The 121896-nt window shown below is 40.2% G+C and overlaps 2 protein-coding genes across 5 annotated transcripts; one reads left to right on the plus strand and one right to left on the minus strand.

The window, feature by feature from the left end:
* Window positions 1-30585: 30585 nt before the first annotated feature.
* On the minus strand, window positions 30586-31834 carry LOC117421001 (uncharacterized). The gene is made up of 3 exons (XM_059011859.1): window positions 31546-31834; window positions 31076-31353; window positions 30586-30884 (listed from the first exon to the last, which is right to left on the minus strand). Exons 1-3 carry the CDS (start codon window positions 31689-31691, stop codon window positions 30586-30588), a joined length of 723 nt encoding a protein of 240 aa, XP_058867842.1. The 5' UTR covers window positions 31692-31834.
* A 37059-nt stretch (window positions 31835-68893) lies between these two features.
* On the plus strand, window positions 68894-111197 carry LOC117421398 (bifunctional UDP-N-acetylglucosamine 2-epimerase/N-acetylmannosamine kinase). 4 transcript variants are annotated; one of them, XM_059025831.1, is made up of 12 exons: window positions 68894-69032; window positions 96562-96767; window positions 98843-99297; window positions 101268-101420; window positions 101809-102021; window positions 102775-102862; window positions 103164-103374; window positions 104307-104436; window positions 106943-107164; window positions 107722-107904; window positions 108768-108884; window positions 109189-111197. In XM_059025831.1, the coding sequence occupies exons 1-12, from the start codon at window positions 69006-69008 to the stop codon at window positions 109422-109424; spliced, it is 2241 nt and encodes a 746-aa protein (XP_058881814.1). In that variant the 5' UTR covers window positions 68894-69005; the 3' UTR covers window positions 109425-111197. The 4 variants fall into 4 exon arrangements, with proteins under 4 accessions (XP_058881814.1, XP_058881807.1, XP_033891663.2 ...); XM_059025824.1 differs by lacking the exon at window positions 68894-69032 and adding an exon at window positions 70387-70409; XM_034035772.3 differs by lacking the exon at window positions 68894-69032 and adding an exon at window positions 70416-70547.
* The last annotated feature ends 10699 nt before the right edge of the window (window positions 111198-121896 follow it).

The following is a 121896-nucleotide window of genomic DNA, read 5'->3' on the forward strand; positions in this document are numbered from 1 at the left end:
CCCTTTTGAAAAAATGAACATGCACCTGACGTACTAGAACTGAAAGCTGTCCTTGCAGATACACTTTACCTACAGGCTGTTAATTATACACCGTTTCACAAGCTATTGTAAAGTGCTTGAGTAACTTTGATGTTTATTTTGATGTCAATGCATTTATCTGTATATTTGCTGTTTTAAAACTGCACCCAGTCCCAGCCTTTGGGGGGACCCAGCCCCGAGTCCATTTCTTTTTTTATTGAGGCCATTTTAATGACTAGACATAAAACAAATATATAGGTGCCGTCTACTCCACTGGGATTATTAAAAAAAACCCTAGCAAGGTAGCATTGGCAGACTGTCAATCAAAACACAAATTCGCAAACAGATTGTCTCTCTGGACGCAGAGCCAGCTCTCTGACAATAGGTCAGTGTTAAGGTCATGTGATTGCTCTGCTGGGATGTGGAGATGTGATACTAAAGGTGTAATTTCGAGAGTTCAAATAGAGCTGGACAATCTGATTTGGTGAAACCATTCCGCCTTCCTGTCATCTTGTGCTTGTTTGGTCGAACAGCTCGGTCTGCTTGTTCGGCTACGGCCAAAAGTTTTGCATTGCCTACTTTTTTTTTGTTTTAGATTAACATAACTTAGATATTTTATTTAACACCATATAATCAAAGAAACTACAGAACAATATCGCAAAAAAAGTCTTCCGGAAGCCATAATAATACAGTATTTCATGTTGGATTTTAAAATGTCCGGCCAGACTACAGGGGTCGCTGGTGCGCGGTGAGCCAAGGACACCCTGGCCAACTTAACCCTCCCTCCTCCCGGGCGACGCTCGGCCAATTGTGTGCCGCCCTCTGGGAGCTCCCGTCCACAGTCGACAGTGGAATAGCCTGGACTCGAACTGGCAACGTCCAGGCTATAGGGTGCATCCTGCACTCCACGCAGAGCACCTTTACCGGATGTGCCACTCGGAAGCCCCTGTGATTTTATTTTTAAATACACTGCAGTGGGGAAACAACCATGTAAAAACAAAACAAAATAAACCTAGCTCTCATTCGGACCACTAAATAAACAATATTTTATGTGATCCCTAATGTCAGGACAGACAGGCTGTTTACCCAACTAAACAAGGTTACATCAAAACAGTTCATAGACTCCCCCAGCAACTACAGTTATATGGTGCATTTTACTTATTTACACAGGTTTGTATTAGTACAACCAAATCGCTCACTCGTTCTTTGTTTCTTTCTCTTTATTCGGTTTCTGTGATGCACACACACTTCAATTCCGTTCTCCTCTATACTCCCAACACAAAGATATTGGCTAATCCCTTTTTAAGGAGGTGTCATTAACTTTAATAACCATTTAACAACACGACCATTAACCTTATTTTGCGTGCATACTTACGGGAGCACATGACCTCTAGTGATCAACCCATTATATTGCAGGAAACAAAGCTCATTCTCAAACTGACATATTGATTTTGTACCACCTCACCACAACTGTTACTTGATTGATTACTGTCTTGTTCACAGTCATCGTAATTCAGATTCAGATTCAGATTTTGCTGCTGATGTATTTGTTTTCAAAAGGGTTTCTTTAGGTTGTTCTGCAGCAGCGCTGTGTTTTTTCTTTGTTTCTTTTTTTTTTATATATTGGGGGGGGGGGGGGGGGGGGCGCTACTTCACAGTCTTGCACCAGGGCCCAGTAAACCCTAGCGCCGGCCCGGTCTTTAGAGGCATCACTCCCCAGGGCAGTGTTGAGGCTCATTAGCACCAATATTGCCTGTGTTTCTGACCTGTGGGTACATTTGGTCTTTAGTCTCTGCTGTCATGACCACTTAATCTTTTTAACAAAATAGTCATGTTCTCAAAAAGAGATATTCAATTAACTGGTAGCCATTTGCAGTTAAAGGAAACTAATATTGTATTGGCTGTATAGTAAATGAAAGGCTGTACATTTGAATCTGTCATTTACTAAAGTGTTATCCTTGTGTAAGACAATACGCTTCACGATGAAACCACAATTATACTGCACTCAACATAAGGCATCAAGATCCACTGTATATAATAAATTGATACATTAATCCTTTAAGCTAGAGAATAAATCACTGTAATAAAAATATGCATTCCTATTTATTTGTTTTAAAACAACTAACTGCCAGGCATATCCATATATGCCCTGATTCCGATACCCTAATAAATGTTCCAGTGTTTTATCTAAATTGGACAAGCAGTTCTCTAGATATATGTAAAAACAAATGCGTGTGATAAATATAGTCTGTGACGTAACAGAAAATTAATTACAAAAGAAAAAAAGTTGCAGTATGAACTTCAAAAACATTTTCTGTTATTTATTTATGTTATTTACTTATGCTGTATCAGCTATATCTAAACAAAATATTGTAAAGCCATTAATATTTGCGACCAAAATATTTGTTGAATCACACCCATAAAACCTATTTTGCTCCAGAAATGTTGGCGACCTGTTGCACTGGTCGTAGTATATTACTTTGTAACAATCTCAAATCTAGAGGAAAATCAAATGATTTTAATTACCTGATCAGAATTATATTCCCACCCGCAGTAAACCCGCAATAAACCAAAGGTCCACACAGCAAATTGGCCAATGTTGAAATCCCAGTGTTAACCCTTAGTGTTGATTTTAGGTGTTACATTTTCACACATTTTCACACCAAGGTATGTTTCACAGTGTAAAATAATATCAACATCCGGGATAACTGTTGAAACCTTCCTGTGTTGTTTTATGTATTATGTGACTGTCACCTTGAGAGGCGGGGTAGTGCTCTGGGGTGGGGAATGGGCTGCCTGTGTGTGCATTCAGTGTTTGGATGGTGCTGACTCCCTAAATAAATCATGTTGTATCGATGAGCCTTGGTGTGTGTGTCTCCCTGATCATTCCTGTGCTCACTACAATATTTTGATTTGCTTTCGAGGCAATGAAAGAATGTTTGACAAATTATGAAGATATTAGTTTACACTTTAGTTTATATACAAAGAGTACAATTGTGTAGTCATATGAGTTATCACTAGTGTTAATATGAAAGAGACGTAATTTAACTCCCATAGTGTTAAATGTTTTACACTATGGAAGTGTTATTTATTTATTTATTTTTTTTAACTTTTTCAAAAGTGTAACTTTTACACTGTTGGAGTGTAGAGCAAAATGCATACTGGAAAAGTGTTGATTTAACACTGGTCAATTTGCTGTGCTGATCCAAAGAATAAACGCTGGGTAAGTCAGTATTCATTACAATAAATATGCATTGAGGTAAACAAAAAAAACAAAAAAAGAATCAAAATACAGGAAATGGAAGTGGAAAGAATAAACAATTAGAAGAATGAGAATTCAATTCACAATTCCCTTAAATTAAATCACATCCAATATGTACCGATCAATACATGATCAATTGACCTATAAGATAAAGACAGGCCAATTTGAGTCCTTGATTGTCAGATTATTATTATTTGTTTATTTAGCAGACGCCTTTATCCAAGGAGACTTACAGAGACTAGGGTGTGTGAACTATGCATCAGCTGCAGAGTCACTTAAAATTACGTCTCACCCAAAAGACAGAGCACAAGGAGATTAAGTGACTTGCTCAAGGTCACACAATGAGTCAGTGGCAGAGGTGGGATTTGAACCAGGGACCTCCTGGTTACAAGTCCTTTTCTTTAACCACTGGACCACACTATTTGTCCAGAACAAGTGTGATTAAGGAAAAACTACAGAAAAATATATAAAGTTGAAAAATTACCCTGGTTTGGAAAAACATGATTTCCCAATGGAAAGGTAGCTCGGACAAATTATCCTTGTAAATCTCAGGGTAAAACAGGAACAGCTTTGTGAGACAATGACCAGTAATCCACAGCCTGGATATAAAGACTTCAGTACATCTCTATTAATGTGCTAAGGTGAATTTCAAACTCAGCTAAATAAGTCGATTGTAGAATTAATTATGATTTTTTATAGATTTCTTTCCTGATTTTTTTTTGTTTTTTGAGAGTAGAAGATTAGAAAATACTTTTTCTAACACACACAGCAACCAAACTGACTCTCCCCCTACAAAACAGTCAAGTGCCTTGTGGCAATGTGCCCCATCCCTGTGTGCATTTGTATGTTGCGTGCGTATGTTAATGTTGGTGTATAGTCATTGGTACACGGGATATAAACGGGTCTGTGTTTCACGTGTATTTAAAAAGTGTATATTTGTATTTAGGCACGGGATTGCACATCACGCACGTGCATTTAAAATATAATATGTGAACACGGGGTTTCACGTAATTAATTCACGTGCTGGGATTCAAGTGAATAATTAATTAGTAATTGAATCCCAGCACAACAGTATATATAGATGCACATTTTCATGCAGTCGTGGTTGGGTGTTCGGAAGAGGAGAACGGGTGAGAGAGAGAGGAGAGTTAAAAGAAGTAAAGATCATAAATATAAGTGTTTGTTCTCACCGTGTTTGTTTGTCTGTCCGTGCACCGTTTGTTTAGTGTTAGTCCGTTTTGTATGTCTGTTTATTTTGGCGTCAAGTGCCGTGTCCCGTGTTTTCTGTTTAAACCTTTTATTTTGTCATTAAACGCTGAGTGCAGCCATTGCACTCAGCATTTCTCATCACCATCACCGTCTCTGTGTATTCCTTTTCTGGTCTGACGCCACCCACTCTGGCCGTCTTTGTGACACGTGGTGTCTTCGTGGGATAGCCGCGCCTCCAAGCGTCAGACCAGGAGGGGTCTGGATTAAAAAAAAAAAAAAAAAAAAAAAAAAGATTACAAATATTGTTTTGGGGGAAAAAAACAAAACAAAAAAAAAAATCAATGGCAGAAGACGCCATCAAACTGCGGGGCTGGTTCCTGGAGAATGCTGGGCTGGAGGCCCAGTCTCTGCCCATAATCGTCCGGGCCCTGTGGATGATGGACAGTGAGAGATGGGAGGCCTATCAGGAGGAACACACCCCAAACACCTTGGAGGAAGGTGTGGAGTTTCTCCTCAGCTACCTGGAGGCAACGATAAAAGGAGCAGCAGCCCAGGTAGCAGGACCACCAGCAGAGGGTGAATGCCTGCTGGTTTTGCCTCCACAGCCCAAATGGGAGGAGCCTGAGCATCCACAGCCCAAATGGGAGGAGCCCAAGCGGAAGGAGCCCGAATGTCCTACGCCTGAGTGGGAGGAGCCCGAATGTCCTACGCCTGAGTGGGAGGAGCCCGAACGTCCTACGCCTGAGTGGGAGGAGCCCGAACGTCCTACGCCTGAGTGGGAGGAGCCCGAACGTCCTACGCCTGAGTGGGAGGAGCCCGAATGTCCTACGCCTGAGTGGGAGGAGCCCGAACGTCCTACGCCTGAGTGGGGGGAGCCCGAACGTCCACAGCCCAACAGGGAGGAGTCGGGGCGTCCACAGCCCAACAGGGAGGAGTCGGGGCGTCCACAGCCCAACAGGGAGGAGTCGGGGCGTCCACAGCCCAACAGGGAGGAGTCGGGGCGTCCACAGCCCAACAGGGAGGAGTCGGGGCGTCCACAGCCCAAAAGGGAGGAGTCGGTGCGTCCACAGCCCAAAGGGAGGCAAGTCGGGGCTTCCACAGCCCTGGGACCCAAGCCACCAGCAGAGGGAAAATGCCTGCTGGTTCAGCCCCAAGAGCCAGAAGGGGAGGAGTTACAGGCTCAACCCCCTGAAAATTTTTGGGGGGGAGAAGGGCAGGATGCTGGTGTCCCCCAGCAGCCTCTCGCTATGCTGCTGAAGGCAGCACGGCGTGCACATGCCCAGCCGCCACAGCAGAGGGAGCCAGCACCGCCAGGAGCAGAGGAGCTGGAGCTGCCTCTACCTCCACCACCTCCAGGAGCAGAGGAGCAGGAGCTGCCTCTGCCTCCACCACCTCCAGGAGCAGAGGAGCAGGAGCTGCCTCTGCCTCCGCCACCACCACCGCAAGGAGCAGAGGAGCAGGAGCTGCCTCTGCCTCCACCACCTCCAGGAGCAGAGGCGCAGGAGCTGCCTCTGCCTCCGCCACCACCACCGCAAGGAGCAGAGGAGCTGGAGCTGCCTCTGCCTCCACCACCGCCAGGAGCAGAGGAGCTGGAGCTGCCTCTGCCTCCACCACCGCCAGGAGCAGAGGAGCTGGAGCTGCCTCTGCCTCCACCACCGCCCAGAGCAGAGGAGCAGGAGCTGCCTCTGCTGCCCGTACCTCCGCAGGGAGTACGGTGGCCGGAGCCCCAGAAAGGGGAGCTGCCGGCCACTAAGAAGGGGGACGAGGTCTGGAGACCACTTTCCCCAGCAGCAGTTTCGCTGCAGGAGTTCTTGTGGCCGGAGCCCCACAGGAGGGAGCTGCCGGCTACGAAGAAGGGGGAGGTCAGGGGACCACCTGCCCCCGCAGCTTTTTCGCTGCAGGACTGGACCGGCATGCTGTCAGCCGTGCCACTACCGGCAGGGGTGCTGACAGCATTGCCAGCATTGGGCCCACTGAAGCCTCCCTTCCCAGCCCGAGACTTTGTCCTGGACTGCTGGATTTTTAAGGGGGGAGGTGGCCGTTGAGGCCATGTGTGCTGCGCACAAGGGGGGGTATATGTGGCAATGTGCCCCGTCCCTGTGTGCATTTGTATGTTGCGTGCGTATGTTAATGTTGGTGTATAGTCATTGGTACACGGGATATAAACGGGTCTGTGTTTCACGTGTATTTAAAAAGTGTATATTTGTATTTAGGCACGGGATTGCACATCACGCACGTGCATTTAAAATATAATATGTGAACACGGGGTTTCACGTAATTAATTCACGTGCTGGGATTCAAGTGAATAATTAATTAGTAATTGAATCCCAGCACAACAGTATATATAGATGCACATTTTCATGCAGTCGTGGTTGGGTGTTCGGAAGAGGAGAACGGGTGAGAGAGAGAGGAGAGTTAAAAGAAGTAAAGATCATAAATATAAGTGTTTGTTCTCACCGTGTTTGTTTGTCTGTCCGTGCACCGTTTGTTTAGTGTTAGTCCGTTTTGTATGTCTGTTTATTTTGGCGTCAAGTGCCGTGTCCCGTGTTTTCTGTTTAAACCTTTTATTTTGTCATTAAACGCTGAGTGCAGCCATTGCACTCAGCATTTCTCATCACCATCACCGTCTCTGTGTATTCCTTTTCTGGTCTGACGCCACCCACTCTGGCCGTCTTTGTGACAGCCTGTAATAGAGAAATTGCCAAATGGCTTAATGAGACAACTTTCAGCATTTACCACGAAACCTCAGAAAAAGTTACATTTGTAACATTAAAATGCTTAATAAGCTTTCAATTACACTTTGATAACCAGGCCAGGTTTTCTGCCATCAAATTAAGTATAGCAGGCAGCAAACTTCTTATTATATGTACAGCACTAAGATATTAATGCCAAAAATGTGTACGTTTCCTTTTTTCATATGCAAAAAAAGCATCATATTTATGGCTTTACAGTATATAAAGCCATATTTACTGTTCAACCTCTCATTATTTTTAATGACTCATATATTAAATATGTACTGCAGACTCAGCTAATAGTGGAAAATTAAATTCCCCCCAGGAAGACTATTGTTACCTCCAGCCCCTTGTCTCCCGTCTGTATTTACTATATGTAGCAGCGCTAGGGATCCCAACACTGAAACAAGACTGTGAGAACACTAGAACCGCCAAAGCAGTCATTTTTAAAATTGAAATTACTCTGCGTGTGTTAAAGATCTACAGTTGTCTGTTCATGACTTTTCCAAAATATATGTATTAAATACCCTGACAGCATCTGAAAGTCAGAATCGCAAAAATAAAAACAATTATAAGCATTTTTACCTAGAACTGCCAAAAGCTGTCATTTTAATATAAATGTTAATATAACCTACAACACGCTATTTTGTATATGTATCCAATCCAGTTTGTTATCTCTACCTCCACTGAGTTTACAGCAGTATGTATTTGAATAGAATATTGAAGTCTAGATATGTGTTATCCAAATATCTATTGTAATCCTATCAATTCCTTTTGAAAACTGCCATCTGGCTGTCTACATGAGCATATACAGTGCCTTGCAAAAGTATTCAGACCCCTGACCAATTCTCTCATATTACTGAATTACAAATGGTACATTGAAATTTCGTTCTGTTTGATATTTTATTTTAAAACACTGAAACTGAAAATCAATTATTGTAAGGTGACATTGGTTTTATGTTGGGAAATATTTTTAAGAAAAATAAAAAACTGAAATATCTTGCTTGCATAAGTATTCAACCCCTGTGCTGTGGAAGCTCCCAGTTTACACCGTAGAAAGAAATTGCCCTAACGAAGACACAATTACCTTACCATTGGCCTCCACCTGTGAACCATAAACCCCACTGTTGAAGGATCATTGGTCAGGCTGTGAATCTGAAGGAAAATGAAGACCAAAGAGCATTCTACAGAAGTTAGAGATAAAGTAATACAAACGCATAGATTAGGGAAAGGGTACAAAATAATATCCAAGTGTTTGGATATCCCAGTGAGCACAGTTGGATCAATAATCAGAAAGTGGAAGCTGCATCACACCACCCAGGCACTGCCAAGAAAAGGCCGTCCCTCAAAACTCAGCGCTCAAACAAGAAGGAGACTTGTGAGAGAAGCCACAGAGAGGCCAACAATCACTTTGAAGGAGCTACAGAGTTCAATGACTGGGAGTGGAGTAATGGTTCACCAGTCAACCATATCAAGAGCTCTGCATAACACTGGCCTGTATGGGAGGGTGGCAAGAAAGAAGCCTAAGAAAAAAGTACCATCTGAAAGCACGTCTGGAGTTTGCCAGAAAGCATGAGAGTGACCCAGCCGTGATGTGGGAAAAGGTTTTGTCGTCAGATGAGACCAAGATAGAGCTTTTTGGCCAAAACTCAAAGCGCTATGTGTGGCGCAAACCTAACACTGCCCATACCTCAAGACACACCATCCCTACAGTGAAGTATGGTGGTGGCAGCATCATGCTGTGGGGATGCTTCTCATCAGCAGGGACTGGGCATCTTGTTAAAATTGAAGGAAGAATGGATGGAGCAAAATACAGGGAAATACTGCAAGAGAACCTGCTTCAGTGCGCTAAAAAACTGAAGCTTGGGAGGAAATTCACCTTTCAGCAGGACAATGATCCTAAGCAGAAGGCCAAAGCAACATTGGAGTGGCTCAAGAACAAAAAGGTGAATGTCCTACAGTGGCCCAGTCAAAGTCCTGATCTCAATCCCAATGAGAATCTGTGGCACTATTTGAAAATTGTGGTCCACAAGCGTCATCCAACCAACCCGAAAAACCTGGAGCAAATCTGCCAAGAAGAATGGGCCCAAATCACCCTGACACTGTGTGCAAAGCTGGTACATACTTTCCCCCAAAAGACTTAAAGCTGTTATTGCAGCGAAAGGTGGCTCTACCAAATATTAATGTGTGGGGGTTGAATACTTATACAAACAAGATATATCAGTTTTTTATTTTCTTAAAAATATTTCCCAACATAAAACCAATGTCACCTTACAATAATTGATTTTCAGTTTCAGTGTTTTAAAATAAAATATCAAACAGTACGAAATTTCAATGTACCATTTGTAATTCAGTAATATGAGAGAATTGGTCAGGGGTCTGAATACTTTTGCAAGGCACTGTATGTCATCAACATGGATGATCACTCTGCAATAAACCAGAAAAACGTGACGCCCAAGTGATTGTAAGGTGACTGTTACAGTTCAAGTATTGTTCAAAAGCATTTTGCTGTGATTGCTGATTAAACATGATTCCACTCTATAAAAGAAAATATGACAACTTTTACCAGCCCAACACTCCCTCCCCCCTGTCTTCTCTGTCACTTTTTTCAACAAACGAATATCTGTAGAGAACATGTGGTAATATTTCAAAATCTAAGCTCCTTTTCACAATTTAGGCACTATTTTAAAAAACAGCTGAAGCCCTCTGATAAAAACTCAGGATAACATAATCCAGCCATGCTTCTATGAGATTCTATTCAATTATAATCCACTTAAAAACGATATTTACCCCAAAGAAGGGACCCACAGCAGACTTATAGCAAAACATTTCAGTTCTTCTGAGTTTTTATTAGCCCAACTCTCTACATGCTCTGTAAGTTAATAACTGCAATCCCGAGACATATACTGCTTCTTGAAAAGCGCATATTTGTTATTAAATTGATTAAACAAAAAGCCTTGAGATATTCTGAGGAAATCTGCCTTTTTCTTTCATGTAGAAACTAAAGAGGACAGGTTTATTTTTGTAAAAGTCTGCGATCTTCCTTCATGTTGTGTTTCCTGTGTATGTGCAGTTGCATGTGTGCATAAACATATGCCTACAACAAACCACCAGGTTATGATCGAATGTATGTGAAAGTAAATGAAATGGCCCTGGGGCAGCATCTCCCTTGTCTGCTCCTTTCTGCACAGTGTTGTCTGGCTCAGCTGTAGTCTTCATGCTACACATCAACAGCAACCTGACCTGCTAAGGTTGGAGGACGATTCAATCGCTCAGGGCCTCAAGAACAAACATTACTCTCTGAATGAATGCCTATTCTGTTGTTTAGAAACAATCCACATGTACCCTAGAGAATTGGTACAGACTGTCTGATGTTTCCTTTTCTACACAGATTGACTGCAGTTTGCAGAAAGAGAACAAGAGGCATTCGTGTTTAAAAAAGAACCAAAATGTCTCTCGCAATAGAAAAAGCATCCTTTTATTATTATTATTATTATTATTATTAATTATCAATTAATAACTCATTCAGCAGATACTTTTATCCAAAGCCACTTACAGAGATTAGGGGCTGAACTATGCATCAACAACTGCTGCAGTCTCTTACAATAGGGCCTCGGTTTTACGTCTCATCCGAAGGATGGAGCACAAGGAGGTTAAGTGACTATGTATGGACTGCTTCTCTACATTAAAACTACCCCTGCTCATAATTTAGTTTTTCAGAACAATTAATGAAATGCTTTTGTAGACATGTACAGTAAATCCCAAATTGTCAGAATTTCTCCTGCCTTCATTTTGTGTTGGTCAACATTATGGGAGCAGTCAGTCAGGGAGGAAGGTAAGGAGGGGTTGGAAATTAAAGCTGGGTAAATTAGGACATAAAAGTAGTACAGCATTTCAGCATATATTTTATTTTACAACTTAGTAAACATGAGGTCACTAATATATGAAGATGAGGCAGCCTACTTCCACACAAATAGAATTGAGTGTCTAACCATCATCTTGAGCACTATCTTAGTTTTTTTATACACATTTTTGTGTAAGGGTTGTCATTATATACATTTCATATCAGCGGACGGGTTATTACATATCAAATCACTCAATATTTAAGTATTTTCCAGCATGACCACTTCAACTCTCCTGTATTCAAAGGACTGGAAAAGAGAGGATGAAAAAAATATAAATTTTGGACTATCAATCATTTTGCTCAACTATATTATGAGTTTAGCTTACAATATATTTGAGCAAAATGATTGATGGTCCAAATTTACATTTTTTTTCACTGCTAGCAGGGCTTAACCTTAAAGTGCCTTTAAAAAGCATTTCTCGAACAAAAAGTGATCAGATAGTGCTTTAACATTATTTTACAGTTAATTTGATTGCTTTTTAAGTCCTAATGTTCCCTAGAAATGAGCATGAGTAATAAGCTTTGTACTTGTGTGCTACTCTTCTTTTTACTCCATTTTAAATATTCCATGGAAAGCTGTGTTCCTTATTCCTTATGGTCAATAACACTAGCTAAGGAAGCTACCAAGCATATCATGTTATAACACCAGCAGCTGAAAGCCCCTGAATGTATTTTCTCAAATTGTTTACAAAGACGATAGACAAACCTGAATTTTCCTCTCTAGAATTAACATTGGTTTCAGTCCATCTCATATGGGAAGCCATCTTCAGGCAGGGAATGCAATTTAAAAGTTTAAAACAGTGTTCAAAATGTAAAAAAAAAAGAAGTGTAAATACACACATCTTACTTAAACAGTTGTAGCAACACACGGGAACATGTAACACAATAAAATAAAAAAGGTCCTTATGTACCCTTTAAATTGTTCATAAACATGAGTTTTGTATATTTTAGGTTTATGCAGTTGTGGGTTTTAGTCTTGGTAATGCTTGCTGTTCTTTTTGAAAACAGGCCATATCAGATTTCAGTTTTACTGCTATACCTCTCTGCCCCCTCTTGTTCAAAGCTTGTAACTGTGAGACACATATCTGCAATGTGCAGAATATTGAATTTCATTCTATTAGGAATTCAAACAACTAAACATTTTTTTAAATTAAACTAATTTATTGTAAGAATACAGGAGAATGGCATTTAATTTGGATGAAACCCCCATCGTACTGCTAAAGCAACTATAGGGCCTATAACAAACTGAATTGTGGTAATTTCACATTGAGATGGAACAGCTGTGTCAATGAATGTTACTCTCCCAGGCAATTATTCATTTCTATAAACTAACAGATGATAGAATTATATATAATTTTAAAAGATCAAGTGTCGGAGTGACTGACTGACACTGGTTTTCCACACCCACCAACCGGCACAGACTCGTTGCATTCTCAGGCAAGTATATTTTATTTACAATATTTACACAAATAAACCGTTTCTACTATAGCCTAAGCCCTGTTTGGGCCTCTGACTAACTCACTTCGACCCTCTCTAAGCTACTTCAAGACTACTCCAGGCCTACAAGTATTGGCCTGTGAAAGATCCAACTGGAAGAGTCCAAGTCCACCGGAGCGAACCTCACTAGCCAGAGTAGACGTGTAGCCCGATGAGCAGTAAAGAGACTCCTTCTCCTGGAGTGAGTCAGTTGACACCGGTAAGCGCAGGACCAACTCCCTTTGTCAGAGTTGTTCTGTACTGCAGGACAGGTTCCCTCTCCTGGAGTGATCCAGTAACACAGGTAAGTAGAAACGTGCTCCCTCTGCTGGGGTAATCCTGTAACACAGGTAAGTAGAAAATGTGCTCCCTCTGCTGGGGTAATCCTGTAACACAGGTAAGTAGAAAATGTGCTCCCTCTGCTGGGGTAATCCTGTAACACAGGTAAGTAGAAACGTGCTCCCTCTTCTGGGGTAATCCTGTAACACAGGTAAGTATAGGGCAACTCCCTCTGCTGGAGTAATTCTTAAACACAGGTAAGTATAGGCTAGGTCCCCTCCTTAAGAAGGGTTCCAGGAACACAAATGAAGTGAACCCGGACATCCAGAGACAGGAATACAGATGGCAATAAATTGTATCCAGACTGTGGGGAAGAACCCCGGCAGCCAACTCCCGGTTGTCCACGGATGCAAGTTGAAAACAAACCAAAAACCACGTGTCCACCTTTCCTGTGCAAACTCTATGCCAAGTGTCTCCTACCAGTGTTCAAAATAAACAGCGTCTTATAAATCAAGTCTGACGACTCCTTTGTGTCTGATTTATTTTGCTGTCTCTGCCGTGTGTGAATAACCAACACACCTCCTGGTCCCGTGTTACAACACGTAAAAACAGACGCTGCTGTTGTGCCGGCGCACAACTACACACCGTGGAACACCGCGGAATCCCTTAAAAAAATCGATCACTGAGAAGTAATATAAACTTCAAAAACAAAACGTTTCACAAGTAATAATCCACCTTTAACAAAACAAAAGGCTACCTCACCAAGAGGAAAAACGCACTTGCATTAATTGAATGCCAAACTACTTTTAAATAGAAGCGTTCACTTTACCTTCCAATCTTCTACAGCACACTGAAGAATACAGGTTTCTTTCCACAGGACAATAAGGCGGAGTTCCCCACGATCACCTATTGCCCCGATTGTTCTGCCCTGCTTCCTTATAAACCCAGTAACCGCTCCCAATTAATTGGTACTCAGGATTCTGGGTTGTGTAGTTTCCCCCACAGTGTCGCCATTCCTTAAAGGCGACACCGCTCTTTCCTCACAATATATATATATATATATATATATATATATATATATATAGATATAGATATATATATATATATATCAGCAGGGAGGGGGGTTAAAATCCTCCCTGCAGAAGACATGTGCGTATGCACATTTAGTTTAATTGTTTTATTGTTAATTATCCCCTGCACCTGGTAGTAATTGTAAATTATAACCAGGTGCAGGGTATTTAAGATGTGCAGTCAGTCGGCACAGGGCTGCTGTGTGACGAGCCCGCTTGCGAGTGCGTGCAGGTGAAAAAAAGAAAAAGGTAGTGTGAAACTGTCTGGTGCATGAGTGTAAACCTGTGTGTGTTTTGTTTGTTGATTTTGTTTGCCAGGTAAACGGCTTAGCCGTCCTGCGAGTGAGTCAGGGACCTGCTTGTTTAGTCAGTGCTCCAAAAAGGAGCTAGGTGTTTTATTTTCTGTTTTATTTTGGTTGTTTTATTAAAATAGCATGTCAGCGTGTTAAAAAAATCAATTTATTGGGTCTGGGTAAGTAATTTTAAAGGGGCAACAAATGACTGTGAGTGCTGGCCGATTTTACAATATATATATATCATTTTGTCACAGGATTTTAAAATGAATCACTTTTTTGGCACAGGACAAGGATTCCAGTTTCCAGTATTATCTGTGGTTAATGGCTCTTCATCATCTACCTGAAGAGCATGGTTTGGTTGCTGCCCAGCTGAGGGGATAATTTAGTAAGCCAAGAATTTATGTTTTACAACTTTAATTGTAAATAAGCGGTGAATTAGCACAGAACTGATATCTTCCCTTGGCCTGGTGAGATACTCCAGATGATTCACTGTTTAAGCAATTAATAAAACTTTTGCTGTGATGTCACACCTTTAATCATTCCTAATCACTGATTGAGTCAGTGCCACACTCACAAATAAAACCTTAGAATTTCGATCATCTGCTAGATTGTAATAGAAACAGACATTATGGTTTAATGTGGAAAAAGTCTAGTTCTCCCATGGAAACTTGCCATAAATACTCCTATCCCATGTACTGATTCAGATCCCAATTACAGACCTGTGACAAAAATACAATGATTCTTGGTTGTAAATCTCCCTCCCGACCTGTGAGGGCGCTAAGCAGCAAGAACAAGAGTTCCCTGGACGGGCTGGCCTGACAGTTCTTTCCCAGGGTTCAAGGGAAGTCGGCCAGCTAGGAAGGGGGCGGAACTCCGTTGCATTAACGCATTGACCCGGAAGGGAAATGACGTGGCAGCCGCAGATTGGAGGGGCGGCTGCACACGTTTACCAAGGGGTCATGTGTGACGGCATAAAAGGGGGTGGAGAGACGCAATCTGTTCCTTCGCTTTAGTTTGTAATTTGAAACCTGAAAAGACTGTGAGAGACCCTGTGACTTAAACGTACTGTGAGTGTTTTGTTTGTTTGTCTGTAATTGTCTTGACTTGTGAATTACTAGATGGCTAACACGATTTCAGAGCTGAGGGCCAGCACAAAGCCGGAACAGCACTTCACCACTGTCACTAAATAAACTATATCACCCACCATGAGCACTACTGCACGCACCCAGGACTGGTGCCCGTGTTGGTATTATTGTGGGGTGGATATTTGTGTTTATTGTTTGGGACTGTTACCCGTTGTTTGGTCGCCAGACTTGAATACAATAAAATCAGTTTCCAACTGGATTATAACTCTCTGTTTGTTTAATCATGCACTGCATCACTCCTGCACCTGTATCCACTTAACCACTTTGACACAAGACCCGTAACAGATGACCTTGACCTATTGAACTATTGCCTCCATGGTTAAGTAGCTTGTAAACAGGTTATTGGTTATTGGCTAGATAGCATGAATAGAGGGCGCCGTTGACTTTCAGTACATCTAAGTCAGTACATGTGTTGTATTGGTGAGGTGACATTCAAATTGACCATTATCAAGGTGGGAAGAAAATTGGATTTAAACACATAACTGAGCACTCTAAACATTTTAAGAAAATGATTAATTTACAGAACAAATTAATCTGCCATGTGAAGGACAATCCCTTTTACACAAACATGTGATACATATGGAAGGTGTTTTTTTTGTTTGCATACATAAATGCAACATTAGTTTTCTGTTAAGCAGCCTGTTACTGTAAGTTTACCGCTCACTGTAGGATAACAAACACCTCAGGCATGGCTGTGACTTATGAAAGCTATTCCTCATGAGTGAGATTAGCTCTGCAATGCACCACATTTATAAATTAGACAGCATGCAGTTAATATTCTGTATGATGCCATCAGGAAGCTACTGAGACAGTTCAGAATCCCCCCTGGACAATGTGATTTGGAGCAGAGACTCACCTTGGATGTGCAAGGCATTTGTAATCAAGGCATGAAAATGTAAGCCTTTGATCTCACATTTCATTTTGCACTTTTATGCACAGTATTTCTTTTGCATAATTTACAGTATTTATTTGATATTGTTATGTTGACAATTTATTATTAAGATGTGACTTTAAAGTAAAATGCGGTTGCAAGACTGAAGTATGAACCCACCTTTACCCTGTACTCTCACTGAACTACTATCCCTAAATACTGTATATTACTTTATCCCACTGATTCTCTTAAATCGAATGCTGCTCCATTTTATGAAATTCACACTGAGGGTAAGATGACTGTGTTTTTTAGTTACAATAAATTCAGAAAAGTTCCATCTTCGTCTTTTTGTTTGGATTTTTAGTTTTATACATGTCTCAAAAAACATACAAAAACACAGTACATCAGCAACACAAAGTCTTTTAGATAGTCATTCATAGTTATGGTTGCCAACTGCCCAGTTTTTAAACTTGCTGTAATATTTTCACGTCAGGCCAGGGTTGTGGGTAGCTAATGAACAACGTTTATTGATTCTAATCCCACAAGTACCGTACAAGCAACAACAAATGTCGTACATTAAAACAGCGACACCCTACGGTACTCCAGGGTACTACATACATACATGACATCTCTCTTTCTTTAGAGTTGCTTGTTTTTTTTTTTTCAAAAACAATGAACAGTTTAAACCCAATACATTGCAAGTTTTTCCTTTAAACAGCGTTGCAATACCAACAAATAAAAATCTTTCAACACAGAATACATTACATAACATTCCTGTCTTTTTTTTCTCAACTTTAGGTCTGTTTGAATTATTTACAGTCTCTATAACTCCTTTGTTTTTTCTCAGTCCTGATAAAGTTTTGGCACCCTGATGGGCCTCCCAAAGCGAGTAGTTTTCACTCCTTCTGAACTCCTCTTTGCTATTGGTGTTGATGGCATTGGAGAACGCTCTGGTGATTTTTCTTCCAGGTTGACACTCTACTCAGGTACTCTCTCTGCAGGTAAAGGTAAGTCCTCAACAGTCTCTGGTTGTGTCTCTGGGAAAGTTGTTTCTCTTGTTTTCAGCAAGTGTCTCCGATTCCTTCTGACTATATTCTCATTTGGCGTTTGCACTATGTATGACCTTGGCTGGTCATGCTTCCCTAGTACAATAGCTGGTTGCCATTTGTTATCCTGTCTGATTCTGACACTTTCTCCTTCCTTCATGACAGATAGTTTCTGTGTACCTTGGTCAAAGTAGTGTTTTGCTTCTGTCTGCTCGCGAGATGACTCCTGACATGCTGGTAAAGTCCTGGCTTTAACAGTCTCTTTGAGGTTGGTATCTTTGTCTTGAGCCTCCTTCCCATAAGTAGCTGTGCAGGTGATAGACCTACTCCGTCTAGGGGTGTGTTTCTGTACTCAAGGAGTGCGATGTATGGGTCTCCGAGCTGTCTTGTGCTTTTTTCAGCAGATTCTTCACAGTCTGAACTGCTCTCTCAGCTTGACCATTTGACTGTGGAAACCCAGGGCTCAACGTGGTGTGTTTGAACTCAGAGCTGCTTGTGAAATCCTGAAGTTCTTTACTGACTAGCTGCCTTCCATCATCCGACAACATTTCATCGAGAACCCCATGTCTTGCAAAGATTGACTTCAGTGCTATTATGACATGCTTGCTTGTTGTTCCTCCAAGCTTGACTATCTCTGGGTATTTTGAATAGTAATCAACACATAGCAAATATTCAGCATCGTTGTAATGGAATAAATCCACTCCTACTTTAGCCCAAGCTCTCTCCGGTATTGAATGAGACATAAGGGGCTCTCTTGTATTGTTGTTTTTGTGTGTGTTACATGTTGCACATTTCGTCACAACGTCCTCAATCTGCTTAGCCATGCCCGGCCAAAACATCTCGAGCTCGCTCCTTCCATTTCACCATCCCCGTATGTGCTTCATGGATCTTTTTCAACATCTCATCTCTCATGTTGTGAGGAACGATCAGTTTTGCGCTCTTGAACAGTAGTCCATCTGAGTATGTCAGATCCTCTCTGAAAGTCCAGTAGTGTTGTATCTTCTTTGCGACTTTGCTTCGTGTGTTTGGCCATCCATTTTAAACTGCGTCTTTGATCAGTTGTAACTCTTCATCCTGTGCTGTCGCTGTTTTGAACTGCTGTAGTTTCTCATCTGAAACAGGAAGTTGATGAGTGATGAAGTTCACCTCCAGCTCATCTTCCCGCAATTTTTCGCACTGTTCCTTTAAGAATGCTCTGCTCAATGCATCCGCAATGTGCATTTCCTTTCCTGGTTTATAGTTCAATTGTACACTGTATCTCTGTAGTCTCATTAGCATTCTCTGTAGTCTGGCTGGAGCTTTCTGTTGACTCTTCTTGAAGATTGTTTCCAAGGGTTTGTGGTCAGACTCCACCTGCATGTGTCTCCCATAGATATATTGATGAAACTTTTCGCAGTCATATACTATTGCTAGTATCTCTTTTTCTATTTGAGCGTATCTTTTCTGACAGTCTGAGAGGGACCTTGACCCGTAAACAACTGGCTGACCATCTTGCAGGATCACGGCTCCCAAACCCTCTGAGCTTGCATCTGCAGACAATGTCACGGGCTTGTTCACATCGTAGTACTTTAACACTGGTGCGCTGCTGACTAGTGTTTTCAGGTTCTCGAAGCTCTTTTTCTGTTCAAACTGCCAATGCCACTGTACATCTCCTTCCAGCAGTTTCCTCAGTGGCGCACTGACATCTGAAAGATTTGGGATGAACTTTGCCAGATACTGCAACAGTCCTATGAATCTCTGAACTCCCTCTTTGTCTTCTGGCTCTGGCATTTCCTGTATTGCCTTGATCTTGTCGGAGTCTGGCTTCAGGCCATCTTTGCTTAACACATGTCTGATGTACCTGAGTTCATTCATTCTGATTTTGCACTTGTTAAGTTTCAGGTTGATATTTCGGATTCTGTCTAGTAGCTGTCTCAGCCATCTGTCGTGTTGCTCTGTGTCCTCACCCCAGACCAAGATGTCATCAATCACGTTGACCACACTCTCTAGGCCTTCTAGGTGCTGGGCTATGCATCTCTGGAATACCTCGGGTGCGGACGATATCCCGAACGGCAGTCATCGAAACCGATGCCTCCCAAAGGGTGTATTGAAGGTGCATAGTCTGGAACTCTCATCATCTAACTGGATTTGCCAAAATCCATGGTTAGCGTCCACGACTGAGAATACCTTTGCGTTATGCATTTCTGCAACTACCTCTTCCACAGTGTGTAAAGGAGAGTGTTCTCTTTTAATGGCTTTGTTTAAATCCTGAGGGTCGATGCAAATCCGTATCTTGTTGGGCTTCACAATAGTCACCATGCTGTTAACCCACTCAGTTGGCTCAGTCTGTTTTTCAATTACACCCAGGTTTTCCATCCTCTTGAGTTCTTCCTCAATTTTGTTTTCAGTGTTGCTGGCACTTTTCTGGGTGCATGAACCAATGGTGTGACTTCTGGGTCTAACTGAATGTGATGAACTCCTGGAACACATCCCAGTCCTGTGAATAAATCTTCATATTCACTCAAAATCTCAGTCTCTGTCATTTGTTCAAGCTTAAAAACTCTCTGAAACAAACCTAGTTTAAGACAAGCTGACCGTCCAACTTGAAATTAATAACTTGAAATTCCAGTTCATACATTTTCTCTTTGTATTGGCATTTCAGTGTTTTCTTGCCCTTTGGCACCATCTGGTGACCAGAATACATTACTAACTTGCAGCACGATTTTTGCATTGACACTCCACTCAGTTTTAGCAATCTCAAGTCTCTCATGGATATGACGTTACATTCTGCCCCTGTATCCAGCTTCACGGTAAGTTTTTTGCTGTTTATTTTTAGTGTTTCACACCACTGTTCTTTCTCAGTCTGTATTTGGTTGACGTTCACTGCTTCTAACTGAGCAACGTGATGTGTCTCATTCTGTTTCACTTCAATAGTTTATTTTATTTATTTATTTATTTCTTAGCAGGCGCCCTTATCCAGGGCGACTTACAATCGTAAACAAATACATTTCAAGTGTTACAATACAAGTAATACAATAAGAGCAAGAAATACAATAATTTTTGTTCAAGTGTGACAAACCACAATTCAATAATACAGCAGATAATAGTGATAGTTACATCAGGATATGATTAAATAGTGATAGTTACATCAGGATATGATTAAATACAAAATACTACAGGTTAAACACTTGGCAGATTACAGTATTCTAAAGTACAGGATTAAATGCAGTAAAATAGGGGGCAGATAAGAGCAAAATAAAGCACATTTAAATGAAGGGTGATAGTGTCCCAGGATACAAACAGAGGAGTTCTACAGGTGCTGTTTGAAGAGGTGAGTCTTCAGGATGCGCTGGAATGTGGTCAGGGACTGGGCAGTCCTGACATCTGTAGGAAGGTCGTTCCACCACTGCGGAGCAAGGATGGAGAAGGAGCGGGCTCTGGAGGCAGGGGAGCGTAGCGGAGGTAGAGCCAGTCTTCTAGTGCAGGTGGAGCAGAGAGGTCGAGTGGGGGTGTAGGGAGAGATGAGGGTCTGGAGGTAGCTGGGTGCAGTTTGGTCAAGGCATCTGTAGGCTAGTACAAGAGTCTTGAACTGGATGCTAGCGGTGATCGGGAGCCAGTGGAGCAAGCGGAGTAGTGGAGTAGCGTGGTCAAAGCGAGGCAGAGAGAACACCAGGCGGGCAGCAGAGTTCTGGATGAGCTGGAGCGGACGGGTGGCGGACGCAGGGAGGCCAGCCAGGAGGGAGTTGCAGTAATCTAGGCGGGAGAGTACCACGGCCTGGACCAGGAGCTGGGTAGCATAGTTAGTGAGGAAGGGTCGGATTCTTCGGATGTTGCTCAGGAAGAATCGGCAAGTGCGTGCCAGAGTGGAGATGTGCTGGGAATAAGAGAGGCAGGGGTCCAGGGTGACTCCAAGGTTCTTAGCGGAGGAAGAGGGAGAGAGTGTGGTAGATTCCAGAGGAACAGAGATCAGAGGAGGGGGAGGAGGAGGGAAAGAAAAGGAGGTCAGATTTAGAGAGGTTGAGTTTGAGGTGATGCGAGTGCATCCAGGAGGAAATAGCAGACAGACAGGTAGAGATACGGGAGGAGATGGTGGAGTCAGAGGTGGGGAAGGAGAGGAAAATCTGAGCATCATCAGCATAGAAATGGTATGAGAAACCATAGGATGCGATGAGGGGGCCCAGGGAGCGGGTGTAGAGAGAGAACAGGAGAGGACCCAAGACTGACCCTTGGGGGACTCCAGTTAAGAGAGGGTGAGGTTGCTCCACGCCAGGTTACCTGGTAAGTGCGGTTGGAGAGGTAGGAGGAGAACCAGGCCAGAGCAGTGCCAGAGATCCCCAGGTCAGCAAGAGATGATAGTAGAATAGAGTGATCAACAGTGTCAAAGGCAGCAGAGAGGTCGAGGAGAATTAGGACAGAGGAGAGAGAGGCAGCTCGGGCACACTTAAGTGAGTTGGTGACAGACAGGAGGGTGGTTTCAGTGGAGTGAGCAGAGCGGAAGCCAGATTGGAGAGGGTCAAGCAGAGAGTGGTTGGACAGGAAAGCAGAGAGCTGGCGGTGTACAGTCCGCTCGAGGGTTTTGGAGAGGAAGGGTAGGAGGGAGACAGGACGGTAGCTCTGGAGGGAGGTGGGGTCGAGGTTAGGTTTTTTGAGGAGGGGAGTGATAGAGGCTTTTTTGAAGGCAGAGGGAAAGATGCCAGAAAGTAGAGAGGTGTTGAGTGAGGAGATGAAGGGGAGTAGAGCAGGAGCAGCAGCTTGAAAGAGGTGAGTGGGGAGGGGGTCCAAGGCACACGTGGTGGGTTTGTGACCCTGGAGCAGGGAGGAGAGGTCAGAGTCTGAGAGGGACACATCTCCTTCGCATAGAGTTGATCAGGCTGTTGATTGTGGCCTGTGGAATGTTGTCCCACTCCTTTTCAATGGCTGTGCGAAGTTGCTGGATATTGGCGGGAACTGAAACACGCTGTCGTACACGTCGATCCAGAGCATCCCAAACATGCTCAATGGGTGACATGCCTGGTGAGTATGCAGGCCATTGAAGAACTGGGACATTTTCAGTTTCCAGGAATTGTGTACAGATCCTTGCGACATGGGGCCGTGCATTATCATACTGAAACAGGAGGTGATGGCGGCGGATGAATGGCACGACAATGGGCCTCAGGATCTCGTCACTGTATCTGTGTGCATTCAAATTGCCATAGATAAAATGCAGTTGTGTTCGTTGTCCATAGCTTATTCTTGCCCATACCATAACCCCACCGCCACCATGGGGCACTCTGTTCACAACGTTGACATCAGCAAACCGCTCGCCCACACAATGCCATACACACTGTCTGCCATCTGCCCGGTACAGTTGAAACCGGGATTCATCCGTGAAGAGCACACTTCTCCAGCGTGACAGTGGCCATCGAAGGTAAGCATTTGCCCACTTAAGTCAGTTATGACGCTGAACTGCAGTCAGGTCAAGACCCAGGTGAGGACGACGAGCACGCAGATGAGCTTCCCTGAGACGGTTTCTGACAGTTTGTACAGAAATTCTTCGGTTGTGCAAACCCACAGTTTCATCAGCTGTCTGAGTGGCTGGTCTCAGACGATCCCGCAGGTGAAGAAGCCGGATGTGCAGGTCCTGGGCTGGCATGGTTACACGTGGTCTGCGGTTGTGAGGCCGGTTTGACGTACTGCCGAATTCTCTAAAACGACGTTAGAGATGGCTTATGGTAGAGAAATGAACATTCAATTCTCTGGCAACAGCTCTGGTGGACATTCCTACAGTCAGCATGCCAATTGCAAACTTCCTCAAAACTTGAGACATCTGTGGCATTGTGTTGTGTGACAAAACTGCACATTTTTTAGTGGCCTTTTATTGTCCCTAGCACAAGGTGCACCTGTGTAATGATCATGCTGTTTAATTAGCTTCTTGATATGCCCCACCTGTCAGGTGGATGGATTATCTTGGCAAAGGAGAAATGCTACCTAACAGGGATGTAAACAAATTTGTGCACAAAATTTGAGAGAAATAAGCTTTTTGTGCGTATGGAAAATTTCTGGGATCTTTTATTTCAGCTCATGAAACATGGGATCAACACTTTACATGTTGCGTTTATATTTTTGTTCAGTGTATATATATATATATATATATATATATATATATAGAGAGAGAGAGAGAGAGAGAGAGAGAGAGAGAGAGAGAGAGAGAGAGAGAGAGAGAGAGAGAGAGAGAGAATATATATATACAGTGCCTTGCAAAAGTATTCAGACCCCTGACCAATTCTCTCATATTACTGAATTACAAATGGTACATTGAAATTTCGTTCTGTTTGATATTTTATTTTAAAACACTGAAACTCAAAATCAATTATTGTAAGGTGACATTGGTTTTATGTTGGGAAATATTTTTAAGAAAAATAAAAAACTGAAATATCTTGCTTGCATAAATATTCAACCCCTGTGCTGTGGAAACTCCCAGTTTACACCGTAGAAAGAAATTGCCCTAACGAGGACACAACTACCTTACCATTGGCCTCCACCTGTGAACCATTAAAGTTGCTGTCACATTTTCTGGATAAAAACCCCACTGTTGAAGGATCATTGGTCAGGCTGTGAATCTGAAGGAAAATGAAGACCAAAGAGCATTCTACAGAAGTTAGAGATAAAGTAATACAAATGCATAGATTAAGGAAATGGTACAAAGTAATATCCAAGTGTTTGGACATCCCAGTGAGCACAGTTGGATCAATAATCAGGAAGTGGAAGCTGCATCACACCATCCAGGCACTGCCAAGAAAAGGCCGTCCCTCAAAACTCAGTGCTCAAACAAGGAGACTTGTGAGAGAAGCCACAGAAAGGCCAACAATCACTTTGAAGGAGCTACAGAGTTCAGTGGCTGGAAGTGGAGTAATGGTGCACCAGTCAACCATATCAAGAGCTCTGCATAACACTGGCTTGTATGGGAGGGTGGCAAGAAAGAAGCCGTTACTCAAAAAGTACCATCTGAAAGCACGTCTGGAGTTTGCCAGAAAGCATGAGAGTGACCCAGCTGTGATGTGGAAAAAGGTTTTGTGGTCAGATGAGACCAAGATAGAGCTTTTTGGCCAAAACTCAAAGCGCTATGTGTGGCGCAAACCTAACACTGCCCATGCATCAAGACACACCATCCCTACAGTGAAGTGTGGTGGTGGCAGCATCATGCTGTGGGGATGCTTCTCATCAGCAGGGACTGGGCATCTTGTTAAAATTGAAGGAAGAATGGATGGAGCAAAATACAGGGAAATACTGCAAGAGAACCTGCTTCAGTGCGCTAAAAAACTGAAGCTTGGGAGGAAATTCACCTTTCAGCAGGACAATGATCCTAAGCACAAGTCCAAAGCAGCATTGGAGTGGTTCAAGAACAAAAAGGTGAATGTCATACAGTGGCCCAGTCAAAGTCCTGATCTCAATCCCATTGAGAATCTGTGGCACTATTTGAAAATTGCTGTCCACAAGTGTCGTCCAACCAACCTGAACAACCTGGAGCAAATCTGCCAAGAAGAATGGGCCAAAATCACTCCGACACTGTGTGCAAAGCTGGTACATACTTACCCGAAAAGACTTAAAGCTGTTATTGCAGCGAAAGGTGGCTCTACCAAATATTAATGTGTGGTGGTTGAATAGTTATGCAAGCAAGATATTTCAGTTTTTTATTTGTCTTAAAAATATTTCCCAACATAAAAGCAATGTCACCTTACAATAATTGATTTTGAGTTTCAGTGTTTTAAAATAAAATATCAAACAGAACGAAATTTCAATGTACCATTTGTAATTCAGTAATATGAGAGAATTGGTCAGGGGTCTGAATACTTTTGCAAGGCACTGTATATATATATATATATATATATATATATATATATATATATATATATATATATATATATATATATATATATATATGTAAAGTAGCGGGTTATGAGAAACAGCAGGGAGGGGGTTAAAACCTCCCTGCTATAGAAATGCACTGTTTTGCTTTATTGTTTTGTTTAATTGTTTTATTATTAATCATCATCCGCACCTTGGCGTTATTGGAAATTAGGCCCAGGTGCGGGGTTTAAAAGGAGAACAGGCAGTCTGCTCGAGGCTGCTGAATGGAAGGAGGCAGAAAGGAGTGCTCTGCTTCCTGGCAGTCCCGAGAAAAGGTATATATATATATATATATAATATATATATATATATATATATATATATATATATATATATATATACAGTGCCTTGCGAAAGTATTCGGCCCCCTTGAATTTTGCGACCTTTTGCCACATTTCAGGCTTCAAACATAAAGATATGAAACTAATTTTTTGTGAAGAATCAACAAGAAGTGAGACACAATCATGAAGTGGAACGAAATTTATTGGATATTTCAAACTTTTTTAACAAATAAAAAACTGAAAAATTGGGCGTGCAAAATTATTCAGCCCCCTTAAGTTAATACTTTGTAGCGCCACCTTTTGCTGCGATTACAGGGTGCCCCAATTTTTGCCCATTCCTCCTTGCAAAACAGCTCGAGCTCAGTGAGGTTGGATGGAGAGCATTTGTGAACAGCAGTTTTCAGTTCTTTCCACAGATTCTCGATTGGATTCAGGTCTGGACTTTGACTTGGCCATTCTAACACCTGGATATGTTTATTTGTGAACCATTCCATTGTAGATTTTGCTTTATGTTTTGGATCATTGTCTTGTTGGAAGACAAATCTCCGTCCCAGTCTCAGGTCTTTTGCAGACTCCATCAGGTTTTCTTCCAGAATGGTCCTGTATTTGGCTCCATCCATCTTCCCATCAATTTTAACCATCTTCCCAATAGCAAACCATGATGCTGCCACCACCATGTTTGACAGTGGGGATGGTGTGTTCAGGGTGATGAGCTGTGTTGCTTTTACGCCAAACATAACGTTTTGCATTGTTGCCAAAAAGTTTGATTTTGGTTTCATCTGACCAGAGCACCTTCTTCCACATGTTTGGTGTGTCTCCCAGGTGGCTTGTGGCAAACTGTAAACGACACTTTTTATGGATATCTTTAAGAAATGGCTTTCTTCTTGCCACTCTTCCATAAAGGCCAGATTTGTGCAGTATACGACTGATTGTTGTCCTATGGACAGAGTCTCCCACCTCAGCTGTAGATCTCTGCAGTTCATCCAGAGTGATCATGGGCCTCTTGGCTGCATCTCTGATCAGTCTTCTCCTTGTATGAGCTGAAAGTTTAGAGGGACGGCCAGGTCTTGGTAGATTTGCAGTGGTCTGATACTCCTTCCATTTCAATATTATCGCTTGCACAGTGCTCCTTGGGATGTTTAAAGCTTGGGAAATCTTTTTGTATCCAAATCCGGCTTTAAACTTCTCCACAACAGTATCTCGGACCTGCCTGGTGTGTTCCTTGTTCTTCATGATGCTCTCTGTGCTTTAAACGGACCTCTGAGACTATCACAGTGCAGGTGCATTTATACGGAGACTTGATTACACACAGGTGGATTCTATTTATCACCATTAGTCATTTAGGTCAACATTGGATCATTCAGAGATCCTCACTGAACTTCTGGAGAGAGTTTGCTGCACTGAAAGTAAAGGGGCTGAATAATTTTGCACGCCCAATTTTTCAGTTTTTTATTTGTTAAAAAAGTTTGAAATATCCAATAAATTTCGTTCCACTTCATGATTGTGTCCCACTTGTTGTTGATTCTTCACAAAAAATTACAGTTTCATATCTTTATGTTTGAAGCCTGAAATGTGGCAAAAGGTCGCAAAGTTCAAGGGGGCCGAATACTTTCGCAAGGCACTGTATATATATATATGTTTTCCAATATACACCCACAATGTTTAATTATTCCAACCCGGGTTTAAAATATATTTCCCTCAATAGGTTAGATTTGCTTCATGTGTTTAAACAAAATATTGGACAAAGACTGAGCCTTTGAATAAGCATACAGTGGCCAGTTCAGTTATTTTCATTTAAATTCAGGCTATAATGAACATGTTAAATATAATAGTCTTATATTAACTGTACCATGCATGGCCTGACCTCTCTCTGTTTCTAAAAATTTCAGACACCCTGTTTACCTGCCAAGGCTAGTTTTTTAATTAATATGTAACTCTACTATAAGCGCTTTTCCAAATTTACCGCATTAAGTAATTTTTTGGCCGGATTCAAGAGAGCCTCGAACCAGTATCTTTTCAGATAAGCAAAAAGCTTACATCCTAATTTTCTTATAACTAAGCTCTCATTATTTTCTTATAATATAATGAGGTACTGTGGCAACATGGTTAACAGTGTGCAGGTGCAGGAATGCAAGGCACCTTCCATTGGGTATCATTCAAGGTTGATACATAGGAAATACAAATCCCGCTTTTAAGAGCCAACACCGAATCCTGCTCGAGCGGACTGTACACCGCCAGCTCTCTGCTTTCCTGTCCAACCACTCTCTGCTTGACCCTCTCCAATCTGGCTTCCGCTCTGCTCACTCCACTGAAACCGCCCTCCTGTCCGTCACCAACTCACTTAAGTGTGCCCGAGCTGCCTCTCTCTCTCCTCTGTCCTAATTCTCCACGACCTCTCTGCTGCCTTTGACACTGTTGATCACTCTATTCTACTATCATCTCTTGCTGACCTGGGGATCTCTGGCATTGCTCTGGCCTGGTTCTCCTCCTACCTCTCCAACCGCACTTACCAGGTAACCTGGCGTGGAGCAACCTCCACACCTCACCCACTCTTAACTGGAGTCCCCCAAGGGTCAGTCTTGGGTCCTCTCCTGTTCTCTCTCTACACCCGCTCCCTGGGCCCCCTCATCGCATCCTATGGTTTCTCATACCATTTCTATGCTGATGATGCTCAGATTTTCCCCTCCTTCCCCACCTCTGACTCCACCATCTCCTCCCGTATCTCTACCTGTCTGTCTGCTATTTCCTCCTGGATGCACTCGCATCACCTCAAACTCAACCTCTCTAAATCTGACCTCCTTTTCTTTCCCTCCTCCTCCCCCTCCTCTGATCTCTCTATCTCTGTTCCTCTGGAATCTACCACACTCTCTCCCTCTTCCTCCGCTAAGAACCTTGGAGTCACCCTGGACCCCTGCACCTCTTATTCCCGGCACATCTCCACTCTGGCACACACTTGCCGATTCTTCCTGAGCAACATCCGAAGAATCCGACCCTTCCTCACCAACTATGCTACCCAGCTCCTGGTCCAGGCCCTGGTACTCTCCCGCCTAGACTACTGCAACTCCCTCCTGTGTCCGCCTCCCTGCGTCCACCACCCGTCCGCTCCAGCTCATCCAGAACTCTGCTGCCCGCCTGGTGTTCTCTCTGCCTCGCTTCGACCACGCTACTCCACTGCTCCGCTTGCTCCACTGGCTCCCAATCACCGCTCGCATCCAGTTCAAGACTCTTGTACTAGCCTACAGATGCCTTGACCAGACTGTACCCAGCTACCTCCAGACCCTCATCTCTCCCTACACCCCCACTCGACCTCTCCGCTCCGCCTGCACTAGAAGACTGGCTCTACCTCCTGAGCCCGCTCCTTCTCCACCCTTGCTCCGCAGTGGTGGAATGACCTTCCTACAGGTGTCAGGACTGCCCAGTCCCTGACCACATTCCGGCGCCGCCTTAAGACTCACCTCTTCAAACAGCACCTGTAGAACTCCTCTGTTTGTATCCTGGGACACTATCACCTTTCATTTAAATGTGCTTTATTTTGCTCTTATCTGCCCCCTATTTTACTGCATTTAATCCTTTAATACTGTAATCTGCCAAGTGTTTAACCTGTAGTATGTTGTATTTAATCATATCCTGATGTAACTATCACTATTTAATCATATCCTGATGTAACTATCACTATTATCTGCTGTATTATTGAATTGTGGTTTGTCACACTTGAACAAAAATTATTGTATTTCTTGCTCTTATTGTATTACTTATATTGTAACACTTGAAATGTATTTGCTTACGATTGTAAGTCGCCCTGGATAAGGGCGTCTGCTAAGAAATATATAATAATAATAATAATAATAATAATAATAATAATAATAATAATATACTGACAGTGTCAGTTAGTACTGAACTTCTCTCATTTTTAACCGTTGTTCTTTCAACAATAACAATTGTATTTGTATAACAGTATAACAGTTTAACTTTACTTACTTACTATAGTATAGTACTATAGTAGAACCACAAACCTATTTTAGTTCAATTGTTTCTGGCATATTAACTGTGCTCCATAGAGTTTGCCATTCTGTTCTCGCTGGATCAGAATGTTTGAGGTTCTGAGTCTAATTAAAAAATATGCTTTTGTCTGATAAGGGAGGTTTGGAAATTTCAGCAGGTCGGCCTGATCTTACACACTCACTAATAATATTAATCTACTGTTTTACTAGAATAAACAGGAATATGGAATCCTACTATGTTCTCAGAGTACATTATAACATTTTTTTCTGAATAGAGTGTTTTAACAATTTGTTTAATATTTCTGCTGATTTTACTTTTACAATACATTACAGCCATTACAACATTTGTTGCAGTTTCACAAATGTTCAATTTGTATCCCAAACATCAGCCTGCTTCCAATAGCTGTGACAGTCTTGGGTCAGTTTCTGCTCTCAGTGATCCTGTGTGATAAAGAGAGAAAGGATCGATGCTGTAAATCTCCATCCCGATTAGAAAGGGCGCTGTGTAAGGGGGAAGGTATGCTGCCTCCTAGATCTACAACCTCGGTGGGAGGTGGAAACCGGAAGGTGACCATATAGGAGGGTCACGTAGCTGCAAGTCCTCCGGACGATTCCATTGCAGTCAGCTGCGGGGTAGCCACCCAGATAGCATGCTGACGTTGGGCCAGCGTTGGCTCAACGTCATCAGAGACGTCATCCCAACGTTGGCCAATCGTAATTTTGTCCCCAGCCTTTTTTTTGAGCATGTTTGATTTTTTCACCCATTTTTCTCCCAATATGGAATGTTCTGTTAGTGCATTAGCAGAAATGAAGTCATGTGCCAAACTGATGCACTAGTTCTGAAGCAAAATGAACGTGCCAAAGACTGAGACATTAGCATACTTCTAAATCATTAGAAATGAAGCTGCAAAATAGGAAAAAGCAAACAAACGACTACATGTGAAACACAAGAAACTTGTAGTGATTTTTTACACCTTTAAAATGGATATAATAAATGAACACCATAGAAAAACGCAACAATATGTACAGAAGTAATTATCAGGAATAATTATATAAAAATCTGAGAAAAAGCTGAAGATATAATTCAATAAGGACAGAAGCTTTTAGCATCTGATTGCATTTTTTTTTTTCAAAAACTATTAATGACAATGTATTGGTTATTATAATCTGAAAAGAAAAGGACTTTGTTAACAATCGTACAACGGTCACATACCAGTGCCTTTTCTGTAGCCTGGTCCATTAACATCCTCTCCACTCTGTCAATGTCCTCCTTGGTGTCAAGAGGAAACCGGAATTCGTCCAGGCGCAGGCTGCCATGCTCTTGCTCTATATGAGGCTGCCGCTTGAGAAGTGCCTGAAGCATTAGGGTGTTTTGTCTCCCCTGGCCCTTGATTTCTTCTAAAATGGTGAAGATCATCCTATCCCTGTCTATTTAATAGAACAAAAAATGCACATATAATCTTCTATCTTTAACTACCCCCGTTGGTCATTAAAAAGAGAACCATTATATGTAATGCACACAAGTGCACATAGGAAAATAACTTTTGTAAGAATACTATAACCTTTTCATGATTCATTGTAGGGATGCAAAATAATTAAACGTTTAATTAAATATGTACCTGATAGAGGCACATAGCTGCTCTTGTCCCTGTTCCCAGTTCCAGTGTCATTGCTGCTGGTGTTGCTGTTGTAGTTCCTGTCATCACTGCTGATATTTCCATCTTCACTGTTGCTGGTGTTCTTGCTGCTGCTGCTGCTGCTGCTGCTGCTGGGTGATGCTACTGTTGTTGGAAACAAAGGTGGAGTTGGCAAGAGTGGCATCCTTTGTGATGATCTCACATTCTTGCTTATGGAAAAATCTTCTTCATCTTCTAGAAATGACAGCTTTGTAGAGGGTCTGTTTGAAAATTGGAACATGTTACTCATGGGCATCTGTGAAATGCTACAATAGCTGTTTTATTATTGGTCATTATGCATAACATTGATTTATTGATTAGTTAATTAATGCCTTATTTTTCTCTTTGTGTTTAATATTTTGTACTTTAATTTTTTTTAGCTGGATGGATCAATTGAAGTATTTGTCACTTACTTCCGCTTCCGTGTTTGTTCATCATCTGTGGTGTTCAGATCGGATGTTTCGGTTGCCCTTCTCAGTTTCTTGCGCACCTTCTCATATGTCACTATAACAGAACAAAAATGAACATGTCTTACGTGCATGAAAATGAAGCAAATCATTTATTAAGCGTGATAACATCTGTTTGTTAAATTAAACACACAGTCTAAAATTGGATTGACACATATGCAACGTGTGTGACCCCTGTAACTCAATAGGGGTGTCCACACTGCAGTGAAGCGATAGCATCTCTGTTGAGGCTCCATTGCCGATCTCCAGAGATGTTTTCACTCTCGCTTTACATTGTAGCCAATCACAATGAAGCAGCAAGTTTTGCCTGAATATGTATTACAAATAAGAAATACTGGACAAAATATGACTACTGAGTTAAGTAAACAAATTGTACATTTACTTAATTTAAAACACAGCTTTGGCACTAATTTTAGCAAAAATAATTCTTTCATTGTAAGGCCCATATAAAAAAATCTTTGTGGTGTATAATCTTTTAAAATGTACATAGATAGGTAGATAAAATAATGGTTACAGTACCTGTCTCATGAAGCACCCGTACTTCGTGTTTGTCCTATGTCTCGGTGGGTGTCTCCTGAAGCTCCACTGCTTTTCGAACTCTTACAGTACTTTTATAAGAAGGCCACAGGCACAAAAGTTTATCCACATTCAACCAAACTGATGGTACAACTTCCACCTCCTCAGTTTCCTTGAACAAAACCACTGCATACATTGTTATTCTAAAAAAATAACATGGTATTGGAGTGAAATAAACTTGAAAAAGCCACCAAAAACCAGAAATATATTACTGTAAATGTCCTAACAACAAAAAGTACAACCAAGCTGATTTTGCTAAATAAGACTGAACCAGATCATAGTGATAAATCATCAATATCTACAGTACATACGGAGTAGAACTGAAATGGAATTAAAACTGAATAAATTAGGATATTGTGCACCAATTATTACATTATCTCTAAGGTATGATTTAATGGAAATGCCACAAACCCATCATTGTAAGGCAAAAGAACAACTTTGGCAGAAATATCAGGCACTGGTAAATGAACAATATAATGTTGTGGATCTTTAACAAATGCTATATTTATCTTAAGAGAATCTACAGGATATTGAAAGAAAGGGACTTTTACAGAAAACTTTTGGCAAACCAAGCTTGTAACTTCGTCAACAACAATGATATTTTTTACAAGAAAAATGTTTTGGTCAACAAGAATGGCATTGTCACCTGTGTTAACAGAAATCATAAAGGTGTCCATGTGCAATTCCTTAAACTGCCTGAAACATGGGAGGATATTGGCAGGTAAAGGCCCAGAGAAGTGCTCCTTTTTGCAACCTCTTTTCAACTGCTTGGATTGCCCAGCACATTTTTTTTCTGACAACCTACGAATTACTTGTTGAAGTGGGTATTTTGGCTTTCTGATCATTCTTTTAATGATTTGAAGGTAGTTCTCAAATGGGAATGCTGAAAAGTTCTGTAATGGACCAAATTTCCTAACATCATTAGCCAAATGAACTAGTCCATGAATATTATATACAACTATATTGCCATAAACAGATGCGAACCCTTGAACAAATAAAACTAGTAACTCTTCTGCATAATCACAGTATTGTGTGCACAATAACGGACTGCATAATATTGTGATACCGACATGAAGCATATGAAAATGGTAATACAGAGCATCAGGTATTTTTCCTTTGAGTGCTACTGGACCAGTGTATAGAAGGAAAGTCCGAAACTCTGTTGCTTTCCATCTATCAATTTCAGCAAGAGATCGTCCTTTTCTGGCAAACTCTCGTGGCAAGAAAGAAACGAAATTGACTATGGATTCACTGATGAGTTTTACGTGCTGACCTCCCGTTCTAGTGGGGAGGGGCCCTTTTATCCACAACAGCAACAGCCTTCTCATTACCCCTAAGCAAACTAAATGCATAAAATCTAGGGGGAACTGTGATACCATTCCAATTTTCAATTTCCTCAATGAACAATCTCCCATATGGTGGTCTTCATCAACCATCTCATCAAACATGACATCAGTTCTGGGGGCAGCACCTACTTCAGGAAAAGTCATTCGATTACTTTCCCAAACCCCATTTTGTACACATTTCTCACATCCACTATAGCCATTGTGGTTCTTCACACTTTTCACAAAAGCCCTTGCAGGCGCATCACACACAAAATTTGAAATGGTAACTTTTACAAGTTTGCCATCAAATGACATTCCCTCATTTTGAATGTGTTTCATTTCATCAACAAAGTACTTTAAATAAGAGTTTGCATCTTTTGGCTTAGATTTTCCCACAAACAAACCAATGATAAATGGGTTCTTGTTTTTGTCTTCCTCAAGAAGACCAAGTATAGGCCAAAACTGAACGTTACTACTTTTAAAAAGTGGAATGCCATCAATATTTATTTGCAGAGTTACACAGTTATTAGAAGCTAGCTCCATATTTGATGCCAGCTGAGAGAGTATACCCTGTGCAACACCAAAATGATGATATGTTCCCCCAGCAACCGTCTCCAAATTGTATGAAGTGGAAGTAGCCATTAAAGTACGAGCATCTTTTGGCAGACTGGGAAAGAATCGTCTTAAAATGCCTAACAAACTGTTAATGTGACACATCGGGATGTTACTGCCAACAGCCCAGTCCTTCAGTTCACCCCTTAAGCTACATGCCTTCTCATCCTCTCTATCTTATCCAGACATCGTATCTTCACTTTCAAAATCAGCACTGTCATTACTGACAATAAGATCGTCATTCATTTCAAACTGCATCGCAACGTCTTGGCTTTCACTATCACTGGTATTTTGTTCATTATGCTCTTCACAATTCCACACTGCACTACTACGACTACTGCCAGTATTGATATTCACTGCAATTTGAACTTGGCTTTCACTATCACCATGTCTATTTTGTTTATTTACATCGGTATTCACTAGTTCTTCCGAAATTGCACTCACTAAATCATCTGCCCTTTGTTTTGCCTGACGGCGGAGAGTTCTCTCAGAATATATTTCACCAACTGCAGCCATAACAACAAATACAAACCAATTACATAAATGCATTAAACTTCACAGAAAAATCATAAGCCTATCTAATAATATGTATAAATACCTTGTTTGAATGTGGCTATGAACACTAATGCCAACGACTGGACACAAAAAAAAAAATACATTCAAACTCGCTAGCAATCAAATGAGCGGGAAGCCTGCTAACTGTAGTCCCAGCTGGGAAACCCAGACCCACGCGTAGGGATACACCGCACTATATTTTGAAAATAAATTGAACAGCAACGGTTTATATACGTAAACACTGCACTTGTGCATCTGGCGTAAGCACACGTTCGTCCAGAATAGTCAATATATTTTGTTTAGAGGTGAAAAGAAAAAAAACTGAACGTGTGCTTTGAACCCGGATGGAGCATTAAGCACAGCAGTGACTTGCACTACATTACAATGCAAGCTTGATGACTGCGCTATAACAAAAAAATAAATAAATAAATCACAAAAAACACACAGCGTTAAATTCGCACACGCAGCAATCCTCCAAACTCGGATTTTTTAAGTGAAAATGATGCAGCAAAACATAAAATAATAAAAATGTATGCTCGAGAACTCCCGGGATTCTTTTCATGCAATTGTCTATAGAGTCAGCAGCCCACCCATCAACACCGTTTGCCAACCGTCGGCTGCCAACTATTTGCCAACGTTGTATCGACGTTGGCAAAAAGACGTCATTTTTCCAACTTTTTGCCGATGTTGGGCCAACGTTGGAAATCCCACTGCGACCTGCCAACCTTAGCCTACGTTGGGCCAACGTCAGAATGCTATCTGGGCATCTATTGGAAAACCCACGGCGACGTGTTGACTGCAGGGAGGAGTTTGCTGGGTACAAAGGGGAAGCAGCTACGTCAAAACCTCCCCTTGCGTTGAGTTAAAAAGCGATCGGCCGGAGCCGATGTTTGTTTTTTGTGATTACGTGTTTGTTTTTGTGGTAACAGAGGAGCAGGAGGACGGGAGGCTGTAGCCAGCGAGCCAGCGAGCCAGCACATACCCCAGAGCACGTCCCTCATCGCACAGCACTTCACAGCACAGCGCATGCACCACAAACCCTGGAAGAGAAGAGCACATTTTCGTGCACGGAGGACTGTGGTCATTGGAGTGTGTTTTGTTTACTTTTGTTTTAGCTGGACGCTGTTGAGTTTTGCCCCATTACCAACGCTGGTACTGGGGATTATTATTATTATTATTATTATTATTATTATTCCAAGTGGATTTATTTTATGATCTTTTTGTTTGTTAATTAGTAAAACCTTTTTGGCATTGGGAAAATTCAGTCTGGATATTCACTTTCTACTGCACCACACCATTCAGCGTGTCACAGTGTGACAGTCTTTAACAGCCTGATACCTGCAAAAAACTGAAATCTTGTTAGCTAGGCTCCCACCTCATTCTCATTCCCATCATCAGTGGGAAGACTTCAAATAAATTAAGCTGTTTCTATCAAAGAGCCATACATCTCTGCCGCATACACCTTTCACTCAAAAAACGTGCTTGCACTGTGTACAAGGGAAGACAGGTTTTAGGGTCACTCGTGACAATATAAATGAGACAGTAAATTCTAATCCAATACATGTTAAAGCACAAACAAGTAAATACTGCACTTACAGTAAAGCATGGTGGAAACCATATTCACCACTAGTAAAGCCATAGAATAAACATGTGAAACTGCTCAATTATAGTACAGTACTAATTTACCACACATTTGTATAAGACATGAAGAACTAAAGTGTATGTTTTTCTTTTTTTTTTACTAAATAAGTAATTGTAGACATTTGAAAGAATGAGAAACATTTCTAGACAAAATGTTGGCATTGCATTTATTACATTTTTTTTTAGCATTTCTAAATTCAGAGCTATTAAGTGTTTAATGAGATTGAGAATACAAAAAAAAAGTCTCAAATGTTATTAGAACTGCACCAGACACCACATAAAGAATGCATGTGACTGAAGAAGTGACTTACTAATGAAGGAATTTCAATCAGCAGATTGTGATATTCATGTGATTCAGCCCCAGGGGATTGTGAAGCTAGAATAGCATCATGTGGAACTAAATCCATTTATGAACACATGGCCAAACAATACCATCATACGGAAATATTAACCTTTATAATTCAAAATAATTGTGTTAATGATGATCTGACGGATTTATTTATTTGGAGTATGAGAATTTAACCAAGAAAATACAATAATAGAAAATTATGTATTGATTTTCAATACCAGCAAATAACTAAAACTATCCATATTTACACTAAGACTAAAAAGGTAGATAACACTAAAATATGATAGATACTTAATTGATCTAAACAGTCAGACAAAATTTAGCAAGATTAAATAGCTGATTTTAATTACCTAAACAATGGTGAATCTATATATACATCCATCCTAATGTTAGGCATATTCTTAACTCAAGGACGGGAGAAATAGTGTCTGCAGTATCAGGAAAGCTGGTAGAAACAACATTATTCCACAAGACAAAGCAATACTGTTTGTTTTGTTTTTTTTAAGGTTAAGCCGCTTGTGCCCAGCAGCACTTTAAACTTAAACCAGAAAAAAAACAACAGGTCTCCAGTTCTGTGAAATGACAACAACATTTAGTAAAAAAGGCAAAGCAATCAAAAAGAAATAACAATTGTCATTGAACACTTAAGATTAATATAAGGAAAGAAATAACTTGCTCAGTTCTAATAAACACCCACTTTTAACATGGATGCAAAGTATACAATTATGCCTGGGACAAAACTCCACTGAACATGTGCATGACTCTAATGTAACTAGGTAGAGTGAGGGTGACACCTGTATGTACAGGCACCTTCTTATATACCTAAATTATAATACAATCACTGAAGAATATCCTTACTAAACTTCTTCACATTTGGATTTGAGGTTCTCCAGACATTTAGGGGTAGATGTAAGGAAGGTGCAAATCCCCCATAATGCCGCTGTAAATCGTGTTTATCAGCCGTAACGTCTGATTTTAGTGGCCGCTAAAAATGTAGCGTATGTAAAGAATGGTGTTCACCTGGCGTCTTTTGAAATGAACCAATGGGATAATATGTCACTGTCATTAACAGAACATGAAAGGCAGTGTCTGAGGATTGAACCCTAGTCACCTAGTTCAGACATAAATACACTGTCTGATGTGCCAAAAGATACAGGCTATTTGTGGAGCAGAACCTATGTTGCTCAACTAAGTCAGCAACTAGAGAGTTAATTTCAGCCATTTCATTATTGTTTCACTTCCTCAAACTTTCCTAAACTCTGATTTTCATTCCAATCAAAGAAATAGAATATTGCATGAACATTCCAACAGGTCCCATAACTAATAATTAACCTGAGCAAACATTTTAATCTTTACAATAATAAAAACACAGTGAACACACACAAGCATATTTGTAAGTATGTTAGTGTTTAAAAACATGAAAAAGAACAGTAAAGGCATATAATAATAAGAACATATATACTACAAGGCTATGTCTCAGAACAGACTATTAGATGCCCACAATTTTACTGCTTCAACGGACGCCTTGTTTACAAACAGTGTTACAGCCTTGACTGTGCTTCTCTCACAGGTTAGCTTGTTTGCAGAGCAACTGAACTAACTCTCAAAACCGTTTCCATGGTACCACTGTTTATGCTGGTTTCTTTTAGTACCCATGCATAAAACATTGAAACCTTTGTGCAGATCAATCAATTCAAAATGTGTCATGCAATTTATAAAAAATTTAAGTGGATAGATGTAAATTACTGCAGTTTTTTAAACACAGCAAAAACATCATCAAAATCACAGGTAACTGCGGGGTGAAACTGAGGCGCAATAGCGATCGGCTTTTTATTAAATACAAACAGTTTAAACAAAACACACAAAAAGAAAAGGGCACATTGGCCAAAGCAAAATAAACACAAACAATAATGATCTTTCTAAACAAGTACCTTTTGGATCTCTCACTGGTAGCTCTCGCTATCAACTCCTCTAAAGTCTCATTTCTTAATAAGCCTGGAGTGGGTGTTTTATATTCTGTGGCTGGAGTCTTAATTACCCATTAATAAAATAATTACCTAATTACCACATTCCCACAAGGTTATAGGGATGGGGATTCAACCCCATCCACACCAACTACACTTTATGAGACCAGCTTTTTCGCCGGTATCAAATAACAAATAACAATGACGGACGGTTCCCGTCCACCCGCATTTAAACATAATAATAATAATAATAATAATAATAATAATAATAATAATAATAATAATAATACATATATAAATAAATTAATATACACAAGGGTTGGGCACCCCGTCACAACATCCTGACAACTTTTTATACTAAAAAGTTGTTAACTTTAAAATCTGTTTCAAAGCTCTTTTGAAAATGTCCGCTCTAGTGCACAGATAGTGTAAGGATTATTGCCCACATTGTCAAACAGGAAACACAGTAACAACAATCCATGATGTGGTACGGAACACAAAGCCAGAGCACTTGTTTTTATGTTTTTGTTTTGTTTTTTTATTAAATCGCTCTTCCTGCAGTGATTTAGAGGACAGATCTCAAACCCCAGTGCACTAGAGAGGACATTTTGAAAAGAGCTTTGAAACAGACTTTAAAGTTATAAGTGTGTGACAGGGAGACCCTGTCACTGATTTTTGGGTGGATGTGTGCCTTTATGGACAGCTGGGCTGCGCAACAGGAGACACGTTGCTAAGGAAATAATTGAGCAGGTAGGCTCATCCGGCGCTGAGCACAAAAAGAGTCTGCATACAGCTCGAGGCTACTGCACATCCATAGCCATACAGACGGGCACTGAGCGAAAGCGTGTTGCATTGCGTTGCGTTGCATTGCGTTGCGTTGTATTGGTTGTGTTGTGTTGTAGACTCATATCAACCAGGGAGCTGACGCTATGGAGCCAGCACTAACTCCGGAAGCATCTACCCCTCCCTGCACACAACCACAACCCAGGAGAACATCCGCTCCGCAGGATTAACTACTACGGAACACTTCAACTGCAAGACGGTGCTTGTGAAGGCATTGCCCAGCCGAGGCCATGTGAAGAGGCAGGAGTCACCATGAGAAGACTGAGACTCTGGGATCCCAGAAGTAGGTTAGCTTAGGGGAGGTTGATCCCAAACAGTGTATAGAGAGGGTTTGCGTACAGTAGTAGGTTCCTGGAGCGGGACATTCCTCAGTGGGACTAGCACTTGCCATTTTGTGTGGCAAACTTTTATTTGTAGCTTTGTTTTGTTTTGTTTTCTTTATTAAATGTGACACTAGGGCTACCATTGTACCCTGGTGTTGATTAAATGTGCGGTGTGTCAACACCCAATGCTCTGTGTCTGCCTCCGACGACCCACACATGTAAAAAAAACCCTACAAGTGTAAAAAGTTATACGTGGGGACGTATAGCGCTATATTCTTTGGAAACCTGTTACTTACTCTTTAAGATTGATCACATTTGCAATTTAATGTAATACCAATTTATTTGTAACTGGTACATGTTTTTCCAAAGTACATTTCCTGTTTTGGTTATACCTATCAATCTGTAGAACATGTAATGAGAGAGTTACAAAACTAAGATTCATGCTGTTATGTGGGCAGTTTATGCTGCTATCAGGGAAGTAATGTTTTATTGCCTGAGAAAGGTGCAAGCGCAAGAGGTGTAGAAACGGTATAAAACAGCAGGCACATGGAGGTGCATTTGAGAAGCGTTTAAGAATCCCCATGGACACACACCAGTACCGTGTCCGATGCTGTCTCCCAGAAATTCGTAACGGATATCATTGCTTAATTTCTGCTTATAACTAGTGGCCTCATTATAGTGTCGAGTGATAATGATTAAACTGTAAAAGTGTAACTTTTGATTATTGGAATCAATAAAGGAAACTCCTTCACACACAAATACATACCTAATTTAGTTTTCTTATAAATACTAATTGTCATCAGATCAAAAACCGAAATTAAAAAACAGGGAAGAATAGAATGAAAACAGTAAAGCATGAAAACGTCAAATGTGTAGTGTGATAATAATATAGTACACTTTGCTATGCTGTTTGAATAGTATAGAACAATAACCATTTAGAAGGCCACATTTAATGAATGGTAAATAACGACTGTTTGGTCTAGTTACGTCAGAAGTGACAGGTGTTGAAAGATTACAGCTAAGGAGGGGGGCCCTTGAAAGACAAGTCTGAACTAGCAATGGCAGAGAATTCCTCACATGTACCGGTAGATAAATATCCTGTCCATCCTTATTTAAACAAATATTTGAGACAGTAAACAGACCTGCACAAGCCAAGCAAAGGGTACTACTTGTAATATATTCAGGTACCAAATCACATATTGATACACTACCTTTGTCAAATAAAAAAATATGTGTGTGTGTGCGTGCGTGCGTGGCAAAGTGGTGAGTGAATACAGGTGAGAATAGTGCAGAGCGAATATAAAACAGACAGACAATGATTTCCATGTGCAAGGGTGTTTATTGATTTAATTAACAATGTCCAGAGCCTTATGGCGAACACCTGTAAATAATAATGTTGGAGTGATACAGCAGAGTGTATCACTCGGTATTTGTAATTCCCCGGGTTTGACCCCTAACCAAAAAGTCCAGTTTTACACACCAACGCTAAACACAAAACACAAACACAGTTCTTAGTGACAGTGAATACGTGCAAGTGGTGTAATACAGTTCTCCGTGAAATGCAGGGGTGAAAGTGATGTCCGTGTTTATGTTGGCTTTCACTACAGCTCCGGACCGTGCAACTGGTAGTCTATTAAAAAACAGACGACAGTTAACAAAGCACAGGACAAAACTCACGGTTCACAATACAGCACACAGACTCTTTGTAGGTTTTCAACACTAACCATTTACCAAGGAACAGATCACATACGCCAAGTCCCCTATTTATATCCTCGCTCATGACCCCTAGGTTAACGAGCGCATCCGCTCCTCCAATCCTCGGATGCCACACCGTTTACCGTCTGGGTCATTGAGTCTGGATAGCGTAGCTCCGCCCCTTTCCTAAATGACCAACTTCCACCTACCCTATGGAATAAATTGTCATGCCATTTAGTTAAGGGTACTCTGTTCCCGTTACACAGTGCCCTCACAGGTCGAGAGGGAGCTCTAACACCAAGCACTATTCGATCTCTGTCAATGGGGTGCTTTGTATCGTTGCGAGTCAGTGCTGGAGATAATGCACAATTACTCAAACAGGGTTATACATACTACAAAAATCTGTCAAGCTTTTTAAATACATAAGTATATATTAAGGTTTTACAGGAGCAAAACTTCATAATCAGCTACAATTGCAAATATCTCCACATAAACAATTGCATTAAGTAATGCAGAACGCAAATGGCAGGATGCAGGGGCAGTAACATGTAACAGGGAAATATGAACAACTTGGTCTTCTCTGTGTTCGGAAGTTCTACTTGGCAGCAAACATACCAAAGCCATTCACGCTCAGTCTGCAAAATGCGTGACGTCAGTGTGGCAATGTGCCCCACCCCTGTGTGTATTTTTGTGTTTTATGTTGCATGTAGTGTGTTAATGTTGGTGTATTGTAGTTGGTACACAGGATATAATGTGGGTAATGAGCACGAGTGTAAAATGTATAATTGTATTTAGGCACAGGGATTGCATGTCACTTCACTTATAAAATATGTAATATGTGAGCACGGGGTCATTAAACTTGGGAGAGAATGTTCACACAGAATGGAGAAGTACCTCATCATCATTCTGACATTCGCAACAAAATGAGAAAACTGGCAAGAAAAAATGATAAAGAAATCATATACATGAAAGACCTAGTAAACTCTTCCATGTTTAACACACTGCTTCAAGCTGTAAAAACAATGACTGGTTTTAATGAGGACAGCAATCGATACACAATACCTTCAACAGCATTGAAACTGCGGCATTCACTTGTGAAGGTTGCAGGTATTTTGGAAGGTGAGGCAATCCAAAATGGTGATGGACATTTAAAAAAATGTGTGGAGAGGTTCTGTCAATTGATAGACCTTGAATGGGCTGCAAAGGTTTCATCGAATGCACTTAAATCCCTTTATCAGAAAAAGTGGAACAAATCACAAATGATTCCTGTCACAGAAGACATAAAGAATCTTCAAAACCACCTCAAATCAAAAGAAGAAGAAAACAAAAAACTCCTTGAAGTTTGCCTAACAGTAGAATCATGGCATGGCCTCTCAGGTGACTCTTGTTCAGATTATTCTTTTCAATCGCCACAGAGAAGGAGAAGTCTCAAGGATGCTCATTTCAACTTTCCTTGAACGAAACACAGGGGCAATGCAAGATGAAATAAAAAAAAGCTCATCAGATTTTGAAAAAAAAAATTGTGCAGCAAATTCACCACAAGTCCAGGGCAAAAGAGGTTGCAAGGTGCCGATTCTCCTGACACCAAGTATGAAGAATTCTATAGAGCTACTGTTAAAACACAGAGAAGGTGTTGACATTAATGGTTAAAATCCATATATTTTTGCCAGACCTTATTTCAATTATCTGGAGCACATGAGAGGATGTGACAGCTTACAGCGGTTTGCTGAAAGCTGTGGAGCAAAACACCCAGAACACATTACATCCACACGACTCCGCAAGACACGTGGCTGCTTTGTCACAATTACTAAATCTGCAAACTCATGAACTGGACCAGTTGGCAACATTTAAGGGTCACGACATCCAGGTTCAAATGGAATTTTATCGACTTCCTGAAGACACACTCCAGCTTGCAAAAGTAATCCGTTTGCTTCTTGCCCTGGAGAATGGACTTCATAACTTCAAAGGGAAAACACTGGAGGAAGTCACACCAGATCTTGATGGTAAGTGATAGAATAAAAAATGTTGTAATACTCAAAACTGTTTTCTGGTAAAGCAAAATTGTTTAAAAATTACTAAATGAAATACCAGCAAAAAACAAGCAATTGTTTCTGTCCATGATTAATCAAAACATTTAATAATTTAAATAAACTTTTTTTTTTTTATTAGACTCCAAGACAGAAGAAGTCACAGAAAGACATGGCCCCTCAGAAGGAAGATGGACAGCGAGACAGAAAAATGAAGACTTGCTGTGGCGGAGTGTCCCGCCCTTATATATGTGCACTGTTTTATTATTATTTGTATTATTATTGTTTGCAGCGCAGATTGCAGACGTAAAGCTAAAGATTAAACTTGTGCAGACTATGGCCGAGGGGTAATAAGATAATTAATAGTTAGTTAACCCCTCAGCCAGAATATAAAAACCTGCAGCTGTCTTTGTTGAGAAGAAGAGGGTTCAGAGTTGGAGAACGAGAACGAGAACGAGAACAGAGGCAGGAAGTAAAAAGATAACGATTGCTAAGCTTGCTGGTTTAAACACCAGCACAAGACTTATTTGTTAATTCGTTTGGCCAATGTGCCTTTTGTTTTGTGTCTTTTGTGTTTGTTTAAGTCTTTTGTTTGTATTATTATTTAATAAACAGTTTGAGCACCGTTGTGCTTCAGTTTTGCCCCGCCAGTCCTTGTGCTGAGTCTGTGTTCTGGTCTGACGTCACCACTGCAAGCCATCCTGTTCACACTTGCAGAAGAGGAAAAGGAAGCACAAACGTGTAAAGGAAACAGAAAACAGTATTACACCAATAAGAAAAGGTATTACATGCAAGCATGTGTAAATAATATATTTTATGTTTTATACATTTTAGATTATAGCATTGAAATGTAGCTCAGTTGTACTGATCTCAATTTCCTGGGATCATGCTTTATTATTATTATTATTATTCATTGATATCTAGTATGACAAATTAGCAGTTAATTAAAATCTTACATCGAAATAATCTTATGGTTATAATTAGTTTAACTGAAACAGTATTGAAACTGTGTTTTCCATATAACTGATTTTTTTTTTAAATTTCACAAATTACCTTTTAAAAGTATTTAAATCTCATAATCATTTACAAGCATACTGTAATCTAGAGCGAAGAGTTAGAATTTAGAGTTGTCAATGGATATGAATGAAAATTGTTAGATTTTTTTGTATATAGTGACATATAAATAAATTAATGTATTTTAAAATGATTTGTCATGTAAATATTATAATTTAGATATTAAATGTGATTATATATATATATATATATATATATATATACACACACACACACACACACACACACACTACCGGTCAAAAGTTTTAGAACACCTCCATTTTTCCAGTTTTTATTGAAATTTATGCAGTTTAATGTCTCAATGTACTCTGAAATTAAAGCATTGAACAAATAAACAATTGGAGATAAAAAAGAAATCATGGAATCGTTTTGTTTAACAAAATTTAATCTAAATTTTTTACTCAAAGTAGCCACCTTTTGCGGATATAACAGCCGAACACACTTGTGGCATTCTTTCTACAATGGAAATCAAATATTGTTCGGAAAGTTCTTCCCAACACTGTTGCAGAAGTTCCCACAAATGTGTTGCACTTGTAGGTTGCTTTGCTTTCACCCTTCTGTCCAGTTCATCCCAAACCAGCTCGATGGGGTTTAAGTCTGGAGACTGTGCTGGCCATTCCATGATTTGAAGCCTACCGTCTTGTTCTTTTCTTCTAAGGTAGTTCTGACATAGCCTGGAGGTATGTTTTGGGTCATTATCTTGCTGTAGGATGAACCCCTGACCAACTAGGCATATACCAGAGGGTATTGCATGGCGCTGCAAAATGCTGTGGTAGCAGTTTTGGTTCAGGGTGCCACTCACTCTGTGCAAGTCGCCAACTCTGGATCCAGCAAAAGAGCCCCAGACCATCACGCTTCCTCCTCCATGTTTGATAGTTGGTGTCACACACCGAGGAACCATCCTTTCGCCTACTCAACGGCGTACAAAAACCCTGCGTGATGAACTGAAGATTTCATATTTTGATTCATCGGTCCATAAGACCTTCTTCCAGTCTTCAGTAGTCCACTGGCGGTGCTTCATGGCCCAGGCAAGCCTCTTTTTCTTATTTTGCCATCTTAGCAATGGCTTTCTTACTGCCACTGGACCTGTCAAACCTGCAGCTCAAAGTCTTCTCTTCACAGTTGAAACTGAGACTTGCTTACTTCGACCAGTGTTAAGCTGTGCTTGAAGCTGTTGTCCTGTGAGCCGCCTATCACGCAAGCTGTTGACTCTCAGAAACTTGTCTTCTGATTCTGTTGTGGCTTTGGGTCTGCCAGACCTCGTCCTGTCAGAGTTTCCTCCAGTTTCCAAGTGCCTTTTGATGGTGTAGGAAACTGTACTCACTGGCACCTTGGCTTTCTTTGCAATTTCTCTAAAGGAAAGACCTACACTTCTAAGGGTTATAATGGTCTGTCTGTCTTCCTTTGTTAATTGCCTTTTTCTCGCCATTATGAGAGCAATATACTAGCTACAATTGCAAATATCTCCACATAAACAATTGCATTAAGTAATGCAGAACGCAAATGGCAGGATGCAGGGGCAGTAACATGTAACAGGGAAATATGAACAACTTGGTCTTCTCTGTGTTCGGAAGTTCTACTTGGCAGCAAACATACCAAAGCCATTCACGCTCAGTCTGCAAAATGCGTGACGTCAGTGTGGCAATGTGCCCCACCCCTGTGTGTATTTTTGTGTTTTATGTTGCATGTAGTGTGTTAATGTTGTTGTATTGTAGTTGGTACACAGGATATAATGTGGGTAATGAGCACGAGTGTAAAATGTATAATTGTATTTAGGCACAGGGATTGCATGTCACTTCACTTATAAAATATGTAATATGTGAGCACGGGGTCATTAAACTTGGGAGAGAATGTTCACACAGAATGGAGAAGTACCTCATCATCATTCTGACATTCGCAACAAAATGAGAAAACTGGCAAGAAAAAATGATAAAGAAATCATATACATGAAAGACCTAGTAAACTCTTCCATGTTTAACACACTGCTTCAAGCTGTAAAAACAATGACTGGTTTTAATGAGGACAGCAATCGATACACAATACCTTCAACAGCATTGAAACTGCGGCATTCACTTGTGAAGGTTGCAGGTATTTTGGAAGGTGAGGCAATCCAAAATGGTGATGGACATTTAAAAAAATGTGTGGAGAGGTTCTGTCAATTGATAGACCTTGAATGGGCTGCAAAGGTTTCATCGAATGCACTTAAATCCCTTTATCAGAAAAAGTGGAACAAATCACAAATGATTCCTGTCACAGAAGACATAAAGAATCTTCAAAACCACCTCAAATCAAAAGAAGAAGAAAACAAAAAACTCCTTGAAGTTTGCCTAACAGTAGAATCATGGCATGGCCTCTCAGGTGACTCTTGTTCAGATTATTCTTTTCAATCGCCACAGAGAAGGAGAAGTCTCAAGGATGCTCATTTCAACTTTCCTTGAACGAAACACAGGGGCAATGCAAGATGAAATAAAAAAAAGCTCATCAGATTTTGAAAAAAAAAATTGTGCAGCAAATTCACCACAAGTCCAGGGCAAAAGAGGTTGCAAGGTGCCGATTCTCCTGACACCAAGTATGAAGAATTCTATAGAGCTACTGTTAAAACACAGAGAAGGTGTTGACATTAATGGTTAAAATCCATATATTTTTGCCAGACCTTATTTCAATTATCTGGAGCACATGAGAGGATGTGACAGCTTACAGCGGTTTGCTGAAAGCTGTGGAGCAAAACACCCAGAACACATTACATCCACACGACTCCGCAAGACACGTGGCTGCTTTGTCACAATTACTAAATCTGCAAACTCATGAACTGGACCAGTTGGCAACATTTAAGGGTCACGACATCCAGGTTCAAATGGAATTTTATCGACTTCCTGAAGACACACTCCAGCTTGCAAAAGTAATCCGTTTGCTTCTTGCCCTGGAGAATGGACTTCATAACTTCAAAGGGAAAACACTGGAGGAAGTCACACCAGATCTTGATGGTAAGTGATAGAATAAAAAATGTTGTAATACTCAAAACTGTTTTCTGGTAAAGCAAAATTGTTTAAAAATTACTAAATGAAATACCAGCAAAAAACAAGCAATTGTTTCTGTCCATGATTAATCAAAACATTTAATAATTTAAATAAACTTTTTTTTTTTTATTAGACTCCAAGACAGAAGAAGTCACAGAAAGACATGGCCCCTCAGAAGGAAGATGGACAGCGAGACAGAAAAATGAAGACTTGCTGTGGCGGAGTGTCCCGCCCTTATATATGTGCACTGTTTTATTATTATTTGTATTATTATTGTTTGCAGCGCAGATTGCAGACGTAAAGCTAAAGATTAAACTTGTGCAGACTATGGCCGAGGGGTAATAAGATAATTAATAGTTAGTTAACCCCTCAGCCAGAATATAAAAACCTGCAGCTGTCTTTGTTGAGAAGAAGAGGGTTCAGAGTTGGAGAACGAGAACGAGAACGAGAACAGAGGCAGGAAGTAAAAAGATAACGATTGCTAAGCTTGCTGGTTTAAACACCAGCACAAGACTTATTTGTTAATTCGTTTGGCCAATGTGCCTTTTGTTTTGTGTCTTTTGTGTTTGTTTAAGTCTTTTGTTTGTATTATTATTTAATAAACAGTTTGAGCACCGTTGTGCTTCAGTTTTGCCCCGCCAGTCCTTGTGCTGAGTCTGTGTTCTGGTCTGACGTCACCACTGCAAGCCATCCTGTTCACACTTGCAGAAGAGGAAAAGGAAGCACAAACGTGTAAAGGAAACAGAAAACAGTATTACACCAATAAGAAAAGGTATTACATGCAAGCATGTGTAAATAATATATTTTATGTTTTATACATTTTAGATTATAGCATTGAAATGTAGCTCAGTTGTACTGATCTCAATTTCCTGGGATCATGCTTTATTATTATTATTATTATTCATTGATATCTAGTATGACAAATTAGCAGTTAATTAAAATCTTACATCGAAATAATCTTATGGTTATAATTAGTTTAACTGAAACAGTATTGAAACTGTGTTTTCCATATAACTGATTTTTTTTTTAAATTTCACAAATTACCTTTTAAAAGTATTTAAATCTCATAATCATTTACAAGCATACTGTAATCTAGAGCGAAGAGTTAGAATTTAGAGTTGTCAATGGATATGAATGAAAATTGTTAGATTTTTTTGTATATAGTGACATATAAATAAATTAATGTATTTTAAAATGATTTGTCATGTAAATATTATAATTTAGATATTAAATGTGATTATATATATATATATATATATATATATATATATATATATATATATATATACACACACACACACACACACACACACACTACCGGTCAAAAGTTTTAGAACACCTCCATTTTTCCAGTTTTTATTGAAATTTATGCAGTTTAATGTCTCAATGTACTCTGAAATTAAAGCATTGAACAAATAAACAATTGGAGATAAAAAAGAAATCATGGAATCGTTTTGTTTAACAAAATTTAATCTAAATTTTTTACTCAAAGTAGCCACCTTTTGCGGATATAACAGCCGAACACACTTGTGGCATTCTTTCTACAATGGAAATCAAATATTGTTCGGAAAGTTCTTCCCAACACTGTTGCAGAAGTTCCCACAAATGTGTTGCACTTGTAGGTTGCTTTGCTTTCACCCTTCTGTCCAGTTCATCCCAAACCAGCTCGATGGGGTTTAAGTCTGGAGACTGTGCTGGCCATTCCATGATTTGAAGCCTACCGTCTTGTTCTTTTCTTCTAAGGTAGTTCTGACATAGCCTGGAGGTATGTTTTGGGTCATTATCTTGCTGTAGGATGAACCCCTGACCAACTAGGCATATACCAGAGGGTATTGCATGGCGCTGCAAAATGCTGTGGTAGCAGTTTTGGTTCAGGGTGCCACTCACTCTGTGCAAGTCGCCAACTCTGGATCCAGCAAAAGAGCCCCAGACCATCACGCTTCCTCCTCCATGTTTGATAGTTGGTGTCACACACCGAGGAACCATCCTTTCGCCTACTCAACGGCGTACAAAAACCCTGCGTGATGAACTGAAGATTTCAAATTTTGATTCATCGGTCCATAAGACCTTCTTCCAGTCTTCAGTAGTCCACTGGCGGTGCTTCATGGCCCAGGCAAGCCTCTTTTTCTTATTTTGCCATCTTAGCAATGGCTTTCTTACTGCCACTGGACCTGTCAAACCTGCAGCTCAAAGTCTTCTCTTCACAGTTGAAACTGAGACTTGCTTACTTTGACCAGTGTTAAGCTGTGCTTGAAGCTGTTGTCCTGTGAGCCGCCTATCACGCAAGCTGTTGACTCTCAGAAACTTGTCTTCTGATTCTGTTGTGGCTTTGGGTCTGCCAGACCTCGTCCTGTCAGAGTTTCCTCCAGTTTCCAAGTGCCTTTTGATGGTGTAGGAAACTGTACTCACTGGCACCTTGGCTTTCTTTGCAATTTCTCTAAAGGAAAGACCTACACTTCTAAGGGTTATAATGGTCTGTCTGTCTTCCTTTGTTAATTGCCTTTTTCTCGCCATTATGAGAGCAATATACTACTTCCTGCAGTACAATACTGTCCAAATAATGCTTAAGAGGGTGTAGTAACACAGTCTGTTCCAACACTGCTTTTATACAGACAGAGGGTTTGTAAGTAATCAACAAAAGTTGGGACACCTGTAGGAATTGTTAGCATCAACTTTCAAGGCTTAATTTACTTCCATTGCTGCAGAACAGCTGTAAGTTGTTAACCCATTACTTGTTCCCTGAAAAAGGTCTTTTTGTATAACTCTGGAATGTACATTATTTTTCAGTTTTTGGTAACCTAAACTTTTATTTTTTTTCCCTCTGGCAGTTTACCGCTTACCTTTGTACCATTTCAGGTTATTCACTGGACTTGAACTGCTTAAATTTAAATAAAAACTGGAAAATTGGGGGTGTTCCAAAACTTTTGACCGGTAGTGTATATATATATATATATATATATATATTTAGTATGATAAAAATTAGCAGAGTTAATTAAAATTAAGTGGAACTAATCTTATGGTTATAGTTAGTTTAGCTAAAAATTACAAATTAACTTTTTAAAACAATTGTTACAAGATATCACATTTTTTTACACATTATTTTTACACACAATTACCCATTTATACAGTTGGGTTCAACTGGAGCAATCTAGGTAAAGTACCTTGCTCAAGGGTACAGCAGCAGTGTCCCCCACCTGGGACTGAACCCATGACCCTCCGGTCGAGAGTAGAGCCCTAACCACTACTCCACACTGCTGCTGCAATAGGGTTTCGAATGTTTTTTTAGTGTCTAAAGAAGGCAGGCTGCACTTGCAGTTTTTCAACAAAACCTAAAAACTTTGTGCAAATCAAATTAAAATATTCATATCTGTAGCCATGCAAGGCCAAATTTGAACACTGATAGAAACATTTAAATATCTGATATTTTTATATTAATTAGGTAATTTGAATTTTAAAAGGAGAAGTTCTCTCTCTAAAAGACAACTACATGTAAACTCAAATTGCCGGAAAGGTACTACCAAAATATCATGGCAAAAAGGTATGACTTATTTTTATTTTTGCAGGTAAAGCAAGCCATAATATACTCATTACAATAACAGCATTTGCCCAGCAGATGGCACATGTATGCTATGCACCAAAATGAATATACCATATTGGTCATACTGCAGGTGTGAGCCCACTGCCAAGATTGTGAAGAAAGTTTCTGATTGTAAAATATGACCACATTCCAAATATATGTAGTTATCTTAATTTTTGCAGTTTTGTATAGTGACAAGAAATTCAATTGAGTCCTGAAACTGCCAATTCAAGCCATGTACATGCAAAATTACCAAGTGAGTTATTGGTTCATAATTTAGTAAGATTATATATATATAATTTGTATCAGGGATTTGTTGAAAATCTGGTAGAAATTGGGACTATTTGCCTGCTGATTACCATTAAACTTTGGAAATAATGCCTAAGCAATCACTAAAACTAAAGGACTAAACCACTGGAAGAAATGTGAACTTACCAGTAAAATAAAAGGTCAAATCGTTTTTCACAGTGAAAGCTGTAGTAAAAGGAATACTGCAGAAAAACTACATTTCTTCGGGTGCAGCGCAACAGACATTGCAGCGTTATGGGGAAGATAACATTTTAACCCTCTTGCAAGGTCAGGTAACCCAAGGCTTCTGGAAAGCAGGATCATGTTATGAGGGGAATATCAGTTTCTGAAATGTCTCTTGAAATATATACACTGTATATGGGATTACACAAGAAGTGGAGTAAGCTTTCCCTATACTACAATAACATAATCCTTAACAAACTTTATTATCGCAAAGGACACCGTTTCCTGTTATGAAAATCTTAACAAGTGGAATTAAATTGGCCTATGCACAGGAAGTGATTAAGAACCAGGAAGCAGTAACAACTTTGAAACTGTGGCATTTTATTTTAAATAAAACTACAGAGTAAAAAAAACCAAACAAACCAACTGCAAATATGGAAATATATTTGAAGGCATTGGTTATCAGTCTTTCAAGGAGCTGGATATGACAAGTTGGAAGGTGATCTTGTATTCAGATGTATTTTCTTTACTATATAATGTACGTAATTGAAAGACCAGTTAGAAGTGGCTTTCATCCAGAACCAAAAGGTGGTCATTTATTACAGGTTTTACCAGTACTTTTACAGATATGTCTTTAAATAAATACTTTTAAATCCTGCAAACCAATCCACCATAAATAACTTCATCTCTATAACAGTGGTGCTAGATTTTGAATGTTCATTATTATTATTATTATTATTTTTTATTTATTTATTTATTTTTAGAATATCACATTATAGATAAGAACAGCTATAAAGTATAGTAAAATCAGTAGAAAGTACAATCAAATTCAAAGAAAGAATATTATAATTAATTACATTTAATTAACTAGTTCAACTAAGAACAGTTAACTTAAAGTAAAGATATTTGCTTATACAAGTAAAGTCCATTAAGAGCATGTAGTAGGTACAATAAATGGATAAGAACGATTTCAAATAAGAGCAATTACAAAAAACAAATACAGATACCTATAAAAGAAAAATCAAGTACAAGATACAGGAAGTAGTTATTATTAAGAGCAGTAGTAGAATACGGCAAGATATGGAGCAGTTCAGTGCAAGTGCAAGATGATGCAAGAACTTTTGTTATTCTAAACAACATTGGGCTGGTTATATAGAGCTTCAGTTTAAGCAATCAGCAATACATTTTCTTAAATGTGGGAACTGTAGATATAGAATAAATTATTGCTCTCGTCCTCTGCATTTCCAAATCAATTGTTTGATAAAAACAGCCAACAGACCACTGAAAAATAACATACAAAAGAAATGAAAGAGCGCAAAAACAAATACTGCAACACAATATATATGTAACTAGTTGTCGTTCCTTGTACAAAACACAAAACACACTGCTGTATGAGAAGCACAAGGTGCACACTTCATTTTGCTTGCTGACTTGTGTGATTTTCAGCAATTCATACCCTTTAATTTCTCAATAATAATTTGTCAAGGATTGCCCTTTTAATTATTTTACTGAGTCATGTAGACAAACATTTCAGCTTAAGCATTTGTGTTAGTTTTACCTCAGAAACTTTTTGTAGGTTTTACCAGATCTCACAATAACTTCAGGTCTGTTCAAATGACTTCATTAGGTTGTTAATGTCAATATTGTAGCATTGCATGTGAAAAAGCAGGCTCCACACAGGCAGTATGTTTGAATCAAGTGGTTTATTTAGTACAATAAAATGAAATAAAAGGACCACTGTCAGCCCTGGACCACGTCCAAAATAAAATAATAAAACCTGTCTCACTCCAGTCGTATCGCTGGGGCAAGGGCTTCCTGCCAGTACTCGCTCTTAAGGTCCCGCGATGAGAACTATTTCAAGCCAGTCATCAGGTCCAACGACTCATCAATACGGGGGAGGGGGTAGGAGTCCTTCTGCGTTGCTTCATTCGGCTGGAGACCTTTCTGCTCCCTCCTATCTCCAGACTATTATTTCTCCCTACACCCCCTCTGACCCCCTCCACTCCTCCAACACAGGCAGATTAGCTGTACCCCCCGCCCCACCGCTCCCCCGCTTCCAGAGCCTGCTCCTTCTCCACCCTTGCTCCTCAGTAGTGTAACAACCTACCACGGATATCAGGACTGCTCAGTCCCTGACCACTTTCCGGTACCTCCTCAAGACACACCTGTTCAGACAGCATTTATAAACCTCACAACTCTTGATTATACTGGACTATATGGCACCCAATTCTACCAGTACTTGCATCAGCTTGTACTTGCACAGAACTGCTCCATACCTTGCCGTATTCTATTACTGCTCTTAAATATAACTACTTCCTGTATCTTGTTTATTTAGCAGATTATCCAAGGCGACTTACAGAGACTAGGGTGTGTGAACTATGCATCAGCTGCAGAGTCACTTACAATTACGTCTCACCCGAAAGACGGAGCACAAGGAGGTGAAGTGACTTGCTCAGGGTCACACAATGAGTCAGTGGCTGAGGTGGGATTTAAACCAGGGACCTCCTGGATGCAAGCCCTTTTCTTTAACCACTGGACCACACAGCCTCCTAAAATCTTGTATTTGATTTTACTCATATAGGTATCTGTATTCATGTTTTTTGTAATTGCTCTTATTTGAAATCATTCTCATCCATTTAGGGTACTTACTATGTGCTCTTACTAGACTTTACTCGTATAAACAAATATTTTTACTATGAGTTAACTGCTCTTAGTCAAACTCGCTCTTAAATATAATTTTTTACGGTGTTCTTTACTTTGTTTATATTTGAATTTGATCTTAATTTTTACTGATTTTACTGTACTTTATAACTAAGGCCATGTGGTTTTTACAATATTCTTAAGAAATAAAAACTATAGTCTCAAGCTCTGCTGTGTGCCTGCATGTACTAGTGCAGTGATTATGTCATGTGACTATATGCAATCTAGGCAGGAAATTAAAATACTACACACTGTAAATAAGAAAATGTCTCTTCAGAGTACTGTAATCTGCCACATGTTTATATCTGTAGTATTTAATCATATCCTGATGTAACTATCACTGACACTTATCTGCTGTATTATTGAATCGTGTTTTGTCACACTTGTACTTGCTTGAACCAAAGTCATTGTATTTATCTTGCTCTTAATTGTATTATTACTTGTACTGTGATACTTGAAATGTATTTGTTTACGATTGTAAATCGCCCTGGATAAGGGCATCTGCTAAGAAATAAATAATAATAATAATAAAAGGCTAAAAATGTGTCTGCAGCAGATCACAGAAAGCAGTATCCAGCAGAGTTTTACACAGCGATGGAGGTAAGCTCTTCTGTACGTCCTGCAACATTACTGTAGATCACTACCGGGAATCGGCTGTTGACAGGCATTTAGATTCAAGTATTCACCGAAAGAGAAAGGTGGAAATCCAGAGCAGTACTGTGACTGCTTTACTTGCAAAGAAACAAAAAACGGTGACTTCCATGTTCCAAAAGTCCACTGAAAACCGTGAAGCATGAAACACATTAAATTTTGACCTGACAGAGGCGTTTGTTTGCACAAATTGGACAACCAGAAGTTACGTAAATTCTTCAGACTGAGTGTAGCAAATAGTGGAGCGATTGCTTCATCAGCCCAGCTGAGACATGAATACTTACCTAAAGTTGCTGAGTATCACAAGCAGGACATTATGGAATTGGCAAAACAGTCTGGTTGCTTGTCAGTGGTCACTGACGAGTCGACTGATGCCCAGATCAGTATGGGTTAATGTGGCAAGGATGACAGAGGTTTGAGACTCAGAGACAGTATAAAGTTCAAAATAAAGTTTTTTTAATAAACAAAATACAAAATAAACAGGCACAAGGGCCAAACAAAAAGGTTTCAAACACAAACAATCAACACAAAACAAAACTTACAACAAAAATACGGCTTCCAGGCTGGGCATTGCCTTCACTGGTTTCAAAACTTAACAAAACAGCACACACAGAAAACCGCTTCTTCTCCTTCCAGAACTCTCCTACTAGGAGGCTGAGGCCTCCTTTTATGCCAGGTGGCTGAGTCCTTAATTGAATAATTAATTTGTTGATTGCTCCCACCTGAAGCAATCAACCTGGGCAGGGAGGAGAATTTAACTCCTTCCCTGCCAGTATTTCTAAGGGCAGAGCCCTGCTCTGCCACAGTTACACACACTGTATTTGTTTTGCAAGACCTAAATGGTGAACATGTATCTGATGTACGAATGCAACTGAAAGCTGTCCTTGCAGATACACTTTACCTACAGGCTGTTAATTACAACACCGTTTCACAAGCTACTGTAAAGTGCTTGAATACTGGGCCAGATTAACCTATACACAAATTCCACTATAGCGCAGGGCACCCAGCAGAATTGGGGCCCCGACAAGGTCGCCGTTTGTTTGGGACATTTTACAAAAACTGCATGCGGGTGGACAGGCCCACACACACAGGAAGAGAGGCGCACAGAAGCTTGCTTTCAGTTAATTTTGTTCTTTTATCATGGCTAGCTTTTTTATGTCTGTGATCCATATTGCATCATTTTGTGTTCTATGTGCCCATAGATGTTTGAGTGTTAATTAAAATGACCATTAACAACAGTGAGATTTAATTATCACTCGCATGCGATATCTGTCGTACAAGGCAATAAGGCATACACAGTTTAACAAGCCTCATGCCCAGCTATGATCAGCAGAGAAAAAAGCCTTAAGTACTCAGATAAATTATCTAATTCAATTCAAAGACGCTTTCACAATATTGATTGGTACTGAAAAATATGCGTAAATCAAAAAAAAAAAGTAAAAGTTTGGAAATATCTTCTTGCAGGTTTTTAACAGGTGCTGTGAAAGAGCAGGCTGGAAATGTCCGCTGCACGCTCTGCTCCAGCAACTACCCCACTCCGCTCCAACACTCGCTGTCCTCAATGAAGGGCCGGATTAACCAATATGCCAATAACATCATTCGCCATAATACGCATCAGGCCCTGTGATCAAGTGGCATGCAGTGGTGACGTCACGGACCAGAAACACAGACTCAGGAAGTAGGGGAGGTATGACACAGGCCAGGTTTTTGGGATGGAACTGCATAACAGTCTCGCGTTTTGATTGGTCCATGTCTGTCACATGAATATGTCGTCACACGAGTGGAAAAGCTTGCAGGCATTTTTAACATTGTGATCAGAGAGAGAGAGTGATCTGCTTTCCACAACCTTACCATTAAAATATAATGTGGTATTACGCTGTACTGATATAACAAACTATGGGTGATTACCTTATATGAATTATTATGTTATGCACGAATGTAAGAATTGGCTTTCTGTGGTGGTGTACTTTTTTCTTTCAAGTAGCATATATCTATAATCGTTTTTGCGATATATTTTAATATAAAATGTATACTCTATTGCAGTTTTGTTAGAGGATACATTAGTTTATCTCTAATGTAATCAGAGTTTTACATATAGACTGACCCTGTTTTCATTTACGTCGCAAATTCTGGGCTCCTTTGCTTTTCAGATAATGTCCCAGATTCTGGGCCGATTTGGTTTGCAGATAACGTCCCAAATTCTGGGCCGCTTTAGTTTTTAGATAACGTCCCAAATTCTGGGCCGCTTTGGTTTGCAGATAACGTCCCAAATTCTGGGCCGCTTTGGTTTTTAGATAACGTCCCAAATTCTGGGCCGCTCTGATAACATCCCAATTTCTGGGCTGCTCTGGTTTTTAGATAACGTCCCGAATTCTGCATTTTCGAATTCAGGCCAGTTTTTGAGATATTCTGCTCAGCTGACAGCTGAGTTTCTAAGTCATGCATGCACAGTTTACCATAAACTGGACCGTTAATTCATTTAAGAGTAACCCTTAGTACATGAATCAAAGTTAATGTATTTTTACTCCCCCCAGAAAACATTTAGGAACATGGTATACCAAAAAAAAAAAAAGGACATCTCATTTGCTTATGTAATGTCCATCAATATATAGTGAGGCGTAGGGGTTTATCAGAACTTCTGGGTTTAAGAGACCAGTGCCCTTCAACTTCAAATAATTCCTATTGTATTGTATTAGTCAACATTTCCCTTATCTATTCCTGATAGTTTATATTGCAGGTCAGGGGTTTTCAACCTTTTTTTGAAACTGTACCCCTTCTATCTGGAGGTTTCAGCTCGAGTACCCCTTTACAATTTTCGCTCAACTGAACGGTACCTCAGTTACAATAAAATGGAGAATAATCTGATGACCCCCCCCCCCCCCCCCCCCCTTTATTTAATAAATTTGGGTGACAAACTGCTGGTTTAGGACCAAACAACAAACAGTAGGCTTAATTCTTAAAACTTTTAACTACAAGTATTTGGATACAGAGAATTAAAAAGACAAGTATTGGGTTAGAAGCACACCTATTTTTTTGTAACTTTGACGGCCTTTTTTAATTTTGACAGCCTTTTGTAAAAGTGAAGGCCTTTTGATACCCAGCATACACTACAATACCCAGCAAAGTTATACACTGATATCCTGATAGCACAGCAATTCATTTGAAGTTTGTAATTGGTGTGTTCCTCAAATACACAATAAAAAGTGATATTTATAGGGTATACAGTTATACAGCGATACAGTGGTTTCGGACATCTAAGAACAGGTACTGCGAGCATCTGGATTCATACCTAGAGGTACTCTGTAGCCTCCTAGGACATTCACAGCTTGTTTGACACCCTCTTGTAGTTGCCCGTTTCTGCATATAAAGCAAAATGCTGTTTGTCAATCTCTCTTTTTTCTTAAAAATCAGTCTTTGCAGGAATCATTCCAAAAACACTTGACTCAGTTAGGGACTACCAGTCTGACACTACAGGCCTTTAAATTGCAGTACCAATTTGCAAGTTGCTAAGTGGTTGCATTCCTCAAATTTGCACTGCAAAGTGATATTTTAAAGAATAGGGTATATAGTGCTTTTTGTCGCCTCCGCTCACTTTTGGTGCAAAACTATGCTCCAATACACTCAAAAGCTGATACTGTGATAACAAAACACATTTGGAATGGACTTAAATTGGTGCTTCTGTTGCATAAATACACTACAAAATATGCACATTTCAGGTCTTATATATAGTTGACATTTTTTGTATGTATTTTGCTATAGGAAATCGAGGTCGGGGGGGGGGGGGGCGTGGGGGGTTGGTCCTCCTGTCGTACCTCATGAGTCCACAAATCCTGGGCCAACAAACTTGCTAGTACTCTCTTTGGATGCACAACAGTCTTAGCTAAAGAAAATGGGTTCCTTCGAGTTCGTACAACCCACGACCGCCATTGGCCGAGCCTTACCCCAGTGGTGTTTTTATAATGGGATTTGCCATAGGGAAAGGGGTGGTCTCTTATCGTACCCGTATCTCCATGACCCCTGGGCCAACGAACTCAGAAGGGCACTCTTTGTGTGCACAAGAGTCTTAGCTAAAGAAAGACGTCAGCCACGGGTTCATACGCCACCCCACCGCCAGATGGTGGGCGTTGCCCCAAAGGGGTTTTATAATGGGATTTCCCATAGACATTTTTCAGGGTGCTATATCTCGAGTTCCGGGGGTCCCCGAGACTTGAAAATCGGTACGGAGGTCCACCTCGGGGCCCCTGTCGATCCCTCTAAGCGACGTGTCCCCAGCTAGAAAGGACACCAGTTTAGACTTTTTTTGCCAACCTGGAGCTCAAAAGCTATTGGAAATGCAACCTTGACATGCCATCATGCTGAAAATGTGTAAATTTGTTGAAAATGTAGCATTTGAAAACGGGTGGCTCCCTGTGAAAGAGGGCCCCCAGACATGACCCTCGGAAGTTAAACCCGGTTTCTAGGCCCCGGGGTCATGGAGAAATTACCCCGAAAAGGGTAGTTTTTGGACATTTTGGACAGTGCGTATCTCGGGTTCTGTGGGGGTTAGGAACTTGATTTTTTTTTTGCGGCGGGGCCCCATGGGGCCCCACACAAGGAGTCACCATTTTCATGGTTCAGATGCCAGGATGGCTTGGCAAAGTGAATTTTTTCGTCATGACATGAGTTTTTGGGTGAACCACCACACCGTTTTAGGGGGTGGTTTGGGGTGCTCCCCTGAGTCTATATCACTTTGAATGGTGGTTCTACGTGCTCGGGTTCAAGATATATGCCTGAAATGTGTTTTTCAACCCTGCTATAGACATGAATGAGGCTGAACACCCTGTACGCCCTGAAAATATTTTCTGCAAAGAATTGCTACGAAACTGAGCATATTACATTCAGGCTGTTCTAGAACCCTTCGAACGGTGGTTATAGGTGCTCTGGTTCGAGAGATATGACTGAAAATGTGTTTTTTAACACTGCCATAGACATGAATGGGGCTGAATACCCGAAAATATATTTTGCAAAGAATTGCTACGGTGGGTGTATGCGTGCAGGGGTTGCATGGTGGTGTGTGCGTGCAGGGATTGCATGGTGGTGTGTGCATGTAGGGGTTGCATGGTAGTGTGTGCGTGTAGGGGTTTCATGGTGGTGTGTGCGTGCAGGGGTTTCATGGTGGTGTGTGCGTGCAGGGCTTGCACGGTGGTGTCTGCGTGCAGGGGTTGCATGGTGGTGTGTGCGTGCAGGGGTTGCATGGTGGTGTGTGCATGTAGGGGTTGCATGGTGGTGTGTGCGTGCAGGGGGTTGCATGGTAGTGTGTGCATGTAGGGGTTGCATGGTGGTGTGTGCATGTAGGGGTTTCATGGTGGTGTGTGCGTGCAGGGGTTGCATGGTGGTGTATGCATGTAGGGGTTGCATGGTGGTGTGTGCGTGCAGGGGTTGCATGGTGGTGTATGCATGTAGGGGTTGCATGGTAGTGTGTGCATGTAGGGGTTGCATGGTGGTGTGTGCATGTAGGGGTTTCATGGTGGTGTGTGCGTGCAGGGGTTGCATGGTGGTGTATGCATGTAGGGGTTGCATGGTGGTACACGTGTGTGGAGGGGAATTTGAGTGCAGGTTTTGCGCAAAAGAGGGGTGGGAAAAGACTGGGAAGGGTAGGGTAAAAGAAAAATTACTACAATCTTTTATTTTCACTATTAGTCTTTAATAAAGGAAAACAACTGCTTTAATTAATTTTCACGTATCTATTTCAGTGCAATGTAGTTTCTACATGTAATAAGAAATACGTTTGTTTAACATTTACATTTTATTTCTGTTTTTTCATAAAAAAAAAAAAAAAAAGATTTCTGGGGAGAGTAAAAAATACATTAACTTTGATTCATGTACTATGGGTTACTCTCAAATGAATTCACGATCCAGTTTATGGTAAACTCGGCTGTCAGCTGAGTCCCCAAAACTGAGCTGAATTCGAAAATGCAAAGCGGCCCAGAATTTGGGACGCTATCTAAAAACCAAGGCGGCCCAGAATTTGGGACATTATCTGAAAGGCAAAGCGGCCCAGAATTTGCGACATAAATGAAAACAGGGGCAGTCTATATGTAAAACTGTGATTACATTAGAGATAAACTAACGTATCCTCTAACAAAACTGCAATAGTGTATACATTTTATATTAAAATATATCGCAAAAATGATTATAGATATATGCTACTTGAAAGAAAAAAGTACACCACCACAGAAAGCCAATTCTTACATTCGTGCATAACATGATAATTCATATAAAGTAATCACCCATAGTTTGTTATATCAGTACAGCGTAATACCACATTATATTTTAATGGTAAGGTTGTGGAAAGCAGATCACTCTCTATCTGATCACAATGTTAAAAATGCCTGCACGCTTTTCCACTCGTGTGACGACATATTCATGTGGCAGACATGGACCAATCAAAACGCAAGACTGTTATGCGGTTCCATCCCAAAAACCTGGCCTGTGTCATATCTCAAGTAGGGGGTAAGGCTGAAACGGTAGGGCGTTCAGCCTTTTATTAAACAAAAACAAACACCACAAAACAAAAAGGCGCGTTGGCCAAACAAACAGTAACTAACAAGTATCGTGCTGGTTTTTAGCCAGCACGTATATAGCAATTGTTAACTCTAGTTGTTCTCCTACAGACTTACAACTCTCCTGACCAGTGCGGACAGCTGCAGGTTCTTATACTCTGGCCGAGGGGTTAACTAGCTGTTAATTATCTTATTACCCGTCGGCCACAGTCTGCACGAGTTTAGTAAGGATGCGTGACTGTCAGCTAGCTAAATAAATCACTAACTGCTCAGTCACCCATCCTCACAGGGTTTTTAAATTATAAAAACAATAAATACGCGGCGCTTTGTTCTGCGCCGCAAACAAAGATACAAATTATATATGTAATATATATATATATATATATATATATATATATATATATATATATATATATATATATATATATATAGGGGCGGGACACTCCGACACAGGCCCCCAAGTTCTTTAATCCAGCCCTGCTTGAATAACTTTGACGTTGATTTTGATGATGCCAGTGAATTTATTTATATATTTGATGTTTGAAAAAAATAATAATAATCTGTACACATAATGTATAAAACAGTTTCGTGCACATTCCTCGAAATATGATACTTTACCTGCGACACTGCCATGAATTTGAAAGAATTTCCGTGATTTTCACAGGGCTCTTATCTGTGGTGACATTGTGTAATGTGATATTGTGTAATGTGATACTTTGTAACAACTACTACTACTACTAATAATAATAATAATAATAATAATAATAATAATAATCCTAGTTGCATTCAATGACATAATGCAACAGGGAGTTAGCGAAAATAGAAATACAGCAAATTTTATTCAGACTTTCTAATCATTCTCAACAAGATCTGCGACAGCCTCAACAACTCCCACTCAATTACAGAAGTCTGTCACTTTATTCACACAGGTCACCACATGAAACACCAAGTGAAGCATCCTCCACACCTCTACCCTGTAGACCTGTATACTTTACTGAGAAGGATGGACAGTTTACTGTGTAACCCTCTATTGATAGCTTGATATTTATGGTACAGTTTCATTTACTGCTGTTTTAGGCAAACAAACAATTAATTTTTGTATTGGTGTGAGAAATAATTACATATAAGGAAATAAATGGTTCTCGTGGAGGCCATCTGTTACTTTGTGTTTCCTTTGTTTACATCTTTTATTTTATTTTTTTTTACAATAAATGAAAACAAAAGACAAGAATTGTTTTTATTTTTTTCTCACAAGATAAAAAATGAAAATGTTGTAATGTTGCATTTTTGTAACAGTTTACAAAAAAAGTGACTTAGAAAACTTTAAAAACAAGTGATACAATAATATTTTATTACTCAGGAAATATTCGGTCAAAAAAATCGTGAAAAGGACAACGATGTTTGCTTGTTTGTGCAATTCCAAATAAAGGCTGTTTTGCCAGCTAACTTTTCCTTCGTTGTTGAAATATTGGCCGTACTCATCCTTTACTTCCCTGGCATTTAAGGAATTTCTGTTTCCATTCTAGCCTGGTGGCATGCTGCTTGTGATTTCCTGTGTAGAAAATTGTGTAGGGCACAGCAAGCTAACACCACTGATGCCACCTTTTCAGGGCTCAGTGTGATGGGACTAAAATTCCAAAAGCATTCTCAACACATCTTCTTGCTCTTGAAAGCCTAGAATTTAAAGTATTGAAAACATTGTTTAGGATAATGAATACCATTATGTTTATTATGTTTGGCATATTAATATGTAGACCTACTAACCAAATAATGTACTAATGTACACCTTTTTATTTAATTAAGGAACTATAGGTTTGTTAATGTAATTAGTACCTTTTATATTGTAATTTATTTTCACAAAAACACAACTAAATAACAATTGAACATTACTTTTGACCATTAACCATCAACCAGAGCCATTAATACAATCCTGTTAAATCCCTTGTAATTGAAGAAATAAGAGCCTGCCCCTGGAGGACCCTGTACGTGTATGTGTTTCCCGTCTAGAGCTCCCAGACACATAGGAAAGTTCCATTTGTTTTCAAATGGTTTCACAGTGAGCCACTTCTCTTCTGTATTTGGGACAGACAGAAATTGTGGTTGGAGCCGCATATCGAGCTTGGCAGGTTTCTGGGACGATTGCTGACGTTGTGTTATGTGGAATTCTAAATGAAAATTCCATAGATCGGAATGTTTCACCTGTGGCAAGGTATCTCAATGTTAGAGCCAGGTGCTCCCCAGCTGGGATAGCTTGTTGCATTCCTGTATTCTGCTTTTCAATAAGGGGCAAAACCCTCTCTTGCAGCTCATTAAAAGAAGCTGAATCCATTCTCAACCACCTCTACGACATCCTCTCTCTGAAGCTCCATCGTTAAATTATTATAGCACCCCACCTCTTCACGTCTCATAACCCAGGGCCGAACCCAAACCTTTCTTTTTTTCTACTCTCCTCCTCTTCCTCATCTAACATTGCTATTAAAGCAGCGGCAGCAGCCTTCCTTAGCAGCATGTTTACGTCTCGACAAAAACGTGCATTATGATTGGTTTGCATTATGTTGTTGCCTGTGTGTTGCCAGCTTGTCGACCGCATTGCTTGTCTTTCGTGTGACCACCACAAAATGCAAGGCAACACACAGGCAACAAATGTGTTCCTCTTGTTGCCATCAACAAAAGTCACCCATGTGACCAAGTCTTTAGGATTTCAAGAGCTCCACTCTGTTGCATCAGGAAGGACGCAAGACTCTTGTACTTATAAACGTTGTTGTTTATTATCTGTCAGAACAAACACTCACTAACACTCAGCTTTATTTTAGAAGTCCCACCCTTGCAGACAGTAAGTAGCTGGACCCAGCTTTTTCATAATCTGTGACGGTTCTGACCATCGAGGCTGTAGCTTGCTGTGATGCCGGGGAAGCCAGACACGCACCCAGTCCAGCTCCTGCAATTTAGGTGGTTTGGCCCTTCTGGACTGGTCAAACCTCAGCTTCATACGCTGCTGCTGAGCCTCTACGTGCAAACGTGTAACTGACGGTGCAGGATTACTCTTTGCAAAACTAAGGCGATCAAGAGGGAGTTGTAATTCCCTTCCCAGCATCAGCAACGCTGGGGACACCCCTGTAGTTGTGTGCTTAGAGGCACGGCAGTGTAGGAGGGTTTGCAAGAGAGCTGCTTCAAACTGCCAGCCCTCGGTCAGGTAAGCACGAATGCCATTCTTTAGCGTCTGGTTGAGGCGCTCCACACCTCCGTTAGACTGGGGGTGGTAAACAGCTGTCCTGATGTGTTTAATAGCTTTTTCTGCCAGGTAAGTGGTAAAGTCATTTGAGATGAATTGGGGCCCGTTGTCTGTGGTAATGATGTCTGGTAGACCCCAACGAGCAAACAATGAATCCAGCCTTTGAATCACTGCTTGAGTGGTGACTGACCCCATCGGCAGAGCTTCTGGCCACTTTGAATGAAGGTCATGCACCACTAAGAGGTATCGAGCATGAGCTGGAGCACCATGCAGTTCTCCACAGAGGTCCACCTGGAGATGCTTCCAAGGTGCAGACGGCCACTGCACAGGAGACAGAGGGACAGGAGTCGGTGGAGAAGCCTTGCCGCTAAGAAGGCATGCAGTGCAATCTTTGACCATCAGCTCAATGTCTTGGTCGATGTTTGGCCACCAGACAATGTCCCTGCAGCGCTGTTTAAGTTTAACCACCCCAAGATGTCCTTCATGTGCCATTCTCAAAACCTGTGCTCTCAGAGCTGCTGGAATCAGGGTGCGGTGACCCCTGGCGATGCAGACGTCCTCCCAGCAGGATAGCTCTGCTCTCACTCTGTAATAGGGCAACAGCTCCCCTGCCACGCTGGATGGCCACCCGTCTCTGATGTAGGTGCGGAGCGTGGTAAATAGTGCATCGTCCTGGGAGCCTTTACGCACCACTTCCATGGAGACAACTGCAGACAGGGGTGCTTGAAGCAGTTGCACTAGGTCAGGTTTGGTGTCCGTTACCTGCTGGACTGTTGACGGTGGAATGACTGCTCTTGACAGAAGATCAGCAACTGTGTTCTGTCGGCCTGGTGTGAATTCTAGAGTATAATTGTACTGGTTTAAATGGTCAGCCCATCTCAGTAGCCGTAGTGGTTTATGTCCTGAGCCGCTAGTGGACAAAAGTGCAGTGAGAGCTTGATGATCAGTTCGCATTGTGAAGGCTCTGCCGTAGAGATAGAGGTGCCAGCGCTCACATGCCCAAATGCAGGCCAACGCTTCCCTCTCACCCACCGAGTACTTTTGTTCAGCTGGAGTGAGGGAGCGGGAAGCAAATGCCACCGGTTTCTCTACACCATCATGAAGTTGTGACAGTACAGCACCCAGAGCCACTGCAGAGGCATCACAGGTAACAACTGTAGGTGCTGCAAGACTGAAGTGTGCCAGCGTAGGGGCTGAAGTGAGCTGATGCTTAATAGTCTGCACGGCACGGCAACAAGCTGTGGTCCACTCCCATGGTATGTCCTTTTTGAGGAGGTGGCGTAGTGGAGCTGTAGTGGAGGCAAACTGTGGGAGAAAACGGAGGTAATACGTAGCCATGCCCAGAAAAGATGCCAGTTGGGGTACTGACTGTGGGTCAGGGAGGGTCTGGATGGCGTCCACATGCGAGAAGATAGGAGTGATGCCTTGCCCTGAGAGCTTGTACCCTACAAACTCTATCTCTGGAACACCAAGTAGGCACTTCTCAGTGTTAAGCGTAACGTGATTGGCAGAGAGCTGACGGAAAACCTGAAGTAGACAGGCATCATGTTGAGACTGGGTAGCTCTATGAACTACAATATCGTCCAAGTAAATGGACACCCCTGGTATGCCAGCTAGAAGAAGGGACATTATCTTCTGGAAGCAGCTGGGGGCGGAGCTGAGGCCAAAGGGCATGCGTTTATATCGGAAAACCCCCATATGTGTGACAAAGGCTGTGAGGTCTCGGCTGGCCGGTGCCAGGGGCACTTGAAGATAGCCCTGCTTTAAATCCAGTTTGCTGAAAACAGTGGAGCCATGGAAATGTGTGGTGAGTTCTTCAGCGGTGGGCAGGGGGTATTTATCAGGAATGATGACTTTGTTGACTGCACGCAGGTCCACACAAAGACGCAGTTCTCCAGATTTTTTGCGTGCGATGACCAGGTTCGAAATCCAAGGGGAGGCGTTGATGGATTCGATGATGTCCGAGTCGAGGAGGCGCTGTAGTTCTGCTGTGACCTGGTCTCGGAGGGACAGAGGCATTCTCCGCAGGGGTTGGATGACCGGGGTTACAGCCGCGTTGACTGAGGGCTGGTGTACAAAGTCTGTGATGCACCCCAGGCCTGTAAACAATGCAGGGAACGTGTGGTGCTAGGTAGTTGTTACATTCAGGACGTCTGTGCCACAGGAATCAGACAGCCGAAAGTGTAGGCTTTGAAATAAGTCCAGCACCATCAAATTGGCACCAGTCGCAGTGATGTAGAAAATTGAAGGGGCAAGGGTGTGGTTTTTATACCGCACAGAAAGGCAGACAGTGCCCAGCACAGTAATTGGGGCGTGGCCATAACCAGAGAGGGTAACTGAAGTCTGCTGTAGGGGAATGTGTGAAAAGAAACTATCATAAGTTGTCTTATTTATGAGTGAGACCTTGGCGCCAGTATCAACCAGCAGCGGAATCAAAATGTCATTCACATAGCAACCACAGGTTTTAAAGGGAGTGGCTGGCTGGGACACTGAGTTGATTGCTACTGGTGATGAAGTTGCAGTGTCGGAAGCGGTAGCAGGTGAGGTGGGTGCTGAGCGGCACCACCGGGCAAAGTGGTTCAATCTTTGACAGTTCCTACAGCGCTGGCCATTAGCTGGGCACTCAGGAGAACGAGTAGGATGCCTGAGTGACCCACAATTAGTGCACCGCCTGGGACGTGATGGAGAATTATTTTGCACTTTTTGTACAGGCACTTGTGCTGTTATGTCTACAGATGGCGGTGTTGAGGAGCCTGCTAGTTTACTAGCAGCTGCTAATGCAGCTTCCACTTGCTTCCCGATATCCACTGCTTTCCCCAATGATAAGTCATCAGATTCTAATAACAGGCGCTCCCGAAGTTGTGCACAAGACGTTTTTTCAATTAACTGATCCCTTATTAATTCAACCTGCAGCGCTCTGAATTTGCAGTGCTGTACTAGCTCTCGCAATGCCGATATGAACTGTACAATTGACTCACCCGGCTGCTGAGCTCGCTGATGAAACTGAAAACGGTTGAGAAGAAAACTTTGCCGGGGTCCGAAATGTGCAGACAGGGCATCGACAGCTGCTTTAAACGTGTCGTCCGCCGATTCCAAAGTAGAGAAAATGCGCTGGCCTTCTGCGCCCAAGCAATGTAAAAGAATGGCTCTCTTCCGTGCGTCCGCCACATCTTGTAAACCCAGCGCTATTAATTAAGTTTGGAAGGATTGATACCACCGGCGCCATGGGACTGTGGGATCGCCTGGGACGGACAGGAATGATGCAGGTGGAGGTAACGAACAATCAGCCATCCTCGTCGCCAAATGTTGCGTCAGGAAGGACGCAAGACTCTTGTACTTATAAACGTTGTTGTTTATTATCTGTCAGAACAAACACTTACTAACACTCAGCTTTATTTTAGAAGTCCCACCCTGTGTGTTCCTAGCCCAAGCTGTCCCCCCAGGAACCGTCACCCGATTTTCCACAGTTCCCCATTACGTCACCCCTGTAGCATCGAACATGCAAAACTCTAAACATAACACACTCCAAATGGACTTGTGAAAAAAAGATGGAGTAAATGTAAATAGAGATAGACAGAGAGCCTACTGAAAAATGGGGCAGAATAGTCCCCTCAGCAGACGCGAAGGCACGTGCAGTCTACCCTGGTCTTTAGATAGGTTCAGGTAGTTAACAAATTGAGTATGGTTGTATTGTTAAAAATAATGACAAATAAAAGGATGGGGGGGAGGGGGGGGTCGAGTGCCGGTAGGCAACTAAAGGGTTAACCCCTGGTAAATTAGCATAGGAAGTGAGGTTGAGGTTAACCTCGATATACGGCTCTTGTGCTTTCGTCACTGATACTCGCTTCCTTAGAGATGGTTGCTGCCTGGTTCCAAACAACATGGTGCTTTCAATGTTTTCGGTGCTCTTTTTTTTTTTTTTTTTTTTTAAAGGGAAGAACAACTAATTAACACGAGAACCGCCACGGTAGTCATTTTGACGGGTTTGGATTTAAAATGTAAACGAATCTGCGTTTGTGAATGCAATGCGGTTGTCCTTTTTTTTTTTTTTTTTTTTTTAAACGGACAACCGCATTGCATTGACAGTACGCAGATTTGTTTACATTTTAATCTCATTAATCCCGCTGGCGGTTCTAGTGTTAAAAAGGAAGAAAACTCTCAAATTAAGAAAAATTTTATGATTCTTATATGATGGTACACTTGGTGTCTTGAAAACCAAAGTTAATGCCAGTATGAAGGCTAAACCTTACGATGTTGAGGTAAGTTTCCCATTAAAATTGACTCCAACTTTATCGTTTGATATAAAATTATTTTACAAAAATCTATTTTTACACAAGAATAATAATAGTAGTATTTAATATTACTGAAAAAGATGTTTTAGTCTGCTATACATTTTAACAGTTTCACTTCGTTGTTCTCGGTATGGACACATTACCTCAGAATATTGTAAATAAATGTTCTGTATTTTGTTTAAATAAAAAGCAAAAGGCTTTTTTATGCAAAAGTTGAAATGTGTTTTTTATTTAAAAGGTGTAGTGCCCCATAAAGTGGTTACAGTTTAAACTCATGTTGAAAATAATCCTGGGAAACTAGGTTATGACAGGTATTTTAGTTGCCCGAGTGAAAGTAATATTTGATTGAAAAGCTTTGTTAAATTGATATTCTTGTTATCGCGAAGCAGATTTACAATAATCTATTGCCGAGAATATACCTGAATAATAGATACATTAATTAGTAACAAGCTTCATTGTGTCTGAATGATTAAGGCTACCATAAAATCTGGAATGGCTCAAATTGCTATGAAATGGGCATCTTATTTTCATCCTTGAATTGTTAAATGTTTTACAGACATGGCTGACAGATGACAAGGGTGTTCAGACTACATTTTTAATTGTATCTTTCTGAATGGTGGTTGTAGTCTGCTGCAGAACACTGCGCCATGCTGTTTACTAGCTATAATTTGATTTATATTACAAAACGACCTCTTACTATACAATTTTACAGATGTTTTAAAACGCACGACTTACTTTTACTATAGACTAGCCTGTTTGTTTGGAACCACCTAGTTCTCTCTGCAGTCCTTCATCCGCTTTCCAGTGCTGTGTTTTGTGATTGCAGTAGGGCCTTTCATATTTAACAAAATACCTTATTTTCTGCAGTAGGATGATAAGCATTGTATTTTGCTGTACTAAGTTAAATGTACTTAGGCTACAACAGTCGATTTTTTAATTTTTTTTATTTACCGTATTAAAATATTATGTGAATTACATTAATTAGCTTAATTGACTTTTTATAATTGCATCTCCAGTCAGTGTGATGCTCCAGCTGCATTTTTCATATGTATCACATTAACACGGGTTATGCTTTTCGTCAAGACACCCTGGGTAAGACTGAAATAGACTTCACAAGTTTTATATAGTTTAAAACATCGAAAAATCAGCTCAATCTGACTCCGCTCAATTGACTCTCAATAGAAAAACTTCTCCCTACGAATACGAGTTCTTATCCCACCACAAACCCATTGCGCACAGCCTAGCGGGTCCCCACAGAGAATCTGTACAGTTGAGTAAAATAGAATGAGAACGTTTGGTTTATTGTACGCATGCGCTTTGGTGGCTGAGCCAGGAAACCAGTCGGTATGTGTTGTTTTGTCTTCCGGGGGTCCTTTTCTGGCTGTACTCTCAGTCGTGACGTGTTGTCTGTCCTCGTTTGTAAATACGTAACCTGAAGAACAATATCAACAGAAGTGATTTCTCTTTCAAATCCACCATCTGGTAAAGTACATATTCTTTTTTTTGCTATACATCATTTGACTTGTGCTGAATACGCGTTTTGCTGGCTGAGTATAGGTTATATTGTTTTATGTCTAATGGTAGTTATTTCGCATCAGCTGTGTTGTCATTGTCACAATGGCAATAATAAAACACGTAACTAAGTATTAACCTAGTCCCAAATATATATGCTTACATCAGCACGAGACTGCAGCTTTTTGTGATTACCACCTACTCAAATAATCTTTATCAAAAACAACGCATTTATTTAATATAAAGTATTCATTCATTACAAGTATTGGCACCCCTGTTTCAGTATGTTGTGTGTCCTTACGACTTTAAGACATGTATGAACATTCCTAACCAGTATGTTACATCTTGTTGGTGAAATCTGGGCCCATTGTCTACAATATTTTTTTTTCAGCGCATACAGATTGGACACACAATGCCACTCAGTCCAAAGCATTCTAATTGGATTGAGATCAGGTCATGCCCGTAACTAGAGTGATAATTTACCCGAGGTCTAAACACCGATAAGCACATAGGGTCAGCCGTACATATTGCATACCTGTGTTAAACGGATGGCAACAAAAGCAGCAGGTGATTGTAAAGCACACTAGAGATACTAACAAGTACTTGAGGCGTACGCTTATTTTCATCAACATTTGTTTTTGTTTTCTTCTGAAAAAAATTCCAGTAAATTACCCACACGTTTTGCCATTGTAGTCGTCAAAGTGGAGAGAAGATTTCAGCAGGTCCAAATAATAAAATGCACAGGGGGATAAAAAACGGATTGGTTGAGACATATCAGGCATTAGAAATTCCACTAAATTAAATGTGATTCAACAGAACTACACATATTTTCATAGACAAGTATCAGTCATATCAGCTAGCTGCAGCCTTGTCAATTAATCTCTTATGTCTGTTATAAATACCTTTCCATTAAATACAATGAAAGATCAATGTATTTGCAGTTTGTATTTTTTTTTTACATAATCATTTTTTTCTACTTGATAATGAAACCATCTAACGTTTATCTGAAACACGTTTTCTCGTCTGTTTTGTTCGATCAGTAGTTCATTTTGTTATGTAGCCCAATGCACAGCAGTTCATAGAATACAAGAACGAATCTTAATAAAATACTAAAATTAAACAGAATATTGTATTTTTACTTTAGAAAAATCCAAGATTAATCAAACTGAATGAAACAGTTTCTTGCTTGACCATTTTCCTTCAGTGCAATCAATGCATTTAACTTTTTTCATATTCCAACTTTTGTGTTTGAATAAGCCTTGGATTTCTGAGTCTTGACTTATTTTCATTTAGACGAAAATGTATACACAACAGTCACACTTAGGTATGTGTAATTAGTATTTTAAAATGTAATGCTTACCTGAATTCATTTATGTTTCGCGTGTCCATGACCCCGTTCACAATACCAACTGGGCCACCTTTTCTCATATGCGAACGCTCCAAAAAAGAAAAGGCAGCCCAGGACCAGATTTAGGCCGCCGTTTCAATGTGGTCCAGAGCCGAGGTATGACACAGGCCTGGTTTTTGGGATGGAACCACATAAGTCTCGTGTTTTGATTGGTCCTTGTCTGTCACTATGTCACTGTGACATTAGCATGAGTGGGAAAGCTTGGAGGCATTCATGGGGTTTCCACGCAAGGCAATTTACACGTGAAATGGCGATGCATGTTCACGTTTGGGAGAATTACTTGTGTAAATCAGGTTTGTGTCCGATAAAAATGGCCAAAGAGAGGGATAGGGATCACATGGATATCTGTTTCTAGCTATACATTCCTTGAACAAAACTGATCGCTTTACACTCACTGTAGTAGACACTATACTACACACTGCTTGTTTAATAAAATAAATACATTCTGCCTGGAGAAGCACATAAGAAATGCAGAATTAGCAAGAAAGAATAGGGGGGACTCATTAGGTGTTTGAATTAAAAAGGGCGCAATATAAATCTGGTGATATGGAGCAATGAATCTGCTAGCAGGGGTCTCCAAACGTGGTCGTGGAGGGCCAACTGTACCCTAAATTACTTAATTGGACCAATTACCTGCTTATTAGAAGCTTAATTGGTCCAGTTAAAGTAATTTAGGGTACAGCTGGAACAAAAACCAAGAGGGACACCAGCCCTCCAGGACCAGGATTGGAGACCCCTGATCTAGACAGTTATTAGGTGGCACAGGTTGAAACATTTAACCTGTGGCATTCTGTCAATATCAGGAATGCCTATGCATTGTTAGAAGTGTCATCTACAACAAAGTATCAATCTAGGCATTAAGTAGGTCACACAGATTAACTTGTGTCATTCTATCACTCTTGTAGTTAACCCTTTTATGGCCAGTAAATGTTTCCAAGTGGGAAGGACTATACAGTTAATGGTTGAGGGGCACATTTTTACACGTTACTTGTACTTTGCACAAGAATGCCTGTAATTAGATGTAATCATTACTATTATATAATGTATTTTTTTCTCCATCAAATTTGCACAGTCCAACTTTTTAAACAGTATGTGTAGCCTACAGTATAAACTATCAGGAATAGATAAGGAAAATGTTGACTAATACAATACAATAAGATTTATTTGAAGTTGTTGAAGGGCACTGGTCTCTTAAACCTAGAAGGTCTGATAAACCCCTACACATGACTATATATTGATGGACATTAAATAAGCAAATTAGATGACCTTTTTTTAACCATGTTCATTCTCAAAAATGTTTTTTAATATTACTACTGCTTTGGTGTGTGCGTGCAGGGGTTGCATGGTGGTGTGTATGAAAGGACATTTTGTGGCCTTTCATTTGATATGTTACATGCATGCAGTACAATCTATCCAGTAGTTAAACATACATAAATGAAAACAGTGAAAAACAGGTGGAAATAGAGAATTGCTACACTGTAAAGAGTTAAAAAGAAAGAAAAGCACCGTTTTCTTCTGCTGCATGCAAAAACTTCATGTCAGGCAATGGCAAAGGGAATGGATAGTGCTCTGTCTCACAGTGATGAACAGCTGTAGGTCTCCTGAAAGCAGCTTATTTTAAAGCAACACCAGTGTGAATGATGATGCAGTAAAAATAAATAAATAAAATTATTGGAATCCCCCCCCCCCCCCCTTGGCTGCAGTATAGGGGGAAATCCCCCCAGCACACAAAAAATGAAATTCAAGCCCTGTAATAGAAAAAAGGAGTCAGCACTTCAAAAAATGTCTATGAGACATCGGAGTCAGAGATGCGTTTCCTATCAATAAAGGCAAAGCGTCCTCTGAAGCCAGCTCTTTTGCCATCCTTCCTAGCTTTCTCAATCAAAGGCCACAGTTTCTGTCAGAGTTCTTTATCCTCCGAAGTTAAGTTCTCAAAAATGTGAAGTCTCTTGTTTCTGAGTAAGGGTCTGTTTTTGGAATCCTTCCAGATGTGATCACGGCAGGTACGGGACATAAATTGTACAGTAACTCTTCTTGGTTGTCCAGTAAGATTCTTCGACCCTAATCTGTGTACAATGCGACAGAGACATTCAATTTCCCGGCTATGTCTGGGGAAATTTCAGAACAGAGATCAATGACCTTTTTTTTTATGTCTTCCACGTCAACTTTTGGGATCCCTGCAATTCTTAGATTCCAGCGTTTTCTGTACCTTTCCATGTCCGAACATCTAGATTTCAGAGATGTGTTTTCCTTCCTCAAAGCCGTTCTTTCCTTCTTGAGTAAATCCACTTTCTGAAATGCATTCCCATATTCTGAACCCAGAGACTCCAACGAGGAAGACAGCTTCTCAACGATAGTATTCTGAGCTATAAATTTACTTGCCAAGGAGGCGAGGCTGTTTGCAGTGCTTTCACATGTTTTAGTTAAAGCTGTAATTGCGTTCATCAGATCTTGATTTGTCACTGCCTCCTGTTGCACATGGATTTTGGATTTCTTTGCTAACAGTTCCTTACTTGGAGTCTCGGGAGGTAAAGGAATTGCATCTGCTTGTTCTTCTTCTAGAATATTGAATTTGTTAGGTTGAGCATAGTTGTGTAAATCGTCTGAATACATAACTGCCTGTCGCACAGCTTTTTTCCGTGGCGATTTTGTTTTTATACATTGTTCCTGAAAAAGTATGTCACCTAGAATAAAGAAATATAAAAATAAGTCCACAGTAAATTGTAATATAGGTTCCTCAAGAAATCATAATTTTTGGGGCCAGGGGGCAAGAAGTACCTCAGCGAAAGAAAACACTGTTTGCCACACGGCATCCATCTTGGAACCCCTCTCTGATCACAGTGTCTCCAAGCTTTCCCACTCATATTGCCGTCATATTCCTGTGACAGACAAGGACCAATCAAGGACCAATTATGTGGTTCCATCCCAAAAACCGGGCCTGTGTCATACCTCCCAGGGCCTGTTCAGAGACAGCCTTTTTGTATCACATGACCAATGTGGTTGCATAGCTCAGTAGACACTCCCATACTCTCATGTGTGCGAATGGTAAATAGAAAATAGCCAAGATGGCAGTAGATCAGTATTGAATGGTAATTATTTCTATATCGTACAGCTTTTAATTAAAAAAATATACAAGCTCCACTGCATTCATAATTATGCTTAACTTGTCACAATTACCTTTTCTTCCTGTTATTTAGTAATTAAGCGATAAGTATAAGAGCTGCAGGATTGTGGATCTCAATAATAACCAGTAATGCTGGTGACTTGGCATATTCAGCTACCATTGTTTATTTTGCACGCAAAGATATACATAGCTACAGAAGTGTGCGTCTTTACATTAAAATGCCAATAGGCAACCGTTTCCATAATTTCCAAGAATATCAGTGGCATAAGGTGAGTTTTTAGTAAAGCATGCAATAACTTTTAGATGACAGATAAAAACATTTTCTTATAATGTAGGCTACTAATAGCGATTCAATAAACCAAATACCACAGATCCATTCACAATTGTACACCGCCTCGCTGAAATACCGTTTCAACTCTTGCTGTTTTTCTGGAAGTACTTACTACTTGCTATTTTGGTTTTGGCCTTCAAGTTTTTATAATTTCTGTTTTTGTTGCAAAGTCTCTTGCACTAAATGGATTAGTCAATAAACTTTTAACTAAGTTTTCCATTTTGATTGAGAACAAGGGTTCCCGCGCAACTCAGTGTTCAGTCAAGGAGGATTCAATTCTACAGTTGTGTGCCTTGCCTATGTTTTCCAGCGCACGGCCACCAGGAAGTGAGGTGCACGCTGTATCACGTTGCCTAGGCAACCCGATGCAACTTGGAGCGTTGCATGCCTTCGCCAACAAAAATAAAAAGACTGCCGAGGCGGACAGATTACTTGTATTCAGGGCTATCATATACTTAATGTTCTAGAATAAATATATTTTTCTGTCATATTCTTAAAAATGAATAAAATATATTCCAAGGCATGCAATGCATGCATTGCATACATACAGTGCCTATAGAAAGTCTACACCCCCTTTCAAAATTTTCACCTTTTGTTGCCTTATAGCCTGGAATTAAAATGCATTAAAATAGTTTTTTTTTTTTCATTAATCTACACATCCTACCCCACAACTTCCAAGTGAAAAAAATATTCTAGAAATATGTAGAAAATTAATTAAAAATAAAAACTGAAATAGCTTGGTTGCATAAGTGTCCACCCCCCTTTGTAATAACAATCCTAAATTAGCTCAGGTGTAACCAATTGCCTTCAAAATCACACACAAGTTAAGTGGCCACCTGTGTTAAATTGTAGTGATTCACATGATTTCAGGATAAATTCAGCAGTTCCTTTAGGTTCCCTCTGCTGGGTAGTGCATTTCAAAGCAAAGACTCAACCATGAGCACCAAGGTGCTTTCAAAAGAACTCCGGGACAAAGTTGTTGAAAGGCACAGACCAGGGGATGGGTATGAAAAAATATCACTTGGAGCACGATCAAGACAATTATTAAGAAGTGGAAGGTGTATGGCACCACCAAGACCCTGCCTAGATCAGGCCGTCCCTCCAAACTGGATGACCGAGCAAGAAGGAGACTGATCAGAGAGGCTACCAAGAGGCCAATGGCAACTTTGAAAGAGCTACGGGATTTTATGGCTAAGACTGGTCAAAGTGTGCATGTGACAACAATATCCCAAGCACTCCACAAATCTGGCCTGTATGGTAGGGTGGCAAGAAGGAAGGTTTTGTGGTCTGACGAAACTTAAGTGGAACTTCTTGGCCTAAATGCAAAGTGTTTTGTTTGGCGCAAACCAAACACAGCGCATCACCCAAAGAACACCATCCCTACTGTGAAGCATGGTGGTGGCAGCATCGTGTTATGGGGATGTTTCTCATTGGCAGGGACTGGGGCACTTGTCCAGATAGAAGGGAAAATGAATGGAGCAAAGTACAGAGAAGTCCTTGAGGAAAACCTGCTGCCCTCTGCAAGAAAGCTGAAACTAGGACGGAAGTCTGTTGACAACGACCCAAAGCACGCAGCCAAAGCTACACTGGAGTGGCTAAGGAACAAAAAGGTAAAGTGGCCCAGTCAGAGCCCCGACCTAAATCCAATCGAAAATTTGTGGCATGACTTGAAGATTGCTGTCCATCAACGCTCCCCAAGGAACTTGACAGAGCTTGAACAGTTCTGTAAAGAAGAATGATCAAATATTGCCAAATCTAGGTGTGCAAAGTTGGTAGAGACCTATCCCAACAGACACAGCTGTAATTGCTACCAAAGGTGCTTCCATCAACTCTGGGGGGTATCAACTCTGGGGGGTGGAGAGTTATCCAATTATGATCTTTCAGTTTTGTATTTGTAATATAATTTTTCTCAATAAAAACTTTTTCCCCTTAACAGTGTGGAGTATGGTGTGTAGATAAGTGGAAAAAAATCCTCATTTAAAAGCATGAAACTCTGAGGCACTGACACAACAAAATGTGAAAAAAAGTTCAAGGGGGTGTAGACTTTCTATAGGCACTGTATATTTTTAAATAATGAATTAATTAACATTTAATTTTAACCGAGGTCTGGACCTCGGTAACCTCATAGCTAGCTACAGCCATGGATCAGGTGATTGAGAAGGCCATCCCAGAACTTTTGTTTTCTTCAAGAATTCCAGAGTTGACATAGCTGTATACTTTGGGTTGTAGTCGTGTTGGAAGATGAACTGTCTGCCAATCAGCTTACAAGCAGATGGTATCATTGTACTTTGTAGAATGTTTAGATACATGGCTGCATTCATAGGCGGGATTTGGGTAAAAAATGTGTGGAGGAGGGCTAAACAAATTAGCGATTACCTGTAAAAACACTTTCCAATCACAAAAAAAAAGTTATTGTCTATTTGCTATCTATAAAGCCTACTAATAATAATGTTCTTCTTTTTGCAATACCACCTAACCTATATGTCATTTGACAATGCTTGTTGCTCTTGCATGGCAGTAATAACATCAATTTCTCACCCATTGTATAGGCAGCTTTGCTTTTGCAATATGGAAATAAGGCTAAAGAATGTTTTCTTTTATTTATTAATCTAGAAATTGAGTAAAAACTTTTAGCGTTACCACCACAATGAATACTAACCAAATGGTGCACAGTAGCAAAACATTTTTATGATGTTTCTGATAAGCTATAATAAGGCTGTTTAATTTCTCTACAAAGGGAAAATCTAATGATAGTGTTTGAAAACAAAAGTGTACTGGCCTTTACATTGCTGTACAAATATATTTGTAGATGTTAACTGTACCCTGTTCAGAGACCCACGGTAGGACCTTTTGCAAACACAGTTTGGGAACTGCTGATCTACATCACTTCCTTGGGAGACCGGTATTACTGTTTCTTCATTTACGGTACGATAAGTCTTACATCTTGATTAGTATCGCACAACAACACAGTTTAAAACATAATACAGGAATGAGTAGTTAAATTGATACTGCAGCTTGTAGAGAGTGGTGGGGTGGGGGTGGGGGTGGGGGTGGGAGGCAGGCAAGTGCCCCCCCCTGTTATCACACCAATGGCTGTGTTTGATCTTCAATCATGAATGTCTCCAGTCCTTAAACTGCTAAAACCCATGATCGAACCACCTCCATGTTTAACTGTAGGTATAAGGTTTTCTTCTTTGAAGACGTTGGCAGCGAGGTCTATGTGCATACAACTGTTCTGTGTTCAGGTGCCTTTGTGCAGTTCTTTTGTACACTATTATGCCTGATGTTTCTTAATATTCTTGAAGTCGTTGGCTGTCGTCCCTTTTCCACTGTAAAACCAAGCTGGGGCTGCAGTGAGCCCTCACGGTGCGGTTAAGGAGAGCCTGGGTTATTTTTCCACTGCAGAGCCGACACGCGCTACTGATGTAACACGCAACGAAAGACAGTTGTTATTAATTATTGATATTAATTAACTCAGTTTGCCAAAAGATGCACAAACAAAAGGTGTTCAAAAATGAATAGACCAATGGTACTGCTATATTTTGTAAATATATTTAGGAATTTCTTTATAATCCACACATTTTACTGATATTGACTTAATAAAGTTCATTTAGTTCTGTTGAAGGGGGAAAAAAGGTTTTAAAAATAAGATTTGCCAAAGATATCCCGTTTTCAAGATAGTTGTTGTTTTTTCTAGTGTTGTTTTTTGTTTGGGTGCTTTTAAGAAAAAAAAAGAAAAAAAAAGCTGTGCGAGCGCAACAAGAGCTGTAGTTGTACGTATGGTACAGCTGTGTTTTGTTTTACTAAAATTTTGCAAATAAGTTTTAGAATTGTTTGTTTTATTTTCTGCATTTTTTTCATTATATGAATATCAAGGATATTCATATAATTAAGGTCAAGGATGAGAAATGTGGTAGAATTTTGTGTTTTTGAGTGTGTGCGTTGTGTACTGTACCTGCGGTTTATGTCCATTTGCTTCAAATTGTTAGAAATTCGGTGTGACAAGGACGACTGGTGCAGCGCAATAGAGTGTAATGTCCAGACTGTCGTTTCCCAACAATAATCCTTTTTATTTACAAAACAGAAAGCTCACAAAAAGAATCCAAACCTAAAACAATAATAAGCCCCGCTACCAATGATGGTATTGGGGCAAAACACCTAAAGGTTCTGGGTCCAAAATGGTAAACAAAAAGACACTCCTTTAACCACAATCCTCCGTGCACAAAACTGTGCTCTTTTCCTCCGGGGACCGTGGTGCGTGCGCTGTGCGGTGTTGTGCTGTGTGGTGAGGGGCGTGCTCTGGGGTGAATGCTGGCTCTCCGGCTACAGCCTCCCATCCTCCTGCTCCTCTACGAAAACACAAACAAAACACGCAACACAAATAGAAAACAAACACCAGCTCTGGCCGGTCGTCTCTCACTTTCTCAGCACAAGGGGAGGTACTGATGTAGCTGCTTCCCCTTTGTACCCAGCAAACTCCTCCCTGCAACCAACGCATCGCCATGGTTTCTTCAATAGAGGGCTGCCCCGCAGCTGACTGCAATGGAGTCGTCCTGAGTACTTGCAGCTACGCTCCCCTCCTAATATGGTTACCTTCCGGTTTCCCCCTACCATCAAGGTGGCACATCTAAGAGGCAGCATACCTTCCCCCTTACACAGCACCCTTTCTGGTTGGGAGGGAGATTTACAACATTGACCCTCTCTCTCTATCACATTCGGGCATAAACTTTCTAATTTCTGATGCACAATCTCCCTGAATCTCCCACAGAGAAACTAATCTGCACTTCCTCAGCGTCCCGAGGCTGTAGTTTTCTCTCATCACACTTGCTGCCCGGCATGTTGTTTGTCTTTGTGGAGTGTACTCACTGATGCAGCGTAATGACGAAAATCCTTAACCCCACCCCTGACTCGGCTCGGCTTGCAGATGGATTTAGATGTGTTGTGAGGCTAGAGTTTCATGGTTTGGTTCTCACTTGGCTCAACATAGCCAGTGGAGAACCACCTGTACCATACCGAACCCTCACGGGTCGGATGTGCAAGAGGAAAAGGGGTATTAGTCTTGTATTTTTTTTGGCTGCTCGGATGATTCTCCTATCTGCTCTACCCATAATTTGCTTTGGACGTCTACTTCTTCTTTCAAGCGTTTCAGTTGAATTTTTATTCTGTGGTACTTCTTGATGCTCTGATTTTGGTATCCATATTTTTTTTAATACTGTTCTGAAAAAAGAATATATAACATACGTTTCATATTAGGCACATACGTTGTTATCCTACCTGATTATCCAAAATGACTACTTTCAAGATTAAATATTTCCTTCTGATATATTCCCAGTTGCATTTGTGGAACAAAACAAATGATTGTTGTCTCCAGGTACATTGAAAAATAAGCAACTAGGCTTTCACTGAGTTTGCATCTTGACAAATACACAATCATAGCAACCTCTGTCTCATAGTCAGTCTACCAACAAAGAAAGGCTTGAAATAAAAAAAAAACATGTGTTATTAAAAATACATGTATTGTAATGCTTGGGTCACAATCATGGGGTTTCCATGCAAGTTTTTTTTTTTTTTTTTTTTTAACTCAAGACATTTACATGAGCAAAATGTCTCGTGTAAAATGCTTTTTTGGGTTTTCATTCACTCGTTTATTTTACTCAAGTAAACCGGGCTTTTCACCCAACGTCATGCAAATGAATGTGAAAGGTGGGGGTTGATATGTAAATTAGCTATGCGTAAAGTACTTGTGTTGTTTTTGAAGATTACTAGTGACGTTTTGTGAAAATGTGGTTTCCATGCTCAGAGAACTGGTACACAAGTGAATCTAAGCTGCTGTAATAAAGCAAAATACTCTGTGCCTGCTTGGTTAATAATGTGCTTTACTGCTCTTGACCAAATTGTTTTTCAGTTTGAGGAGGCTTGTGCTGTCAGAGATGCCCTCCTTTCTTTTAAGTTTTGTTGGACTTACTGCTTTGTAGAATATTAATGATGCAAACAAATAAAACACAATCAGTATGTTCATTTGCAATTTTATTTGGTCAGTTCTGAGAGAGCATCAACAACTTGGATGTTGTTGCTCTGTTTTGGGCAATCGAGCTGGCATATGATATCCAGGTCACAAACTATATTTATTAACGTGGAGGGCAGATGCGCGTTGTCTTTGGACATAGCTGGGATCAAAAAAAGGACAGGAATGAATTCAGTTAGGCAGCTCACTTGCTCTTCGTGTTTAACTTTAGCGTAGTTTTTACAGCAAGGGTATTCTCAAACAGCTGCTTTAATACTATAACAAATGCATAACGCAGTTCATGGTAAGTGGTTTTATACAGAACTGTAAACCCACAATATATATACAACATGACAGACCAGACACAGCAAAAAACAATAATAAAAAAATGCCGCCCACATTAGCAATAAGCTGAACTACTCCACTGCTAACCATAAAATCGCCCGTCAGCCACTACTTTCTGCTGTCTTGGAATCCACAGTAACAACTGACCTGCTCCCTTGCAGTATTTATAGTTAAGGATAAACACGCTCATTAACATTTACACGTGAAATGCGGGTTTCCATGCGAAACTGGGCGTGGTTTTCCCGTGTGTTTCATCATTTATACGAGTAAATGAGATTTACCCTATCCCTCTCTTAGGCCGTTTTTTTCAGCCACAAACCTGATTTACCTGAGCAATTCTCCCAAACGTGCACGCTCATCGCCATTTCACGTGAAAATTGACCCACGTGGCGGTTCTAGGTAGAACTGTTTATAACTTTATCATTTTTAAGATTCTGGCTATAAAACGCTGTCTGGATATTTAATTCGTATATTTAGGAAAAGTCAAAACCAAACATATGCATACAATTTACAACAGAACAGTAATCAACATTTTAAATCCAAAATGGGCCAAATTGACCCGCATGGCGGTTCTAGTGTTAACAGAATCTTTGGTTGTGCGTCCTCCCTGTTTAACATCAGCCACTCGGCACACCCTCACAAAGTCACCTTAGATAAAGGTGTCTGATTGTGTGCAAGCAACAAAACTTTTGATGTAAAGCATCATAAGGAATACCCTGGACTCCCATATATAGTAAAATGCCCTATTTCGCAGCATTACCATGCATGGTGTATGAACTTCAAGTGCCTGCAACATTTGTGTAACATGAAAAGTTATCTTCCCTTTAATAATTCTATGTCATTGAGACTCTAGAGCACATGATGAGGGGGGATGAACATTTTTCAAACTTTGTGTTACACATGTTGGCGTGGAAATGCCCATATCTTAAGCTTCATAGGTCTAGTCTGTTTTATTAACAGGATGTACAACTTCATGTAAGAACTCTGTCCTTGGAGTCCTTTCAAGAGAAATCAACATTAAAACAACAGTAAAAACATTGTTAAGCAATTCCTGTAAAATAATGAGGTGCTGTAATAATGTAAATAGTTGTATTTCATTAATGTAAATAGTTGTATTTCATTGAAATACCTGAAATGTGTCACTTTTATAGCTGTGCTTGTAAAAAGCAATTCATGCTTTTCTTAGTCATTTTATGTACACCTGTTTTGCAAACACTACTACAGGAACATTTCAGGATGTGTACATAATCCGGGATCATAATTGGTCAGATGGATAGCTAATGTGGGAAAGTGTCTGTTTTCCCTGATTTGACTGTTTACAAATGTGTATTGAAAACATAGCAGTCTGCTTAACCTAACAAAGAAATATGGTAGGTTGTTTAGGTGGAATCGGCACATTTATGTTACCCCTACCCAAATATGTAAATGGACCATAAGTTTGAAGTATAATGTATACGTTGTATTCCAAGTTAAAAGTTACAGTAAACCAACATTTTAATTACACATCAAATGAGGGTAGTGAAACGCAGTGAAAAAGGGGGCATTTTTTGAAAGGTAAGATATTTCAAGGTATTCAAGATATCTTCTTGATACTCCCTGCACACACAGGACTGCTCTTGTAGTTTAATGTCAACATGTTACCTATTGGTGACCACGGATGTTAGTGTCGCATGGTAATTGGTTACTGATTTGTGAGCCCACGAAGTATTGTAAAATGTATCCTTCAACTTAAATATGGTACAATTTTATTTTTAAAATGGCACACTTTGTGTACACACTAATGTTATTTTGTAAGTTTACATGCATCTAGACAGCAAATAATTTACATATTATCAATTATCAGCCAAACTATGTAAAGTATCTACAGTATAGTATACAGTTTGGCAAAATTATATTTGTAGCCGTCTCTTGACCAGACTGGTCCCTATGGCAATATATAAAGGTATTTCCAGGACAATTTGAGTCAGCCATGTTAGTTTTTTAAAATAGCAATAAAACCTCAGCATCATCTTTGACGCCACTCTTTCCCTTGCTGATCATATCTCGGGCACTACACGCACCTGCCGATTCCACCTATTTAACATCCGCAAAATACGCCCCTCCATCTCTTTCTCTGCCGCTAAACTCCTGGTTCATGCTCTCATCTTCACCCACCTCGATTACTGCAACTCCCTTCTCCTTGGCCTTCCCTCCTATGCCTTCACACCACTACAGCAAATTCAAAACACCTCTCCCCGTATCATATTCAACCTCCGCCGCTCCTCTCATAGCCCCCCTCCTTCAGCTACACTGGCTCCCTATTTACTGTCGCTGCTTATTTAAATTCCTTACTCTAGTCTATAAATCCCTCCACAGTCTCGCCCCACCCTACCCGTCACTTACGCTCTCAAACTCTGTTGTCCCTCTCGGTCCCACCCTCGCCCTGTGCCCAATCCCGTTTCCATTCCTTTTCCCTCCTGGCTCCCCTTCATTGGAATAAACTCCCACTCCATATAAAACAGTCACCTACACTACGCAGTTTTCGCTCCTCCCTTAAAACACATCTTTTCACCCTAGCCCATCCCACTGCATGCCCTAGCCCCTAACCCCCGGTCAGGACCCTGCTTGCTTGCCCAACCCTGCCCTAGCCTCTGTTCTCACAGCAGCACCACTCTCTACTTCCTCACCCTTGCTCAATAAACGTACCTTCTTCCTTCCGCCATTTCTCTTGATTGTACCGTTTAGCTTAATAATTGTAAAGCGCCTTGGTCAAAGGCGCTATAAAAAAATATAAATAAATAAATATTCATATGCCAGCATTGTGAGCATTAAGACCATGCTAAGTATGCTTAAAAAAATAACAAGAGCTAATATATTGGCATTCTTTTAAATAACACTTCCAAGTACTTCCATTTGCAGTACCAAAAAAAATCGGAGACGGTGAGGTGGGGAAGATCCCAATATTTAGTGCATTTGTTGTGGAATGACCCTGGTTCTGTTTAACAGGTTAAACGGGTTTTATTGGAATGGGAAGGTACTTGGTTGTTGGCGTCATAGTTGTTGTACTCCAGGGAGAAAACATGCTTTCAACTATAAACCTATTTAACTCCTTAACAAACAAGGGTGGAGTTAGACATCTGGGGATTCAGGTTTGCTGGCTGGGCTGTAATATCCTACCACAGAGCAGGAGCTCTGGCTAGAGGAGGGAGCTCAGTACTACGACAGTCGTGTGCAGAACAGCAAGCCAGTACTGCTGGGTAGGAGGAAACAATGCATCCTTATGACGAGAACTCAAGAAGAAACCCTCATGTATGTCAGCTTGCTGTTTTCCCATGGTCATCCCCCCCACATCATCATGCAGCAGAGGCTTGCAGACTGGCTTGTGATCTCTTTGGCAGTGAGCATAAAGGAGGATGCTTTAATGGCTGGGATATTGCTATGTTGTTAAGTGCATTCTGTGACGGTATTGTTGCATTAGTGAGCTGCTTGTCTCTGCTATAGAGGGAGCTGCAGATTAATTGGTATAGGTTGCTTTTTCTACACTGCATGACTGACTGACACTTGCATGCCTGTGAGGGGCTGTGGATGTGAGAGAAGGGGTGGTGGGGCTTGTGTTTTAAGTATTTTGTCCAGCAGAGGTGTTGACATGTTTAAATACATTTTCTTTGTCTCCCATCCTGCTGGTTATAATGAAAAAAAGGAAAGGCATGTATACAGAAAATGGTGTTTAACTGCATCTCCCCTGTGCTTCTGTGCTCTCTTTATATGTATTCTTTAAGGAAATCTGTTTTATAAGGAAAAGCGTATAGGATGAATATATGATATAGCAGGTTAAATGTTTATACATGTTTTAATAATTTAAGAATGTAGATTTTTAAATGATGGTTAATACCACAAGTATCGTGTGTTGTTTAAAGCTAGACTTGGAAAAATTGTATATTACTGTACCAGCCTATCCTACTGTAAGACTGCATAGTTAAATACTAAAAGAGAAACATTTCCATTGTCTTCAAAAAGACTTCTAGTTGAAACATTTGTCATTGAATTTCATTTCTTTAGTATTTCTTAACTAAGTACTATTGAGAGTTTTAGACGAATGGAACAATGCATGGTTGTATAAAAAAGAAGAATATAAATTCACTATTTTACAAAATAGCTAATGAAATCCATGTGGATTCTAGGTTAAACACTAGGCTTCTGTTTTACAGAATAAAAGCTGCTACCCACCAGATGCGATGCATCAAGCGAAACTGCAATGATGCAACAAAATGAATAGACCCTATCATTTTGATAAGTATCTTTCACAACACAGCAACGCGAGAGAGGCACCAGGGCAGCACCAGCGTGCCGCAAAATATATAGGATTGAATGCTATTTTTTGTGATTTTTGTCGTATGTCAACTGGGCATTGAGCAATCAGAGAACAGCTTCAGTGCAATAGCAATTTGTAATAGTTGCATAGATCTGGCAGTTTTCAAACCTGTCGCATCATGTCTGGTGTGTGGAGACCTTTAGCCTTGTATTTAACACATTTTTTCCCCCATTATTTTTAGAAATGCTGTGCAAATTCTGAAATGTATGTTTGTTTGTTTGTTTGTTTGTTTATAATGGAAAAAACATAAATATTATAACAGTGGGGCAATTTCCATGGAAAATTAAAAAAATAAGTTGCACCTTTTTCTCACTCTATTTTGGTAGTACTGTACTTTCCACAGAGTTTTCTTTTACCCTGAGAAATTCTTGTTCCAAATGTAAATAACCTAATTAATATTAAAATACGGGAGGGTATATTTAAATGTTGGAGTCTGAGTTCCAATTTGGACTTGTGCGACTTATTGATATCGTATACCTTTTTAAAACTGGATTTCCACAAAGTTTTTTTTAGGTCTTGCCATTGCCGTTTCATCACAGTAAACAGTGGCCATAGACACGTTTTCATAAACTAATAACCCAGTTTTCCGCAATAATAAAAAAAGAAATTCTCAGATTTAAAAAAAATAAATAAATAAAAGTATTAACCAATTTTTCCCCATCTGAAATAGATTAAAACTCCCGTATGTTTGCATCGCTCTCGTGCAGAACTAGCCCACTCCCCCTTTCCCATTGCACATCATATAACATGACGTCACAATGACTCAACTAGGAAAGCGGTACAATTTGTTATTATTGTGTATGTATGTATGTATGTATGTATGTGTGTGTGTGTGTGTGTGTATATATATATATATATATATATATAAATGTCCATTAAATCCAAAGCACAATCCTGGAATATGTCAAATTGCCAAAGACTTCAAAAATAGAAAGAAATCCCAAATAATCCAGAGGGAAAAAAAAAAAAACTAAACACAAATGACCATTCAAAAACTGTAAATCCCAATAGCAAAGGAGAAAAAAAATGAAGGTGATCTCACCCAGACTGCACCAGTAACTCCTCTTAAATACATCTTAAAATGTTAGATCAGTTGCCAAGAAATCACTTTGATATACTTCTAAAAAAAAAATTGAAAACAAAAGAAAGAGATAGCAACAAAAATGGCTAACCCTAAATATATGGGCCACAGGTACAATGAACCCAGTGTTGTAATCGTGTCACAAAAATTGGGACTCGAGTCAAGTCACTTGGGGGGGGGGGGGGGGGGTAAGACTCGTCACAGGTTTGCTCGAGTCGAGTCATCTATCTAGCTTGAGTCAATTCAAGTCGTTTTGACAGTTCGAGACAGTTTGATTTAATCAGATTCATTTTACAGGAGATTAGCAATTTACAAGTAACAACAAAAAGAACATTTCAATAAATAATACAAAATTGAGATGCACAATAATGTTGTCATACTTGCCTCACTGATGTTCACCATTAGAGGTCCAAGGTTGCTGCCTTGTGTTTTGTCTCTCCATTTCAGTGAATTCACGATTCTTTGCCCTATTTATAAGTAGGTTTGTCATTGACCATACAGAGGCCCTTTTACCTATGCTCAATTAGTTTATTTAAAACATCTAAACAGTGTGTTTTACAACAGTTAACATTGGTACATACAGTGCCTATAGCAAGTCTACACCCCCTTGAACTTTTTTCACATTTTGTTTTGTCAGTGCCTCAGAGTTTCATGCTTTTAAATGAGGATTTTTTTCCACTTATCTACACACCATTCTCCACACTGTTAAGGGGAAAAAAGTTATATATTAAAAATACAAAACTGAAAGATCATAATTGGATAAGTCTCCACCCCCCTGAGTTAATACTTGGTGGAAGCACCTTTGGCAGCAATTACAGCAGTGAGTCTGTTGGGATAGGTCTTTACCAACTTTGCTCACCTAGATTTGGCAATATTTGACCATTCTTCTTTACAAAACTGTTCAAGCTCTGTCAAGTTCCTTGGGGAGCGTTGATGGACAGCAATCTTCAAGTCATGCCACAAATTTTTGATTGGATTTAGGTCGGGGTTCTGACTGGGACATTTACCTTTTTGTTCCTTAGCCACTCCAGTGTAGCTTTGGCTGTGTGCTTTGGGTCGTTGTCATGCTGAAAGGTGAACTTCCTTAAAGCTTTTTTGCAGAGGGCAGCATGTTTTCCTCAATGACTTCTCTGTACTTTGCTCCATTCATTTTCCCTTCTATCCTGACAAGTGTCCCAGTCCCTGCCGATGAGAAATATCCCCATAACATGATGCTGCCACCACCATGCTCCACAGTAAGGATGGTGTTTGGGTGATGCGCTGTGTTGGGTTTGCGCCAAACATAACGCTTTTGCTACATGGCTACACAATCGCCTGAGTATTTTTTTGCATATTTCAAACGGGATTCAAGGTTGGCTTTCTTGATTAATGGCTTCCTTCTTGCCACCCTACCATACAGGCCAGATTTGTGGAGTGCTTGGGATATTGTTGTGACATGCATACTTTGACCAGTCTTAGCCATAAAAGCCTGTAGCTCTTGCAAAGTTGCCATTGGCCTCTTGGTAGCCTCTCTGATCAGTCTCCTTCTTGCTCGGTCATCCAGTTTGGAGGGACGGCCTGATCTAGGCAGGGTCTTGGTGGTGCCATACACCTTCCACTTCTTAATGATTGTCCTGACCGTGCTCCAAGGGATATTAAGGCCTTTGATATTTTGATCTGTGCCTTTCAACAACTTTGTCCCAGAGTTCTTTTGAAAGCATCATGGTGCTCATGGTTGAGTCTTTGCTTTGAAATGCACTACCCAGCAGAGGGAACTTACAGGAACTGCTGAATTTATCCTGAAATCATGTGAATCACTACAATTTAACACAGGTGGAGGCCACTTAACTTGTGTGTGATTTTGAAGGCAATTGGTTATACCTGAGCTAATTTAGGATTGCTATTACAAGGGGTTGGACACTTATCCAACCAAGCTATTTCAGTTTTTATTTTTAATTAATTTTCTACAAATTTCTAGAATATTTTTTTCACTTGGAAGTTGTGGGGTAGGATGTGTAGGCGAACAAAAGGTGAACATTTTGAAAGGGGGCGTAGACTTTCTAGACGTTTGTGAGTAATAATGGATTGTCCAGACAGTAATTTACGTGTAACCAAAATACATTTTTAATGTTGTTTGTTACACGATAAAAAAATAAATAAAACAAAACAAATAAAGAATGGCGTGAGGGAGGGGGTGCTGGAATAATGATAAAAAGAAGGGTACGGAAACTCCTTATTCCTCATCACAAAATCCCTGGACTTAAAAAGGGATAAAACAAAAAGAAGAGGTTAATGAATTTTCCGCTCTGTGATCACAAACAAACAATTATCACCAGCCAATGCTTCCTCTCTCCCTCCGACCCATTCACCGCGCCTGTGCTTTTTAGGACCAACCCCGAACACAGTAGTACGTTCCCTTTTGTATGCGTCGCCCCGCCCCTGTAGTCAGTGGCACACCAATCCCCAAGTGATAAGTGTCCTTATCTCACTTGACTCCAGTGGCTGGAATTTACATACTCGTACTTCCGCCCCTCACCAAGGTGCCGCCCCTCATAAAGATGACTTTCGTCATGGTCACGAGACCTTGGTAAGGGAAGTCCCGAGTTGGTTTGGTGCCTTCTACTGTCGGGAGGCTGAATTACAGACCGAAACCCCTTTGACTCATCACATTTCCTTTTACTTTGTGGCTCCATCTTGTCAAAGAATAATTTAAGCGCAATCGATGCTGACAAACAACAACAACTCACAGACAGAATGAGCAGAGTACTCCGCGCAGTACTGTCTTGGCGCCAACACTATCTTGCCTGTCTCCATAAACTTAGATATTCTAGCATGGCTGCAAATGTTTAGTTTAATGCAAAGTATGTGGGAATCTTTCAAAGTAATCTTCCCCTATTGAAAGTATTGTACACAATTGCATACACTGCGTATGCCTGGCTGCTACTGCAATTTGGGAATTTTGGAAAACAAAGATGACCGTGCAACAGCTCCATTAATAAGTTATAAAAACAGTTTGTTTATAGGCACCATTTTTTAGCATTTGCCTCTGACCCACTAGCTACTGTACAACAAGCAGATCCACTTTGTATTTAAGTCATCAGTAGTGCTTGCTAGACCAAATACATATGTTAATATTCGTTTCATAACTCAGGTTGTTATGGGCCAAACATTACCAGGGTTTAGCTGGAAGACTCAAATGGCTGCCATTTAATAATCGTTGTACTGAGGCCTATGTAATCTACAGTGCACCTGGTATATTTTTTTTTAATTCTAATATGTAACTGAAAGTACACTGTTACATGTGAATTACATTGCAGGGGTGTGGAATTACAAAAAAATAAAATAAAATAAAATAAAATAAATTCTTGTCCAAGAGACAAAATGCTCGAAATATCTACTTGTCCTTCTTAAAAAAATCTACTTGCCCCCTCCTTGTAGCACAAAGCACACACAAATAAAGTGGAATATAGGATTTTACTATTATTTAATAGTGAACACAATGAATCAATTAGTGATTTTAATAATCATTTTTGCTTCATGAAATTAAAGATAAAAAGTAAAAGTAATTCACTTCAAACATACTTGGCAAAATTGTACCCTTCTAACTTGTGTTCATGGCAAAACCAAAATAATAATAAAATAAAAATGGTTAAAACTACATCAGACCTCATGCACCAAGAGAGTTACAAAGAAAGATGTACCTTATGGCTCCTCACATGCTTGGTACTGTACCACCAGAAGTACTCCTACAATTAAGGCCCCTGAATCTTAAGAAGCATCAAATCTTGCAAAATAACAACAACATTGTTTGCATCATTTCTATACATTCTATTCATAATATCTACAATAAATGCATTATTTTGCAGACAAGGCACAAAGATACTCTAATTACTGAGACATAGAGTGTTTTTTAAAAGTAATAAAATGACAATACGGAAATATGTAGCTTATTTAAAAAGTATTTGATTCATAAGATGCTAAACATTAAAACACGGGTTATTTTTCTCTATAATCTCTGTCGGTTGCCAGCTGTAAGGTGGTTGTTTTTTTGTTTTTTTTTACAGTGCGAAGTGGATAAACCGGAATATTAATAATCATATATATTGATTGCAAAAACTGTGTTAAAGTAACGTTAAAGTTATTCAAGCAAAACCCTCAAAAGTGAGGAGATAGCACCATTATGCGTATGTATGACATCACATATGGCATCAGCAATGACATCACCGCTGACATAACTAATCACATGACAAATGCCCCACGAAGACTGGCCATAGGAGCATAATCTGGGTGGGCCTGCTAAAATATATGTTCTTAAATATACCCACGGTTGAAATACAATGTGCAGACATTTAATCTATATTTTTTGTCTCCCGTAAGTAACAAAGTACAATACTTCAGTCACTTTATATGATATCTCATTCTATTTATCATTTATTTTACATTAAAATGTCTGTTGTATCTAATATCTTCTTTCTTTGTTTGTCCGAGTGCAGTATAGGTTTTGTATAGCTAAAGAATATGATTTCCAGTGTTTGTATATCTTCATATAAAAGTAGTTTGTGTGTTTATTTAATTTAACACTAGAACCGCCAGATTTTCAAACTACCTAGAACCACCACGTGGGTCACTGTGACCCAAACATTTTTAAACTGCTTTGTTACGAAAATTAAAGACATACTATCGGATACAATTGAAAAGTTTTATTCATCAACAAAATATCTAACATTTGCATCGCAGAAACATCGTATTTAAATGAAAAATTTGTACTTGTAATTACAGGTACAAATCAAAAATACAAATACAACTCAAAAATGTACAAATGAGAGAATTACTCGTACAAATCTAAAATACGAGTACGACTCAAAGTTAGGAGTACAACTCACAAAATTACGAGTTGGATAGAGCGTGAAATCACTGTCAAAAATACATCACAGAGGTCACAGGACAGGCTGTTGATTGGGGGAACAATGCAGCGCATGCATCCAGCACCTTGCATTGCTGATAGAAGGGAAGGAGTGGCTGCATGTTGGTGAAATGTATAGGTGGAATTTTCAAAGCAGGAATATGGCACAAAGTCGCCCAACAGATGGACAATCTCAGTCTCAGCAAAGATCTTCTATATACACAAGACAGTCAACTCACCCTTTTTTTCCATCCCTGCCGATGCGATGCATCATGGGAATCCAAAGAGTTCCGGTGGTGACTTTTCTCTTATCTCTATAATGTAAAGTCTGCTTCATTTCCTATTTAAAGGTTTCTCTTTTGAAAACGATTGCATATTTTAGACACCCCCTCCTTAACACATACGTATTATTATTTCTACGATCAATGTTTTCACTTGGCCTGACAAGGGCTCTTTTCGCCGAAGTGCTGTCCGAAATTGCCGGCTCTCATGAATATTCATGAGCAGACGGCGGGAACATGGTTTGATCTTTGGCTTGGTTGTCAGGGATTGGATAGGCAGCTATCGAGAGTGAACGAGATTGGTGGCAACTCAGTTCTTCAACCTTTTTGATAGCGGGTTAATTAGGTATATTTATTAGTTTAATTAGGTATATTTTTAATTGATTATTATCATCCTTAATATTTCAATCACTACAATTATTAGGCTTAGGCCTACTATTAATTAGGCTTATATTTATGATCCATTGTTTATGCCTTAATTTTTAAAAAGTGTCGTATTAAAAAAAAAAATACATTGTATGTCTGTCAATTAATAACAACTGTTTCATTTTAAAAAGTTGCAAATTTACGTCTTTAAAAAAATTAGCTTGTATTTAGCTCAGTTCTCGGTTGCACGGTAGCTAATCATGACTGAACATTTTTTAATACAGTTGTCTAAAAGTACACATAAAAAAACATTATTTCACTTAATTATAGAGCAATAGTAGTTATTAATGTATTGTAGGGATTGTGATGAACCGTACGGGCGGGACAGTCGGAGCCTGTCAGCAAAACTTGCAAAGAAAATGTACAAAATGAAATGTACTGGTTGCATAAGTGTTCAGCCCCTTAAGTCAGTACTAGTAGTAGAAGCACCTTTTGCAGCAATTACTGCTATGGGTCTTTTTGGATAGGTCTGTACTAGCTTGCACAGTAGGATGGTAACATTTTTGCCCATTCTTCACCAGAAAATTGCTCCAGTTCTGATAAGTTTGTTGGGGATCGTCAATGGACTGCAATCTTTAAGGCTCGCCATACATTTTTGATTGGATTCAAGTCAGGACTTTGACTGTGCCACTCAAGAACATTAATTCTCTTCTTGTTCTACCACTCCTGTGTGGCTTTGGCTTTGTGCTTCGGGCCATTGTCCTGCTGAAATGTGAATTTTCTCCCCAGTTTGAGTCTTGGCTGACTCAAACAGGTTTTCCTCAAGGGTTCGCCTGTACTTTGCACCATCCATTCTCCCCTCTATCCTGACAAGCTTCCCAGTCCCTGCTGAAGAGAAGCATCCCCATAACAAGGAGAGAATATATTTCGCAGTTAGCACAGGAACTTCACAAAAAGCATTTGGAACAGAGAGAAACTGCCAAGCGTGTACCCACAGCTGAAGCTGGAGGAGGCTGTGTGGTCCAGTGGTTAAAGAAATGGGCTTGTAACCAGAAGGTCCCCGGTTCAAATCCCACCTCAGCCACTGACCCTGAGCAAGTCACTTAACCTCCTTGTGCTCCGTCTTTCGGGTGAGATGTAATTGTAAGTGACTCTGCAGCTGATGCATAGTTCACACACCCTAGTCTCTGTAAGTCGCCTTGGATAAAGGCTTCTGCTAAATAAATAAATAATAACCCCGCTGAGAGCCGCAGGAGATGCCAATGCCAGGTTGGCAAGTGCAATAAAAATAAAACTTTGAACAGCTGTTCCCTGTGCAGAAAGGCGACGTGGAGAAGCACATTATCTGTGTTGACTGTGAACAGCCTTAGACTCAAGGTAAAAGAATACCATTTTGTCGAAAAAAAGAAAAATAAATTAGACTTTTTTTTATAACTTCTTGTGCTGTGCGCTTCTGTAAAACATTTTCTTCTAAGTTTATTTATCTACGTTGCTCAGTTGCTTTTGCTCATCTGATAATAAACTGATTGCTGTTGAAAAGTAAAAAATGTATTGTTATTGTTTTATATGTATGTTGTAAACCGATGTCTGTTCAGATGTTTATTTACTTACATTTTTTTTTATTTGTAAAATAAATGGTCGTTTGTGTGTGTGTTTGTTTTTTTCTTTTGCAAACTGGCTTGTAAATTCATAAACTTTTTTTTGTTTTTGTCATGAATCAAACGCATTCATGCATTTATAATATAGTTGGCTTTTTAAATATATATGCTTCGTTTTCATTATAAATATATATGCTTCATTTTTTCAGATGTTTATATAACGTACTCAATAAAAATAAAAAATAAAACGATTACATCCAACTGTTTCTCCTTTCGTTATACTATTTACAGTGTTTTGAATACAGCCGTCAGAAAGACTGCTACGGGGCTTCTAAGTATGAGTATATCTCCGGTCCTTCTAGTGTTAAACATTGCAGCACCAGGTGGGGGAGGTGTAACACTATTTTTTCAGAACCCTGCTACTTACTCTTTAAACTGCTGATGTACAGGTGTTTTAGGTTGTTGCATCACAGATACAAAATCATTGCCAAATATTGTTGCTGCTTTGTGGAACCCCAGGATTTTAAAGGAGTAGTGCAGGGGTGTCGAACTCCAGTCCTTGAGGGCCTCAGGGTCTTCTGGTTTTCATTCCAACTTAATCTCTCAATTAACATAATTGATCTAATTATTTGTCGAATTTGACGTATTTAATATTTTTCAAGGTCTTTTACAGTTCATGGTTTTAAAAATGCACTTGATTCAAGGTACACTACCTATGAAACATTTTGAGGGCTGGAGAGAATTGTTAAATGTGTCGAGTTAATCAAATAATTAGACCAATTAAGTAATTGAGAGCTCAGGTGGAACGAAAGCCAGTTTCCTGAATTTATTATTATTATTTTTTCTACCAAAAGGCACACAATATGCTCCATCATCAACTGCTGAATAAAGCAACCAAGAAAACTGTGTGAAAAATTGTGAGCCAATCCCTCCTAAGTGATCCAACTTTGTTTGATGTCTTCCGCTTTGGGAATTCATATGTCTCATTAGGCTGCCATGGCTGTATGAATAGCTCACAGCGCTTTGTATCTGACAAACCCCGGCATTTTTTATGTTATTTTTTATAGCGATTTGTAAAAAAAATAATGTTGATCATGCATGGCACTCTTTTCAATGCTGCATTTCTTCTCATAAAAGAATACACACAAGACTGCTTCTAGGAGAAACGTATGTGGTGGAGAAACATACATGACCTTGTACAATAAGTCAACAGCACCCATTATCAGTAAATTCTCTGCGCCAGTTCCAAGAAAGAAAAAAAGGTAAATTTATAGCCATTGTTGCTTTGCCAACTACAACTTCCTTATTTGCACATCCTGTTCTAATACAATCAGTGCCTTGAGTCAACTGTCATAAATAAACTTCTGAGTGCTGCCAACCAAATCAGGAAACAAACTGATGCAGAAACAAAGTAGTAGAAAATCTGGAACCGAATACTCTCCCAGAAAATTCTTTTCTACATTTGCTGATTTTATCAATGTAATAAAGTGTGTGGCACAGTTCTGGATTACCTTTCTTAAGTACATGCGATTAGCTTTTTGTTTAAAACATTTCAAATGTTTTTTTTGTTTGTTTTGTTGTCATGCAACGGTTCCTCCAATACAGAAACAGTTTTGTAAGTACCCTTACATTTTGGTACACAATTTATTTGCATGATAGGCAAGGTTTACAGGAAGTGTTTACTGCTTTGAAAATTGCTCAAATTGCTGTTACTGAGAGGTAATGTATTGAGTCCAAAAGTCAGCCAACTTGTGTGTTGTCGTAAGCGGGGGAATGGCTACTTAAGTGTTTACTATTTCAGTACTATGACTGCATGGTAACCATGGTTAACACCTGGTTAGTGTTGTTCAATAAGTCTGTATTTTCACTCTAGTGAAGCCCATTGATCCTCCACCACACTATAAATTAACTTAATGTGTAGTAGGAATTTTAAAGGATGAAACCAACTCAAAGTTAAAATAATGAAACAAAATAATTTGTCACTTTTGAGAAACTTGCGTGAATCAGGATCTAATTTTGAGAAAGGTTGATGGATGAAGGAATAGAAGAAATAGTTTGATATTTACAGTTAAGATAAGACAGTTCTAGACAGTTGTTGAAGGTTGGCCCTTAACTTTCTCTAAGCCTACTGCACATTTATGTATCTGTACCCACTTCTATAGGGGAAGACTCAGGTTAGGTTTGAATTTGTCCCCCTTTCTTTTGTGTTGTAGGAACTTTACTACATGAACATCCAGAAACAGAAGAAAGTCATCATGGAAAAAAGCTACAGGAAAAAGAAACTCTGCGTCTGTGTTGCCACATGCAACCGTGCCGATTACTCCAAGCTCGCTCCGATCATGTTCGGGATCAAGGCCGATCCAGAGAACTTCGACCTGGAGGTGGTAGTTTTGGGTTCCCATCTGATTGATGATTATGGGTATGCTATGTTTTAGTTAATTATCCATAACTATTAAACACTCAATAGTGCTAAATGTCGAAATACTAAAGTGGCTGTGGTGATAAACTAGTATGCACAGTACCCTGGACAAAGTACTTAGACGTGAACAAATGCAAGAAGACAAAAGATTAATGAGCATCCTGATCCACAAGTTCAGTAGTATCCCAAATATTTGAATTAACTAATAATGGAGAAAAACTGTGAGATATTTGTTCCTCATTTAACCCCAAAAATGTGTTTCTGAGAAGATGGTTAAGACACTCTGGAATACCAATACATGTGGACCATATTCACAAACATTGACCCCAATGTTAAGTTTGCATCATTTTTCTGTAAAATAAAAAACAAACAGCTAGTGTTACAGAACTAGCAAGTAACAACTAAGGTGCATGCAGAAGCTGTAAAACGAACCTCCTGACTTTTATTAACAATTTGTTTTCTTTTTGTTTTTGATTGATGACATTGAACAATCGTTTGTCAAAACTTTGCTATTGAATTTATAAAATATATTTTAGTATTTATAAATTTACTTAAGAGGTCATTTATGTACCGATCTATAAACATTTCAAATGCTTTGATACATATGATTTCCGGTTAAGTTAGAAATATAATGAAAATCATAGACTCAGATAGCTTTCTGGTTTCTGTAACATGTTTAATTACATTCAAATGCACTTCATTGTTTAAGGTATTAATGTCAAAATTACAATTGTATCTGTAAATAACCGTCGTACTCGAATGGTTCCCCATCTTAGAAACAATATACTGCTTGTTAGCCTAAAGTGCAAGGGCTCTGATAGCAAGAGAAAAGATCCTCCAAATCACTCAGAGTGCCCATGCTGTCCATAAGCTAATAAAATAAATAAAACACTGGGAGCGGGTCATATAGAATGCAGCAGCACTATGAATTATTACCTTATGATGTACAGTTAACACTATTACAAATCTAACTGCCAAGAAATAACCAAGTGTTTCTATTCTGAAAATGTCAGAATGGCAATACTCCACCGGAACCATTGTACAGCTGTAATCTTTTGATTCATGACTGTTTAAAATAATATTCATAATTCATATTTCATGATAGCATGAAGGGCAATGCGCTAAGTGTCTGGTGACATTTCCTTATTGGAAAAGTGCCCAAATTAATGTTAAATCAGCCAAGGTAAGAACTTGGTGTCAATAGAACAGTGTGTCATAGCCTACCTCTTATCAGTGTAACACATTTTTTTCAAGTCCTGTGTCATTTTGCTTATTTAGTTTTTCATTATTTATTTTCACTCTGGTGAAACCTGTTGATCCTGTTACCACAATATAAATTAACTTCATGTGTAGCAATTATCTAATAGAAGAATTTTAAAGGATGAAACTGAATCCAAGTTAGTCAAACCGAAGTATAAAGCAAAATAATGAAAGTTGTTTAAACAAGTCATTCTTGTTGAGAAAGAATGTTTTTCCAGAGTCGGTTTTCATTAATATATAGTTTGATATTCATTTGTATTCCCAGTGGGTTAAAAAAAGCTATCACAGCCAGGTTCATTCAGGTCTTGATATGATATGATAATAGTTTAATAAAGCATTCTCTGAGCAGGTTGAGGGAGATGTTCCATCAGTATTGCATGTAATTTCCAATTCTCGGCACAGGTTTCTAATTAATAACACGTCTGCTCCCAGTACTGAATATTAAAAGCTCACAAGCAAAGTGCTCAACAGGAGCACGTCTGAGCATGGCAACAGTGGTGAGTGCAAATTAAACTTAATTTTCTTAGACAGGTAAAAAGAAATGGCTCAAACATATTGCTCCCCCCCCACCCCCACCGAGTGTTCAATGCTTGACTCACAGAACTATGACAGAGTGTTCGAGTGTTCTCATGGTTCCCAACTAGCCAAAGCCATTTCCTTCACTGTTCTAAAGTACTACAGTCACACAATGTATAGCATTGTGTGCAAAAAGGGGCAAATTAGTCTAAATTCCCTGCAGTCCCAAAGACACAGTAGACCATTCTAATGAATCTGGTTGAATTACTTAATTTTTCTTCCTCGCTCTTGTCTCTCAGCAACACGTACCGCATGATAGAGCAAGACGACTTTGACATCCACACCAAGCTCCACACCATCGTGAGGGGGGAGGACGAGTCAGCCATGGTGGAGTCGGTGGGGCTGGCACTGGTCAAGTTGCCTGACGTGCTTAACCGGCTCCGGCCCGACGTGATGATTGTGCATGGAGATCGCTTCGATGCCCTAGCCCTGGCCACCTCCGCTGCGCTCATGAATATCCGCATTCTGCATGTGGAGGGTGGGGAGGTGAGCGGCACCATCGATGACTCCATCCGCCACGCCATCACCAAGCTTGCACACTACCATGTGTGCTGCACCCGCAGCGCAGAGCAGCACCTCATAGCCATGTGTGAGGACAACGACCGCATCCTGCTGGCTGGCTGCCCCTCATACGACAAGCTGCTTTCAGCCATGAACAAGGAGGATTATATGAGCGTTCTGAAAAATTGGTTAGGTGGGTCTAAAAATATAGAGGGAAATGATAGCCAGCTATCTGCGTCTGGAACTAACAATTATATTTTTAACCCTATAATGTCCATTGGTGTATCAAATATAAAGCAAAACACTGCAACTCAATATTTTGTTTACACTCCAGCCTCAAGCCATTTGTCAGATGCAGTATGGTATTTTTGAGTTTGGTGAAAGGAAGCGGGTTCAGTTAAGTAAATAGAGTAGTTTTTCTCCATACAAAAAATACTTTGCTATTTTTATCCACAAAATTGGGCCAGTTCACATGTGTGTGTTTTTTCACGTGAATTGGCCATGCGCGTGCATGTTGGGAAGAAAAACTTGTGCAAGTGCCCCAAAAAACAGCCACAGTATTTTAACGGGAAAGTCTCATTTACCCGTGAGAATCGAGCAAATGCTTGTGAAATCAACGCCCACTTACACATGGAAACACGAGTTTCTCATGAAAATGTTAATTAGCTCGTTCAAGTCCTTTCCTAAAGCCTCTATAAAAGTCACATGGGGATACGTAAGTTACCATGGTCCAAAGATGGCAGCAGGGAAGTTCATTTTTTGTTTGCAGTATTTCCTTTATCAGATTGATGTTACAGATAACCCCACTTTTTTCTCCACCTTCCCTAAAACTATGCTAATCATGCATGGATCTAAATGTGTTTTTAAAGTATCATACAGATTGTATTCATCAAGTTTCTGTTCAAAACTATTGCTAAAAATGTTTGATAAACTGCATCATGGGCTTGTGAATTCAGGTGGTTACAGCTGCTGTACAGTACTCCAGAATACACGTGCAAATAGCTGTCAAAACGACTATTGTAAAGTACTACTGAGTACTATGTTTAAATGTGTATAACTATACTCCCATGCAATTTCTCCTAGTTATGTCTGAGCAAAACCTGTGTCCACCCTCCACTTATGTCCGTTGGAGCTATTGAAGAGACTTGGTTGTTAAGATCAATAATAAGGGAAGAGGCTATGATGAGGCAGCTTGATACAATGCACAACACGAACATTGTTTAACCCACTCCCAAAATAAAATGTGGTTTCGAATTTGAGACTTATTTCTTGGGAATCAACAATACTACTCAGTATTCCAACACTATTTAGCAGAAGCAGTCATACAAATACAGCACAAATGAGGATGCTATATTTGGTATAAAGAGATACAAAATAAGCTAATGAAACAAAAATGTGATACAAAATAAAATTACACCGTCAGGTTACAAAAATAAAGATAACAGTGCATCTCTAATAGCAGGACCCTCTTCATATCGCTGTTGTGCAATTCTTGCTGGAGGCTGAGGTAACTGTTCCTCTGCTTCGCACACAGTCAGCAGCCACCTGAACACCTCCTTACGGTCCTGACACAGATTGTGCAGGATACAGCAGGCAGTAATAATTTGGAGAGCAAACTTATGGTTAACTTCAGTACACTTCAGTATCCACCACCTCCCAATAGCCCAAACGCCTGTTCAGCCACCACTCGGATTTGACCCAGTATATTATAATAAAGAAATAACCCCACCCCTCGGATGATGTGTGAAAAGCAGTGCTGGTGAAAACACTAAAACAAAGTATTAAAAAAGCAAGCACATCCATCAGCAAATCCAGAGCTTTATAACCATTTACGTCAAACACGATGTCACATGGATTTCCTCGGGAGAGTCTCTCATGGAACCTTCTCTACACTTGGAAACAATATTTTTGGGAGTTTCCTGCTAAACTGCATGAGAATTGAACTGGGCCTTATGCATGGCTAATTTAAATATCAACCCCAACCCCTTCCTCAATCATTTGCATAACGTTGGGGAGGGGCATTCCCAGGAAATGTCTCGAGTAAGAGTAAACCCACATGTAAAGTAAGCCATGCCAAAATATAAAAATGCATTATATTATAAAAAGCAATGTTTGTCAACATGTTACCCTCTTTGTTTTAATACTTTCATTATCTTAAAATAGGAGAAGGGGTGAATGCAGGAGACTACATAGTGGCTCTACAGCACCCAGTCACAACCAACATTAAACATTCCATTAAGATGTTTGAGCTGACACTGGATGCCCTCATCTCCTTCAATAAAACAATACTGATTCTCTTCCCCAATATTGATGCAGGTAAGGGACAGGGACTGATTCAAGGTATATAGGTATGGAATATTTTAATAGTGGAAATGTCTACTGTAAATGTAGCATCAGCTATTTAATGTTAACTTTATTACAAATGGTTATCATTAAAAAGTGGGAAAGATGAGCACAGGATGCCTAATACATACTTAACATTATCAAGCATACTGCAGTCTCTTTCTATCAGGTTAGGTGATATAGTGGGTATTTCACCAACCTTTAACCTCTGGAGCCCTGCCTTTGACTGCTTTGACACTATTTATTTCCGTTTGTTATAACTTTATGGATTTTTTTTTTTAAATGTGCATACCCATTGTTTTCTTTCTGATGCCTATATAAACTATACTATTGTATTACCATCCTAACAACTGATTTACAGGCAGTAAGGAGATGGTAAGAGTGATGAGGAAGAAAGGCATTGAGCACCACCCCAATTTCCGGGCAGTAAAACACGTGCCCTTCGAACAGTTCATTCAGATGGTGGCACACGCAGGCTGCATGATCGGCAACAGCAGCTGTGGAGTTCGGGAAGCCGGGGCCTTCGGGACCCCTGTCATCAACCTCGGAACTCGGCAGACTGGTAGAGAGACAGGTACAGTGCCTCTGATAGAGAGACGGGTACAGTGCCTCTGGTAGAGAGATGGGTAGAGTGCCTCTGGTAGAGAGACGGGTATAGTGCCTCTGGTAGAGAGACGGGTACAGTGCCTCTGATAGAGACGGGTACAGTGCCTCTGATAGAGAGACGGGTACAGTGCCTCTGGTAGAGAGACGGGTACAGTGCCTCTGGTAGAGAGACGGGTACAGTGCCTCTGATAGAGAGACGGGTACAGTGCCTCTGAAGTACATTATTGTGACTCATTAGCATAATTACTTTAGTCTATCTCCCTTTCGTTGTGATGAAAATCTTTTTCTGGTTTTGCTTGTTTGTTTTTTGTTACTTTAAATTCAGGATATGGAAACATTTCAACAATGTAGATAATAAAATATAAAATAAACTGCTGCTGGTTCCTCTACTCCAGGGGTGCCCAATCCTGGTCCTGGATGGCCGGTGTCCCTCCTGGTTTTTGTTCCAACTGTACACTAAATTGCTTAATTGGACCAATTAAGCTTTTAATAAGTGCTTGATTGGTCCAATTAAGTAATTTAGGGGGCAGTTGGAACAAACGCCAGGAGGACACCGGCCCTCCAGGACCAGGATTGGGCACCCCTGCTCTATTCCATTAAAACCTATTTATTTTATTATGCACACCCAGCATGTAGTAGATTTTTAGATGTGTAATGTGGTAATAACAGTCTTTGTTTTCTACGTTATCGAGCCATCTCACATTTTTGTGTTGCTGTTTAGGTGAAAATGTTCTCCACGTACGGGATGCAGATACCCAGAATAAAATATTTCATGCACTGGAGCTTCAGTTTGGTAAACGGTACCCCTGGTGAGTGTCCTCAAAATGGTAAATAATGTCAGGTTTGTTTTAAATAAAATACAGTTTGATATTCATGAAACTGGCCTTAACTGTTGATGGCCTATTTGAGCATATATCCTGTAATTTCTACACCTGAAACATGATGTTTTAGTATAATAGTTAAATGTGGTAGCTCCTAAAAAAAACTATCGTAAAAAAAAAAAAAGATTTGTCCGTGTTGGTGTAATTCAGAGAATTGTTCTCACATTTCCCCAAATTGATCAGTAAGGCATCAAATGAATAGCTGATGCTTTCTCCCTTTGTCCCACAGTTCAAAGATATACGGAGATGGGAATGCTGTCCCCCGAATCTTGAAGTTCCTCAAATCTATTGATCTGGACGAGCCAATGCAGAAGAAGTTCCGTTTCCCACCTGTGAAGGAATGCTTTTCTCAGGACATCGACTACGTCTTGGAGACACAGAGCGCACTGGCTGTGGACCTGGGAGGGACCAACCTCCGAGTGGCAATCATCAGCATGAAGGTAGAGAGAATACACATTCTAGACAAAGAGAATACTTCTCATTAATATGAATTTCAAAGGACCAGCAAACAAATGTGTCTTATCAGTAATTATTATTATTATTATCAGGAGTCTAAGCCAAATCCGTACTGTCAGTTTTTGTTGAAGTTACAGTAACACTGGAATCAAATTTCAGTTACAGTACAATGAAAAGCATTATACATTTAAAAGTGCCATGCATTTTATTGAAAATACGGTTGTAAGTGAACTTTTTAAAAGTATACATTGCCGCTTGAAATTTGCATGTTTAATTCTGATGACGGGCATTTTTAAACCACAAAAACTAAGGTGTCCACAACATCAGGGTATTGAGCAAATCGGAAATGCTGACGACTTGCATCCACAATTTTGCTGTTCATTTCCCAATACCCTTTACACTCAGTTGTTCAAACTATGGCAATTTTGTTTTATTCAAATTTTTCTTCCTAAGAAATGTGTGTTCAGTGAATTGGTATTGTAAGAAGTAATTTACAGTGAGTGACTGATAAGTTTGGCCGGGACCGTGCATTTTCAAGGGCTAAAGTGTTGTTATGTCTTCTATGATGAATTCATGTATCCGTGCCAACCAAGATAGGAAATGTCCTATGCCTGACAAAATGGTTGGGCTTCCTGGTTTATCCTTCCCATTAAAAAAAACAAAAAAACAATTGGACCATTCTAGTTGTTACCAGTGGATTTCAGAAACTTCAAGATTCCCATTTCTATATCTTACCTAACTATTTTACAAGCTTTTTGCCTGCAGATCTTGAACCCATCCATTTAAATAAGTGAGTTCAACTTGTCCCACAAAGCAGGTGGAATGATCACTTTTTTTGTGTTTTTTTTTTAATTTAATTTTATTTTTATTGTTGTCAGTGACAGTGTAGCCTGCTCTACTTTTTTTTCCTTTACAGGGGGAGATACTGAAGAAATACAGCCAGTCCAACCCAAACACTTATGAAGAAAGAATTGATCTGATTCTGAAGATGTGTGTAGAGGCTGCTACTGAAGCAGTGCGCTTTAACTGCAGGATTCTTGGAGTTGGTGAGCTGGAACACTGCTTTTTCCTTTACCCTCAAAGCAACAGAACACACAAACATCATTCAAAAGCAGTGACCATGGACTGTATTGGAGAATTATGCAATTTGAAAAATTGAACCGGTAATCATGTTGCTTCCAGAACAATTTAATAATGAAGATTTAGAAAATATGGATTTAGAAGCATAGACATTTTTTACATTTCTAAAATGTAAAAAAAACACAATTACCTGAAAGGAAATGGGTTTATAATTCCCTATCAGTTCGAAGACGACCACCAATGACATTATGTATGGGATATGCCTGCCCATTGGGTAGGTATCGCTGAGTTCTCTATACCAGAGCTGCCGATAGCCTCCTTCCTGAGATGACGCACTCGGTCCCACGCACTGAGGGAGTAAAACTGTCATCCTGAGAAGGAAAAAGAGAAATGGCTTCCTCAAGAGGGTACGGTAAGACCTCTATGTCTAGCAGAGCGAAAAGAGCTTCTCGAGTCAATTTGTATTTCCCTTGCATTCGTGCTGAAAGCTAGCTCGCCGCTTTCCCGGAATCAACGACTTTGAAAAGACCGAGCCTTTCACCTTTCTGTCTTTCAGCGGCCTCCTCGCTTGCATGGTAGGCTGCTCTTTATCTGTCTGTCATGTGTGAGCGACTTCCTGTGCAGTCACTCGTAAGTGGTTGTCTGTTTCGTTCTTGAGAGTACACAGTTCGTCCATGGGGCTAGGCCTTGCCATATCCCTGCTGTTGAGTGACTCTTCCAACCGTGCTGTCCTCCACGGGATTAGGCCTTGCCACATCCCCACTGTCGAGTACACCTCGCCAGCTGCGTAGGCCTGCCCACCTTGGTGAGTCGGGCCTTGTAAACAAACAGTGTGCTCTCCCATATACTATCTTTCTACCGTGGTTTTGCTGTCTGCTTCAACTCTCCCACCGCGGCTTCGGCCCTTGTGTCCCCCTGGTGCACACTACGCACTGACCAGGTTTGTGACCGCGCGGTTATGGTAGGCACAATTGCATAGCGCCCCCACCCCACCCCACCCCACCCCACCCCCCCCCTGGTGCTTCGGTACCATGGTACACGCATAGCCCTTGGTACTTAGGTATCTCAGTGCACAAGTGCTCAGTGCATACACAGCACACAGTGCCCATAGCTACAGCGTCAGTGCACAGTCACCGCACGGTACACGGTGCACATAGTGCTGTCGGTGCACACGGTGCTTCGTACCCACTCCTACAGCGCTAGTGCACGAACGCACGGTGCTGCACAGTACGCGATGCGCACAGCGCTCGGTACGCATGGTGCACGGTGCACATAGTGCTTACGGTACTCTGTGCACACGGTACTCGGTAGGCAGGTGTCTAGTACCTCTGTGTTCATAGCGCCCTTGGGCGCTCAGTGCACGAGGTGCCTCGTTGCCCTCTGCCTGGAGACGGTGCTCCACTGTAACGGTCACCCTACACAGTTGATAGGCAACTGTACTGTCCTCCCTTAGGAGATACTACTGGACAAATAATTAAAACTAAATAAGTCAGTAAGGGTGACTGACAGTAAAACAGGGTCGTCACAATGCGTCAATTTAACTACACAACACTGGTTTATTCCAAGGAACACAAAGCTTGACAAAAAGAATAAGACTAAACAATTACAGAAGAAAACAACTCAATTAGGGACAGAGTGACAAGGAAGAGAATATAGTGTAAACAAACCCAGGAAAACAGATTATAAATGAAGATACACAGCAGAGCTTAAGAATATAACCACAACAATTTAACAATTACTGACACAGAGGCTGATTAATATACAAAATGAATAAACAATGCAACACAAAATATAAATCAACAAAATAGTAATGAAGTCCCAAAAAGTAACAAAAGAAAAAAAACAACGATGACAAAGTCAACGGAAAGAGCTCACCAAACCGGTATGGAAGTCCAGTTAATTACTTGGGATGAATGTGAACGATGATGTAGAGGTCTTCAGGAGATGAAAAACATTGAGAGCGATGAAATGGATGTTTGATGAAAACAGGTTGCAAACAGTCCAGAACAGATGCACAAAAACATACAAAAGTCAATTGATTTTGGAATGTTACTGTAAAGGGACTACCATTGGTTGGGTTTAGAATTCAGTGAAGTGAGTAAATGCATGTTTTGCAATGACATTGCATTATGATTCCAATTATAGCAGTTATGTAAAAGAAAACACAAATATTCCTGCAAATACTGTATCTATGACAAAAATGCTATAGCGAAATGTTTTGGGGCACTAGTCTGATTGACAGAGATCACCAGTTACAAAATCTAGATTAGGATTGCATTAAAACCTTTAAACAGTGCCTGTGTTGAATTACACAATGTAAAGTTTACAGTACAAACAAGATGGCTTATCATTTGGCTACCCCATGTAGAATATAAACTGTGGTTCGCTGCAGAATTGATTGGAAAATTAGTACTGAATAGCAGTATTTCTCGTTGTTAGTATGACGAATGGATTTCCTGTTCTTTGGCTCAGGTATCTCCACTGGAGGCCGTGTGAACCCACATGAGGGAGTGGTACTCCACTCTACAAAGCTCATCCAGGAGTGGGACTCTGTCGATCTGAGGACCCCTATTTCAGATGCCCTCCACCTGCCTGTGTGGGTGGACAATGATGGCAACTGCGCTGCCTTGGCAGAAAAGAAGTTTGGACACGGGAAAGGAGTGGAAAACTTTGTAACTGTTATTACTGGAACAGGTAGATTTTAAATGATACTACCAAAAATGATGTATTGTGAATATTTTGTTATCTTAAATGCAGCCCAGAAAAACGATAACCGCCCACCCCCCGATACAAAAAAAATGAAATCGGTGTATATCCAATAAACACAGTAAAAACACTTGAAATGGTTACTCAATTCACATTGACTTGAGCCCTTTCCCTGTGAAAAAATGTTATAAATAACAAAAAAAAGTTAAAAAAAACTTTCCCAGTGCAGTTGGGCAATGTCCCTCCTTCGTTCTGAATACTTTTAACCCACCCCAACTACTGAGAGGCAGCAAATCACTACATTCCTACTGGAGGATTGTAACACACGTGCGAGATTTAAAACAAAATTACTAAACCACACAGGCAGACTGCTTTTAAAATGTATTTTATTGTACCCAATAAAGCGATGCAGTTTTTGACCAATTTTTTTGGGTCCAATTCTGTCTAGAAAGAGAAATGCACTGATATGAACAAGCAACCTCAATTCAACACTTTTACATCCACACAGCATAAACTCACAACAAACCGGGTCCATTCTTTCCTAGGCATCGGAGGAGGAATCATCCACCACAATGAGCTGATTCATGGCAGCACTTTCTGTGCAGCTGAGCTGGGTCACATCATGGTTTCCCTGGATGGACCCGAGTGTTTGTGCGGGAGCAGAGGCTGCATTGAGGCATATGCGTCGGGGATGGCGCTGCAGAGAGAGGCCAAGAAGCTGCATGATGGTCAGTACTGGAGTTCTGTACTTTCAGCAAGTGTGAATACTGCCTGTCAATGTTTACTGGAGGAACAACCAAGGGGATATTTGGTGTTGACAGCATCAACATTTTATCTCCAGTTCTTCAAGCCAGTTTTCTTTGCAAATACTACTTCCTCAATCTAAAACGTTTTCGCCGTGGTGCTTTCCTGGACTGTGTGTGTGTTGGGGAAGGGGGTGACTATTTCTCAGAAGTCTACTTGTAGCAACAAAAAAAAGAATAAAAAGATTGGCCATTCTTGTGGTATTTTTAATCTTCTCTTCCTGCTCTTCCTATTGGATCTCAACAACTATTTCAGGCAATGTGGTTGAATAAGATAAGCTATCTAAAAGTGCATGTTAGGAAAACACAGGTTAGCAATACTAGTTTTCTGAAGGCACATTAAGGGTAAATACTCAATCTTCATAGCGTGATTTGATAATATGCCCCTAAGTAATTTCAATTTAGTTTTGTAAAATGAACAGGTGTTTTATTCTTTTAAATGTAGGAGTAAATTACAAACTAAAATGCTTTGATAATAATCCCCTATACATCTTGTTACCAAGTAAACACTGATAACAAGTATAATTATATTGCGATAGCCATAGGCTGCTTCTGGAGGCTAAACAATGTCTAGCAACTGAATGTGTGTAATTATTTCGGAAATATATTTACTGGCCCAAATAAATCCCCTGCCTCCTATATCATCTGTTTATCAAGTTTACTACTACTTAATTACTGATCAGGGGAAAAGGCTTTCATTAGTGTACAGTATATAATAGTGGTTAAAAATAAGTTTTAATTAATAAAAAAAAAAGCGAATGCTGGGATGTCTTTATTTTTGTCCTCAGAGGATATGCTTCTGGTTGAAGGAATGTTGGTGAAGAATGAAGAACCTGTTAGTGCTGTTCATCTCATTCAGGCAGCCAAGCTGGGCAATTCAAAAGCAGATAACGTCTTAAGAGCAGGTGTGTAAAACATTTCTATTAATTCATCACTGTTGACACATTTATCAAACATTTGTTTTTTTATGTTTCATCTCATAATGTATGTGTTTTTAAGTTATGGTTGTTTTACAATGAAAATTTCTCTTTCCTGTGGTGTGAGTGGGATTTTAAACCTTAATTTCTGTTTTGAAAGCCTTTTTTATTCAGTCTTCCAGGTCAGATTTAGAATAAATGTGGGGCTTGTTTAAATAACCCAAGACTTGCAGTATAATATTGACTTTTGATTTGCAGACACTTAACCACTTTCCCTGTTTTACTTATGCAGCTGGTGCGGCTTTGGCTGTAGGGATTGTGAACATCCTACACACTGTCAACCCGTCCTTGGTGATCCTATCAGGCGTGCTAGCCCCGCACTACGAGAACATTGTCAAGCATGTGGTCAGCCAAAGAGCTCTGACATCCGCCCAGGGAGCCAATGTGGTCACTTCAGAACTGGAGGAGCCCGCCCTCCTAGGGGCTGCCAGCATGGTGCTCGACTACACAACACGAAGGCTATATTAGACACAGTGCTAAAACCTACTCAAGCCAGAAGCAAACTTTGTATTTTCCATTGCAGTTCTAAAAATATTTTATATGTCTATACTATGTACATTCAGCTGACTGCCTTTATTGACAGAAAGCCTTTTTGTTCAGTCAAAACTCAAGTCGTATCGTGCTAAGGTTCGGTAACTTTTTAAAAAAAAATATATATATTTCAGGTCATTATATGAAATAAACTTCAAAATTCTTCATCTCATGGAACACCAGATTTTTTTAATGGCATATTACAAATTAAGTTTACTGTTTTGTTTTTAGTGGTGCATGATGCATCACACAGTGGAGGATGGAAGCTTGCACACAGATAAGAATAGGAGAACACGATAATTGTTATACCGTTGCAACAACAGTGATACAGTGGACCCTGTAACATGACTCATTGGTTTACATACCTTGTGAATAAATTATTTTTCGTAATGTTGTTATAAAATGAAGGATTTTTATGTTTTTGGTTATTGGATATCATCCGTGCTGTTTAATTTCATTCAAACATATCACTGGGTGAAAAGGTCAGATACATGTCTTTTTTGTATTTCAGGCTCTACCGTGTGGTAGTTGTCCGTGACTGCAGTTAGCGCTATTAGAAACTATTTTTCTCATTTATTTTCTTTAAAAAAACACTTTAAAACCTACATTTACCTTGAACTTGTAATGATTTGTCGGGTACCCTACCGCTGAGAAATGTTTTAGGAAAATAGTCCCCAAAATGTTCATAAATGATCTCTCACACATAAGTATAGAAGAAAAAAAACTTTATTAAACAAATTACTTTTGTACTTGTAAGAGCTGCTTATAGTTTATCTGAACAGTGCCAGATATCTGTATGGAGCAATATCACTGAACTGTCCATGTCTCAGTTTGTTGTTGTTGTTGAAAGAAGCTGTCTGAGCTCCATTGGCTGACTCAGCAGTTGCAGGTACAGAATTGGTGGCTTTTGTCGATGCAAAGTATTGGATAATAAAATTAATTTGGACCAATTGTGTCTTTTGTTTAGTATTTGCTCTCCAATAGTGAACAAAACTTAAAAATACAGCAAGTCAAAATGAAAAAAAAAAACATATTTGCACGGATTTATTTTAAATTTGATTCACAGATGATGCGGTGACATTCCAATGGGCATCTGTTTGTATTAATGCCCACGATAGCTGAAAGCTGATTGGCTGATGATACTGAATCGTTTTCTAATAGTTGTTATTGTATTTGTCTTAACAAAAAACTACCTGATACATACTGCATTGCGTTCTGCAACACTCAATCACAAAGTCATAGTAAAACTACCAAAACATCTTAGTCTAGTAGACAAATATTTGACGGTGTTGTTTTTTTAAATGTCTGTTTTTAACAGTCAATTTGAATGTAAATTCAGTATAGCAAAATTCTGTTTTACACTACATTACCAATGGAGTTCCTATATAATATGTCATTTAAAATTGTCAATTAGCTGCCATTTCTCATTATTTATTAAATATTAATGTTTTTAAATTTATTCTATTTATCTCAATACACAGTTGATGAAAATCCACGAAAAAAAAGGGTTCAATATTAATAAAATGATTGACCTTGTTAGGAATAGTGACATAATTGGTCAAGGTCATACTATTAATCCGTTCAGCTGTGCCTGTAGAAAAAGTGTGTCTGAAATGCCTAGTAATGGCTAGCTGATCATGACATTGTGTTGCTTTGTAATGTATTTGGTATTGTTAATCTGGTTCAACATTAAATTGTAGTTGTTTGAAATTGGGTCTCAATTTTTTTTTTACAGATTATGAAATCTCACTCTTCAAACCTGGTCAAATACACTTAAAAATGTAAGGATACTTATGGTACGGTATACTATATTTTTTGTGCAAATTCTTTTTTAAGCTCTTTAGTGATTGATAGACAATCCAGCTGTGTTGCCGTTATTTTAAACAACTAGCTCATGTTTTGATTGTTGCCTCAAATAGGTCAACAGGGTTATTTATTCCCCTGTTTATAACAGGGGCTGGGGAACTCCAGATTTTCTGATTGAGTGTTTGAACCTGTAATACTGCAGTAGTCCACTTGGGAGCATACAGTGCCTATAGAAGGTCTACACCCCCTTGAACTTTTTTTCACATTTTGTTGTGTCAGTGCCTCAGAGTTTCATGCTTTTAAATGAGAATTTTTTTCCACTTATTTACACACCATAGTCCACACTGTTAAGGGGAAAAAAGTTTTTCTTGAGAAAAAAATTATATATTAAAAATACAAAACTGAAAGATAATAATTGGATAAGTCTCCACCCCCCAGAGTTGATACTTGGTGGAAGCACCTTTGGCAGCAATTACAGCTGTGAGTCTGTTGGGATAGGTCTCTACCAACTTTGCACACCTAGATTTGGCAATATTTGACCATTCTTATTTACAAAACTGTTGAAGCTCTGTCAGGTTCCTTGGGGAGCGTTGATGGACAGCAATCTTCAAGTCATGCCACAAATTTTCAATTGGATTTAGGTCGGTGCTCTGACTGGGCCACTCAAGGGCATTTACCTTTTTGTTCCTTAGCCACTCCAGTGTAGCTTTGGCTGTGTACTTTGGGTCGTTGTCATGCTGAAAGATGAACTTCCATCCCAATTTCAGCTTTCTTGCAGAGGGCAGCAGGTTTTCCTCAAGGACTTCTCTGTACTTTGCTCCATTCATTTTCCCATCTATCCTGACACGTGCCCCAGTCCCTGCCGATGAGAAACATCCCCATAACATGATGCTACCACCACCATGCTTCACAGTAGGGATGGTGTTCTTTGGGTGATGCGCTGTGTTGGGTTTGCGCCAAACATAACGCTTTGCATTTAGGCCAAAAAGTTCCATTTTAGTTTCGTCAGACCACAAAACTTTTTGCCACATGGCTACAGAATCTCCTGAGTGTTTTTTGCATACTTCAAACGGGATTCAAGGTGGGCTTTCTTGAGAATGGCTTCCTTCTTGCCACCCTACCATACAAGCCAGATTTGTGGAGTGCTTGGGATATTGTTGTCACATGCACACTTTGACCAGTCTTGGCCATAAAAGCCTGTAGCTCTTGCAAAGTTGCCATTGGCCTCTTGGTAGCCTGTCTGATCAGTCTCCTTCTTGCTTGGTCATCCAGTTTGGAGGGACAGCCTGATCTAGGCAGGGTCTTGGTGATGCCATACACCTTCCACTTCTTAATAATCGTCTTGACCATACTCCGAGGGATATTCAAGGCCTTTGATATTTTTTTATACTCATCTTTATACTTTATACTTTATACTTTATACTTTTTTATACTGGAGTTCTTTTGAAAGCGCCTTGGTGCTCATGGTTGAGTCTTTGCTTTGAAATGCACTACCCAGCAGAGGGAACCTACAGGAACTGCTGAATTTATCCTGAAATCATGTGAATCACTACAATTTAACACAGGTGGAGGCCACTTAACCTTGTGTGTGATTTTGAAGGTGATTGGTTACACCTGAGCTAATTTAGGATTGCTATTACAAGGGGGTGAACACTTATCCAACCAAGCTTTCAGTTTTTATTTTTAATTAATTTTCTACAAATTTCTAGAATATTTTTTTCACTTGGAAGTTGTGGGATAGGATGTGTAGATAAATGAAAAAAAACTATTTTAGCATTTTAATTCCAGGCTATAAGGCAACAAAAGGTGAACATTTAGACTTTCTATACTGTATAGAAAGTACTGTATATACTGTAAGTCGCCCTGGATAAGGGCATCTGCTAAGAAATAAATAATAATAATAATAATAATAATAATAATAATAATAATACTAATACTGTATATTCCTACTTGCTTTATTCAGAATAGATTAGGGCAGGGGTTTTCAAACAGGGGTACCTCTAATGGTCATGGGGGGGAGGCATGCGGGACGACTAAGAATTGCAAAAATAAAAGTGAAAGTAAAAGAAAATAATGATCTTGAATTGTGTAGTAAGGACCAGGCGTAAAAGATTATAATCAAATCCTTTCCGAAACGTATATAGAAGGCTAATATTGAATAATAAAATAAAAGCTTGGTGAAGATTTGGTACAAAATCGACAGTTATCATTCACAATGTAGTGTGTGACAGACAGACCGTTAAGTGAAATGTATATTATAGTAATACGTAACAAGGTATATTAGATACTGTACTTTATAGAACACTGATTCTAGCCATTTAACATACAGTGCCCTCCATAAGTATTGGGACAGTAAAGTCAAAATTGCTATTTTTGCTGTACACTCAAGTAATGTGAAAATACGAGTAAAAGATTAATATGAGGCAAAAGTACAGAATGTCACCTTTTATTTCTGGTGGTTTCAAGATATACATGTTTTACCAACTAAGAATAACAGTACTTTTAGAGTTCCATCCCCCAATTTTATTGTATTGGGACAATTCAACTTAAAGCAAATATAAGAAGTATAAAAGCTAGTATTTAGTCGCAAATCCCTTGCATGCAAAAACAGCAGTGAGTCTGCGACCCATTGACATCACCAAACTCTTGGTATCGTCCTTTGAGATGCTTTGCCAAGCCTTTATTGCAGCCATTTTCAGCTGTTGCTTGTTTTGGGGAGTTTCTGACTTCAGTCTCCTCTTCAGCAAGTGAAATGCATGTTCAATCGGATTTAAATCAGGAGATTGATTTGGCCAGTCTAAAACTTTCCAGTTTTTTCCCCTGATGAACTCCTTGGTTGCGTTGGCAGTGTGTTTTGGGTCATTGTCCTCTTGCATTGTGAAGCGCCGCCCAATGAGTCTGGTGGCATTTTCTTGTACATTGGTAGCCAAGTTGCTTCTATACACTTCTGAAATCATTTTGCTGCTGCCATCATTCGTTACATCATCAATAAAGATGAGTGAGCCCGTTCCAGAGGCAGCCATGCATGCCCATGTCATGACACTACCTCCATCATGCTTCACAGATGAGGTGGTTGTCACGTTTTCACTTTTCACGTTCTCTTTTATTATATTATTTGTTCTGCACACACTCTTAACTCAGGGGAGACGTTAAGGAGGACAGAGATGTTTAAAACTCCTAGTGGTTTATGTTCGAGCACTGGACGAGCGGTGTGTCCTTAAAACCTTTTTATTTAATCAAGAAAATCACTCAGACTCATTTATTTGAAGTTTTACGAATCAGAGCAACATCAGCGCTCCTTCGGTTAATTAAAATGCCTTTAATATTGGTTTAGTAGTTTGCGCATACCACCAAAACCCGAAAACATGTAACAATAATTAGCAATCCTAAGTTTATTACAAGCTTCAGCATTTAACACTTCAATAACATAATACAATTATATGTATTCAGTGCAGCCCTCAGGCTGGCTAAGCACAAAGCCTACAAGCACCCACTGCTATATTTTAGCACATTCAATATAACACTCTCAATACTAAAACATAGTTTCAAAACCTCATAGCAATATAACCAATAAATGCAAGATACAATATTACCATTAATATGCTTACCTCCTATTATAAGGAAGAGTAGCGTGAACAAAAGAGAAGGACTGTTCTGTGGAGATCTGCAAAGGATGGACCACGTGGCTCTGCAAAGCTGAGTCTTGTTTGTGGTGGTTTCAGTGTGATCAGCCCAGGGTTTTTATACTGGAAAGGGTTTTTTATATTGAAAGCAATGGGAGGCCCCAATTAGTTCCAATCATCAATACTCATGGACAGTCCTTATCTCTTATCGGACAATAATCTATAAGGAATTCAACCAACTTGGAGTTATATGCCAATAAATCAACACTGGCCCATGATCTCATCCACTCATCCTTGGCCCCCTCCTTTATCCAAAAATTTAGGTAAAGCAGAGTTCACAAAAATCCTTGCTATCTTGATTCACTACTTAATATGTGTGCATTATAAAAAGAAGTGGTGTTTTAAATATATGCAACACCAACATAAAAAGAGTGGTGTTTTGAATATATGCAACACCAACAGTCTATATCATAATATAGCGGTTATAATGGTTATAATTGATTACATGAACTTGGCTTTCAAAAATATATTCCTTCATGTCAGCTCACTCAGATTAGTTTCCTTCTTTCTTTACTGGTGTATGTTCAGCCGGTATTATAGGGAAGTTTTATTCTATATCTTTTTTAGTATAGAGTTTTCTCCTTATGAAAAACCCAACTATTTTACTGAGCTGTGAAGTTGTAATGTCTTTTTCTCCAATGGGCCCCAATTGCCTGAACTCAATTGACATCCAGATGACCCTGTATGTTTCAGCTATATTCATACTGGCTAAGTCCAGTTCGTTAAAGACACCTTTTCCCTTGCCAAGTTTGGTAGTGATGGATGTTTCTATAAATCTCCTTATACCTATATCTCGTATGCCTCCTTTGCCCTTCGACTAGTTATTCTAGGTGTTAAGACCATCCATTCTAACTCCCTATTTTTGCAGTCAGGCCCCTGATACTATAATCCATCTGATAAGAAAAATTCCGGCTTCCTCCCACCAAAGAGGCCTTCCAGCAGCTAATATTAATCTCTCCAAGGGCTGGCTGATAGAGAGTTCAAGAAAACAGGTTACATAGTTTATTCTTCTAAAACCTATCTCCTGCTTTTATTCTTCATTATTTATTCAATCATTTTATTTTGTATGTTTACCACAACTTTTCTTTATGCTGTGTCTTTTAACTTCAGAGTCAAACTAGTACATTACTTCTTATAGCGTATGGCTGCTAACCTTATTACTTTCTGCTAGCAGCAGTATATCAGTAATATTACAATAGGATTTTATTCAATTTTTCTGCTCTCTAATTGTGGTGTATCTTCTGACAATGCTTATTTTTTCTTAAGTTAGAGTCTGCTTTTACTCTAGGTTGTTCTTACTCACCTACTTATTTTAAAACTGAATTACAAGCAGAAACCTACTCAAAGCGAGGTCTTTTAATCCTTTCCTGTTTTTCTTTTTCCTTAAAAATACTCCTAACTCCTTTTCCCTTCATATTCAGAAGTTATCATTCTTGAATGTAAGCACACAGTAATTCTTTTCATTGAATTAGGACTCAGTTTTTAACTATGCTCATCTTGGTAGAAAACAGCTTCAGGTATACTATCATATTAAGCAAAGTGAATCATATGATCTTATACATAAAAATTGTTCATAGTATCTCATACTAACAATAATTATCACTACCTATGATTATATGTTACCACAACAATCTATACCATTTAGAACAAGCATGTTAACATGTATTTAGTAATATAGCATTATTCTGTTATCCAGGCTAGAAAGTTTCAGTAGAAATTCCAGCACCCCATTCTGGAGCTGTGCCCATCTTGATGAGAGACGGTTCAGGGCTGACTGAGTTAAAGTGTCAGGCTGTCCCTGCTCCAGTTAAAGGGTCATACAGAGAGAGCATTCTTACAGCAATGGTTACAAACTAAAACTATTAAATATTACAAATACAAACTAAAAACTACTAAACATTACAAATGATTATAGTACATGCATTTCATTAATATATTTAAATCATCCAATCCATGTCCAAGGCTTCAGCTCGTTCCCAGCAGGACTCCATTTCTGTTCTGGGTTCATCCCGAGTTGGTTCAGCGAAAACCACCACAGGTCCCTTTATCCAGCGTTTGGCATCACAGGTGTGGGTCGCCATGGTCTTGACTTTATACCTACAAGACACTTGTACACGCTTAATAGGGACACCTTCCTCACATTCTAATTTGCCTAGATGTGCCCATTTTACCAGGTGGCCACTCTCACAATCCATACACTCAACTCTTTTTACATCCCTGGGATTTACATTCAAATGAGAGAAAGAGAGTCCCTCAGAATCATCACATTCAAACAAGATCCGACAGTGTCTTACTAAATGACTGCAGGCTGGACATGGCTTGGGCCCAGTCCGGGGTGATTCACCTCTGCATCTGTCACAGTCACACACAACAAGAGAATCACTTCTCATTTCATGAACCAGGGCTAACTCTGTGCCTCTCACAAGCATTCTGGACCTGTACATGTTTCTGTCCCTGTGTGCATTTGTGTGTTGCGTGCGTGTGTAAATGTTGGTGTATAGTCATTGGTACACGGGATATAAACGGGTCTGTGTTTCACGTGTATTTAAAAAGTGTAGATTTATATTTAGGCACGAGGAGGGCACAAATCACTTCACGTGCTGGTTAAATGTAATATGTGAGCACGGGGTTGCACAGAATTAATTCACGTGCTGGGATTCAAGTGAATAATTAATTAGTAATTGAATCCCAGCACAAACAGTATATATAGACACATTTTCATTCAGTCGGGGTTGGGTGTTCGAGAGTGGAGAACGGGTGAGAGAGAAGGAGAACGTAAAGTAAAGGAAAATAATAATCTATAAGTGTTTGTACTCACCGTGTTTGTTTGTCTCTCCGTGCACCGTTTGTTAAGTGTTTAGTACGTTTTGTTTGTCTATTTATTTTGGCACAAGTGCCGTGTCCAGTGTTTTTGTCTGTTCAAACCTTTTATTTTCTGTTCTGTCTGTTAATTATTAAATGCTGAGCGCGATCACGCGCTCAGCCTCACCAAAATTCCAAGTCTCTGTGTGTTACTTCCTGGCTCTGGTCTGACGCCACCCACTCCGGCCGTCTTTGTGACAGTCACACATCTCCTTCTGTTCACACAGAGACACCTTAGGGGGTATGCCATCCATCCAGAACACAGTGGGGGGCCAGAACTCACTGTTGTTCATGTCAGCGGGCACCCAGCATTTGTTTTCCTCCGCATCATCAGTGGACAAACTTAATACAACTGAATCTGACTCAATCGAGGAACCGTGAACTCTAGCCACTAAGACCCTCCATGCGAAGGGATCCAGTGTCTTACTACATATGACAGTTGGTTCGGGGTCACCCGTGACATGGTATACTTTAGATCATCTGCAGTTCCTTTTTTTCTCCACACTTTTGCCTTCCCATCACTTTGATAAAGGTTAATCTTCGTCTCATCTGTCCATTAAACTCTGTTCCAAAACTCTACTGGCTCATCTCTGTACTTTTTAGCAAATTCTAATCTGGCTTTTCTGTTTTTGGTGCTGATCAGAGGTTTGCATCTTGCAGTGTAGCCTTTGTAATTCTGCTGCCAAAGTCTTCTGCAAACAGTAGATTGTGACACTTTCACCCCAGCATTCTGGAGGTTGTTGGTGATTTCACTGACACTTATTTTAGGGTTGTTTTTCACAGCTCTGGTCATTTTTCTGTCATTAACTGCTGTCGTTTTCCTTGGCCGACCTGGTCGTTGCCGATTGCTGAAGACTCCAGTGGTTTCTTTCTTTCACACTGCGGACTCACCATGCAGCCACCCAAGAGCTACAGCATCGGAGGACAACGCAGTTCTCGGGCAACTTACAGGCAAGCCCACAGGTGCCTGGCCAGACTACAGAGGTCGCTGGTGCACGGTCAGCCGGGGGCAACCCCAGCCGACCTAGCCCTCCCTCCCCCCGGGCGGCGCTCGGCCAATTGAGCGCCGCCCCCTGGAAGCTCCCATCCTCGGTCGGCAAAGGAATAGCCTGGACTCGAACTCGCGACGTCCAGACTATAGAGCGCATCCTGCACTCCACGTGGAGCGCCTTTACTGGATGTGCCACTCAGGAGCCCCTGGTTTCTTTCTTTTTCAGGACATTCCAAACAGTTGATTTGGCTATGCCCAACTTTTGTGCTATGGTTCTTCTCTAGCATCCAAATCACTTGCTTTTCTTTCATAGACAGCTCCTTAGTCTTCATGTTGGATTATGCCTACTGACACCAAATGCAGACTCCAAAGACAAAAGCAAAGGATAGAACTGAGACTACACATTCACAGCTCTTTTATGTGTGAACAATCAATGCAACAGGAAACACCTGATCAATACTATCCCAATACTTATGCTCACATAAAATGGGGGGATGGAACTCTGAAAGTGCTGTTATTCTTAGTTGGTAAAACATATATGTGTTGAAACAGCCAGACATAAAAGGTGACATTCTGTACTTTTGCCTCATATTCATCTTTTAATCGTATTTTCATATTGCTTGAGTGACTTCACTGTCCCAATACTTATGGATGGCACTGTATGATTTCCATTACACGAGAGTAGATGTTAAAACATGCTGATTTGAACTCGGCTCTCGCCAAGATAAGCACCAACTAAGACGTAGCTTTACAGTAAACTAATGTGATCCATATGTGTCTCCATCCATTTACGTTTCCTTCCATATGATGATGTAGATATCCTTCTGTCTGGTGTTAATGGCTGAAGTGTAATGCCGGCTCCAGGGATCAGCTTATTTTGCCTCCCTGGCGCATCAGCACACACAACGGCTGCGATGCTGGCTCCGGGGATCAACCAAAGTGCGGCCTCCCCAGCGCATCAGCATGACAACCGTCTGGATTGAGCTAAGTAGGGTACATCTCTGGGGTTTTCAAGTGGACACCTTCCATCCTCAGTGTTTCGTCAACTAGCCCACGACACCTCAAGAGGGCTCGACGGTGACTCTGGCGTCCCAGCATCACCCCCCTCCGTCCCCCACTCAACTCAGCCCAGCTTACTTACCTATACATCAGCGTTTCTTTCTTTCTATTGTGCTTGAGATCCCCAGCCAGAATCTTTCCGTCTCAACCACAGCCAGTTGCTGCTCCTCTCTGTTGCTTCAGATAAGTTCTTCACTGTGCGATGCAACTCTTGACCACTGAATCCGACGTCTCTGAGAAACCGGGTTGTAGAGTGTGCCACAAATCCTCGACAACCCGCCTGCACTGGGTAAACCCGGACTCTCCATCCTCGCTGTTCCGCTTCAGTGGCCAGTTGAGCATACCGCAGTTTCTTCCTCTCATACGCCTCATCTACAGCATCCTCCCATGGCACTGTTAACTCTACCAGGTGAACAAGGCGTGCTGATCCAGACCACAAGACAATATCTGGTCGAAGGTTAGTGGTGGCAATCTCAGGTGGAAAAATAAGCTGTTGACCAACATCTGCCAGCATTTTCCAGTCTCTAGCAGCTTCCAGTTGTCCTGGGCGAGGATTGGTTTTAATACCTTTTCTTGGTGGTTGCTCTCCTGGGCGGAGGAATGTTGTCTTTTGTGTGTAATGTTTTGATGGAACAGGTGACAACTTATTGGTCATGTTACGCTTGTCTTCCAATGCTAAGGCCAAACATCGCAGCACCTGGTCATGGCGCCAAGTAAACCGTCCTTGGCTAAGAGCCACCTTACATCCTGTCAAAATGTGCCTTAATGTTGCAGGTGATGAACACAAAGGACATGAGGGATCCTCTCCTACCCAGAGGTTTAGGTTCTGTGGTGATGGAAGAACATCATATGTTGACCTGATGAGGAAACTGATCCTGCTCTGTTCCATTGACCATAGGTCTTGCCAGCCAATCTTGCGTTGTTCCACACTCTCCCATCTCATCCATTCTCCCTGCTTGGCCTGGGAAATGGCCTTTATACACCTCATCCTCTCCTCCTGCTTTTGCACCTCGTTGACTACCAGCTTCCTCCTTTGAGCTGGGGCTGCCTTGTGCCTGCTTTGTGCCTATATGTATGATACTGCTGGAATGAACATGATTTTTGTTTTTATATTCAGATATCTATTCAGGATTCGGATATGTATTTGAATATTTGAGATACTGAGCTCAAGTCATGTGATTTCATAAAAACGCCAGATGCTCAGTGTTTGGTATTTGAGTAGTGTTAAAATTGTCAAAATGAGTTGATTAAGAATCTGTATAAATAGCCATTCGAAAATACATGATTTTAATTAACGCAAGAACGGCAAAAGATACGACCATGCCCCACTTGAGTAATGAAGATCGCCTGGTTGCTATCGGCATGATTGAACATCCTGGAAGGCAGAGGGGTCACCACATCGACCCAGACCTGTCACATCTGACTGATCCATCTGCGTAATCGTTTTCAGACCGCAGTGGCTGCAGCACGAGGAATTCCAGGCAGAAATAACCGGCGCATCAGCAGAATGACTGTAGCTCGCCTTCTGCATGAAAATGATTTGCATGCTCGGAGGCTATTCAGGGGTAACATGTTGACAGCTGAGAGACGAAATTTGCAGTCTTCTGTGAGCTAGAGAACATCTGAGGTGGCGGCAGAGAGAGAGGTGGAATGTTTTATTCACCGATGTGTTTTATACCTTGAATCTCATCATTCTTCCAAAACACAGTGACACAGGTAAGTCAAATAAATCCACAAATTATGACAACCGGAACTGTGTTAGACAATAATCTTAACGTTTTGCTAGCTATGCCGTCAGCTTCTACAGAGATAAATTGAAGCTTTTAACAAATCGTAAAGCAAAGAATGAGCACAGAGAAGCCGACTTTACGTGCGAGAGCGAACGTTTCTACATTCGCCATGTTGTAACACTATAGAAGACTGTTGAGACATGTGGAAACATTTGTTACCATGTCATGTCATTTGTGTCCGGAGCAGTAAATAACTAAAGAACTTAAAAATGAAAAAA

The sequence above is a fragment of the Acipenser ruthenus genome, chromosome 1 (genome assembly GCF_902713425.1).
Source record: "Acipenser ruthenus chromosome 1, fAciRut3.2 maternal haplotype, whole genome shotgun sequence".
NCBI classification, from domain to species: domain Eukaryota; kingdom Metazoa; phylum Chordata; class Actinopteri; order Acipenseriformes; family Acipenseridae; genus Acipenser; species Acipenser ruthenus.

Excerpts from the sequence above, each read along its gene's own strand:
- LOC117421001 (XM_059011859.1), bottom strand. The coding sequence starts at position 31,691 with ATGATTTGCTTCATTTTCATGCACGTAAGACATGTTCATTTTTGTTCT. Across the intron at positions 31,354-31,545 it reads GAACAAACACGGAAGCGGAA|ACCCTCTACAAAGCTGTCAT; the intron begins GTAAGTGACAAA and ends ATTTTCAAACAG. Across the intron at positions 30,885-31,075 it reads CAGCTATGTGCCTCTATCAG|ACAGGGATAGGATGATCTTC; the intron begins GTACATATTTAA and ends TCTATTAAATAG.
- LOC117421398 (XM_059025831.1), top strand. The coding sequence starts at position 69,006 with ATGAAGGCTAAACCTTACGATGTTGAG. Across the intron at positions 69,033-96,561 it reads CTAAACCTTACGATGTTGAG|GAACTTTACTACATGAACAT; the intron begins GTAAGTTTCCCA and ends TTTGTGTTGTAG. Across the intron at positions 103,375-104,306 it reads TGGCAATCATCAGCATGAAG|GGGGAGATACTGAAGAAATA; the intron begins GTAGAGAGAATA and ends TTTCCTTTACAG.